The sequence below is a fragment of the Galendromus occidentalis genome, unplaced genomic scaffold, assembly GCF_000255335.2.
Source record: "Galendromus occidentalis unplaced genomic scaffold, Mocc_1.1 scf7180000077529, whole genome shotgun sequence".
NCBI classification, from domain to species: domain Eukaryota; kingdom Metazoa; phylum Arthropoda; class Arachnida; order Mesostigmata; family Phytoseiidae; genus Galendromus; species Galendromus occidentalis.
Genome location: NW_003805517.1, coordinates 1,078,843 through 1,218,268, shown reverse-complemented (window position 1 = coordinate 1,218,268; position 139,426 = coordinate 1,078,843). Strand labels below are relative to the sequence as shown.

Genomic DNA, 139,426 nt, shown 5'->3' with positions numbered 1-139,426 from the left:
GCTTGCGATCCGTATACGGTCCTTCTCTTACGTTTCCGTTTCTGAATGAGGGTCATCCAGGCTGAGGCGATAATGACAATGAACCATCTGGGGTCGACGACGACGATCGCTATCGTTCTTTGATGAATAAATTGTATGTTGTTATTGGTGCTTGTGGTGCTTGTACCCCTGGTTCCGCGCGTTGTTTCTGGTGTGAAGTTGAACTTTGATTGAGACCTCACTGCTGTGTGTCTGAGGTGACACTCCCTTCGAGCTCAGAGAGCCGCCGAAGGTTCTCTTTCACTCACTTCAGGTACGTGTGAGTCTAGACAATGCGGATGTACTGCTGCTTTCGAGCCACTGCACACGCGAATCGATATTCTCAGGAATAAATCCAATCCGACTGCGCGAATTAGACGCTGGGTCGTTCGCTATAGAACAATTTCACTTCGGAGGACTTATCCTTCGAGCTATCCCCAACGAACGCTCGTGTTGACGCCGCCGCCGTCGTCGTCGTAGTGAACGTTGTCCAAGTTGATGTCGGCCTTCCGCGGCGGCATTTGCTTTCGCTGCTTGCCGACCAGTGGTTTTGAGATTCGACCGCCCCGTTTCTCCCCGCTGAGGAGCCCCTACTGTGACCTCTGACTGACTGACTGACTAGTGGCCGGTTCGTTAGTCCGTCTGTCCCTCGGTTCTACCTTCTGGACCGACTCGATAGATGCACGACCTCATGAAGTCCTCACACGCACAATGACAACGTCACACGCTTGTACCGACGACTCTCGACTAGATACGATCCAGCAAGCGGGCGGGCGGGCGAGCGAGCCAACGAGCGGTCGGCGACTGAGAATTAGGAAAAAAAGCTGACTGAGGAACACCAACAACAACACGAGCGCGGAGCAACGGGAGTCGCATTGACGTCGTGACTCGTCAAGTTACCGCGTCTAGGAAATTGAAGACATCACACCTCACTCCTCTGCATCGGTCGCTCGTTCCGCGGAACCGCCACCGATATCCGGTCGAAGTGAGTCGGCGGCGGTGAACTCCAAAAGATTTCGGATCCCTTATTAGAAGCTTGCGAAGCGTCCAGCCGCTGGAAGAAAAACGAAAATCGAGCGAAGATCTCTCCGTCTTCTTTCCCGCGCTTCGGATAGCCGTCGAGGATTAGAGGCGAGCCGACTAGGGTCCGGGACGGCAGCACCAAGTAATCATCGATTCGACCGGGTCGGAGACTTCCGACCGACCACGGAGCCAAGTCGTCTCAATGATTTCCAAACAGTTGTCGGCTCAGTCGTTGACTTGGTTAGTCGTTCGCTGGTCAGGAGAATCAATCAAGCGCCCCGGCTTGAAATAACACGCTGCCGCGCCGTCGCGGTCCGTTGTCTCTCTGGAAGCTGTTTATGTTCACATTTGTTGAAGACTGCCTCGCAGCCGAAGAAACAAATCTCGAGAGAAAAGCAAAACACGGCCCCATTCTGGGGTGCATTTACACACTCGACCACGTAAACGTTAGGAACACATACAAACATCAAATCACCTAGGTAATTTTTCCGATCTATCCAGACTTCCGTCTCACTCTTCGGTCCTGCGGCAAAATGAAGAAGCGACTTCGACGATCAGGATGGCCGGAGCTGAGTGGGTCAAACATCGGAGTCTCAAAAAACTTATAGCGTTGGACGTCCACAGTCTCATCCGTCCTTTACGGATGAGGGTTAAGTGAGTTCTCTGATGAGGTACTACACACGACTTCCGTTAGGGCTCATAGTTCGGCTCGTCGGCTCCCCTGTGTTCTTGCATCGCCTTCGCGAGCGAGAAATCAGCAAACTCAGTTCCTGCACTCTCACAGTCCATTTTTCGGGCGCGCGCTCTTGGGCTCGACTCGCGAAAACTCCATTTCCATCAGTATCATCGTAATTCCAGCGATTCCTGAATTCTTGCACCGTATGACATCCACCTGTGGGAATGAGGAATCCCCGCCTTGAACTGAGCGCAACGTTCATTTCGTAGCGATTCCGGAACCAGCAGCACCTCCGAAAGATTGGCGGAGTAGAGCAAGTAGGAATCTCCTGCTCGAGCTCTCACTTCCGATCACGTGACCGAGCATGGTTATCGTACCTGGAGTCGGAATCGTGACAACCACTGCGAAAATAGATCATATTCATCCATTGTGAGACTGAGCGGACACTTAACCCTCGAGCGAGCGAGCGATCGACCGACCGACCGGCCGACTGACCGACCGATCAGCGGACCGGTTGGCTGCCACCTCGGTTTGTTGGCTCAGTCAGTCAGCTCGATTGCTGCTGCCAGTTGGTCGGACGATCGCTTGGTCATTCCGGAAGGGGTGTTTCTCATCGTGTTGCGGTCACTGGATGCGCGATTGATGATTCTATGATCTCTTCGGATACCGTTGGACACATCACCTCTCAAACCCCGCCCCCTCCCCGAGCAGCCATACGAGCTGCTGCGCCCCGGACACTCCGTCCGAGTCCTCCAAGCACATGTATGTATAGACGGAGCGAGCTCGCAGACATTAGCACTCGATAGATTAGCGAGGAATGCGAGGTGTCAGATAGCATGGATCAGCGTACAGGGATGAGAGTTTTCGTTAGCCACTCGGCTAGCGTCCACCATGAAGAAAAAACTTTTCTCTCCTCTCCGAACTGATGTAGCTCTCGAGTTCCTCTTCACTTCGAGGGTGGTGGATAGCCGTGACTATGAAATTTCGACCGACAAGGGCTCGTTTGTGTTTTGGTCCCGAAATTAGCCTTTCGGATCGTGTCTGATACAGACCGGGGGATCAACAAGGCTGACCACCATCCTCTCGAATGGGTGTTCAATGCGCGTATTCGACAGACCTTCAGATCGGGGGCTCAATCCGGTTCGTGGACGAGACAAATCCTCAAAATTTCCAGACCGCAGTCCCGACTGTGAAATCACGCTGCTCGATCTCAATTCCACTCGGGAATCACTTCTGGAATAGATATCTCGGACGAGGGAGACCCGCCGCCACCGCCGCCTTGCAGGTCGGCGTCGAGCTCGTAGTTTGTTATCGTGACCTCGAGCACCTCATTCTCGCCCTCGTGTGATTTCGGTTTCCTCAGGGGGAGAACAAAGAACCTGCTGCCACCCACGACGAAAGAATTTGCACGAGGACACATTCTGCTGTGCGGTTCATGATAATGTTCATGGTTAGGGTGACATTTGTGGTTGTGGTGGTGGTGATGAAGTCTTAACAAAACGTTTGGAATGCGACGAAAAACTGCTCTCAGGACTGCCCGTCCTTTCTTTCAGCTGGATCACGACCACGATGATGATGATGAAATCCGACACACACTCACACGACACCTAACACATACATCCCAGCTCATCCATCATCCACGACGGGGTGACAGCCCCGAGCTCACACTCGATGGGAGATTGTCGGACACATCTAATTATCCCGAAACCCTTCGAAGTCGTTGGTGCGCTTGTTTCCTCGCTCGCGATCTCTGTGCAGACGAGTCACCGGCGCGAACTCCTGGGGTGTGAAGTCGTCCTCCTCCTCCGGCTCCATCCCTAATGTACATATGCTTCCATCTATTTATTAAGCGTCTCTGCGATTATTTTCCATTCCCAGTTCGATCCCCGATCCGTCTATCGCTAATCTTGTCGAACGTCTCGGGTGATCACATGATCGATTCGTGTGGAGTGAGTTGTTTCCACTAGAAAGCATACACCAATGAGCAAGCTGACTCGTCGGTTTGATAAATCTTCCGCCAGTGTTTATGCTGGCTAACCGACGGAGGGAGCGACCGACCGGCCAGGAAACCGACCGACTGGAGATCGGCCGCTGGATCGCCGTTTGACTCGGTTTGCTGGGTGGGTCGCGGTTTTTGGACTCCGAGTACTTCCCTCTGCATCGAGAGTCGACCGTGTTTCCTGATTACGCGAGTACGGCACCTGTTGTGGAGACTCGCGCTCCGCGTCTGGCGATACCCTAGTGGCGACTGGCGAAATACTATTCCGGTTCATGGGTTCGCAATCATGGATTCTGCAGCTTCAGTCGAATCCGTATCTCGGAACTCCGCTGTGCTCCTTTTTGATGAAGCCGGAAGCCAAGAAGTCCCGACGCGAGAATCCTCGAATTCAGTTTGTCGAGGAACCGGACAAGAGAGGAATGGAGGGAGCAGGCGAGATGGCGAGGAAGAGCTCGTTATGTTTCGAACGTGCTCCTCGCAGCTGAGTTTTGCTGTCTGCCCGCCGAGCGCAGCGGAGGCAAACCAATACCGGCCTGACATTCTCTAACAAGATCTTGGCCCACCGATTCCATCCCAGCAACCGATGTCTCATTAGAAACAACACCGTTCTCCGCCGAGACAACGTAAAGCGAGATAGTCCGCCCGCTCTGTAATCGTGTCAACACCTCCGAGAAACTTCACTTCACAAAGACCTTCTCTAGATACTTTTGAATGTTTTCAACGATCGTATCATCAAGATACAGTCGTCTCAGCTGCCATGTAGCCGAATGTCGGATTATCCACTGAAACAGGGGAGACCCGAGCCCTCGTGGTGGGTGTGTGTTAGTCGAAACATTAGTTTGTTTGTTGCGTGAGCACCGCGTCAATCGACGCGGCATTCGTTTCCAAGGGTGATGTTATTCTTTTGAGAGCGTTCCTTGCCAAACTCGACCCATCCGTTATCGAGTATCAAGGTGACTGGTCCGAGACGGACTCAGAGGCGAGAACCCTCCGCTGTCGAAAGTATTCCTCAGCGAACGCATCGAACTCCCACCCGGCGCTTCAATGATTGAGATTCTCGTACCGCCCTCCGAACGGGCGCGGGAGAACGGGGTAGTACATAACAACATTTCAACAAAACCGGTCAGTTTGTTGTCTCGCATTTCAACAGCATTAGGAATATACACTGCATGAGGTACATGGACGACGGACAGTTGAGCGAATTTCTTTCCGCGAATCTCTAACGAGCCATTTCGGTCATCATGGGCGTTTGATGACGATGATAGGATTCAGCGAAACTTGCAACACAACTTAACACGACACGGACCAGCCGGGTGGGCGAACAGGTAGGCCAAGCTGCCAGTCAGCGAGAAGTTAGGTAGAAGTCGACCTCTCGTAGAAAAAGCATAGAAAACGAAACGTCGACTCACTCGTACACCTGAGAGGCGGTACGAGCAAAGCTGTATAGAATTGACAGCGTCACTTTATTGCTCGTTGTACAGAAGGGGACTCCTGCGGGGACATTGTGTGTAGACCACACGCCGACGCCGCGCCGCTTCGCAGAAGAGCACCACCGCTCGTCGTCCGCCAACACACACGAGCACAAAGCCCCGAGCGCCTCAAAACACTGAGCTTTTCTTTCTACCTAATGAAGAAATCATGACAACAAGAAACACTTCACTAAAAGCTCTCGAGTCGCTGAAACCGAAGATCTTGAACAACAAGCCGAATACACGCCCGCCGCGCCGGCTCAACCGTCGCCGCGACGGATACTCGTTTCGGAGGGGGCAAAATCCTGCGTTGCCATGAATCTGGAATTGGAATCATAGAGAGAGGAATAATTCAGTCCATGAGGATTAAAGCGTCGCGAGAGAATCGAGGAATGAACGGAGAGCACTCAAGCGAAATTCCTTTTTCGGTGAGCGATCCCAGCGGAAGTTCCATTCGTTTGCTTGCCGTCGGGAAGATCAAGACTCGTTCATCCAGCCGTGGGAGATGAAAAATCGCCGACAAGGTCCCAGGGAAGTCTCGTTCTGACGGCAAGTCACTCCGCCCGTCAATGAGCAGTCAGTCGAGAATCAAACGAGTTAGCAAAAACAAACTCACTCCGACGAGAATCGACGGAGTCCAACACACTCGCAGAGGAGTTGATTCGACTCGACTCAAGGGTCGGAGCTCCAAGTTAGCGACGGAGCATCGAATAATCACATCGATCGAGTGACATTTCTCACCCAAGGGGCGTCAGAGCAGAGCGAGCGAGTGATCGTCGGAGAACGCTGCTACGATCGTCGTCGACGAGTCTCCGCCATAAAGCCATTGAGCCGCCGGCGTTGGGAGAGATCACAGCTTAAGATTATCCTCGAGCAGCAGCAGCCGCTGCGGCGGTGCCACCGATCGCTATTGACACCGAATGAGTGGCGCCCGTCGATCTCTCTTGCTTCTTCTTCTTCCCGATCTCTAGCCCTCTCGCTAGGTAGGACCGGGACTCCTTCAGACCCCAGATGGCTTATAATGACGCTGTCGATGATGTGGTCTTCCGGCTTTTGTTCCGAAAATCTGAAAATTGTTTTACAACCGATAGCTTCCAATAGAATATTCGATCGGAGTCACATAAAGAACTTGACATATCAGCGATGCTTATCTTCGCCGATCAGATCAGGTCTGAGTGGGAGCAGAGGAAATCGCATGATCCCCGACCGAGGGAACGCCTCGCCCGTCGGGTCCACATCTCATCCTGCGGAATCAACGACTGTAAAGTGAGACCTGTGTCTGCTTCGGACCCGAGAGCTTCGGATCTTCAGCTGCGACATGCTCGCGGGAAATGAAGCCCGGGCATTTGCGCAGCTCCTGGTTCATCCTCGAAAAGATTTTGAATGCCCGCGATCCGACGCTTGCTTCGCATATCCGAGTTGGTCCAATTCGAGGGCTGCAGTTGAGTTGATAGCGCCGACAGGATGACAATCGTCCGATGCGGTTCCGACAAAGCTACGAAAGCGAACCAGCGAGGTGATTTGGCTCCCCGGAGGTGAGCAGTCACCGCGGGTCCTGGGACAAAGCAGGCAGCGGGACTTGTCTCTGCATGACTCTTCAGATCGAGGCGTGTCCACGAATGTTAATGATATAATTTCCAGTGTCGTTTGTACCATCTAAAAAATGAACGCTCTCCATCCGACGAGAGGAGTCGTTTGCGTTCGCTAACTACTATATAAGTTTCAATTTCGTATGGGACGAGATCGTCGAGCTCGCCGGCTATTCCGCCGGTCGGTCGGTCGGTCGGTCGAATGGTCCGACGAACGAACGACCGGACCGACCGACGGACCGACAGCCAGCCTCTCCGAGATGGAGGAAGCACAACTGGGAAGGGACTCAAATCGTTTTCGGGCTGGAGCTTCACAATCCATTAAAGATTTAAAATCATGAAGTGTGAGATCGTTATGTTGTCGAGGTTCGGTCCTGGCGGCTCTCCTAGGGGAGGACTCAGTAAAAACACTGTTTCCCCGAGCGGGCGGATTTTCGGGGGCGCGGGAAGAGATGGCTGTTTCCATGAGCGCCTCTCCAATTCTGCTAGCCTGGCAGTGTTCTCTTTCCCTCAGATTCTCGTTCTCCCCGTGCGTTCGTGTGTGAAGTGTCTTTTCCTATGTACCTATTCCATTTCCGCTCTCTTCCCCGCACAGAGGATCTTTCCAAGGGATCGTGTGAAACTTTCGATATCACGGGTGCCTTTTTTCGGTAAGGCATTGAGTTGTGAGCGCCTGAGGATAATGGCATCATTTGCCATCATGGCTCGATGCAACAAGAACACCGTGATCTTCGACGAGTCGAGATCCCGCAACAGATTGTGTTTTCACCTTGCAGCGAGAAACATGAGCTCGGTGGAGCGTCTGGCTGACGTTGCTCTTAATAACAGTGTTGGGAATTCGCCACACTCTCGCTCGAAAACCGTTCGGCTGCACAAAACAAGATTTTCTAAGTTTTTGCGGGAGGAGAAGGAGCAGGGCGCCGAGCTTTCGTCACTACCGAAAAGGGCACCAAGAGAGAGTCTTCGCTTATGCGGAACCGCCTCCCCAGGTGGCGCCCTCGGTGTTTTACTTGGTGTGTGTCCTTCAAATCCTGGATGCTCCTCCTGAGAGACTCTAGAGGGCCCGATTACAGGATGAGATTGGGCGGAAATAACGAAGACAAATGGGGTTCCGCCTTCAGCCCCCACGCGAGCTCGTAGGATGGCGGCGCCCCGGACGGCCGATCCGAAATTAGGGCGGCAGGGGACGACTGGATAGGGGTTCCTCTTCCCGTCGCCACCTCGCCGAAAGGGGTAAAAGGATCATCAGATAATTCAGCCCTGTTCCTCCGCTCCCCGAAGCCGCCGAATAACCCTGAAAGCGTCTCCTGTAGGCGCGAATTGTTACCCGAAGCAAGCGGTAGTCGTGCCCGCTGGAGCACATTCACTTCGTTTCGACATAATCATGCGGTCCAGCCGCACGTCGATGTGCACCACCCGGAGTATGCCTATTTTTTTTTCGGTTTTCGTTTCTCTTCTCTCTACCCGAGTATCATGTCAGCCTCGATTATGAGCGGAAGTTCGAGAAAACCAAGTCTTTCATTCGGAGTACAATAGATTGACTCATGGAAGGCTAGAACATTCTCGTAGCTTTGAAGATATCCCTAAATTTGTACGGGGCATCTTCGAAAGGAACGAGGAAGTCATCTGTCATTGGATCCAGGCTCGCACCATTCGTCGGAACCGTCAGTAGAGTCCGCATGGGCTCAGAGCAGAAAACGTACAAGGCATGTTGCTGCGTCGTATCCTAAAAAAATGTGAAGGGTGAGCCGTCACGATTTTCCGCTGATCCGCGTCACTGATCATCAGTCTCTGGGCAATGGGGTCATTGGTTGGCATACTTTCAGGTTTAGGAAGTTGGTTATGATCGTGGAGTCAGGGGTGAAGTCTTGCGGCACGGTCTTGGTCGGGACCTCTCCACCTTCGAGTAAGGTCGAGATCGGAGGAAAGCTCAAAAACTCAGTCCGCGTTTCAATGTTCCTCCAGCTCAGAGTTCGGAACAATTCGTGCTTCTTGTATTCATCGTATCCCCTTGAGCACATCCTTGCTGGAAATTAAGGCGGGGCTACTCGGATGAGTCAAAGTCGAAACCCACTCCTTTGAGGAGTTCACGCACTTTTGGGATTTTTTTTCAGCGTCAACCGCACGAAGTCCGTGTATTCAAGAAACTGTTTGTCCCTGGGATCGGATTGGAAGGTGACTTCTCCTTTCAATATCCGCGCTTTCTGCTCGTTCTCTGTATTCCCACGGAATGGCAACTTTCCGAAGCGTATCTGGTATGCTGTCACGCCCACAGACCACCAGTCGACGGCTCTGAAATCATCTAGTCCATTTACGTGATATCGATCTCCGGAACTTCCAGTATGAACGACCTAATCGATATTCGTTCATTTGAGGTGAATTCTCGGGAATGCCCCCATCACCTTCCGTAGGCTGCTTTTCTGATCACTTCGGGTGCCAGGAATGAGAGATCCCCCTCTGATTCATGATCACTGAACTCCGAGGAAGTTCTCCGCCTGAAGCCGGACAGGAACCGCGCACTGAAAATACCTGAACACACCCTCGCTGCGGAGCAATCGATGATCTTTATGCGACACATCGGCGAAATGAGTATGTTCGAAGGCTGTAAGTTCCGAAAGTCCGATGAAGAGAATTCTGAGAAATATTCAGACCCAACTCCGCGACCCTGCTAACACGAATCGAAAGAGGAACGAACCTTGATATTGCGGTGGATGAAACCGACGTAGTGTAGATATTCAATCGCGACACAAAGCTGGGCAACCACAAGCATTGCGAACATTGATGGGAGCGCTTGACTTGTAGCCACGAGTTTATCGAGATCCAGCCCGCAATGGTACTCCATCACACTGAGGTAGGCCAGATCGGTGGAGAACGCCGAATATACTCTCGCGAACAAGGGGTGCCTCACCATGCAACCCATTTGAGTTGTGTTGAGGATTAGTTTCCTATTGTGGGATATCCTCTTGCGGTATATTGGCCGTTTTTTCCGGAAGGCCACCTTGATCACTACATCGTTCGGGCCGACCTTAGCGCAATGCGTGGACGTGAATTCACCGAGCGCTGGAAGGAGCTGAACTCAGAGAGCCGGACGGGGGGCTCACTGCCTGATGATGGACATTCAGGACGTTTTCATTTCCTACGGAAGAGATAGATACCTATCAAGCGCGGGTCGTTGAAGAGCCTCACGGATGGGTAGATTTCGGGGGTTTTCGGTCGCGCAACCGTCTGTCGATAGAGATCGACGTAATGATTGCTGATTTTTGTCCAGTCGGTGACTCGTTTCAGAGAAAAGTCCTCGAGTAGCTCCGCGAATTTCCCCAAGGCTTGACACATGTTGGCCAACAAATAAGCGACGTACTTGAAGTAAGGAGAAGTCGTCTTCATGAGGATATTATTCATGAAGTGAACACGATATAAGGATCGAGGGTGAGATGAATTGGTATGCGTGCACTGGACGCAGGAATTATCGAAAAAGGGGAAGTATCATTGGACGGAAGAAAAATCCCGAGAATCTCACGCCAGATGAACGGGGGTGGTACTGCGAAATAAGATCAACCAAACAGGCGAGATTCTCCATATGGTCGCGGATGTCGGTACAACTTATTTTTCTGTGGCGGAGCCGAGAGAGTAGGCCAACCCCCGCGAGGCACGACTGCTTCATTCCGAAATGCTCCCAAGGGGTCATCTCGAGATCCGGTATGTACATCATTTTCAATATTGCTTGCAAATTAGCTTCAGCAGCCCTCACGTCACTGCGGAGACACGACTCGGTGTCAATCGCAAGCGAATTTCCTATTGCGTTCATTGAAAAACACATCAAGTCGAACCATCAAAGACCCGGATAGGAGCAGAACTTACTCTTTATATTCGCGGTCGACATCTTCAAATTTGAGACGGCCCTCGGCTCCGGAATCCGTGTTGACATCGGAATCTTCCAAAATCTCAACTGCGACTGCAATGAGCTCACAGTTGCCCAAATCTCGATCGTTTCATCCCGCGTACATGATGGCCCGAATCTCGATTCCCCTATCCTAGTCTCACCGGGTATCGGATTGATACAAATCTGTGATCTCGGCGCATTCGTAAGCTCGCTGTCTCTTCTGCTGGCATCCTTGACGGAGCTTCGTTGTTGTCCTTGGTCCATCTTGAGCGAAAAAGACATTCAAAGTACCATGTACGTGACTAACGTGGGACACAAGGGCGAGTGCAGAGGGCTTCCCAACTCGAAGCACTCTAAGAGGTCAATGCGTGCTGTAATCCAGGTATATGTACGTCTGTCTATATCAGATATCGATTTCTCTTCCTATCATCGCTTCTCAACGGCAGTGACGATCGATTGCTTGGCGAGAATGCAGCGAGAATAGATTCTCTACGGGGCTCCTACTTTTTTGGGAACATAAATACCCATGTACTCGGAGCCCAGTAGCATATTTTCAAGATGAGTCCGCATATGATATATATGGATCCCACGGAAGCGGATAACAGCTCCTGGATCTTTCCCTCTAAATTCGATCCGAATCTGGAAGGCATACCCTTTCGCGGATCCTTCTGGGATCCATCATCTGATAGCCGAGCCTCACGAGATCGGCCTTCCCGTCAATTAACCACTGCAACAGCGGGGGCTACAGACTCGGCTGCCTCTACTCGCTCTCGTCCACCCCAGTAGAACCGCGCCGCAGCTCAAATCCAGAGCGGCCCGTCGGATGCATATGTAGTATGGTGTCTTGTTTCATTCGAGTTTCCCACAAAACTCGTGTGCGACCACGATTTCCGATGATATTGGATATCACCTCACGGCGGCTACAGCAAGTTCCGAGCAGATCTCTTCCTTCTTCTCGAGGCCCGTCCAAAGCGACCTACAGGTACCGATAGAAATTTCAATCGATAATCACAAATCGCAAGGTCCGCGGACCCTTGTTTGAGTAGGAGATTTGCACGTGAACGCTTTCATCTCGATAACGATGTATGTATGGACCAGTCTCCTGGCAAAGAGGAGTTTGACGCTTGGCAGACGGCCGAGATACACCGACTTCAAAGGCATTTGACAAACGTACGCTCTGTTTTCTACAGCAAGCCGAACGTACCCGTTGGTCCTCCGACGTCCGAATCGAGATCAGGTAAGCACTCATGCGGAAGAAAGCCTCCGCTGCGCCGCCCAGGGATTACCCTCGCAATGTTTCCCTTCTCGCAGTGATGTTGGTTATTCTCCAATTAGAGGGCGATTCAAATAATACCATGGACGGATATTCTCAAGAGATGCTCGACCGACGCGCACGCTCCGAGGCCTGGATCGATGTCCCGAGTTGGTCAGATGGGACCGGCTTCCCATCGCAATCCTTCGCTTCGGCGGCTGAAGAGAGTAATCCATCTCTTCAGGCATGTTTGGCTGTTGCCCGAAGATATTTCAGGAAAGGTTTCGAGAAGGCGCTGCTCTACTACGTCGAAACCCGGAAACATCGACAGGAGATGAACATATCCAGAATGAAGCTCAAGAGATCTCATAGTTGGCCACTGCCACTCAGGAGCACAAATCGGGTACAGTCGCCTGTTTACCCCGAACCTCCGGTGGGGAACAATCGGATTTCGTAAACGTCAGACATTCTCGTCGCGGCCATTCAATGTAGCAAATGCCACGTTATTCATTAGAATTCTTCTCGAGGCCCGGGGTGAAGCCTTCTTCCGAATCTTGACAAACGAGACGGTTGACCGCCTCTCCCCAAGAGATAGAGCATAATCCACGATTATTGGCTGAGCCTGATTGCGTCGTTTCAGGAAGTGGAATGCTCGTGTAATGTTACAACGGGAAAATCTGGAGATCGTGCCGGAGAAACGGATCAGGCATCGAGAGGACTGTGTCGAACTCGAATCTAAGGAGCGTTGTCGCCGTGAAGGACGTTGTGGTGCGAGGCTACCACCCATCCATGATGTTACTCAGAACGTCAATCCTGAAGAGAACGGCTATGCCCATTGGGAACGCTAAGGGGATCGACGCTTAGGGGATCCCTGCAACCGACCGTTTAGGGTATTTCCCTCAGCTTCGACGAGTAGATACTCGATGAGTAATCGATGTAATCGTCAGCTTTGAATGAATACTTGTCAAACTACTGCTGGCCTCGTGGCGATGGTGGACTGTGAGCTCTTCCTTAACGGAGCGTCTCAAGTACATGTAGTACGCGTCCTAAGCGATCATTAGGTCTCTAAGCGGGATGGATGACACTGGCCCTTATCGGCGGATGCGTTATGGCTATGACAAACCCGTTTTAGACCTACTATATTTTACAGTCGTATATTTGTAACTTTTACAGCCCTAACTGTCGTCGGACTTGCTGCGACGTGAGCTCCGCTCCCGGGTGGGTCCTCTGCGCGAGCGTCCCATTCAGGAGAAGGTTATCGACGGTATGTGACGTGAGATAGGTTTCTTATTTTTAGAGAGAAATTCGGTCCGACTATTCGAGCCAAGAAAATTCCTCTCTGTGCGAGAAGGCCTGGTCTCACGTTTCTATGATCACGAGATACCCTCTCTTTTCTTACGATCTCTCGCAATCTCTTGAGATAGTCCCGAATCTTCTGAACCGAAGAACTCTTTTGAGCGGGTCTTATCCTACGTAATCGACTGCATTCCCTTATTTGAGCGACGAGAGAGTTCAAGTGGGGACTTCGCTCCCACGTCGAAAGGTCAAGTCGATTTGCTTCGATCCTGATGGAACCGACGATGGTGATCGCCAGGGGGCTAGCCCGTCTTGAAGTTGTAAACGACTTACGACTAGAGTATCTTGCGAAGCTGCACCTTGCACCTCGGTTCACCCTGTCCAAAACGATTGCTGTCACTTGTATCCAATTCGCCCTTGCGTCAGGGACTCATCGCATCGGATCTAAAGGCGTAGGACAGGCGGATGTTGAACATGATGGAAAACAAAAGATATCATCCGACTTTGAACGTAGTTTTTTATTCGTCGTTTTCGGGAATGATGTTTGTCACCGTATTCAGGTTGTGGAGCGTGGAACAACGCGAGTGAATACTTGTTTCCACCGGACTTCATTTCCATAAACATACAAATACCCCTCTGGATATCCATTTATCACTCAAAACACAAAATCCATTGACAAATTGAGATTTCCGATCGCGGTCGCGGTCCGGTCTCGACGCCGGACGACTCCAGCGACCCTCCGACGAACCAGTACCGCCAAACTCCGAACCATGAAGCGGAGTTTCGACAAGGGAGCGATTAGTGGAGCCGAATATCACCGTGAAATCCTCGGAAACCGATGTTCGAGTGAAGTCGAAAACAAAAACTCTGATCAGATATCGACCACATGATTGATCCGCCCGCTGCCCCATGTTCGCAAAACGCGGTGATATGGCGCAAGCCTTATAAAATGTTTTCTTATCGTCAGTGAATTCTATTCCGGGGATATAATAAGAGAAAACCCCAACAGAAAAGCGTCGTCCAAAACCATGTACACGAGGATGATGGCTCCCCAATCACGATGAGTTCCTTGGCTGTGTTTATTTTTCACTTGGCTACTTCTCGACGATCAAGCTCGGCTCTCTCCCAATATAGATGGGGTTGTCCCACAACCTCGTTTTCAGGGTCACGCTGATCTCCTTTCATACGGCTCGATCATCTCTACGGTAGACTTATTTATACAAATTGTACAGGATTCTTTTTCGTTTTTACAAGCGTGCGTTCTACTGCCAAAGTGCGGCATATCCCCCTCTCGAACTGGCTGGTAGTGGGCCCCCAGCGGTGAACAATTTCAATCCGGTAGGATCATAGCAATGTGTGTACACCGCCGGGTTATAGTCATCTGCGAAGTTGTTGTCCGAAGGCGACATCCAACCGGGGCTGCACTGCAGGTACGCCCGACTCCGCATCGTCAGTGGCGGCTCTGGGAGAGTTTTGGCCCGCTTCGGTGTCTGGAGCTCGGGGTCGATCTCGATATATTGGAAATTCCGAGTGTCTAGGAAGAGCACGTTGCTCTGCCCGGTACCGACCGTCAATAGGTAATCCTTGAATGATAGCGACCGCACCCCACAGATCGACTTCAAGGCAGATATCGTTCGGATCGTACCTAGGCTTCGGCTGTCTAAGATGGTCACATACGATTTCGAACCTACTACAGTCATGTTGTCCTTGACGGCGATACAAACGTTCTCCTGATCATACTCGAGAGCTTTATCCATCGTCATCTGTTGAGTTTTCATGTCCCACAATTGCACGCGAGCCGACAGGGTCAGAGCCGACAGGACGCTCGTCTTTGGCTCGAAGGCCATTGCGCGTACTTTGTGCCCAAACGAGCAGATCTCCTTCACTGGATTCATGTTGAAATACCTTGGTAGATCCTCGTTCCGTCTGCCACGGATGTAACCCGTCTCGCTCACGTCGATTTTGTACTTATCGTTGACGTCCCATAGGATTATAAGCGAATCCCGTCCACCGGACACATAGTGCTGGTCGTCGAGCCACTTGATGTCGAAAATCCAATCATTATGACCGCCCTCCCCGACGCAGATCGGATCGAGAGACGGCAAAGAAAACACAGCGGTATCGTTGGGGTTTCTCGCACCCGTGACCAGACGCGTTCGACTGGGGTTGACGGCGATCGCGTGGATACCGCAGATATCATCGAGGGGAGGCTTGGTCGCCGCGCTGCTGTAGAGGTTCTGCAGCTCCATGAGATATTTGGTTTTGGTATCCAACAGCATAAGTCGATTGCACTTCGTCCCGAAAATGACTTGTCTCGAATTCAGCCAGTCGGAGCAGAAAACTTTGTCCAGAGGCTCTATGGAATAGGTTTGCTCGACCAGCATATTGCCCCGGAGCATGCGGTGCAGTCCCGCCATCGGATGCTTTTTTATGCGTTTGAAGTGTCCTGCTTGTCTGTAGTATACATACTTCGGCACGAAGTAACTCGGCTGTTTGACCTGGACAGCGGGGCATTCTTGAGATCGGTCGTCTGACCGGTCGGTGAAATCCTCGGCCTCGAAATTCAAGTCGGAATCGAATATCGACTGACTTGGTTTTATGACGCACTCGTCTTCTCGTGTTTCGTAGACTTTTTTCGTGAGATATGGGTAGACGATCGCCATGGCTGGAATGAAAGAAGCGATCCATGAGTGTTTCCGATGTCGGGTGTGGTCGCGGGAGATGAGTACTCGATCAAGGCATCTAATCGTCGATTCGGATCTAGCTGCCGAACCTCAGAATTCATTGTTTTCGAACCCCCCGACTAATCATTAGACGGTGCCTCTTCATGGGGGTCGCTCTCCGATCCGTGGGATCATCCGAGCGACGCATGCGAGGCGGATTTCGCGATCGCGAGACGCGAACGAAGAACTACACACAAGCGAAGGAGATCGCGTTTTGTATCGCACTCAATCACGAAACTCCTCGGAGAAGGAGCGAAACTCGAGCCCGGGCTCAGATATAATTTTACGGAACCATTCGGCGGGATGGCCTTATCAATGATGAATAATCAGATTAGTTTCTCTCATCACTGAACGAAGGTGACAAGGTCGTCAGAAGTGTCTCACCTACGACGCACATCGCTTTCCCGACTGGGGGTCCGGCACGAGCCGTTTAGGTCTAGCTTGCAAAATACCGAAATTTTGACAATTCGATCCGCGGGGCAACGACCGAGTGCTAGATTCGAGAGGGTCGAGAAACCGCTCTCGAAACGTTTCACTTCTGGAGGGCGATCCGCAGCGTCGGAAATATTCAGGTAGAATCGAGGGGTCGCATCGCGCAGCCGCGGGTCCGGAATCAGAGCTAATTTGGAGGGGCGGAAACCCCAGAAAATCGCGAAAACGTCTTCAAGCAACTCACCTCGGGCTCTCTAATGCTATGGTGTTGGGACTTCTTCTCTCTACCAGATCCGCTGAGCAGCAGCGAACATCATTACAACAAACCCTTTCCCCTCTGTAGTTGGACACACGCGGCGATCAATATTCGAACGGATAGGTACCGCAATCGCTCCGGCCCATCGAAATAAGTCCCGAACGAGAGGACTCCGGCCCAGACTCTAGAAGCCTGACGGTCGCGATCGGTTTCTTCCAGCGAAATTCGTATTCCAACTACGACCTCACGCATCCAACTACGTCCCACACACAGCGCACGTGCATATAGCAGCTCATTCGAGGGACGAGATATTCGGCGCATCTGATAGTCAACAACAGTGGAAAAATGTCTTCCTCGGAAAGCTGTGACGAAACCGATTATGATTCCGACACCGCGGTGAGTCCAGGAGTGTGTCCGTCTCGCGACGTAGTTGTCACCGAGCAAGAAACTCGAAAAGCACAATTCTGCGGCTTGCTCTCGGATCGGGATAGACCGTGGGATGAGCCCATCGAGGCATCAACTGCTCGAGGGTTTCCCCCACCGTTTTCCCTCGACTTCGGGAGTGTCACGGCTCATTTCGAGATCCTCCCAGAGCCTCCCCCAACTTGGATCCACCTTAAAATTCCATCCTTCCAGCTGCAAGAAGCTCTAGCCTCCGGGAAACTTCAGCCGGGAACTTATGCGCTGGCACCTCACGCAGCTACTCAAGTCCAGGTCAACGACGTAGAGGCTCTTGAGGCGAAATACAAGCAGATCCATCTGAACCTGGATTGGTTCCAGAGACTCGATTGTACGAACGAACTTGCACCGCTCACAGCAGATCTCAAAGAGCATGAGGAATCCCTCCGACTAGATGTTGAGAAAAAAGGACTGATCGAAGAAGAAGACAACGTTCACAACGACTTCAAACGAGAATTGCTCTTGTGAGTTACACCGAAACGAACTACCTAGCTTTCGATGCTCTGTCACTAATATGTGTCGAGGGATGGGAGATCTTCACGGGAGATTCTCACGCAACTATGAGAGGCTCCCGGGCTCTGACCTACGTGGTTCATCGCGGATCTTCGCTTTCTTTCGGGGTACATCCTCGATCTTCATGTTCAATACACGTGTCGACTCTGAGGCTTAATGAGCCGAAACCTCGCGAGGAACGCGGTTTTGTTGACAGGATGCGCCATAAATATTTGAACAGGGGCTCATGCCAATTACAGCTGGAATACACCTCTGGGCGAAACCGAATCTGGAGCTGATGCTTCGGAGCGATTTCGCTCGTAATGGTAGATAGCAGCTTGGAGGCTATCCTGTGAACAGCGTCGTAAAACTCGTTGATACTTGAAACATGATTCAAAAGGTGTCATAAAAAAGAGTTGGATCCAGAACTACCCGGAAACTTTCACTTACGGAGGATTATGGTTCCCGGGAGTGTTATGTTACGCGATCACCTGTACCAAGTGTCGTAATTCTGCCGCTGATCCTTCACTCAAATCCGTTTTCTCCGTTTTCCAGTTACCGTCAAGCTCAAGCCACCGTTTTTGAAGCACTCGCTAAGCTTAAAGAACTGGGTATACCTACTAAACGACCGGATGATTACTTCGCTCAGATGGCGAAGAGCGACGCTCACATGACCAAAGTGAAGCAGAAGCTGCTGGTCAAGAAGAAACAAGTCGAGAGAACGATGAAGGTGAAACAGATCCGCGAGATGAAGAAACTCGGCAAGACGGTTCAGACGGAGGTCATGCTGCAGCGCGCGAAGGAGAAACGAGAGCTCATGGACAAGATCAAGAAGTTCAGGAAAGGTAAAGGAACTTTGGAATTCCTAAACGAGCGGCCGGAACTCAAGAAGGGCCTGAGCCGGTCACAATTCAAGCGTATTGGCAAAGACGACAAATACGGATTCGGAGGCCAGAAGAAACGTGGGAAGCGGAACACGAGGGAGAGCTACCAAGATGTCTCGGGCAAAGTGAGTTAATGATCGCGTAATTCCACGATTTCGGAGGTATTTCTCCCCGGTTATCCGTATGAGACGAATCACTTCTATCTCACCAGACACGCTTCTCCCCTTTGCAGAAAGCCTCGGCCAAACTTCCCAAAGCCCATCATAAGAAGTTGAAAGCGAAAGGTCGTAAATAAACTTGTACATGATTTGTTCCACCGTCGAGGGGTCTCTCATTCCGGTGAAGGCACTAACGGTAGAATGAATCCGATCTCATAATCAAGGGAAAAAAAGAAACTCATGTAGTCCAATCATCATGTAGAGATAAATAGAGAGTTTATTTGCTTTGGTAGCTCCGTGAACAAGAACTATCTCCAAGAGTTCGGAGTGCTGCCGGTAAAGAGCGATTTATCCGGTCATTTTTCGAATCAATTGGGGCCAACGAATTCCCCAAGTCCTACATGTGCATCTTTGCGCTGTTTCGTGGTTTGTCGTTTATGGTGGAAACTCGATTTCTCACCACGAAGTTCCGCAGAAACGATGACGCTGACAGTGGGAATCGAGCACCATGAGGGATTGAGTTTCAAGCTCTGAAGTCCGTGGCTCAATTTTGTGAGGAGGTTGTGCAAAAAAAGTTCTCGACCCCGGACTCAGAGCCTGCAGTTTCGCATGGAATTTATAATGCGAAACTTAGTTAGTGATTGATTGAACAAATCATCAATCGCTCTATATAGTCATTTCATAGAGATATGCGACGAGAAATACTGTATAGTGGTCGGTCAAAACACAACAGTGGTCATATAGGGGACAACGCGGGAACATTGCAGGACGGTTGGGTCCGTTCGCAGAACATACATAAATACTCAGCATAAAACCTATGCCTCGCTGAAGAGTTTCGGAACGACAAGATCTAGAAAGCCATCGGACCTGATTTTTTGGAGTGCATATCAAACGTCCCAGGTGAGTGGTTGCAATGATTGCCGGTGATCACCCGGAAGTCATAGAATAGGGTGGGTTGTCGAGACGTCTCGCTCTCATCTCTCAGCAGTTTGCTCGAGCGATCGACCAACCCTCGATCATCATTCGCTCTGCAAGAACGAGTCCGTATACCTATCGTGAACATAGAATTATTGCAGAGGACGGAAACCAGAGTTCAGCGGGCCAGGGAGTATCCTCGAGTTCAAGTTGCCGGACAGGTCCGAAGGTCCACATCGAAGGCGACGCGATGATTGAGAATCTGGAGAATTTTCCGATTTCGCCGAGACGCCCGCTGGTAGAAGAGGTTCAGAACGAGGTGGGTGGATCACAGCGAGCTGCCAGTCTGCTAGCTCTACCTTTACTTGAAGAACTCGCTGTAAGAAGTTCAGATTATGTGTCAGAGCATTTACTTCGGAGGCCTGCGGGTGAAAATTCCCCAGAGCTATTCACCTCGACTGAATTCCGCTGAGATTGTGTTTCCGTGCCGTGCTCTGTCGTTGTGTGTTGAGGAAACTTCCGCTCGCCAAACGCTGCTCAGCGGCGCGACGCTGTTCGTGGGCTCCGAAGTTGTGAAGGGCGGTCATGATGAGTCTCTCTTGTGAGTCATATTGAGTTCTCATCTGAGCAACGTCCTTCTCCAATTTCGAAATGAGCTGATTCTTCTCCGACAGTTCATGGCGCAGGGCGGCCTCGGTTCCGCTGTCATTCAAGTTTTTCAGGACTGTCTTGGCTTTCGCGATGCACTTATCGTACTTGTCCTCCGAGTTACGCAGTTCTTGTTTCTTGATCTCGAGCTCACGGGTCAATTTGGCTACTTTGTCGTTCAGATCTCGAAGCAGCGAGTTGTCGGCGCTCTGAGACTCCAACTCCAAGATTTTCAAGTTGGCGGCTCGGAGCTTCTGTTCGGTCTCCTCTAGGAGCTTCTTCATGTCATCGTGGAGTTCTGTAGCGGAACAAGCATCAAATTAGCGCAAGGATAAAATGACAACTTCGCTTTCTCCGAAGGTTCCGATCACCGTCCCCGACTGCGACCATTCGTTATGTATTAGATAATTTACCTTTGTAGGCATCCGCATCGGCACTCGTTTGCCCTTTCTTGAGACCTTCGTTTTCAACTTGGAGTCGATATAGCTTCTCTTTAAGTAGAGCTGGCGAATCCTCCAACAAGTCGCTGCCCCCTCGCATCATCTTCCCCCCGGGGACCTCGAGAGGATTCTGCTTGTTAGCCTGAATGGAAAATGGAGTTTAAGTCCCCGCTGGGTTTAATCTGAAACTCAGGTTCTGGGAGTAAATTTCACCTTCAGTTCTTCGACGCTCTCCCTCAATGTATTGCGCTCGATGAGTATCCGTTCCTTTTCAGAGGACATCGCAGCCATTTTCTCTTCGGCGCGCCTGTTCTCAAACTCCGCGTGATCCGCTCTCTGAATTTCTTCAGTCAATCTCTCGCGGAGCATATGCGTTTCTTTCTTGTACACGTCAATTTGCGCCTTCAATGTCGACACCCGGGACAGCTCCTACGGAAAAGTGGAATAGAATGATTTACAGACCTTTATATCAGGTTGATTTATCGTATGAAGGCTCCATCGCGCCACTGAGTTCTCTGCCCGCGGAGCGAACGGGTATCGCTCGCTCCGGGGTCCGAAAGCGAATCTCCGAACTCGGGAACTCCGACCGAGCGCGACGATGGGTGCACTCACTTCTTCGTGTCTGACGATTGTCTGGAGATATTCCGCGTTTTTCTCCTCCATCATTTTGAATTGCTTCTTCATGTCACTCATTTCTTCCATTTTCTTCCGATACATTTCGAGGGAAGCCTCGTAGCGCCCAACTTGCTCGTTTGTATGTCTCAAGACATCGAGCTCATCTTTCAGAATGCTGAGGTCCTCCCGATCTTTCAGCAGTTCCTCATTCCGATTCTGGAGTTCCCTTGCATGAGCCTCAGCTTCCTCGAGCTTCGATCTCAACTCTTCTTTCGCTAGCTCCATCTTGAACAGCTCACTTTCGAGTCTCGTCTTCTGGTCGCGCTGCTGACGCACCCTCTCACCCATTGATCTGGAACATCGCGGAAGGAATTAGTTAGGGAGATAGAGCGATGCAGAACCCCTGGAACGCTGAATGCGATTCAGAGTTTCCTAAAAAACAGTCGGAATAGTCAACAGTGAGTACTCACTGAGGCGCTTCCTCGTTGGCCAGCTTGTTTTGCAGGTCTCGCAGCTCCTCAACGACAAGAGTTTTCTCTTGCCGTTCGTTTTGAAGAACTCCCTCGAGATCGTGGAGCTTCTGCTGGAGTTCTTCTCGGATCTTCTCTTCCTGCGAGAGCCGCTCTTCGAGTCGTTTCACAACCTCTTCACCCGAGAGACCCGCTGGACTTATCGGATCGGCGGCTGGCGGCGGCGGAAGCGAATGCGTGTTCGCCATGATCTGAGTGAGAGACGAGTGATTATTGGAAGCAAAATTGTCGGAGCCCTGATCCGGAATTCATTGATTGGGGATAATATGGCATTCCCCCAGAACTCACCTCTTGAATCGCCTTCATAACGACGTGTTGGATAGCCTCCTCGAGCTGCATGATGATCTGTATGTATTTCTCTTTTTTGTTGCAATTGACGGCCGTTCCCAGCACGAGTTGTAAGAGGCGTCCGACATCTTTTGAGTGTTCCCCAACGGATGCTGCTAGCTGCGCCTCGTTCAAAGTAAGAGCTATGCTCAACACCTCACTGTAGTAGTCGACAACCTTGCCGATGACTTTCTTCACGTTTGAGACCTACAAGCGCAATACGTGACTAAAGGTTCCGATCGAGAGGTGCCGTCGGAATGGGACGTCGATGGCGCGTCTGGCGGAAAGGCAGACGTTCTGCTCGAATTTCCAATTCAAACAGAACTCGTCCGATCGACGCCAGCACCAAGAGCACCAACGACCCTCTGTTGGAAGGATTTATTATTCGACTAAATACGAACAAGTTTTCACGGAATTTTCTCCGCAGACGGGAACCGTTTCCAAAACGCGGATTTCCAACCGTTGCGACTGCCTTCGGCTCCCAGTGCTTTAACGGCGTGCAATATTTTCGGTTGAATAGATGACCTTCGACATAGCGGCAGGGGAAAAACTCACCTTCAACCTCCAGTTGTCGCCACAGTCCGGTCTGAGCTTGTTCAGCCATTGGTCATCGAAGAACTCAGCGTCTCTGTAACATGACGTCAGTCGAACTTAGCGTCGACATTAAGAACGTAAAATCGAGTCCGGCGAATGTCTGACTCAGACTATGCCAGTCAGAGGCGTTCCCATTAGTTTTCGATTTCTCGAGTAATGAAGCATGCTTGTCCTGCCCCGCGTTGCCTGAATCAACAGTCATGAGCGTCTGTGTGACGCCTCTGCTGGAACTCTTGGTGGAAGGCGACTCCTCCGCTCCCTCAGCGGAGTCAAGCTTGGAAAAATCTCTCATCGCTCCATAATTCCTAGATATAATCTTCGCCAACCTACAACGCCGTTACATTACCACGGGGAATCGTTATCTCGATGCCCCGAGTTCTACCATTGTGTCAAGGAACGTGGCTCAGAATAGATAGATCGCCGATCCCCTCCGGGACGCGGAGCGCACGCCTGCTTTCCAGAGTCCAGATGAATCGCGATTGGAGCCAATTACATCGACGAGATCCGTTCGCTAGATCGAGGCGCGGAAGTTCAGCGCACAGTTTGTCGACTCTATGACACTGCCTCATCTTATGACAGTTGATTCGTGATTGTTTTTTGATCCGGCCTATCTCGAAACACGAATCCGACTTTCTGACGGCGCCATCCAGAATCGACTTATTTCGATGTATTCCTCATATAGGGAGCTTTTATGGAAATCGGGAGGACTCAGACTGCCTAGTGCGGTCGGGAGCCGCGAACGAACCACGTATTGCGGCTCAAGGAACGGAGCACGCGTATTCCTGGTCTTTCGTCTCGAGGTTCGGACACGATTCTTTCTGACGCGGGCGAGAATGATTTTTTTGAACCAAGGAGGAGGAATGATTCCAGCAAGAGGAAAAACGGAGACGAATGTCGTTTCTTTCAAATCATACTGGACGCGTCCGAAAAGAGACGCAAGATCCCCATTCACGAAGGGGCGAATGGAAAACTCATGAAAAGGCGAACGGAACGAGAAAAAAATGACAAGCGTAGCGAATGGAGGAGACGGCCCTCGCGACATTCGTACTTCCCACGCACATAAGTGACTGCTAATAATTATGAGCCCATGCATGCATGGGACGAGGCATGAAGACAGCACTCACATCTGATTCAATACGAAGGCCAATGCCGTTCCGTCTGATAGCTCCTCCGGCGTCGAATGCGGCATTGGAATACTGAACGAGGCATCCAGCTGAAATACAATGAAATGTTCATGAGTGATAGATGATACAGGGTTTTTTCAGTCGGCTTAATCCCTAAATCTGGATGCAATCGTAAGTGCGAGTGACTGACTGTGGGCAGGCTCGTGTGTACGCCAGTCGGCTCGTGGCGGCTCGGCTCAAACTCGGAGTACTGACCTACATCGGAATCGCTTCGAGCCATGGCGATTCCAAGCTAGTTTTCACTTTACAACCACGAAAAGAAAACAAATCTGTTTTCGGGAACATGGGAGTGGAGTGCTGGATCTCGCAGAGCAAAAATAACGACTTGTTTGAAACTAGAAGATCATGCTCCATTCGAATTGGGCCCTCAATCGCTCGCTGGAGCAGCGACGATGCGAGAAAAAGTGCTCTTCCGGCAATAAATGCTACGTCTCGGCATTCGGTGGATTCGACTGAGATAGTGCCACAGGGGAACATCTGCTCTGCCTCGATGGCTTTCAGGGATAGATCGATTCTGTTCGAAAATCGTTGACTCTTCAGGAGCTAAACCAAGAGAAGGGTCCCTCGATCTCCTCGATTCTCCCGCACGACGACCTGGCACCAGGCTCGCTTGGTGCCATCGCTCGCTTGACATTTCTGCTAGGGGCGTTCGAAAGAGTAGTTTCATAAAAAAAAGCCTGATCAAAGGATATGGATTCGATTGATTCGGGATACTACGGGGGAGTCACCCTGCGATAGGTCCCGAGACAACTGAGGACCTGGGGGAATCGGAGCTTGCGTCCAGTTGGAATTGTAACGCGAAATTCGATTCATTCCGGTCACTGTCAGAGAAAACGGTCGTGATGAAACACCACGAGAAACGCATGTCGTCGAACCCCCGATCCTACCACCTTGCTCTTGGCGTGAGAGCTCGAGCTCGAGCTGTGCCAGCCAGGAGAATTATATCCGCCGCTCACTTGTTGTACACTCGCTGGCATCTCTCAGCTCCCAGCTGATACCTCCCCGAAACTTACCCAGTTCAGCAGGGCCTTGGTGAAGTTATCCATCGCACTTGGGAAGATCCAGTGACCTCTTTCAACTTTTAGGCGACGCAGCCATCATTTCGTCGCCCCCGCGATTCCCCACAATATTGTCGAACACTCCACAACACAAGAATGCTAGGAAGCTACGGAACGACGGGCACACCAGCAGCACCAACTAGCAGCAACTACACAGCCTGTGTTGATGGTTGCTCAACCGATAATAACATCGTCAGCGAAAGATGAATATCGTCTGCTCCTGGTCCTCGCTGGCGCACTAGCACTAGCGCGCGAAGAGACTCACGATCAGGCTTTTCGTCGCGGTGGCCAAAGCGGTTTCCCCGAAGCTTGAGATGCACGAATATATAGGGAGTCCGCGCAAACTAAGAAGAGTTCAGGATCCCTTGAATGAGAGAAACTCGGGTGTTCAGAGGATCGCACGACGCCCTCAGAATCCACGCTCAGATTCTAAGAGTGGAGACACGTCCTCTGTGGATCCCATTCACCAGAGTCTGAACGTTTCGCGGGTACCGCATTACCCTGATCCAGACATGCCGCTCCGTCTGGGCGTGGAGACGAAAACAGGAGGAATTGAGGCCTGCGTGTGTGTCTGGGATTCTCGGGGGTCGGCTGTCTGAGTGAGTTCGATAGCCCTCATGGAGTTCGACCACTCTAATTGTCTTACACCAGAGTTTTCGATACATTTCTTGAGAGCTCCCCGCGGCTGATGGATTCACGGTCGAAATATTCTGTCGATGTCAGACTGGAAGCTTCTGAAGCACTACCCAGGACAATCCCTTCTTCCCTCGAGAGTCCTCGAAGGGGTCGTGAGGTGCTGTCGATGTTGCTCCTAGACGCAAAGAGAAAGTTCGAGCACCGACACGGAGTCGGTGAAGGTCGATCCAGAGGCCCCGCGAGACGATCTACGAACGCAGGGGAAAGCTGGTGAGGCGGCGATATAGCGTCCGACGGTATTGGATCAAGTCGACTTACCGATCCTAAACCTGAGCTCCGTGCTACTATTCGATCTAGCCCCGTCCCCCCCGTCCTCAAGAAAAGAGTAGGACTCGTCGTTACGCCGCTGCCGTATCACTGTCGTGATAGGGAAAAACCGTCCTATTGAAAAGCGTCGCGCGTCGCCGGTAGGTGTTTGAGGCAGGCTAGAATGAGTGGGATTCCATGAGCACGATTTCGCGAATTCCGGGCGGTGAAGTGACACGGAACCATGGACCAAGGCGAGAATCATGGAGCCTTCAACAAACTGATAGACCTCCGCTCGTGAGGAGTCGCGGGATCCCATTATTTCCCCAAGAAGCGGTCGCCGTTGTCACTTGTTGCTAGAGACCTGGGATCTGTTGAAGCTCAACAGCCTCAAGTGAGGGTATGCGATCATCTCATGTCAGAAATTGATTGGGGTGAAGTCTCCCGCACGAGAGCCGTCCCGCCTAAGAATTCGCGCTCCGGAGAGAGCGGGAAGGCAGCAGAATAGCGGTCTTCCTTTCTCCCTCGAGCAATCTGTCCCTGGTAAGATTTGGAGACCAGCGGATCCAGGACCACAGACTCGACTCCGCTCCGGAATCCATTCAATGTTCGATGAGTTTTCGGTGCTTCGAGAGGCCTGTAGTCTGCGGTTTGCAGAAATCTGTGAACGAGGACCGGTGATCGCGGCGTTTTTCGCTGCAGAGGCGTTTCCCTCCGGGAGCTTTCACAGTTAGATGCGCGAAGGAAGTTGGAAATTGTTTATCCCGCGAGTCGAGCATGAGGATTTAGGTCCTCGGTCATCGAGTTGACTGGCCCCAAAATCTGCATACCTATGAGCCTGTGAGCTATGAGCGGGAGGAGAGTCTGTCAGCGGTCGGCGCCGTCAATGAACGAAGGTGCTTCTGCACCCGGATATCCAAAAAGGACTCTTTAGAATCTCACGACAGGCTCCACAAGATGAGCGTTCACTGGCAAGATCAGCTGTTTGGATCAAATCTCTGAGCGGCTATGACGATGAGAATGGAATGGAGCCAAGCCTAGGTCAAAGTAAAAAAAGTCGAAATCTATATAATACGCGAGGTCCAGATGTCCACGAAAGTCACGGCCACCAGGTTCCGAGCCTTTGGCGATGGTGGGATTTCAGAAAATGACATAGGTGAGCCGAACTTGAAGTTTCATTGGCTTCCGGAAACTGCACGACTTTCGTAATGACATGTCTTTTTGGTGCTAGTCGTAAATCGAACATGTCCGAAGTGACCGGCGGAGATAGAGAGTCAAGACGACTCCACTCCAAGAGACATGTGAACTATGGAATTCAGGACACAAGGGCTGCGCTTTCGAAACCGCTAGAAAACTCGGAGGGTCGAAACTCCTGACAGGCTCCAGCCTGCTGACAAACCCTATGCGAATTCGAACCTTCTGCAAAGGAATAGATTCTGGGGAAGTTGAAATTCTCAATCGAACAAGGAGCCTGGAGGCGGAGCTGGAGGGGTTTTCGGGAGCTCTCTGATTTTCGCGGGACGCGTCTTCGCAAAATTTTCAAGTCAATGGGTCGGGTCGGCTATCTTATCAGCTATCGAGTCGCTTGGGTTTTCACGGAAGAAGAAGTTTTTCGAGCGGGTCTCGCTCGACGCCGAAATTCTTCCGGTCGATGGACCCGTCAGCCCAAGAACCAAAGTGCCATGGCGATGCCAATCCGCCGACGATTATATAACGCGATGCACATCATCGCGAGGCATACAGCGTTCCTGCGACGGAGTTGATGCTCGATACTGATCCTACAGCCCGAACAAGTCCGGAAGTGGATGAAGTGGTAGAGGGACATCAGTGCCAACCGACTCCGACTCTCCTTGTCATTGTCGATATTGACGGCGAACAGTAATCACCGGCAGCATCTGATTTTTAATGAAGTGCCATAGCCTCGCCTGGTTTCCTTCTACCTGCATCGTCGAAGAGCACTGTACTGGTTGCAGAAAGTTGAATCTCAGTGCCGCTGGCGGCAGCTGAGACGCTCGTGCTGTACCCATTCCACAACGAGTGGGAGTTGGGAAGCACGATCATCTCAAACCTACAACGTCATCATCGAAGAACCTCATTTTTCGACATTTTATTATATACCTAAAAATCTAACAAAGACCAAGGGCTGTTCGGCAAACAATGTCGTTGACGTACGTAACTTGAACCCGTATGCTTGTTGCGTGAAGCTCGATACCGTTCTATGATGCGTTAGCTCTCTGCTTTTTCTGGTTGTGCACCTGTCTCTACAGTGGCCGCGTTTCGGATGTCCGACGAGTCAGTCTGTGCGCGTTCTCGCCATGAGTCGACGCTCCACTAACCGCCTGCGGTTTGTTACTAACTTGAAGCGTTGTCATTCGATTACACTGCCGGCGGTCAGCTCATCCTAATATCGAGCACGACGTTCACCTGATTGTCTTTCCAGGGCGATGACGGTGAATCCTTCGGGAGATGTGGACAGAAGTTCCATCGGATCCGGCAACAGCATCGGAGAAAGACCGGTTGCTAAAGTCACCAGGAAACATACTATCGGTGAGTCCCGATGTCGGTGCAGCATGTTTTTCCCGCTTTTTGTCGCCCGTTTCGACCCACTGTGAGCCCTGCGGATCGAATGGAGAAAACCTCGGCAGGTGCCGAGGGGTATGACATTCCCCCTACGCTCCCATTGGGTTTCGGATTCCAGTGTATCCCTCCGCCGAAGCTCCCAAGTGTTCTCAGTGTGAATCCGAAGGATATCGACACTACAACTTCTCAGAATGCGCGTCCTGCATGGAGCTGCTGCGGAGGGACACGACCACGGTCCCGCAGATTCTGGCGATGATCCGGCATTGGAACCCGGTGACACAGAAACACATCCATATAATGGTTTCCGAGGTAAGTCCGACACGAACCCCCGTCAATCTTTGCTAATGGAATCAGTTTCGAATCAGCGACATCGGTCCGATGCTTTCATGGAGTTCTCGATCAAGACAATTTTCCCCCTGCTATGAATATCGGGATGAGTGCTTGAGGGAACAGATCATTCCACAGATCCTACGCCGGGGTTCTAACGTCAACGATAGGGACGGTCTGACCGACATGAGCCTACTGCATTATGCGGCGAAAAGTGGCGCGCTCGGCGGGAGCTTGGTTGCTGCGCAAACTGTAACTGCGCTCCTCGACCGAGGCGCGGATCTGAAACTGAAATGCAGATGGACCGACATGACAGCTCTGCACTACGCGGTGTTCTTCGACGTTCCTAACGTGGTGGAGGTCGGTGATCGATCGTTTGATCGGACTTAAGCACGGTCAATGATTCCAGTCTTCAGACCTATCTCGAAATCGTTAATTCCGGTCATCGAACTTGTTGGAGACAGATGGAAGCGTTTTTCCAGATCCTCTTGAAGGCGGGGAAACGATCTGATCTCGAGTCAAGTTCGAACGATTTCGAAGGAGGAACCTCCTTGCACATTGCGGCGGCCAACTTGAACGTTGAGTCCGCGAAGCTCTTGGTGCAGTACGGGGCCAATGTCAACGCGACAGGTATTTCATGTTCGCCGGAAAACGATTCGAAGAAGATCTTTCATGCCCCCGATCAATCACACAGAACTTGCGCTGAATCACAGATAATTTGGGACGGACGCCCAATGAGGTCATTCCTCCGACCTTGGATCCGGACCTGATTCCTGAGGACGCGATTGTGACCCTGAAAGACTTGCTGAGACCTGACTCCAGAGACGAAATTCTGGCTTCTCCCAACACCAGTGTTTCTGGCCGAGTACTTCTGCAGTCTCTTGGCCTGAAAATCGGAGACCCCATCATGGTCAGTCCTAACAAGGTGAGTACCAGAACGTCTCACGGAAAAATCAGGAGTCTTGGAACTCCCATCGGAGTACGAATTCAATCGCATGAAGTCAGGCGCATCTGATATTCGTCTCGACCGAACGATCTTTCTTTGGGAGTGGAATGTGTCACTTCAAGCCACTGGGACATCCATTAGCTTCGAATTCCCGATGGTCGACAATAAAATTCCTTTTCCGTCACAGACGGGAATACTGAAATACTGCGGCACCATACACTTTGCGACGGGCGTGTGGGCGGGAGTGGAGCTGGAAGAGCCGTGCGGGAAAAACGATGGCTCTCTGGCCGGGGTTTCGTACTTCATCTGCCCCGCCAACCACGGAGTTTTCGTGCCAATCACGAAAATCATGAAACCGAGTCAAGGCTCCGAGTTGATGGCTCCACCGCGACGTGAGAGAATATTCTCCTTTCCAAAGCTCGATGTAAGCCATGTGACTTCGAAAGTCCAAACCGGTGAGAAAAACCTTCGAAGTTATTCTTGCCGACACGGATCTCTGCTCGATTCATACTCAATCATTTCTTGCCGAGGACTGAGTTATTCGATACGCCGCTAACGTGAGCAATGATTTTTTTAGGTCTTCGTTCCCATCGGAGCAGCGACCCGAACGTTGACTCGTTTGATCTGAGTGTGGGCGATCGAGTCGTCGTCGGTAACCGGCGTCGGGGGATTCTACGCTTCGTGGGGGAGACTAAATTCGCTTCCGGTGTCTGGGCCGGTGTCGAGCTGGATACCCCCGAAGGGAAGAACGACGGTTGTGTAGGAGGCGTCGAGTACTTCAAGTGTCCGCCTAATCATGGCGTCTTCGCTCTCGTCGGGAGGATACGCAAGTTAGTAGTACGGAGGTGCTTATGGTTGCCTCTTCTCATCTCATTGCCCAATTATTCCACTTTGACGAAATATATCAGATGAAGCTCGATAAGACACGAAATAAAGACGCAGCCTAGCGAAACCAGACGGGAATATATTTCTATTTTTGTCACCCAAATATTTCCAGACTCATGTCGGAGGAGGAAGGGTCCGACGACTCTGTGAAAGACGCGAGCATTTCGCGGAGCTCCACCGAAGGTTCAACGACAAGCTCGCGCAAATCGAGTCTATCGACGTCGAGAGAAACTCAGAGCAAGGTCGAGAAGCTGCTGGATAAGGGCGAAAAACAGATCATCTCGACAACTTTGAAAAAAAGTTGCAACTGGCTCCGCGAGGGCATGAACGTTTTCGTGCAGAAAGAGCTCGGGATCCTCCGCTACATAGGTGAGTCGCCTAATTTTAATCACACATTCTATCAACACAACTTAATTGATTACCATCCCGACGAGTTCGATCATCGACGTCTCGCTGAATCGTCAGACATTGAGATCTCTCTCTCCGCATTCCAGGACCGGTGCAGTATGATGAAGGCACGTTTTTAGGTGTGGAGTTCCGACAAGCCATCGGCAAGCATGACGGCAGCGTTCAAGGCAATCGGTATTTCAAATGCAAAAACGGACACGGAGTGCTCGTGCGACCTTGTATGGTCACCATTCGTGGCATCAACGGAGCGAAACTCTTTGAGCAGAAAGAACCTGCCGCCAAGGAAATCACTTGAGACCAATAGTCGTAGACGAGCTGAGGGGATGAGAGGAGACGACTCGATTCAAATATCCGAAGCACCGCCAAACGCAGTATTCGACCTCTCGGCGGGGATGATCTCTCCCTATAATTTGTACATAAAGCTTGCGGTCTGCTTGAGTTTACCCACTTCGAGAGGATCAGAGAGAACTTCAGAGGTGGAATCCACGAATTCGATGCGAAGGCACGATTGACAGCTCATCGCCATGCCGGCGCAGTGAGATCATGGACACCTGGTCGGACGTATTTCTGCACGAGCCTAACTGTGATCATTGCGGATCTTGGAACCCCACGCACCGCGACCTCGATCGGATTCAATCTGATAATTTCCGAATTTCGATGCACATGTCCACAGTGTCATTATTATTATTATTATTGACTGAATGAGCACAATTTATCGTAATGCCCGGGATGGTCCGGCCGAAGCACCGAGACGTTCGGTTTGCAACCGATTGAGGTATATCCACGAGCATCAAGTTGCAACGAAGATTTCTACGACAGCGGACAAATACTATAATACAAGAATGACGCGCTCTTTGCTTCTTCTCCGGACTCTACTTAATCAACGTATTTCGGATTTTCACTGATCGATCTCATCACTTCGTCAGTTGATCTCTCCGCATCTGAATCGGCTTCATTCGCTGGTAATTAGATGAGAACTCGGAATCCGGATTCGATTTTCCGCCTGAATCTACGGATGAGACGAGGGTTATGATTGATCGGATCGACTCCACGCGCTTTATTCATTCTTGAGTTGAGACAAGACACAGAAACGGAGCAAAGTCTCGAGATCGCATCAGTCGGGGCCGATTTCGAATGAGGCGGCCAGCTTGTTATCTAAAGTGAAAATCCTGTGCCGCCGAAGCAGTGTTGTGTCATGGCGAAAACCACGCTTAAAGGGGATTATCAAAGCTTAGGTACCACCTGGCCCCAGGTCTCGTGCGGCGCTGTGAAGCAATCTAAATAAAGATCTCGGAAGGTGCATCGCTACACTCACTCCTCCTGACTCGAACTTATTCTACTCGTGGCTGCAGGTGGGAAGGGGGGGGCGGTTGGGAGCTCTGGGACCTGTCGCGGACGACGCTTCTTCCGTAGCAAGCTACGAAATTCTCAAGTCTGAGCTGAGAAAAACCACAGTTTTCAACGAAAGAAAAACCCGAAACCTACACTTTGATTTGGACCAGTGTCGGAATGGTCATAACTGGAATATGTCGACCGAGCCCCTCGAGTCGCAGCTTTCCGCTGCAGCGGCTGCTTGACGTGTACCCTCGACACGGAACGCCGTCTCTGAGCGAGACTTTCTCAATGACTAAAAATACCGTGGGCCTGGAGGGTGCCGAACGTGGCCGTTGCGACTCAAGACGAGCATTGAGATCCCCCGCCACCCCGTGGGTGTGCATGAGAACTTTGGAGCGAAGAAATCCCTTCATTGACCGTCGAGCTATTACTCGCAATGGGACTCGGAGGAGAGAGAGCAGCTCGATTCATGCTGGAATTCAGCTGCGATCACGAATGCTTTGCGCTTAAAATCTCAGGCTCTCTCAGCGTAAATGTTCAACGTCGGGCCCAGACGAGCTTCCCGAAAATCGCTCAAGGGGAGCTCGAAGCTCGCTAGGGACTCGGAAAAATTATGTCCTCTTGCCAATTAGAAGAGTGACTCTGCGGTGTCCCGGGAGCCACTTCAGCACACACTGGATCCGAGCTCCGCTTATCCGATTATTCGACTCCGACACTCTTGACTTTTACGGAACTCCATAGGTGTCGGATCGGGTTGAATGACCCGTGCTTCCCCTGAATTTCCGGCTAAGCCAATTCGATGACCGGGGCCTTCATTCTTTGGTCTACCTTTGACGGTCCACGCTTGAGATTTGTTTAATGAGCCATCGGTCCCGCGTCGGCTTAGATGTCGAAATCGCTGTGCCCCTTCCAGTGCAGATACGCCGCAGGTGCGCAGGCCGTGCACAAAACCACGCAAGGGTCATGCCTGTGACCCGAACAAACTCCGGGAAGTTTGCACCGACAGCGATTCCATGCAGCGTAGCTCGAACTCCCCGACGGCCGGCGAACTAACAAGATCACGAGTCGAGACCCCGATAAGAAGAATAATGAAAATAAATATGAATCAGTCGACAACGCAAGAGTCGAGGTGAAAGCGCCAAGCCGTGGGGGGCGAGTACAACTTGTGAGCGGTTGTGGTATCGATCGTGTTTTTCCCCATCGGGTTGAGCTCGATGGCTTCTTCCTCGGATAGTAGAAATAGGTCGGAGTTGGGGTTCGAGGCTTGCTTGGTTCGATCATTTCGATCTCAAGTTTCGTTTCCCGTCCCCGACGGAGCATGACGGCCGGAACCCGTTCTACTCTGACTGAGCCCGAAAAAAAGCTTCATGCTCTCTCGCCAGAACCGCTAACTGGGAGCTCGTCTAGGTTTTCTCATGATGAACAGAAGCAAATCCGGGCACTGCGAATGCATGCCACAAATCACGGCTGCTATCCAACGCGGCATCCCTGCAAGTCGAAATATTCCCAATAACTAAGGGATCTAGGGACGTATGAATGGAATCTTCCACGGAGGCCGATCCAGGACCATACTCGGCGTCGATTCGCACGAGCAAAACGTGATTCATTCAGACTTCCGCCGAGATCGGGAGGGGAGAGGTGATGAGCGAGAACAAGCTCGTGACGCGCGAGGAGTCGCGGGTCGTCAATCAAATGCAATAATTTGTCGCCGAATATATTGCGCATCGTCAACAGCTCGTTCAATGCCGACGGACTGAGTGGATGGCTGGCTGGCTCAAAATTCGCCGCTTCGAAAAACACTGGAGCTGAGAGCAAGACCACCCTGCGCGGATGGGGCCGTGCCGGATCGTAGGACCTGTTCGGGGAAAGTCCGATCGAAACCAATATTCGCCGTCGGAGCCCCAAACCTCCCCGACGACAGCAACGAAGCAGTTCGATCCGTGTTAGGGAGTGAGCGCCCCCGATGCGTGACGGAAATAATCACTTCGGATTCCAAATGCACCGCGATGGCTCCCGAAAACGACACCGCAGACATGCGGCGGACTCAGTGCTTTTCTACCATAACGCGATAGCATCAATTGCACGGATGAGGGGCTCGGAATCAAGCGGATGAAACGAGGGCCTGCGGAACTCGATCTTCCATGATCAGGAAATGGTACTCGAGTCACGTTTGCGGTATGTGCAGTCTCTGAGCTGAGGTAGCGGCCGACCGCCTGACTGAGTTCCCATCAAGACTGGAACATATGATCTGGAGCGAACCGTGCGCGAGTCGTCCGCTAAATGAAGCCGTGATCGTATCACCATCGGAAGGCGCCGAGACTCACCGATGCGCCTTTCACGATGATTCCAGAACCGCTTCCCGCTAATATGACGTCTGCGGGAAATACCACGGGGGAAGGAGATTTTTGAGGGTCCGTGATAAGTATTCATTCATCTCGTTTCGGCAGAGGCTCCGAGGATTCCGTAGGGAACGAAGGATTGCCTGTCTTTGAGAACCAAGCGAACTCGCGGTTTCGAAAGACAAAACCCAAGTGACTGATTTTCGTTCGCTCGCTCGCCCGATGGCTCGTTCGACGGCTCGATCGCTTACCGAAGTTTTGGGCTTCGACGCCCCAGCGAGATTCTTCAAATTCGGAGTCAAGTTTATCGCTGAGATCTCTGATCAAAATCTATCCGAAACCTTAGGGTGGAGAGGCCCACGGCTTGAAGACGTTTGTCGTCAGGTCTGCAAGCTCAGAAGAGTCGTGGATTCGATGACCTTCACGTGATAAACAAAAATGCTCCCGGTCTATTTGCTGTGCATCTTCTCGTGGCTGGGCACCCCCCAGGCGTGCATGCCCTCCATGCGGCTGACGAGCTACATTCCGTCAGTGTACTGGTGGCAATCGAACGTGACTGCTCTGAACGAAACGCAAGCGCGACGTCAAAACCCGAAACCTCAGAGACAAGAATCGAACAGCTCCTCTGTGGAAACGACGCTGACAACTTTGACGAGTACACTGACTACAACAAGTGCTCCTCTCATTCCGCAACTGTTACCGATCCAACCCAGTGTCGATACTCACCGCCGCACCGCATATTACCGGGTAGGTCACCCGGTTTCCCGTGTTATTCCATTCCCTCTCGACGAGATGCGAATGAGTTTTCGGAGCATTGCGTCAGGGGGAACAATTTGAGCTTTAGAGTCCAGGCTGAGAACACCGCAATTCCTAACCGAGAAGTAGAATTCTCTGCTCCCGATCGATTCCCGGGGACATTAGAACATCCTTTGTTATTATTCGACATTTAAGCTCCGCTCGTGAATGCCCATGCCCCCGGCGCTGACCAGGGTTGTCGCTCCGTTTTGAATCCCACGTTGTTGGGGATCTCGGAAAACGTATCACTCGACATATTGTCTCAGTGAGCGAAAAAGCTTCACTCCGTGGCACCCTCGGATCGCTCCTTGGCGTCCGCTTAGGGAAAATAATTATTGTCGAGCTCTCGCGTGTCTTCCGCTTACGACGACGTGCTCCGAGAAAAATCGCTCTCCAGCAGCGGGTCCCGATTTTCACCGTTAAAACCCCGCGCATCTCCTTGTAAACCCCCCACCCCCTCCCTCATTCAGCGATTGCAGCTTCTGCGATGTCTTGGTCTTCTGTGAGAACAACGCTCATTGCCCTCCCGGGGAGCCTCGTTCCCGATACGAGCGTCGCTTAGGCTCCTTGCGATCCTTCAGACAGGCGGTGCGGGCTGATCTTGAAATTGCGAGCCGGGTTGAAACCCGCCTACCGTTCGGTGAAGTGGCACGCTCGACCTTGCGTCAAGCATTATTTAGGTCTGACTGCTTATGAAGCGCTCGAAATATTTCCAATCCTCATACCTACTGCCGGCTCCCTCCTTAATTCTGACATCGGGTCGCTCTTAATATTTAGCTATGGCGAGTCCGAGCCTCCGACTCTAATCGGGGCTCCTCTCGCGTAGAACCCAATCGGATAATAGCTTTCTGGGCTCAAAACTCCCAGCATGGTGAAAGTTCTTGTCGACGCTACTCCTCTCTGATGAGTCAATGATTCTCTCCCCAGATCGTCGGTAACCCGGAAATTCCGATGCCCAAACCTGCATTTGTCGCTCCGTACTACCCCCCACCTGCTCTGAGACCCCCAGTGACGGAAAACCCAAGCATCCTGTGGAATAAAGTTCTGGCTTCCAAGCCACAGATCAATACTCCATCCAAATCTCACGAGCCGAACAACAAGTGGTGGGTTTCTGTGGCCGTCAACGCAACTCAGAGACCCCACTCGACGGCTACCGAGGGGAAGCCCATGTTCGTGGACGTTCCTTTCGTGACAAACCCAGATGACGTCGTATCGGTAAGCACCGTCGACCTCCCTCCACCCGGCCGCGCGGAGGGCGAGGTTCCGACGACCGAGGACGATTTGATAAGTGAGTCAAGCGAAGTGAGAAATAAGCTCCAGCCCACCGAACTGCCCGATCCAACATCAGTTTTGTCCACGAACACAATTGACGTGAGCAAAGATGTCAACCTGACGAACGTCCGGCTCGTCGAGGTGACGACACGGCGGGATACCATCGAGACCCAAACCCTAGCCGGGGACGTGGCGGGAACCGCAGCTGTCGAAGGCTCCGCCACCGATGGAATGAGCCAGACGGACGGATTTCCAGCGCAACAGAGCTCAACGGAATCGGCGTCGACGGAAAAAATCGAATTGGGTGGAAGCACGCTTTATGCAGCCGTACTTAGCCCGAGTACGGCCATTGTCGAAATTTCCCCGAATCAATCAATCGCAACTTCGCTCGGTGAACGACCCGCAGATCCGAAGACCCTCACGGGCGATTCATCAAATTCAACCGAGTCCGAGGAACCTGTGATCGAGTCGGAGAGCGCGACGTCCCCCTCGCGGAGTGAGAAGGGAACGAAATTCCCGAGACCATTCAACGCTCACGAGGAGATCATAACGCAGCACTCGAAAATCTCGGATTCATTTATTCAGACGATGCCACCAAACAGTGTCATCCTCATTGTTGAGGATCCGAACGATAAGGAACAAATCATGAATGTGCTCAACACTACAACAGCAACGTCAACAACAACAGTTGTACCGACGGAGACGTCGACAGCCACGACTATAACGACAACCGCAACACCGTCGATTTCAACAACAACGAGTACTGAACCTCCGACAACAACGAGTACTGAGCCCCCGACAACAACGAGTACTGAGCCCCCGACAACAACGAGTACTGAGCCCCCGACAACAACGCAGGCCGAAAGCAGCACTGTGTTGGCCGAAAAGTTTAACTCGCCTCGAGACACGCCTCCCGAAGACGTGACGAACACGACCGAACGTCTCGACGTGCCGACGACGATCTTGCAAATCAGTAATGACACGTATAGGTTGTCGTCGGATCTCCTGAACGTGACTCAGAGCGGAGCCGATGCCGTTACGGAGCAAATGATCGCGGGATCAGCCGCCGCGTCCACTGACGCCACCGTTGCTGTCGAATCGAGTACGAGCGAATCGAGCCGGCCCGGTCTCGGCCCGCGCGAAGGCTCCTGGGTCAAAGCGCCCGTCGGCAGCGCGATCGCTGTCGATACGGACATCACGGCTAACAAGGCCTCCACGGTACTCGACGCTTTCCGCGGTTCGATAATCGACGTGAGCAGTACGGAATCGTCGAAGGAAGCTATCGACGTATCGGAATCCCCGTCGAGGGTGAGGATCGTCAACGAGGAGGACGTTCTCCTCGAAAAAATCCCGCATTCGGTCGGAGTGAAGGAGGCGTCCCAGGGTCGGGAGGACGCAATGCAGAGCGACACCATCATCAGCTCGGTGATGCAAATAATCAACGCGTCCGCGGAATCCGAAGCTCGCCGGAAAGCTTCTGATCAGACGGTGACGCAAGGTCGCACGCGGAAACTTTCCAATGCAGGTAATGCTCGCCATCGCGATTCGTCCGAATCCGCACTTTTTCGACCTGAATAAATATCACGTTCATATGACTACCCGTCTGGCTCCATCCTCCGCGAGTGCCCGAGGCTAGACTGCTCAGCGCCGCTCTCTGCTTGAGACTGGAGAGTTTCGCGAAAAATTTCGACTCCCGAACAGTTTTCTTGAAAAAAAAGAATGTCGAAAATATTCCGCTCTCGCTTCTGTTTTCTGCGATTTTATTTCTCGACACGGTGCCTAGTATCTGGAAGCGCTTCGGACATTGAATCCAACCGACTCGTTGCAGACATTTCGTATCGGATCGATTGGCAGGTGGAACCCGAAACGACCTGGCTGGCAGAGGGCGTTCTGCTCCCTAATGGTACATCCGTAATTGTTCCGAAAGAAGGCATTCGTGGAGTTCCCGGAGTTCTCCCCTTGCCCCCAGCACCGGTCGGTATCGCTATGCAGACTAGTAAAATCCAGATGCGACGTCAGCGTTTAATAGATGGGAAAAAAATCCTCGTCGCAACCATTCCTCAGGAGAATCCGCAAAGTGAGTTGATTATCTCGCATGAATTAAACACTTTCCCCGGAGACGCTAATTGAAGAGAGAATGGAACGCGTAACGTGCCGGATGCAGGCCAAGTGTATTTTCAGTCTTCGCAAGCATCCTAGGAGAACCACCCTTATCATACTTGTTTCTCCGCCGAGGGCGGGAAAGGGCACGTGTTCTCGCGAGGGGCTTATTCATAAAGTAATTACACTCGGCGTTCATTCAAATGTGATGCCGTACTTGAGTTTCTGCCTGTTACTACATATAAGTTGATAATACATATCGTTAAGATGCATCCACAAGGCCGTGGGTCGAGACCGGCGCATTCAAGCGCCGGAGCCCGGAGGCGGGCACTAAGGCGGGCGGACGTGAATGGCGTTCGAAACACGCCAGCTAGTTTGTATCTGAGCGAGCCCGGTCGAGTATAAGTGTTGTGTTCCGAATCTGGGTCATGGAGACGTGCGTGCAGCAGCAGCAGCAGCAGCCTTTACCCCATTCTCACTATCTCCTGAGGATCCATTCAAAAACGGTGGTGAATGCGGCTCCTTTTCCCCCTGCCGACCGACGAAGAGACGAAGCAAATTTCCATAAGAGATTGGGACCACAAAAACGAACGACAATGTCTTTTCACCCGAGCCCAACTCCGGTCTCGTTTGGACGCCCCACGGCCCGACTGGTCGGTCGGTCAGTCTTTCGGCCGGTCGGCCGGCCGGAGAGCTCCTCCGCCTGTCCCAACTCGAGTCCCGTCGCCGGCCATCGTCTTTCTTTCCTCCGCCGACCGCTGAGTCGGGGAACTCTTCAAGCAAAACGATCACTGATGGAAAATTGAGAATTTTCTAGGACCTGAAGCGGGCTGCAAAAATTGAGTTTTCAGCGTCCGATGCCGCATGCAAGAGGGAAGCGTTCCCGCGCTCCCGCTAATAATGAGATTCTGAGGAACGGCCTGGTCGAATGAAAGAGCACATCAAACTTTTCGCAAAGGGGGCAGCGTTTAAAATGAGTGAATGAATTGACAGGGACGAACGGGGCTCTTCTCGAATATCATACTAGTTCAAGCCTGAATCTGATGAGACTTGTTCCATCTTGCAGATCCTCCTCTCGTGTACTACTACTGGAAGGAGCCGAGAACACGGCGCTACGTGCTCGTGGACGAATAATAATAATTGATCCAACCCGAGGACACGCGTTCGGAATGCGTAAATGAATTTGTAATTCTGCAGCCTTCTCGGGAGAGAATTTCGATTGGGGCTGCCCTAGGCCAGATAACAGGAGATGGAATATCTTCGATTCCCCGACCGCTCCATTGCCCCGCGACGGTAGTCGGTGCCTACAGTATATTTTCCGATACGCCGTCAGGGAGCTGTATTTCGGAGTTGCCCCTTCCTTTCGAGTCAGGAAAAGTAGTATTGTGTCAGCTGTATCAGAGTTCGCTGTTTCTGCTCGAATCTTCGGTGTCGACGATTCTCCCAGCCGATGAACGAGCCCGTGAAAAATGAAAACAGAATAAATATGTTCAGGGGAACCGTGTTGCGCAAGGACGTTTCCTTCGATTTCCTCTCGATAGTCCGCGAAGGCGTTCGAGTCTCCGGTAGAGCCTGTGCGCGGAATCCTCTCCCAGATCGGGTGTATCTATCCGAATCCCTCATTTACTCAGATGAGACGGTGTTCGGAACTCTACAGTTCTACAGAAGACTCCCTGAGCCCCTCCAGGCGGATCGGGGAATTTCATCACACGGCCGCCAAGAGCGTCATTGAAGATCTCTAGACGGTATCTCCTGTATATCCACGAAGCGGCCCCAAAGATCGCATCGTACACGGAATCAGATATGGGTCTGCAAGTGTGAGAGCTCTGGCGAGTTCTAAGCTGGGCCTGTTTCCAGTCTGCGTGGCTGAGCTAATTATCGCGAGTTTCCAGGGAGAGGGGGAAAATCTGTCTTTATCGTCGGCCGGAGTTCATTCGATTCGGACCGAGGCCAAAAACGAGAGTCCGGAACAGTTTCAAGAAAAACGAGCAGACTTCTGAAGTTCAAGTGACAAAAATCAATCAGTTGTTTTATTATTATCGATACTCCAATTCAAATTTTTTCACTCCACGACGTGATCGCCGGCGTCCTCTGACATCAATGCAGATGATTTTGTTAACAATCGTTTTCAAAGTTGTGATAATTCCGTTTCCTTTTTTGTTGTTGAAGGTTTTTTAAGAAGTTTCCCTGTTCCTGCCGATTGCCGGCGAGCAGCAATCAGCACCTCGACACTACGGTTGCATCAATTCAGAGTGAATCGATTCGAAGTTTAAATCGAAAGGGAGAAAATCTAGAGTTCCCGATCGGTCCGACAAAGTTTCCCCGCGCTGGGCACCTTTCACCACCACCACCAACGTAAACGCCCGGCCCAGCTTCGATGCGAGTCAGACGAAATCGAACCGATCGTTTCCTCGCAAGGTCGCTCCTTTCGCTTCGCTATAATAATCGCGGTGAAAACGGGCTATGCCACCTGTATTCAGTTCGCAGGGAAATACGACCGAAAACCGTTGCATTATTTCCTAAGACGATTTTAGCAATTTTTTTCTGTTCTCGCTCCTGCTCCGTCTTGTTTATAACTTGCGCATGCAGTGGGCTCGAACATTTCCACATCGCAGTATCGGCACGAGAACCCCACCAAGCCTTGTGTATCGGCTCTGCGGAATTCCTCCATTTGGCAATGGAGCCGATGTCATCTTCACCTCATTTCTCACGATTTATGAACTCCTCCGCGTCATGGTATCGGTAGTGTACCTCCTCCACGAAGTCGAATCGTCCACGGAGCTTCTCCACCTTGAAAATCGGCGATCGATCCTCCCCACGTCAGGGTGCCAATCGTTGAACTCCTTCACCTTCTCAGGGAACTCAGTCACTGATCGATTTCTTCAACATTGGATTTTCTCTATCCGCTTTCTCTCTTCACCTCCTCACCTAACTCTGAACGCGTGTTTTAGTGTTTTCAACTCAGAGTCTGAACCGTCGTTCTCGATTAGAATCGTCGTCGTCGTCGTCGTCTACTACTCGTCAGCTTCGTCCTCCTCTTCATCGGCTTCTTGCAGCCAGTTCAGCCATTTGTTGACCTCGAAAAGGCCTTTCCCTTTTCCGGCGAATTGGTCGTTGACGTCTTCCTTCCACCTGCAGAATTCGACCTCATCGACAACATCCTCCTTGTAGAAGAACATAAACCAGCGGAGAAGAACGTTATTGGGGTAGCCTGTCTTAGCCCAAAGCTCTTGAACAGCGTACAACGCCCACATTCCGTTCCGTTTGGCGCAGTATTTGCGTAGCAGGTTTTTGAATGGTTCTAAGGCAGCTTCTTCTTCCTCTTTCTCCTGGGATGCATTGTAAGCGAACCTCATGACGGCCGTCACGAGAGCCAGAACGAATTCCGGGCTCTGTTTGGTCGCGTCGTCCAGCTTCGTGTCTATGAAGTTTCGAAGAGCGTCGGCCGACGGGAGGTGTTGCACGAGCTGTTTGTCGAGTCGGATGTTCAGCGGCTGGAGACAGTTGAGACCGTGTCGGTCCAACATGTTCGCCAAGCCGTCCTTGTTGCGTTCGTTGGCTGCCAAGTGCGGCATAAGGTTGACGCCTTTCGAACGCTGGATTAGCTTGTCTTCGGATTCCTGCTCGAGGAGAAGTTTAAGAACGGTTATAATCCAAGGGATGTTGTCATCGCCGCTAGCAACGTCGGTCCATTGGCATGCGTCGCTGAATTCGAGCACGTCCTTCATGATGAGACTGGCTACGAGTTGTGCTGCCTTTTTCGCTGCAGCTTCGCCAGAGGGCAGCTTGCGGAGAACGGCCGACAAAGTGTCGGGGATTCCGTTCGGAGCAAATCGGATCACCAACTGTTCCAAGATGTCCGTGGAGGCCGACTCCTGCTTCAAGGCGTCCAACACCGAAGCAACAAGAATGTCGTTCACAAACCTGCGACGGGAAGAAAAATTATCGTTAGAGACTCTGATCGAGCGGCTCCCTCCGCATCCAGACGACGTCGGGAAAAATCTCCAGATTCGTACGGAATCTCTCCCTCGCGAGGGAAGGAGGGATTCCGCAATGTGTCGAGGAAGTAGTCAGAAGAGGAATCAAGAGAAAAAAAAGCCATGAATAAAATAATTCTTCCTGGACGTCGAAGCCCAAAACCAGAAAATAGACCGATACGTGTGAGAGAAGGAATGCGGGGCGCGAACTCACTTCTTGGGGATTTCCAGCTTGGCGAATTCTTCGCAGACTGCATTCATGTCCTCCGGCGCTTCCTTTGCGGCATTGTCCTGGATGAGTTGAGTAACTTTGTCCTGGTATTCAGTCTTCGAAGCAGCTTTCGGCTTGGGATCCGTCTTCACCGGAATGGGAGTCGTCGCAACGGTCGGCTTCACAGAGACGGCCTGCAAGGTCGGCGTTGTGGACGAATGGATCATAGCGTTGTTTTGCGCGAGCTGAGCTCCGGGAGGAGGCATCGTTTTCGGCTTGAGCAGCGAAGGCGGAGCGTTATGGGGACGCAGGTTGATCTCATCTAGATGCTGAGGAAGCGATTTTTTGAGAAGTCGTAGAGGGAGCTGCATGGCCATGTTTCCACCTCCATGAGTTCCGTTGTGGCCTCCGTTGTTTCTCTGATTGCTGTTGAAAGGGTGGTCTCGATGATGTCCGTTGCTGAAGCGGTTCGAATGGTGGCGGTTGCGATTGTCACCAGCGGTGACAGAGCCGTCACGATTGTCACGGGCCATGACCGGTTTCGGATCGAGGAAGTTGAGAAAATCGTTCGATCCTGGAGAGTCGTGGCCACCGCCTTTTTTCATCGAAGTAACTGGACTACTGTTGAAGATGTCGTCGTTGTTGTTGTCTCGCCGACCGAGAGAGCCAGGTCCTCCGCCTCTATGGTGATCTTGGCCGGGATGGTGACCATTCTGAGAGTGTCGCTGAGGTATCTGCGGCATCACTTGGTTCCGAATGTGGGCCATAGTGGTCGGTTGCTGAAGATTTCCAACTGCTGCCCGTCTACGGGGCATCCAATTATCTTTTCTCAGCTCGCACACGTCCTGCAGCATAAACTTGATTCGTGCAGCGATGCCTTCCTGATTATATAGCTTGACCATCCTCTCAAAGTACTGGTCGACCAGAGCGCGGCCCTTGGGGGTGTCAAGACGAGCACCGACGGTTCGGACCATGTGGCAGAGGCATTCGAGGTCGACGTCCTCCTGCTTCTTGCCTTTAAGCAACGTCTGGAGGCATTCGTGGAGGATCTTCTCGTGCAGCAGTCCCTGCTTCCCGAGCTCTCCGATGAGCCGCATGTTCCCCAGCATTTTCTGCTTTGCAATCGTCCTCTGTTCACTGTTCGGCGGCGCATCGTGCAATGCTTTCTTCCGGTTGTCGAATTCATCTTGACACTTGGCGAGAAGCAATCGCCGGAACGTGTTAGCGGGAGGCGGATCGAAGTTGGGAGCGTGTTCGCATAAAGTCCTACATAGGGACGCGTACATCAAACTGTACTTGGCTTCATCGAGAGCTTTTTCAAAGATCAGCAAGATCACACCTTTAAGAACCTGCAACAGAAGAAAATCTACGTGAGTTCGGAAAGGCTACGTAATTATTTCCCAAGCTCGCTTCTGCCGATTATCAACTCGGACGACGATGTTCGGAATCGGAAGTAGAGCCGGGCTTCACCCTCCAAGGTTTTTTTTCCGCGAAGAGCCTTCCGTTCGGGCTCGAGCAATCATCGAAGGAGAGAGACCGCTCTCATCATCGCGCGGCCGAGGCCAAACCGACTCTGCTAATTGTGCGGCCAATGCTAGCAGAGCAAGCAACCACCGAGCTCGCTGCTCACCGAGACCCGTTCGTCTACGCTTGGAAGCTCCGTTGATTACGAACTGATGTTTCTTCTCAAATTTTTATTAACAACAGGTCTCTACGACCTCAAACGCTAATGAGGAGGCAGCCTCCGTCGACCAACCGACCGACCGAGCGAGCGAGTGCCCGCCAAGAGGTGATCATAGAGCGAGGACAACGAAGGCCCAGAGAGAGACGATCAAGGGGGTGGTGATGGCTATCGGAACTCCAGGGAAGGAATCCCGGAAACCCTCATGAGGGAGACGGAGTCTCCCACGGGGTCCAAAGGAAACAGAAACAGAAGATCTGAACTCACATGGGTGGAGTCGAGGCCGACATTCAAAAGATCGCGGGAGAGCTTCTCGAAGTTTTCCGGAGTGAGTTTATTGAGGATTCCTCGAACTTTACGGAATACGAGGTTCGCCTGCTCCTGGTCCTGACCCGACGGGGTGATGAGACCCGAGATCCCAAGACTGGGCTTGAATGGTCGCGGACCACCCGCGCTCGCTGTCTGGGAACTCGCAGATGGAGCGGCCTGCTGCGATTGGTGGCTGTTGAGCTGCTGAGCACCGTTGTTGGCACCGTTGCTGCTGATCTGACTGCTGTTGCTGCTGCTGCCGTTAAGATTGTTATTGTGGTTGCTGCTGATAATGTTCGAGGACGTCGCGATTCCATTGGTTACGAAGGAGTGTTGTTGCTGGCTTGGAGAAGTGCCTCTCTGGTTGGCTGGATGTGAAGTCTGCTGCTGCCTTCTATGTTGTCCTGCATTTCGGCCATTTTCAGGATCCCGCTCGCGGTGGTGATGCTGTTGATGGTGGTGATGCTGTTGGTGATGGTGTTGTTGGAGTTGTTGTTGTTGTTTGTAGTTGTTATGATGGTTTGAGGGCGAAATAAGTTGTTGTTGTTGATGCTGCTGAGGAACTGAAGTCCTAGCGGGCGAGTTTCCGTTTGGAGTGCCAGTTTGGATTTGGTGCCGGTACGAGCTTTGTGCTGAACCGTAGCCCTTCTGAACGTGATGATTTGCAGTGGTCAGTCCGGCCCCGAAGAGCAGGCAGGACGACGCCCTGCCTTCCGTTTCCACTACTATGGTGACGCTGGGTAGAACTTACGGGGACAAAACGCCAACCCTTCCCACCGCCGAACGATTTTTCAGATTTGGACAACGATCTGTTTCTTCGCGGAAGCTTGGGACTGAAAAAGAAAAAACCTCTCATGAATTCAGTGTGGACGCTTGAGAAGAAAAATTAAGGCGAAGCATGAGCAACGCGGCGTGGTCTCGACTTCGACCGAAGCTGAGCCGAATGGATCAGGGTACGCAGAGCCGCGTATACTGGAATTTCAGGCCCACGTCTTGCCTGGAAATCTCCGTGCCATGGAGCACTAAATCCGCTTAGGACGAACGACGTGGTGGCGAAAGCGCAACGTCGCAACAACCGGCAAACGCATTGGCCGTGTAACCCATTTCTGTCCCTTCTACATCTTCTGATGTTTCTGCGGCGGCGGAACAGGAGACGCCGCGTGACGTCGATCTATGGAAGATCCAACCAGCCACCGAGCCAGTGCGTCAACCGGGCAAGCGACCAACGAAGCAACCAGCCAGCCAGCCAGCCGACCGAAGTAGTGAGCGAGTGAGTGAATGAGTAAGCAGAAACTTCCGCAGTTTTCGAACCGGCTTCCACAGCATTCTTCGCTGAGAAGTTTTCGGTGCCTCTCTTTCCGTCGACTTCTATTTTTTTTTGGTAGAGCGAAGCCGTCGTTACGGCGACAACAATTTGAGGAGCACCGCAGCTCAAGTTGGCAAGGCCGCCGCTCGCCGCAGTCCTCTCTTTGTTCATCTGTGAGAGCTGCGATCGAACAGCTCGCCAGCATGGCCTGATGGAATTCAACCATCGAGAAACATCGACAACCGAGTGAACGGATGACTAGCTGACGATCGTAACAAGCACAGCTCGACTCGGATGCAGCCATTGCAGGAGATGAATAGATTCCACACTGCAATAGCGGTCGTATAAACACGTGTTTCGAGAGTCGATCCGGATGAGCGATCGGAGTGCAATTTCATGCGGAATCGTAATGATTTATTCGGCGCTCGGCCGCTGCACTACCGACGACTCCGAAATCGCGTTATAAAAAAATCCATCTACTCCTAGCAATTCCGGTAGAAGGGTTCGCTTGATCGCGGACGGCGATTCACCAGGAAAAACGCCGATCATCCGTGTTGTTGGTGTCGTCCCGCACTCGACTCGGAACAGAACGTTCGGACAATGATCAAAAAAGAACCATAACGATCTCGACCACAGCAGCTCGAGAATGTAATCCGAGAATCGAATGAGTCAAGGGTGCGCCACGCACTTGAGCCAGCATGAAATCACACAGTTCGAAGGTAGGTCTCTCTGCTGCCATGCAACTCGACGACAAGTCCACAAGTTCGAGGCCTAATCGGAGCAGCGGATTGCGTACGTAACAGCGACCGCTCGGAAGCGAGCCCGAGATTCGGGAGTTTCGCTATCACGTTGCTGAACGAAATTACACCAGAAATCATCGAGGCCTTGCGGATAAAAGAGTTACCTTGAGGAAAATTCCGTAGCTACTATTCGATTGGCTTCGGAGAATCGTCCGGATCACCCAAGAGATTGCTGCTGGCAGTGTGCCCGAATCCATCGGAGCCCGGACCCTCAGAGAAAGAGACCTTCCCTCCCTCCTCTAGGAAGCTTTTACGTCATGGGAAACTCCTAGAACGAGCGCCCACGATTCCTGCGAAGTTCGCGGCTACTGCGTCGGTAGCACTCCGAATCGGATCAAGCATGCAGCAATGAGCCAAAGTTTCTCGGGGCTCTCGCTCCGTGCACAAGATTCGAGATCCCTGCGGTTCGAATTGAGCCCGTCGCCCCGAACGAAACCGGGCAGGCAGAGCTGCATAGAGCCCGCTTCAGCGGCACGAGTTCTGACTCGGGCCCGGAGCTTCCTCTCTCGATGAAACGCTCACGCAAAGCAACCTTGAAATCGAGAAGTTTCTGCGAAGCTCACCCCATCGAAGCTGGTTTCTCCGAGGCTCGAATTTCTCGGAACCTCTGGTGTACGGAACGCTCGGAGGCGTTTCTAATGCGTCGTGGCCTATTTTGGACATCGATCGGAAATGCGCGTTTTTCGCCGAGCGATATTCGTTATCAGCACGGAAAGCCCCATTGCAGAACTTGCAGCCTCGGAGCCGTAAATTCCGCCGAATCGTAGGATCGGGCATCTCGAATGGAACTCCCCGGGCGCTAGGACTAAACTCAAAGCATGATCCGAATCCGACATGGCCTCCTCTCGTGCCTGCTCATGCAAGCACTGGGCCTCGACGAAAGAATCGCATCGATCCTTCAGCGGACCACGTTCCGGAAAGCACAGGTTTTGCCCCTGCATCGAATCGGGAAATGTGCGGCCCGGATTGGCGTGCGTCGCTCAGGGTGCAAATTCGGCTACGGGCAGTGGAAATTTACCTTTCCGGCGAATCAGGCGTTTCGGTTCACACAACTCTTCGAGTTGTTACAGTGGCGCACAATTTGATGAGGATATTCGAGCTGGCCGACCCGCTCGATCGCCTCGAGCTTTCACGTTCAACAATTAAGTCGAGCCAGCAATGTCTATGTGTCCAGCTTCACAATGCTGCTGCTGCTGCCTGCACACCAGCTCGCTCTACACAACGCCAGCAACCAACCAAATGTCTCGGCTGCCTTCTCGCTTGCTTGACTGACTGACAAACTCGGCCTCCGCGACTCTCGCGAGAATCGGCGAGAACCTACGGGATTCCGCTGTAAGCAGCGGCGAACGAGGCGGCCGCCACGATACCCGATTGGTGAGGGGCAGCGCCTCGGCGGCGGCGCGCCAAAATTCAAACAGCAGAGCTGGGCCCTGGTGGGGACGATCACGGGGCGAGGATGCAAGGGCAAACTGAGGCTGGCTGTTGCCGCCGCCGTTTCCGTCGTTAAGGGAGGCTCGAGCAGCCATCGACCGCAACGTCGCGGCGCACCGTCGAACGGCAGGCGCATGATGAGCTCGAACATCATCGACGCTATCGAAACCACTGAAAGGACGACGTACGAGGTCAATGTACTGGATAAATGTTGGCAGCGTCGAACCAGCTAGCGAGCCGAGCGCACTGAGTGAGACAGTAGCGTTTACCGTAGCTGCCCGGCCTGCCTCATCGTCGCTCGCCGCTCGGTAGGAGCTGCATCGGAAACTTATCCAGAAGGGTTGAATGCCCCTCTGAACGTCGGGAAAGAATTCCGGCACCCTAGACAAAGCGGGAGAGAAGCACACGGCGGGGATTCCGTCCTCGGAATCATCTCCCTCATTTTGTAGATTCGCTTGGTTTTTTGAAGATTCATGCTGATCGAAATAGAACGCGAGATTTGCCATTACAAACTCCACATTCGGCTCTCTATCCATAGTTGATTAAAGAGTCCACACCGGCACCGCGCCGCCTATGAGAGACTCGCGTATAAGAGACCGATCTCGATTCCCGTTTTCTGCGCCTATTTGCTCCCATGCTGAGAGCTTCGTGTGTGAGCGAGTAGCCTATAAGACGCTTCCGCCTCAAGGAAGACTCATCGCAGATCCCGCTCCTACAGGACCCGGTACTGGAAACCTCGTGCGTCAGAGACCAGAAATAATGCTGATTCCAGAGCGATTTCTTCCCAGTCCGACAGTTTTGGTCGATTAAATTGAGAGGTGGTTTCCGCAAGTGGCTACAGTTTCCGAAAAACGCGGCAACTGGATTTTGAATCCGTTAGGGGGTCGATATTCCCGGGTTTCGATACTCTCCAATATGTCACGAACCAAACTGTTTTACAAGGGAGAAAATTCAACTGCTGAACTCTCTCGAAATCCACATCCGAGTCCCTCCCGTCAGCTGAAGCTATTGCCTCCGAAAACACAATGGCGTAGCTCGAGAATCAGTGTTCATTCTCCTGCACCGAGAGCGAGAAGAGGCGTGAGCGTCGAAATTGTAGGCATAACTGTGACTTCTCGCCATAAGAGACTTTTTGGCATTCCCCGAGGGGTCTCTTATTAGCGACTCCGACGGTATGTTCGATTTCACTTCCCAAGCGTCCACAGTTCGATTGGCCAAATGTCACACTGTCGAAGTGGAATGTGAGATCGACAACAAAACATCATGAGACCGAGCGACTCTATGTTCCCTGGGACGAAACTCGTGGAAGTACCCGAGCAAGTGCGTGGACGACGCGTTTCCTCAATCACGCCGAATGGATTACCGCTGCCCCTTGTGTCTTATGCTGTTCGCAGTCGAATATTGGTAAAGGGTCGAAACGCGAACTGCTACACTGAGAACTCAGAATACAAAAATATTATCGGTCCAGCTTTCGATGAGCTAGGCGCTCCGTGGCTGGTACAAATATCCGCCCCTCGATTGTCGCAATCAGGATTCTCGGGGGCTCCATAATTATCCGCGAAAGGACCGATTCAGAGTCCCGGGAATGATTATCAAAAATTAATTAAGTCTAGTCATCAGGCCGGAACTAATGCCTATAATGATGATTACTGAAAATGTATCAGAATGGTGCACCAGATTATGGACCTTGGTGGCTGACGCTCGGTGCCAATCCGGGAGTTTCTGCTGTTTTCTGTTGGCTTGCTGAGGATACGAACCGTGAATCAATTGAAAAGAGAAGTTTCCTCACCCGCAACGGGCCTAACGATGATATCTCTCCCGAGGTGCGTCCCTATTCGTTGTGGACGATATGGAGAATAGCGTCTCGGAGAGCCACGCTCCGGGCTGTCATGATTCGTTCTCGTTGGCTAAGCAGCGGCCGTGTTTGCGTGAAGCCTTCGAAACTCTATGTCCTCAAACAGTCTGTGGAGCATCCGCCCGACTGCACAATGAGAATGAATAGGCGTATCTTTGAAAGTTTCCAACGAAATTCATCCGAACAGAATGGGATGTTCCCGCCGGTTTCCGGTGTTCCCCGCGATGCCCCCCATGTGAATTCTGCTTCCTCGAGACGCATACAGAAGGATATCGAGTCCGTCAACTGATCTTGCTACGCAAAAAATCCACGGATTTATCCTGACAATGAGCATCGAGTTGCGCTACCCGAGGGTCCATGTCACGGGAATAGGGCCTATTTTTGTTCTCGGTCGGCGAAAACCGCCCTATTTCGAGATCCATCATCCGGGCCGTCTTGAACCACATTTCGTTTCCCTCGTCGATTCTGGGATCGATGCAATAAGCCGAGCGGATCCACCGCGCACTGCCCAAACTCCCCCTGATTTTTAAAAACATCCTCGTATTCCTTCCCCCGCATGTTTTTCAGCGGTGCTCACGAGAGAACTCCATACGGACCTGTCGGCGGTCCTCGGCTTTCCTTGGGCCAAAGCGAGATCCGAGAGGTGGGGATCCACGAATAAATGGCCGGGGTCTACTGGTCGGAAGAGCTAGGGCAACACCATTCTCGAGCCTCACGACGTCGAGGGAGTACGCCGTCCTCACCGAGCTCGTGTCGAAACTCGTGCGGGAGGTTAGAACTTCTCTGACCTCGTTTTTTTTGTCGGCATGCGCCAAGTGGGATGTGCGGAGTCGTCACAGGGCCTCCACGGGCACATGCGACGTCGGAGGTTCGGACCAGTGAGAGACTCCCCCGTTCAGGACGCCCAATTATCTTGTCGGTGTTCAGAAAACATCAGACTCTTTTCCCGCTGCAATCCTATGATGAATCTCAGAGCCATGAATCCGCGAGGTAACCTCGGCGTGTCGTCGCAGAACTCGAGTGCGGTATGGCGTGCCGAGCACGCCGCCGCCGGAGTTCGCCGGGTCGTGGTGTGACTCAGCTCTTGAGAGAGGGTCGAGAGCACGAACACTGCGAGGGCCAGCCGGGGCTTACGCAATACTGAAGACGGTGGAAAAGGAAGGAGGAGGAGGGTATGTGTTCTCTGTGTTGGACGAGAACAGAGCCGTCTCCATGTGTCCCAGATTGAGCAGTCGCTTATAGTATCTCAAGGTCGGGGCCGCTCGCTAAAAGATTTAGTTCAAGGGATTATCGCCGCATGTTCGACGCCGACCGAGCCCATTCGATGTCTACCAAGAGCTCAGATCAGCAGCAGAGGTTACAAGCTTGACCGCGGCGATCGCGATCATTGGAATGAAGGGACAGTCCGGCAGCATTCTTTGGCAACGAGCATTCGTACTGGGGAACGAGAATGAGCCTCAAGGGAGGAATGGAGCGGAGGAATCAAAAATACGTCGCGAGACGTGTGCTCGAATTCAGAAGCATGGATGGAGGGGGATCAACAAAAGGAAGAAGCTCTCCTAGGAAAAAACGATTGTGATCGTTACTCGGGTTCAGCCCCTAGTGAAAGCCCATTCCAAGATTTGAGAACTTGAAGTCTGGCTCCGCGCAGCCTGTTGCCTTCTGGGCAACCGAAAATCGGGGGACAATAATTCGCAGGCTGGATCCTCCAAGAGTAACTGAAAGTTCCTTCGCGGTTATCTAGCGTTTCTCTAGCGCAGGCACAAGGCAGGCTGAAGGCGATCATGACGATAATCTGTCAGACTTGCTCTATCGACATGCTTGGCGCCGAAGATGCTATGCGTCACATTTGACGTTTACCGTCCACGTATAATATCGCGTACCTATACTGTCGATTCCATCTGAAGTTCCGGGCAGTGGGACGAGCCAGGATAATTTCCGCTGAAAAAGACAAGATAATGAAGATCCGGTTTTTCTGTTCGCACCCCGATGATGAGCTTCGAGCCTTTTTCGATCGTTGAGATCGGAGCGCGCAGATCAGGGCTTGAAAGTGAGCCGGAGCGAAGCAGTACCTGCTTTCCACTTTCAAGTCATTCGTTTATTATAGAAAGAATCCGTGTCTGGGAGAACTTATTCTCCTTTGTATGCTGGTTTTCGCTTCTCCGCGAAAGCTGAAAGTCCTTCTATACGGTCCTTCGTGTTGATAATTTGTGCGTAGTAACTCTTTTCGAAAGCTAGCCCATCACTCAACGATACTTGCATGCCTTTGTTTATGGCAAGTTTGGCCATTCTGAGCGCTACGGGTCCGTTTGGGAGGATCTCAGACGCGATCTTCAGCGCTAAATTTTCGACAGTCTGACCGTCATCGGCGACGTGATTGACTAGACCGATTTCCTGCGCTTGAGCGCCATTCAGAACCCGAGCCGTCAGGATGAGCTCCTTCGCGATCACAGGTCCTGCGATTGGAAATGAGAGATATCAGTCAAGTCTCGGAAACTTCATGTGATACCGGTCTGTCTCCGAAGCCCTCGAAACTACGAACCAACGATTCGGGGAAGTCTCTGCGTTCCTCCTGCGCCTGGAATCACTGCCAACTTGGTTTCCACGAGACCTAGTTTCGCGGTTTTCGACGCGACTCTGATGTCGCATGCGAGAGCCATCTCCAAGCCGCCACCAAGAGCCGCACCGTCGAGAGCTGCGATCGTAGGCATCGGCAGATCTTCGATCGCGGATGCCGCGTTCCGCAAACGCTCAACGAAACCTTCCACATCGGATTCATTCATTTTCCGACTGGAAGTGAAATTCTCGACATTCACTCTTTAAGAATTTCTCAGCCTCATTGCTCTTCGGATGTCCCGCCGGCGAAGGCATTCGGATTGCGAGTACCAATTCGCGATTCGGATCCCCGGTGCAAACAACGAAATTCAAACAAGAATCAGGACGAGATCCCATGCCGAAGATTCCTTGCAAGTGATAGATGAGCTCACCGTTCCTTGAGATCAGCCCCGGCGCAGAAAACTCCGGGTACTGTGGAGCGCATTATGAGGACGCGGACCTCTTTCTTCGTCCTGAGATCCTGTAGACATTTTTCGAGTTGACCCACAAAGTTGCGACTCAGGGCATTCTTCGCCTCCGGTCTGTGCATCGTGAGATACGCGATCCCCTCATGATCACCCTTCAATTGCTCCAAGCGAACCTCATCGCCACTTCTCGCAGAAAAGCTGCGCGAAGAGAAAGAGAGGTAACGTCTGACGGAACCGAGCAGAATCCTCATAATTCTTCCGAGTTGAGGATATCGAAAAACCTATCGGACTACGCTCATTGTTGCCACGAATGGATGAGATACAGTTGATAATTTTTTCCCTCTTCGTCGTTCCTCCTCGCACACCAGAAACCACCGTGACCTGTTGGCGCGTTTCTGGTATGAGGATTTTGGCGCCAATCAAAGTTTCGTGTGGGTCCAAAAAACATATGTTTTTGGTATCGAGAACTTTGACTATTTCTCCGACTTCGAGGCCCTCGATATGGGAATTGGTCGAAGTGCCCGTGTTCGGAGTTGCGGTGTAGTCATGCGGTGGCTGTGATTTTGGTAAAGCGCTGCATTCGCCTGGAATTGTTTCCGACCAGTTGAAGTAGTGAAAGCCCCCCTCCGAGAAAATAAGAGTAAGTAGAGGCAAGGAGGGGAACGTGTGAAGATCGAACCGAATCCGGGGTTTGCTTAACTCCAAGAAACCTCTCGAGTTCGGTCGCTAGCTCAAGAGTTGAACACTGGCTTCACAGTTGAACTGACTGAAGCGGAAGTCTTCGAACGATAGATTTGGGTTCGGATGGAAAACGTGCAGGTGTCGAAGGTCTCCTGAAGTTTTTGGAAGCGTGTGGCGCGCTTCATATTCGATGCGACTGAATAAATGGATACACAGGGCTTATTCAGAGTGGAGCACCCTTCATGGGTCTCCTAGCCTCTCAAGTCTAATGTGGGAGCGATCCCCGTTCGGAACCGAAGAGCTGCTGGGTGGAGCAGACTCTGAGTGTCGTCCCTTGGGGTGTACTCAGAGCGTTTCGTCTGGATTCACGCTCACCAGCAGATGCTAATAATGATGATTAACGATGGATATCGCTTGTCGTGGGGGAAAGAATCTCACTCCTTATTCTGTACTTCTCCCTCTCTCCACGCAGATGGCCTCTCGTCTGAAATCGAAGATCCTCAACACCTTCCAAGTCCAGGGCTTGACCCTGCGGAAAGAGGCGAGTCAGTACCTCGAGCAGATGCTTGGTCAACTGGAAACCGAACCCCAACGGGAATGGATCCAACAAATGATCGAATGGTTCCAGAATCAATCCTTGGAATCCGCTCTGATCACCAAGGATCTGATCGTGAAGTGTATCAAGGAATGTTCTTCGCTGCCCGACGAACAACAACATCAAGTTTTCAAAGTCATCAGCGCTTTTGAAGTCCCCGCGTTCACCTACAACAACGATCGGAAGAAGTTTCTCAAGGTCGAAACGAAGCGGATCCTGTTCCCGGACGCCGACGCCAAGGCAGATCTGTACCAGGAGCGCTACAAGGTCGTTCACCAGCGAACTCTCAGGCACAGATTGTTCGCTCCCCCGTCGGCCGCGTCGTTGCTCTCGTCGACACAGGCGGAACACTACAAACTGTGCACGTGCGAAAGCCTCATGGGAATGGCGAAGACGGACAACAAATTCGTGGTCGTTCTCGGGATGATCACGCAGCTGAAGGAAGGCAAACTCAGTCTTGAGGACCCGACTGGATGCGTATCGTTGAACCTTTCCAAGGCTAATTTCCCCGAGGCGCTCATCACCGAGGGAAGCATCGTCTTGGCAGAAGGGACGTACGACGACAAGATATTCAACGTGCAGGCTATCGGGTTCGCGCCGGCCGAAGCGGCTTCGATCAGTCGGGAATTTTTCGGGTCCGTCAATTATTTCGGAGGAGACTCTCTGAAGTGTATGAAGACCGACGCCGCCGTCAGGGAAATGGAGCAGCAGCTCGACGATTCGATGATCGTGTTCCTATCGGATGTTTGGCTGGATGACGTGAGGACGATGGAGCGACTGAAGATACTTTTCGAAGGATACAATCAATGTCCTCCTTTAGCTTTCGTGATGATGGGGAACTTCCTCCGAGATTCTTTGGGGTTTGCCGACATCGTGACCCTCAAAGATTGTTTCAAACAGCTCGCCGATCTCATACTGCAGTTCCCAGCCGTCGTCGAGCGATCCAGGTTCATTTTCGTCCCCGGGAGTCGCGATCCGCTCGTGAGCAAAATTCTCCCCCGACCCCCCCTGCCGACGGCGATCACCGAGGCCTTCAGCTCAAAGCTTCCGAAAACCGTTTTCACCAGCAACCCTGCGCGCATCCAGCTGTACAGCCAGGAGATCGTTTTGTTCCGGGAAGATGTCGTATCGAAAATGTGCCGAAACAGTATCTACGTACCGTGGGACACGGATAGTGATGTTGCGATGGCTCAGCTGTACGTGAAGAATTTGGTCGGCAACTCCCATCTGTGTTGTTTACCCATTCACCTCGCCCCGATTTACTGGCAGATGGATCATAGTTTTTGGTTGTATCCGATGCCGGACTTGGTCGTTTGCGGTGATAAGCACGAAGCTTTTACCGTAAAGCAAAACGACTGTGTTTTCACGAACCCGGGTCAATTCACCAAGAACGACTTCTGCTTCAAAGTATACTTTCCGGGCCAGAAGAAAGTCGAAGACAGTCAGATTAGCGAACCGGGTTAAATTCTCTTCGAAGGGACTTCCGAGAGTCTCTGAGCTCCTCGGCATTTCATGATTCATTAGCACTTGTACAAAACGTCTGATCGAGGTTTTATTAAATAAATAGAATACATACTTCAATAGAGTAATAATTCGTTCATGTCTGTATGCGAAAATTAATTATCATATGAATGCTCGTCTTCCGTTGGCGTCTCCGCTGCATGTATGTAAACGTGGCGTATGTAAAGAATTGCCACAAGAAATCCGCAAAGGTTGAAAGACGCCCACACGCTCCCTCCGTCGCCGCTCGATATCCCTTCTCGTATCCCATCGCCAAACCTCTCTCTAGTCGTCATTTGCACCTCATTCTCGCGGAATAATAATTGCTTTTCCTGTTTCCCATATTGCACGTACATTTTTTTCTCATCATATCTTGTGACATTATTCACTGGAGCGCGTCGTTCGCATCTACTTTGTTCAAGATTGCATTGTTCTCACGTCAACAACACGTAAGTACTTTGGCACGCACGGCGTGACCCTGAGGCTCGGCCTCTGAAAAGAGAATTTCTCTAAGATAACACCTTCACAGGAATGTTCTAGAATCACGAAGTCTCCACCGCGGCTGTCTGATGGCGTTCGAAAAGCGATGAGTAGAACTCCGCCGAAGGAAGTTCCTCGCTGAATTTTGTGCCGATCTCCTGGATCTTGGCGCGTCGCTTCACGTGTGGTGCTGGACATCTGAGGGAGAGGGAGGAAGGAACATGGACATTAATTCCTAGCTGAATCGGAAGACTCGGCGGAATAATCTCCGACGATGCTCTTAAATCTATTTTCGTTTTCGGAAGGCGCGGAGAAGAGGGACTCACGACTCGGGGTCAGCATCTAGACGTCTCCTCCTGCAGAGATTCAGCGCGATATTGCGGACGACGCTTCCCAAAGTGCGACGACTGACGATCAGACCGTCGAGCGCGGGGATCAGCGAAGTATTCGCTCGATTCGCGGCTTTGCTTTCGACCTTGAGACGGAACAAACCGCTCTGAAGCAAGGTGACGAAGATAATCAGAACGTCCGTCGTTCTCTGAGAGTTCGACATTCCCGTGTCGGTGAAGGGAAGCAGCTGATCCAGTGGGAATTTGCTGTGGTCTTCGAAGCTCTCCAACCAGACAACCATAACTGAAACCGCAATCGGAGTTCTTCAGAATGGAGGCTCACCCAGTCCCACAATAATTATTATCCTGTGGAATTCCGACACGTCCGATGTGGACGTTTCCCGCAAATGTCGGTAGGGACGGCGTTAAGCTGGGACTGACCTTTAACCTCGAATGTCGAGGGGACGATGGATCGGGGGGCTGATTTGGACTTGTCGAGATTCAACGTCATGTTGGACCTTGGCGGTTTCTCAGGGGGCGTTTTGCCTTCGGAGCTTTCCTTCGGCGGGGATGGAGTTTTATCCAGGGATGAAGTCGACGGTCTCCGCGAGCCTTCTCGGTGTGTGGGTACGACGAAAGCCATCTCCGAAAGCACATCCGCCCAGTAGAGAACTTGATGCGTGCCGTCATACAGCGAGCCGCCATGATTCGAAGGAAGATCAACTGCAACCATAACGTTGTCATACACAACGAATCTAGAACCATCAAGAATTCTCCCCCTATCCACCGATAGAATGACAGAATTTTTGTCGGAGGTCACAATTTCGGGACATGACTTCCTTAAGAGAGGAGACTTACGCAAGTCCATATCACCCGAGATTTTCCAGGAGGTTTCGAAGTTCCCCGTCCATCCTATGTGCATGACCACGTCGACCGGCCAGCCCAGAGCTCGGAGGAATTCCAAGTAGAGCGGATGCACCCGACTTGAACTTTTGGCGTTTTCCAGAATCTCCCTTGCCTCTGTTTGACCCCGCTTCATGTAGAATATGTGGACGGTGTCAGCAGTCCGCGCAGACAGCTGATCGAGAGACATCAGTTGTTTCGAGAGCTCGTCGCTATTCGGCATCGGGAGCAGTGATTGTGAAGGCTGAAAGCCGTTTCTTGGTCAGTTTGCGCTCTAGATTCGATTCGAAATCGAGAGTCCCCACAACATTGAATTCGGAATGTGCGGAAGCCGGGGAACGCCAATAGCTCACCTTGACCGATCCCTCGTGCGGAGCCAAGAATCCGAAGTGCATGAGGAAGAGTCGCGCCGTCTGGAATGATGTCTGATTCGACGGGGGTCGGCAAGGCCTATTGGTGGGTCTCTGGAGCGCTTCGCGTCTACAGGAAGCCTCGAGTTTCGTTTGCGATTCGACCATGCTCAACAAATCTGCAACGAAATTTTGATTGAGCTCTCTCCGCCGGGGTACGAATCGGAGACGAATCCGTTGGGGCAGAAGTTCAGAGAGAGAGGAAGCAGAATCACATGGCCGATCCGGTACTCACTGCTGCTGATCGTGTTGTCCGGCATGTTCCATGGATCGGGTATGATAGTTTTCTCGATATCACACGGAGGGATCTCGGCAGTTTTCGGAGGGAAATAGGCTGGCAATTTCTTCTGAAGGCTCGCCAGCTGATCCTTATTCGGCAAGCTGAGTTGATACCGAGGTAGCACCATCGGAAACAGCGCAGGACCCCGGTGTTGAGCGGGGGCTTGGTTGAGGAGCGACAGTTTACTCTGTGGAACGTTGCTCAGCTGCATCGCCCAGACGTGCCGTCCAAAAGGGGCACGGACGAGGAGCGTCAACGATGGATTGCTCGTGGGCGGGGCGTGGATCGGGTCCTCGAGCACACCGATCAGCGCGTGGCTCTGCGTGTAGAAGTAACGGAACTTGGCGCTCGGCCGGTCCTTGAGCAATGCCTGCTCGTCGAGCAGCGAACTCACCGGACACTCGGGTCCTGCTGCGTTGGGGAAGTAACCCACGTGGTCCATCAAGGCGGACAGAACCGCCTCGGCAGCTTGCAGGACTCTTTTCGAAAGCGGTTTCCGTTCTTTGTTTTGTTTGAGCTGTGGAATGTCTGTTGATTTGGCCTGACTTTTGCTGCCCGATATACCCAGTTCGATGACTTCCATAACTGTGTGTATCGTGTCCTGATCGCAGAAGAGTCCCGCGTGTTCGGCCAGCCAGACGGTGAGACAGCCGAATGCGGCGACGATCGTAGAATGCAGTTCCTTAGAATGATCTTTGGCAGGTCGATGGCTCTGCCACACAATCAGATCGCAAAGCCAACCCACGCACTGCCGATACTCGCGATAATTGTGGTTTGCTGAAAAACATCGAAAAAAACATCTTCAATACTATAAATGTTATGTGACCATTTCGCGCTTAAGAAACATTAAATTTTCACATTTTCTTCTCCTTTATATTTTTCTTCGAATATCTTCTGCCTTGAAGATGAGAGTCTTGGCATATCGCGCATAGATTCCTGACTCACCGAAATCCGTGATGTGCAGTCTCGCGAAAACCGTTAGCACCTCGAGCGCAGTGAGAACGATCGAGGTGTCGTTTTTCCAAGAAGACGTCAGATTTTGACAGACGGATTTAATGGCTACGAAAAGAAGATGGTTGTCCTGGAATACGGCGTCGTCCTTGATGCTGCCTTCTGCAATGACATCTTCGATGAGAACAGGTCTTCTCCCAGCCCCCGCGGTTCCTGCCGAATCCTTCCCGAGTGCAACGGGAAATCAGTGGGCTGGTCTCTCGAATAATTATCAGGCAAGCTACTCACCTGGTGGCGGGTTGGCGGCTATGCTGCTGTCGTATTCGACCTGATCGAGAACGGCACACATGAGGCTATGTAGAAGGGTTTGCGTATTCAACGAGTCCAGCTCGTGGGTCAGCGAATTCACAAGGAGGCGGAGGAGTCGAGCTCGGAAACAAGATAACGACACAAGTCTGTTGTTTTGATCGCGAATTTGTAGCGAGCTGCTATGCACAGTCAACGGTAGCAAACTCTGAAGAATAGAAATGGCGGAATTGTGCAGAAGGTTCTCAGGGACTGGACTCGTGGGCAGGTGTGCAGAACTTGAGCGAACTGGAAGGGAAATAAGAAGTCCTCTCTAGTAATTGTAATCAGCTTTGATCTGGGGCTCAAGACGAATGGATCGGGTCGTCGAGGAATCGAAGAGAATGACATCGAAAACGGAAATCGACTAGGCCTACCTTGGGGCGGCATGAGGACGTTCTCGATGGCGCTGACGAAACTCGGCACCAGGAGAGCCGCGCTCTCTAGATCGCACTTGAAGAGATCCGCTGAATGCGCCACCACGCTGCACGTCACAATACTCGGGGCTTCTTGGGGCAGCTGCGAACTCAGTGCGTGTTTCAACGCTATGAAGAATCTAGCTAAATACACGCTCAGCAGCCCTTCGTCGGAAGCTTTTGAGCTGAAAATTTTACACAATGTTCCTAAGGCCTCGGCTTGTCCCCATTCGAACGACCAGCTCGGCGACAGACCCAGATGGGAGTCCGACATCGAGTCGCTGTCCGAGAACGATTTCGCAGAGGGATCGTGTTGACTCGACTGACTTTGAATGGACTCGGTCTCCGAGTCGAGAAACGAGCTCTCGCCGTCCGACGCCTGGACGTACGACGACTCGAAAAGCCAATGACCGTAGAGATGCAGGAGCGAGTTCACGGTTGGCCGTTTCGGGTGAAGAGTCAGACGTCGGGTGACGTTCAATCCCGTATTGAAGCGTTCGGTGGGTTTTTCAACGGGAAAGGTGGGGGTCTGGACGGCTCCGGTCGGAGTGACGACGGGAGAAACGGTCGAGGGAGTCTTGTGTTGGATGAGTTGTGGAATGTGGAGTTTCTGACCAGCTTTCTGTTTGTTCTTCCGTAGCGTAGGTGGGGTGGGAGGTCCGGCTGAGAGATTCGTCGACGACGACATCGACGAGTTGGCGCTCTGGCTCGCTGGGAGAAGTAATCTGTACGCGTTCTCTTCCGAATACCGTCCCAGCCACACGTCGACGTAGGACGATATCGAAGCCATCGTCCGGTAGAAAATCTGTGCTTCGTTCTCGTGGAGCTCCTGACTCAGGTGCGTCAAGGTGCCGTTCACGGAACCCTGGTCCTTCGCCAGCTGGGAGAGATCCCCGAGAGTGTGCAACATGCGATACCAAGATTGTCCAAGACGCTCGCCGCTCATATCGGTCGGCACCAACGGATATTCCTTGTCACCATCCTCTGCGAAATGGGGGAATATAGCAATAATATCACATCATTCGCGACTATATTCATTAATGTCTAACAAGAGATAATAAATTGATAATAGTATAATGATGCGGATTACGGAACACGGAATACAATAGGAGTATCTATCGGGATCTTCTCTTCTCCTCTGGGCTGGGTATATTTCTTCAAATGGCAACGCTCGCAATTCTCGACCAATGAGACCGACCAACTCAAAACTGTACGATTGAAAACTATACCGCGGGGGATACCAACCGATTTTGACTTGAGGGTATTCACTGTCGAGGATTTCACGGCATAGTTTGCCGGTCATGATCAGTTGGATCTTTCGCCATTGGTCGATCAGAATCTGTCGATGTCTCCAACGTAGACAAAGGCCTTGTAGCGTTTTCCAGAATGACGGGGACGGGAAGCTTGATCGATGGCAGGCCATCAACCACACTTGAAACAAGACACCCAGGAGACGTTCGCACAAATGCGCCTCGGTGTCCGCGTCTGCGAAGAGAACAAAAATTATGATCGAGCACATTCTGCTCTCAACGGCCTCAAGTTCTGGCGTCTGATGATTTTTCTTCCACACGACTTTTGTTGGTTCACCTTTACACTGTCGATCCGAAAGCATAACATCGTTGATCGCAAGGAGGAATGAAAGGATTTCCTGCCAGGTTTCCTGCTCTAGGATCGGACTTTTCGTGGCTATGAATTGCACCCTTCGAAGCACCCGATGGCAGAGGAGCGCTTGACGGGACGCGACATCCGACGTCACCTGCTCCTGGGTCCTCGGCGAGAATAGATTGTAGAGATGCCAGAGGATCCTCCGTGAATACTGGTTCGCTCCCAAGATGACGGGTCGAGGCACACAAATCTGCTCGACAAGGAATCATCATTATATCCTTTCCTCTGTAGTCCTTCATCGCTCGAGTCATTGGACCTTCGTCAGCTGGTCGTGTCCCTATCCGCTCAGACACTCGGTTTCGCCGCTCCGATGAAATGAAAGACCGGATTCAAGGATTACCTTTGCTTCGTCGGGTATGAGCGCAACGAGCCATTCACAATATACATGAACACAGTTTTTGATTGCTTCATGCTCCTTCTCCTTCAAGGAAAGGTTGAGACCGTGACACATCACCTCCATACACCAGTTGACTTCGACATCTGAAACGATGAATTCCAGATGTTTCTATTGCCGTCTGAAAGCGTTTCTTCCCGACGAATATAAGCTCCTTCCGTATCGAGGGAAGTTATTCGATTCGACGTCTTACCAGTGTGGAGGTTGCTGACTTCGGGAGTGCCCGAACTCAGACCAAGGGAATGCGCCAGAGACTGGACTACGGCCTCGACCACAGCCCCGCTGGAGGCACTTGGGAACTTCGCCAGAACGGAAGAGGACCTCTGTCGAGCCTCCTCGGCTACCTGGATCTCGCTCCATTCCGAATACATGTTTCTAGGGAGCTCACGCTGTCGGAAGGAGAAAATGAACTTCGTTTAGGTAATCAGCGCGAACGATGAATCGATTTGGCGCTGAACGAACTTCATTACCTCTTCAAAGCTTTATGGGCGTCAGGTATATTAAGGAACACGCTCGGAGTTTTGACCCTCAGAGAAGCTGATTGAGCCAGCCGACGCAGAATTGTCGAAAATTCCGGCCTATCAGGCAAACCAGTCACACGTAAACAAAATCCGCCGATTCATTTCTAAGTTCGGCAGGACTTCGAACACTCCGTCCGCCGGAATCCGTTCTATGGCCTCCGGGATTCGAGAGGGGGGATTTGAGCCGCAAGAAGATCCGCGGAAAAGCTCCATCGGGTTTGTTCCTCCGCAGAGTCGCGAATTCAGCCGAATCGCAGTAATCGATCTCTTCGGATTCCGGACTATCGGATTTCAAGCCAATCTGGGGCTATATGGTCCGCTCCTGATACGGCGGGATGCTCCGTACAAGCCGTAACAGCTTCTTGACCAGCTGGCTAGAGGTTCTTCCTGCGAACAAATGTTCGCTTTGTACTAGAAGAATCCCGGTAGCTGAGCACAATGAGAGCCCTGCCCTTGGCTACAGAAAGACGGGTGTCCACTGACTTGACTTTCGTGCGTCGGTTCATAGCGGTTCGCGCTCAACAGGCCGTGATATCACGTGAATTCCCACACAATAGTGCGAAAGTGAACTCCCGGAAATTTCCACCTCGTTCCTAAAAATTCAACTCGAGCGCTCTGCTTTTCTGAGAAATCGAATGCCTGTAAGATGAGCGACTTAACGTCCCGTCAATAACGGGAGATGATCTCCCGATCAGTATCTAGCTCATATTCTAGCTTTCCTATCCAGGAAAAATTTATCCGCCCCTCGCGGGGATGGAGCGAACCGGAGGACTCATGGGTCGTCGTCGTTCCCACTTCGCCACGGACATGACGGCAGCCTCGGCGTTTCACCCAGCTGTCAAATTGAAGACAGGTGAGTGCTGTGCGTTCTGAACTCTTCGATTTCCTGACGGAGTCTATTTGACCGCGGTACAACGTCCGAGTCTTTCAGGGGAGAAGAACCCGTTGCGAGACTGGCTCGTGTCCTCCGGGCTCGGAGTTCTGAATCCACAGCTGATTTGGACCCTTATGGGCGTCTCTAAGTGGGCCAAGACAACACATCGACGTCCTCGCACGCTCCTTGCACCTGACGGCCTGTTCCTCCCTCGCAGGACTCGACTCGGTGATAACCTACCTGTTGTGCATCGAAACCTCATCATACAATCACGATATCCATTTCAGCTGAACTTTTTTCCGCTTGCCGTAGACTTCAAAACATCATCACCATGTTGACATCTGTGCTACGCCGCTCCGGACACCGAGCGTTCACGGGGAGGCCTTTAGCGCCGAGGGAGCCGCAAGGAGTCCGACGGTACACAGGGTCCGACGGGGCTGGGCTACGCATAAAGAGGGACGTTGACAGTGAGTTTCCCCTCCTCACAGTCACCGTATGATAGGTCCCTGAAACAGCGGAGAATGCCGAGACAGAGCGAGCTCGCCGCGAGGCGCCTTCCTGGGAGCAAATTATCCGGAGCACTCCGCTATCCTAATTAGCTAACGTTTCCACAAGCGCTTCCCCTATTCTCCTTTCTCGTGAAACCTGACGTAAGTATGATTTGAAAAGTGACTCGCGTCAACGCCTGGCTCCCGTGGGAATCTTCGGTTCCGGTGTTCTGAGCGACAATCAGTGCGCTCTCAAGGCCTGAATTCGCAATACTGTCGTCTCCGGGAACGGCGCAATCAGCTCTTCAGACAAGGCTCGCTAATGAGACTATTGCCCCCCGATATTCCTAATTCCCTAATCATAATAATTGGAAGGAAGATTTTCTCAAAATTTTTTCAGTCTCATTCAGAACCACGGGGGGCTTTTCACGAGGTCTCCGATTTTCTTGAAACTCATCTGATCAGACGCTCAACCGGTATACGTTTGCTGATTTCGGGAACGCTCGCATGAGCTGAAGCTTTCCGCATTTCCGACTCATCTGGAACTCTGTGTTTTCCTTTCCTTCCGAAGTTTTCTTAGGAGTCTTTAGCACATTCACTCAGATTGTGAAAACATGGCCATTGTGTGTGGCGCGGCGAATTGCCTGTCAGTTTTTCTGGCTAATTAGGTACTTCAAAGGTACAGTACTTATTCTCTGAAGTGAGTTACTGTTCGCAAGTGTTTGCGGGGGTTCGCCGCAAACGATCGGTAGCACAACCGATCCTCGTTCGAATGCCGATCATTGCATGCGTGTTCAATTTCAATGAGCTTCGAGCCTCAACTTCAGGATTTCCGTCCGTCTCAGTGATTCGGCGAGCTAATGCAGAACTTCCGCGAATTCCGGTCGATGGTGCCAACCTGTTGCGAGTAAACAAGATCTGCCTTCTTATGAAATAGTCCAGCGGTTCGTTTGATCGACCAAAAGCAGTTCTATGGTATTCGCGATTCCTCTGACGAGGGTCTGAATTTGAGGAGCTCCATTCGCTCGCTCGTCCCCTCAAGCGGGCACTGCTTAACAAATTCACTTGCAGTCCTACATTCCCCACATGTCGACAACGGTGCTTAAGTGATCTACTCGCACGACCTCAGCAGCTCAACTGAGCACCGCACTTGTCGCTTCTCGACTACTGGCAGCATCTCCGACCCATCCGCAGCTCGCGAATCAGACGACGACATTTGTGTCAGAAACCAGAGATTCGACCGCGTGACCCGCAAGAGGTGACAGGCGCGGTGCACGGGGGCGTCTGTCTCGGAGCTCGATCCCTTGTGACAAAGAGACGAAACTTCTTACCGTGGTAGCAATCGTCTGTGGCCAGCGGGCTCTCAGATAGATCGAATCACTCACATATCGCTCTCCGATCTCCTGGCATATTTCGGGGAATTCATCCGTAACAGCTTTCTGGATTAGGTCGAGTACCTAGAGTCGTTGCCTCCATGGCTGTTTAGGGACGTGGCTCAAAGCAGTCAGTTCTTTTTCCCTCGGCGAAGAGGTCCGTATAAGCCAGGGCTCTCGGATGGCTGCTGCTATTGTGTTCCTCACGTGGCTTGGATCTTGTCCGCTTCCTATTCCTCCTCCCTCGATGCGTCCGCTCCGATCCAACGGCAGTCGCTCCTGGAGTGGGAAAAGGCAAACACGACGATTTGAATGCGTCCGAGATCGGGAAAAACACTCGTGCGCTCGAAAGCTCAGTCTCTTTTCGCCTGTGTAAATATTTGAATTGGACTTCGTCTTCTACTCATGAACTCATGACTGCATGTACAGTGTATCCTCGTTTATTCGGCACCACGATGGAAACGTGATTGCAAGGAGTGATGAGCCTTATTAATTCCGTCTGGGAAAGTCAAAGTCCGCAAGCAATCCGAATCACTGGAAGAGCAAAGCTTTCCTAGAGCCTTAAACTCCGGGAGACCTTCCAGCGCTATGACCCATGTCCGCTCACGTCCCGAGTATTTCAGCAGCCAGATGACTAGGGAGAGGGATAGTCATCGAATCTGGATCCGCACAACGAAATACCTTTACTTCCAACGGAGTGAGTAAGTCATGAAGAAGTGACCTCAGTCAGTTTCGTGAAGACCCACCACGGAGCTGATCCCGCAGGAGAGAAAAATCATAAAGATCCGCGGACGAACAAGATGAGAAGCCTGGGTCAGGACGACTCGGTTAGTTTACCGATCGCTCGCCCGTAAGTTCCGTAGAATATGTGTCTGTCCGCTTGTACGTCATAAAATCCGTAGACAGCGTCAGCGACACCGACCACGATATGTCGCCTTCGACTTTCCACACCCGTGCGTGCAAAGCACGAGCTTCTGACAGCGGTGGCGACCACCGGTTGATTCGCGCGGTGGAGAAAGTGAGGAGGAGTCCGGACGATGGCAGCAGCAGCAGAATCGAACATCGAGGAACGGTTCGGCGATGGTTTCTCAAGGTCATTGTTCTCATGACGCGAGTGGCGAATGCGTCCCATGCAATCGAGATCCTGACTTACGGTGACACGAAATGAACTCTTTCGGGACTAACAAAGCTGAAATCAGAGCTCGAAAGCATCAGGGAAAACTCCGGCGTATCACGAGACTCCGGCGCTGTCAGTTCCGTGTAACATTATGCTAAGTCGGAGCGGTTCTTGTCGAGCCTGGCAGCGGAATTCTCAGCGGTTGAAACTCGAAAAGACGAAGGAGAAGAAGTATCGTCCGACAAGAGAGCCAGTAACTGTCAAGAAGACAGCGAGCATCTAATGAAAGAGCATTATATGAGGAAAAACTGCAGCAAACTGTTCGTGGGGCCTCTAATGAGACCGTGAGTCTTCGTCAGGTACCGCGAACTGCCGCTGGGTGTCCACGAAGTTTGCGGATGTCACCTGGTGGCAAACGCCTGGTGCGAGCGCCGCTTGCCAGAGACTAACGCAGAAGATGCCCCCAGCAGAAACAGGTTTTCCCTTCGAAACAATTTCGGATTTTAGGTTTTCGTTTCTCGTTCCCCTCGATTCTTTCCGTGCCAGTCGCCATTCAGTCAGACGGCAGCGCGGTAGGAGCAGCGATTCATTAAAAGGCAGCGAGCAGCAGAAATTTCAATTTGTTTTACTTTTTCGTCATGGTCAACATCGACTTAGCATCTTGGGAGTTCATCATTAGACATTACGGCATCTGCGTCGTCTACTAAGAAATCGAATGCGCGCAGGCTTTCGCATCTTTCCGGCGTAGCTCTCTTGCGGCGGGGAGAACATTTGGGGGGAAACGGTTAGCATTCATCCAATGTTCCTGATTGGCTATTCGCCGGATTGGGGAGCTCAGTCCCGATTACCCTTTTTTGTTGTCTCTTGCCGCGGTCCGCGCATTCGGTATCTCTTTTGATTGAAATGATTCTCAGAAGAGCATCCTGAACGACCATCGCTTAGCTTTTAATAAGAAATTAAGCGATCGTCCTGATAGTTCTATAATTAATCAGATCACCCAAGGGGACACCATGAGGATGACGATCAATCGGGTCTCGGTAGATCCTCGTAGATCGGATTTGAACGTTCTTTTCGTTCGTATCCTGAGATCCGAGTCATAGCTGCGGGTGCGTATCCCTTATAGTTCTCTCCTCTGAATCATTAATTCGATGCCAACGATGGGGCTACTTTCGATCGTTCGAACGTAGGAGTCTCTTTTGAAACGGATCCACAGTATCTTTTGGAAAGAGGTCCGTCCACTTAATTTATAACTGCATGTGCGAATCACAGTCATAGAAAGTATTCGTTATGGGTTAGTGGGGCCGTCTCAGCCGCATCGTCACGAGAGAAAGAAGGAAAAAACTGCGGTAGCCGCAGCGAGGCAATAGCCGCTAGCGTCCTGAATTCCGTCGGTTTCTCTTCTTTCATGGCGTGACTGATTGTTTTTTTTTGAGAAGGAAATATGTATGCGTCCGAGCAACAGCTTCTGACAGTAGCTAACACTCGCGCGGTAAAACGGAGACTTTGTGCCTTGACATGGTCCGAGCCAGAGTTTCTCGACAAAGAACCACAAGTCAGCGACATTTCCTCAGTTCGTGTCGGGGCGAGCGAGAAAATCCCACCGAATCCGCTCCAGCAGCACTGCCGAGACTGGAACACACGTTCCCAAAAAATTAGTTTCCGCCATCAGACACAGAACGTGCCATTGCCCTGCGTGCAACACGCTCCCTGCACGGTGATTGCCTCAACCGTTCTCGTTCAGGTCACGTAGGTTCCAGATGACGCGGACAGACGATCAAGCGGCAAGTAGAGACGCCAAATCTTATATTACCGCTATCCGTTCCGCGCACCGCGTACTAATGGGTAGCGGAGAGATCGAACGAGCTCTGACGAGCCGCGATGGCGTTCCTCATGAAGTTGCAGGAATCGTCTGGCCTACCGTTCCACAATCTGAATCTCGTAGCCTTGGGGAGAGCTTTCGATGACTCTGATCGATTTTATCGAACACGCATGTCATCGACGTTCTGGTCTCCAATGCTCCATGCTCAATGCCCGATCCCTCTCTGGGTTCTCTGCAATCTCCATGCCGTGGGGAAAAGGACGCAGCAGAAAGTCCAAAACGGCTCCCGGGAAGAGCTCGCGGGAAATCGTGCGCTCGATGCAGTCGCACGAAGTTGTCGATGCATCGACAATTCAGATCGATGTTGTTCGATCACGGCAGAGGCCGGCAGGAGCGCATTAACCCCCCATGTATGTCAACCGATTCCACTCTCGGGCACGATGGTGAATTAACTCCCAGATCCAGAGGAGGATACTCGCAGAGTAGATACGTTGCAACGCACGTCCCCTGCACCGTCGTTCGACGGCTCGCCTACTTTAACATCGCTTACGAACTCTGGCGAATTCCCATTGTTCGACATCCGTGAAACTTTTTTCCCCGGCTCCCGTCCGACACTTGAAAGTTCCACCTGAGCGCGGTCTGCCGCCTATTCGGTTGATTCCGCGCTCGAGTGGTTAGAGCGCTCGAGTCTTCCGCTCTCGTCCGACTGTTAGTGAGGTCTCTCCAGACGAGCTATTACCCGCGTGGAAGACGACACAATTCTCGTCAGACCTCAGCACTTTCCGCGCGACCCCTCCTTCGTAGACGCCCCGTATGACGTTCGCGACACGCGAACTTCCACCTCAAGGATCCTACAGCTCGCGGTTTCGGGGTAATTCCTGTCACAATAAATGGAGTCGGATATGCACAACCGGTCGGAGCTGCCGGAATCGCATTCGTCCCCGAGACCGGAGGAGCGTCGGAGTGGATTGTTCGTATGTCTCGTATCAATAATAGAACGATTGGGAGCTCGATGCCTCCCTTAAGGAACGACGGATATGATCGGATCTCTACTCTAGTTCGATCGATACGCTGCGAAATTCGACGATGAGAGCGGCGCCAGAACCAGAGGGTAATCGAGAGAGTCATTTTCTCTGACCCTAATCGAATGGACTAGAAGCGCTTCTCCCCCTCGATGATGAGCTCGGTTCCATGTGGAATGCAAAGACCAACAGATGGCCCCCGTTCACAGGCTTAGAGCACGATTACTAAGACATTCGATGCGTTCGGGAATCAAACTCACCATGATGTAGCTCCAACAGATGTTCAGGGTGTCGTCGCCGACCTTAATGTGATGTAAATGCCATGATAATGTTTGCTGTCGTACCCCCGTACCCGGCTATCTCAAGCCCACGACTCGTAGCCGGCTGGAAGCGGTCCCAGCTCGGCAGTGGCGGTGGTGGTCTGCAGAGGCTGAGTCCTGTCGCTTGGTAAGACAGATAGTGCTCAGGAATTCTCGTGCTATGCTGTTTTGCTTCAAGCTGTCCAAGTCACTTTTTGCTTCGCGATTCTCACCTCGGAGAACTTGCAGACCTTTTCGTTCGTCGCTGCCGCGGTCGGTGCTTAATCCGAACGAAGTTTTATCCCCCTTGCGGACACGGGCTCTCGCACAAAGGTTCAGTCGATCCGGAGCCGCTCTCAGCCGCGAACCCCATGCCAGAAGCCTGGAGATGTGCTCGAGGGGGAATCAGGGAATGCACTTTCTCCGCTCGGTCGCTCCGAGAGCCTTCATTCTTGAAAGGGCGGCCGCAAACTTCATCCTGCTGGTTCAGGTGGCTGCCTGGGGCCAGTGAATCGTATTTGTGTTTCGGATCGAGGCAGCGGACGGAAGAGGGAATCTCGCGAGCAGATATCATTCGCAACAGAGTCAAGGTCGACCGATTTATACGTAAACACGTTTTTGGTCGGGAGAGAGGCTGTCTTATCTGAACCAGTTTATTTCTGACCAGCCCGCCCGCATGCCCTCGAAACGTAACCCAGAGTTCAGTCTTATTGGGTCCCAGGGATTATCTTCCGTTCTCCGAGGAACGTCTGCTATCTAGTTATTTATGTATACCATTCATTCGAAACCGGTGCCCGAATATAACAGAAACCGAGGGATCATGGATCGGATCATCTTCGATCGAGGCTCAGACGTTCCAGTCGATTCTAGAGCGACCGCGAATTCCGTCTCGGCCCAACTACTGTACGAGTCGAGTCCTTCGTGAACCCGATCTCCATCCGAGCCGCATTGCATGTACTACAGCGGGGATCGATGCGTCGGTCACAAATAAACTTCATCAAAATCCGCTGGTGCTCAGATGAGACCAGCTCCGAACTCCCTCGGGTCGGGGAAGGACACTTCTGCGGATTTTTTTTCAGACAAAGGAGACAGCATATTTCGCCACGCCGGCGACGCAAACTGCCGCGGCTCAGGGGAGCACGCCGGGCGTCCAAGACTTCGGAGACCGATCTTGACTCTCGCTTTCCCTTGCGCGCTAATACATGTATCCATGCGATAGGTCATTCGCGGGATGTCAGGGGATGCGGATAACTTGGAACATAGGTAGAACGATAGTGATTGTATCCTTATCTTTTCGCGCGTTTCCGAGGCTACTCATTGGCGCTGCTAGGTCAGTCACCCGACGTCTCGCTGCTCCTGAGTGAGACGCATGCATGCAAGTCAACCTTCAGACGGATAGGTTCCACAGAGCGACCATTACCTTAGGGAAAGGAAACGACATTGTATTTTTCCTTTTCGTTCGTACTCAATGTATGCCTCCCTGCCGGTGGCCAAAGTCTAACCGATAGTCACTCCGGTGAGATCCGAATACGGAATCGGAGAGGATCTGCATAATGTCGAAATCGATGCTAATTTCCGTGTGACAAGCCCTCGACTCCAAGCAATTCGACATTTTCTGTCATTGCCCTTCATTGACGTTGATCGTTCGTCGCCCGCTTCTCTCCTTGCTCCGGTTGCCTCTGGTGATCCCTCATACATCTAAGTACAACCCTAATGTCCCCGTCCCGACACAAAAAAATGTCTAGAATCGATATCATTGTGAAACACGGTGTGAGCCACTAGATTGCAGCTAATAAATGAGCTGACCAGCCTTGCCCAGGAGGAGGTCCCCCTTTCGGATTGATCTGCGAGTGACCGTTTTTAAAAGAAGCATGGGCTCCCTGTGGGATCCAATCGAAGAAATCCGCAGAGAAAAAGATATCGGAAAAATGTCGCCTACCGGGGCGGTGATACTACTAATTCGCAAGCTGGTTGAGATCGATCGGCAAACCGGACGATTGGATTCTGTGCCCTTATCGGCTTAACGTCGATCGAGCCTTCGGAGTCGAAATGGAGGCGATGTACATACATCTCTGCGAATTCATCCCAGACGACAGATTGATGATTTTTCTTGTATTTATTCATGATCTCATTCATGCGAACAAATGGGGCGAAGACGCTGGCGTAAGCAAAAAGCATCTAATGATGATCGACACGAGCGGCTGCCGCTGATAACTCTATCGTCCATGTTCTGTGTTCCGAGGCAATCTATGATTCGATTCCTACGAAAATATGCACCGATAGCTTCCGGGGTTATCTTTATCGTATTCATTTCCCCTCTCCGGCTGGACTCTCGTCCGATAACCGTTCTTCGCGCGTCCGCACTCGCCCCGAGCCAGACCATTCTGGAATCGCCGCTTCGACCTTCCTCATGGGATTGAGCTCTTGGCAGGGACAATGCCCCGGCGTGGGCATGGTCGAGCACATAGGACGTCGGCTTTCCCCGTAAATTTCCTCGCTGTCCAACGAGAGATATGCTCGGCCTGGTGCACTTCTGAAAATTCCAGCAGGTTTCCACTCGATACACCTCGAGCTTCACGAACGTGTCCAGCGGAATTTAAAAGTTTCATTTGCCTTCTCCAAGGTCGGGTACCGACAGCTCGCGAGAGCTCGCTTCGAGTTGTAGGAGGTGGAAGAAACCCTGCGGCGCACCATCGGAGAAATCGCTCTTGAAAACCCGGCGTAGTCTCTGTGGTGTCCCACCCTTTCATTCCGAGAGTTGACGTCGGTCGTCGACGATTACGAGGTCCTGTATGGCTTTCACAAGCGAGCGCGTAACACTCGACGAAGGCGGCTTGGAACTCAGCACTATGAGACATATGCGTGAATGTCCTTCGCTCAGAAACGATCCTCTATGCCGCGCTCTTAAATCAGAGGACGTCGTCATCTTTCCACAACGCGAGACCTCGTCGAGTCACGGCTGTCGTCGTATCGCCGCGAGACTCTGTGGAGGACCGATTGCTGGTCTGGAACAACTTCGTTCCGCCGGGTGATACTTTCGAGAGAGATCATCATGATTCTCTGTGGTGGTTGTAATGATGACACCTTTGTTCCCAGGAACTCGATCTCTTTCTGAGCGTTGTTTCTCGGAAGGCGCCAAATGCTAAAGCGACCTTAAGACCCACAGAGTTCGCATATACACAGCGGAGGATAAACAAATCATTTGGGTCTACTCGCTAAATCCTTGCGGGATACGCGAGCGAACCTTCTTGATGTTGTCGGCAGCTCCGTCACGATCCGCGGAGCTCTCTTGAATTTACCTGAGAGGCACCGATATTCCGCGTTCGCCCTGTCACCAGCCTGCGGTTAACCGCACTACGTGTTCCGCGCTTCATCAACAAGCCCGTCATGAGTTCACAGAAGCACACGTCTCCTCCAGAATCCTTTCTGAATGCGTCGAGGTGGAAATTGAACTCTTAATGAGGATAATCCCATAATAGTCTCCGATCCGGCTGAATCGTTGAAGTGCGTTCGATTGACGGACTCGCATCTATCAATCTGGAAAAACTCAGAACTGTTGAACTGGGTCGTTTCTGTCTAAGAGACCCTTCAAACAAAATAGAAACGAAAACTGAATTTTTGTTGAAAAACTCACTTGATTCCAGAATTTCATCCATTGTTTTGAGAGCAGTGTCCGACACCATGAGCCGTGCGCTCAGCTGGTGAATGCTCCATCAACATTGACATTTATTTCAATAATAACATCCTTCCAGCGAACAGGAACGATTAGGACAATGACCATATGTTTCATTGGGAACACATGTGCCCTCTCGTTATTATACAATGAAGGGAATGTGAAGCCGTCGACAGCAACTTACACATGTGTGCTGTCTCATCGTTGTCGACTCGATGACATTCAGTATCGTCTCGTTCCGAGAGCACGGCGAGACTAGAAACTGCGCCGGTATGCATGTTGTCGACATCTAATCACCGCAACAGCGAATTTTGAAAAATAAGAAAAAGGAATTCGGAGCTCCCACCTCTCCGATGGGTCACGTGCCTCAGGTCTGAGCCGTCGAGTGCTTGACGGGTCCAGGCCTATTTTCGGGCAAAGTTCACAAGAGACCTTCTGTAGGAAGTACTTTCGGAGCACGCAGACGCTACGTGCCTCCTGCTCCTTGTCGTGGGTGCACGCTTCCAGCGAGTCGTGTACTGCACCTTCGCAAGTCGTTCCTTCTCATTACCTGCCTTCCTCGCTTGCCCTTCCGTCGATCGAACGACAGACACACTACTCGTCTCGATCGTATCCAATTCATGAGCAGCTGTAGCTGCGCAAATCGACGAATCGGAGGGGGACGATCTACGGGCATTTCACTCTGACTATCACATAGCAGAAACAACCTTGACCACGTCGCGACCAGAAAAGTTTGACAATGAACAATAGTCATCGGATTCCGTAACTTTTTTTTATTTCCTGCTGCCAGTTAACATTTCTCACGGATCGAGCGGCGGACGGTCGCTCGGGACCCCCAACTGCTCTTCGCGGGTCTTTCCCGAGCCGAAATCAGATATTTCTGCTTCAAACGGATGATCAGTCAACGTTTTCGAAAGTATCCGAATCGAGGAGCGACCGGTCTCCGATCATTCACTTGGCGTAATGAGAAACCCATTCTCTAATAATAATCAGTGTTCCCTTCCGAATCGGATCTAACGGAATGATTCGCTCGAGAGGGATTATGACTCTTTGTCGATGCTCCCGGAGTTTCATCGAGTCCCTATCTCTCCCGTACCCCACTGAATTGAGAAACTACCCAGGCATGAACTTCGTTCCATACAGAGGAGGGAAATCGAGGGAGCTCTCTGGCGCTGGCACCTCTGTCTAGGAACACAGGGCACCAGCAGAGCCCACTGGAAATTACGCACCTTCGGGGAGAGCTTCAATAGGATGGAGTTTCGGATATGGAAGTTATGGCTGAGGGTGGGGAATCACTCCGCACCGCTATCCTCGATGTTTCCTCAATCTGAGAAAGATAAAAGCTTGGGCCTGAATCGAACGAGCTCTTGGACGCTCTCGAGATCAATCGCGATCGATTTCGGTTTTTGCCGTCGCGTGATTTCCAAATTTTCTCTCACAGAGTTTTTGCACCGTTCGCTGCGAGTAACGTTAGAAGCGTCCAATCTGCCCGCGGTTCGGAAGAAGTATCGTCGAGGGATAGATTCAGAAGCGAAGTTCGTTGCGTCCCGTCCCAGAAGCCTTCGGTCAGAATTGATTATTATTCTTCTGAACCGATTCCCCGAATTCTCTACTCTCGCGAGATTGAAAAGTACGGATAACACGATCGAACAGAAATACCCGAAACCAAACAAGAATACGGGGTAAACAAAAACGCGATCCGATAACTCGATTCCTCCGTCAAATGAGCGAACGAGTACGCGACTCCTGGTGGCGCAAGGCGAGAAATCGAATTCACCAGTCCGCTAAAATTGGAGGAAAGGTGCACGCTTAATTACATGTCATCCCGAGCAAAAACGCAAGGGAATCGGCGACGTTTATACATAGTCGCCGAGAAAATGACTAATGGCTGATTTTTCATGCTCGAAGGCTCACGTCGTCATTAGTTTATCACTTTTGCATGAGATCCCGATGGCTGCGGAACCAGAATTGAATCGCCGGCGATAATTCTCTTTTTTACAAATGAATTCCGGTGGATGCGTTCGCGCGCCGCCACAGGTACGCCGCACGTTGGAGCGAGTGAGACGGTTACACAATATTTGTATGAATTCCGCTGACCTTCCTGTCAGACGCTCCAATAAATCACCTGAGTTTTCTGAGATTAGGGTCGAGGGCTGCTACACGTATAAGAAACCGCTAAATCTTTCAGAGCGTTTGCATCCGAAAGCCATTGTTCGGAGTCGGAGGTGACGCAGGACGAACGAAAGGCTCTTCGGCAGAGTCATCCCTAACACCTCCGGAAGGCTACCCACTCGTAAGGAAAACCCTGGTCTGTCTCGGATCCGAACCCTACTGGAAGCTGGGGAGAAAGAGATCCCTGACGAGCACCGTTCCTCCAGCTGTCCACGATCCATGAGTGTCACCGAACTATAAAGGGATCCGCAGAACTCGGTTGACGTCATCGCGAACAGTGTCTGCAGTGGGACGACATCGAAGAGCCAAGTTCATTAGCGACGAACTGTATGCGTCTTCGTTGTCCCCTGAAGTGCTGCATACAGTTTCGCCACGGTTATTCGCCACACTCGCTTTGGCACAGCGCTGGGAGACAAACAAACCAACCGACGGAGGACCCACAGGACGAGTGAACGGACGCTCGCTCGGACGGACACCCCGACAAACCTCAGTCAGACGTAAAGACGGACCCACCGACCGACGCTGGAACACACGAACACTCTCTCACACACACAGTAGATAAGACGCAGCAACGGAGCCAATTACAGCCAGTCCAGATGGCTTCGACGGGTCGATGTCCCTGTCGGACAGTCCGACCGACTGAAAAGCGAGAAGGCCGCCTTTTCTGCTGTGGAAGATTTTCCATTAGTCACTCACTCACTCAGATCGGGGGGCGCCCGCCGCCGGTGTCTTTCCCGCTGATTGAACTCGAACGTTTTTTTTTTCTCTCGATTGCCCGCCCGTCAATCTCGCACCTGGTCCTGTCCCACCGCTGGAACACGGACGGCGGCGGCAGTTGCGGCTACTAGATAAGATCCATTGAGACACGCGGGAGTATCGGAGGTCGAACTCGATTAGGCTAATACAGCGCGGGACATATACAGCTAATGCCGCGGGACATATCGATCAATGTACACATAAGAGACATAGCCAATGAATTTTCCCACCCCGTAAATTCCGGAACCCAACGTTCACAACCGGGAGGTATCGTCGGCGTCGCCTCTGAGGTAGCAGAGCGAGGAAAGACCGCTTGAATTCAAATGCAAATTCACGGTGGGCTCCACTCGGTGAAATGATCGCGTAGGTCGCCGCCTGATGAGTCGTAGTCTTCTTCTACGCAGTCTCCGAGGCAGAAGTGGACCACGTCGGCGGAGGCAGCGGAGGCCGGGGCCTCAGTAATTGTCCGGTCGGCCGGTGTGCCGAAAAATTCTCAACAATGCCCTCGCTCGCTCGCTCGTTCGTTCGTACTGGAGTATTGAAGAATTTTCGTTTCTACTGATGCGTAAAAACTCCTCTCAATATGTATGTGGATGCTTCGTGTCTTTTGAACTCGTGTCTCGAACGGGCGGCGGCGAGAATATCTGTATTCGGAACGACTCTCGTACAAACAATGAGATCGCTCGCTGCGCCTCGTCGCCCGAGCCGAGCATTGGCCATCCGTCGTTACGAGATCGTTCGACGACCTGCTAAGCTTTTGAGAGTTGCTTTCGGCGCCGATGTCGTCGCGCCCGCGGTCGATCATCGAGGGCTCATTATCTGACAGCCGATACGCGATGACCTTAGGCATCTCTGGCGAATCGGGTTTGACCAAAAAAAAATGAAGGTCGGGAGCTGAAACAACCTCAGAAGCTCCTGCCGGCAGGAATTCACAGGTGGAATGGGATTGCGAGCCTGATGAGCAACAAGCCGGAAGACGATGACGGATTTCAGTCCAGTGTGGATATGGCGTGAAACATGAATCATGGGAGTCGTTTCGCACCCCGTATTTCGCGCGATATTCTGCGGATGACGTAAACCCTCGGGCGTTCGCGCAGTGGTTTACGGTTTGGCCGAATTTCCAGAAAGCGTCCAGAAACGTAAAACTAGAACCTCTGGTCTAAACACACAGAGCGATTACAACGATGGAGACCTGCGGATTCACGCTCAGACTCCGCATCACGGATCGAACTCACTCAGTGCCATAAGGGCAATGGTGACGTCACCAATAGTGTAGCGTTTAAAGCAGCAGCAACGGGAATGAATTCGGTCGAAAACCGTGAGTTCATGTCGAAATACCTCCGTTCCGACGTCCATCGACTCATTGTATTTACGTATTGAAAATCTAAGAAGGCGTTCGGAGCGGCGGCGGTGGCAACGCCATCGGGGCCTCACAAGTTCAACAACAAATAAATGAGTCTTCGTCGTGCTACTTTTCCTCGCGGGTATCAATAAGAGCTTTTTTGGCGTTCTCGCGTCGAATTCAGTATTTCAAGCAGGATCCGCAGACACGCAAGCAGAACCAGAAGCGCGAATGCGTACCTATCTGTCCAGCTCAACACGACAAAAAAAAATTCGAGCGCTCGCTCCGTGAAATTAGTCTCCGCTGATCAGTCCCGCTGCCGTCAACCTGGGCGGTCAAGTGCCGATCAGCTGGAGAGTAATTGAAAGCTGATCGACTGAGCTTCGTGTGCGGAAGACATCTTCCGCGAGGTGGGGGTGGGGGAGAGGACGCCTCACCCACCGCCAGGTTAGCCGTCGCTACTCCGTAAACCTGCTCCTGTCGTAATTCCCTTCATTCTCCCTCCCGACTACTTCAGTGCCGTATCTTATGACATCCACTCACTTATAAGTCAGGGACTTCTACTCGCATGCCAACGTTGTACCGACCGACCCTACAACGGGAGGCTTCTGTCCAACGTTGACTTTCCGGTGAAATCCCTCGCGTGTCGTTACTTGGCTAGAAGAGGAAAGAATCCACCAGAGCCGAATTCAAATTCTTGGGGAACCACCGCCGACATCGTCACCATCGCCACCACTCGATTCGAGCGCATCATGATTACGTCCGATAGGATAAACCACTCACACGCCGTCGAAAGCAGCCTAACTAAGCATTGTTGAACAGCGCATTCTTTACGGTCAACCGCTCGTCCGCTTTGTGGTCGCCTACAACGACTACATAGTACGTCCTCAGTTCATAGTACGTTGTGGGCCAAAGTCGGCCCGAGTGGATCATGGGCTTTGTTGAAGCCCTTCGAAGGGCGCTCTATCCGATGTCGTGGTCTAGGACGTGAATCTAGATATCTGCTTTCTGTTTGCGTTTTCGTTCACTCTGTTCGCTGCTCGACTATTCTCGTATGTCTGTGGGAACGTATGTCTGTGGGTATATCCCCGTCATTAATATGAATCTCATCTTCGAGATGAAAGTTCGATCCGGCGTTTTTTTCTCTCAACTCACTAACGCTTCCCGCGAACTGCCTGAGGACTGCTCTGAAGGAGGAGTTTTTATCGTAGAGTTTCGCTTCCGACGAATCGAATTGATACTCGATAGTAGTGCGTGTGTGTGCCGAGCGAACACGCGCTGTGGCATCCGATGCCCGGATCAAAGGATCTACTTGGCCGAGAACGTGAGCAGGCATGCAGTTTCGCTTTTTCTCGTTGTCGGCGCGAGTGTCCGTCCCATCGCTCGTTGCCAGCTCGCTTCGTTCGTCTGTCCGTCCTCCTGGCTGAAGCGGTGGACGACGACGACCGCTTGGCTTTTGTGAGCGGATGACACGTTTTACGTAGACGTCTTTACATAACGTTCTTAAGGTCTTGATTCGCTTCACCACTTTCCACGATGTGGAATTAGTGGCCGGGGTAGGATTTCTGGGTTAGGGGCCGACGACTCACAGGGTGGTTTCCGTGAGACTTATCTTCGCTTAATTGCTCAAAGTCAGGGTTCCGCTTAAATTTCCCTTTCCGAAAGATTAAAGTTCGAGCGCTCCTCGTAGATCGGCGCCTCTTCGACTTTCTTCGAGATTATGACTCGAGATCTCCGGAAGGGAGATAATGCAATATAAGTCCATTGTCCATTCTGCCGAGCCCACGATCTCGATAGATTCTGGAAAATAAACGAGGCCGTCTCATTTTCGCCCGCTCAGTCATCCAATTAGACGGGACATCGCTCTGTTTTGCGTTGAGTGGACAGACATCGTAATGTTTGCAAATGTCACTGCTCGATGTCGGCGGGAACCGTGCTCTCTGCCCTAGTCTACAAACGCGTTCAGAGAAGTGAACCATCATTTCGCTCGACACGACTCAAGAACAAGCGAGCCGTGCCATGAGGGATATTCGGAATCGAATTGTAAAACATCGAAGTGGACGCTGAGAGGGACGAAAAAGAAACGTTGATGGTCGCGAAATCTTATTTATGCATGCGTTTTTCGAAACGATCCAACGTTGCTGCAGCAACAGAATACAAGATCGATTATTTTGCCATCGAGACACTGGACTACGTCCCAATGACTTTTCTCCTCGAAGCTGTGTCCCGAAACGACGGACTCCGCCGCTCAGTCGTCGGTCGGACACACGTTAGTTCGGTCGGCCACTCGTTGCACATTTCGCTCTCGTGGATTCGGAACCCGAACACTCCGAGCAGTCGTTCCCAGCTTCGGAATCGACTCCGCGCCGCAGAAAAGCGAAGTGAGTCACAGCGACACCTTCTAGAAAGCGAGAAGCCAATCCCTTCCCAGATCGAAACGACATCAAACCATTCGCTCACACTCTCCCTGACGAAATCGAGGACCATGCTCACGAACAATCCATTCCACACGAATGCAGAGGGATGAACAGCATCTCTTATTATTGAAGATTAAATAAATAATAATAAGATTGCGAAGAAAATCGCGTGGGGTGTTATCGTGACGATGACGCGACACATTGCGGGTTCACATGCACTGTCCGATTTGCATCTTGACAGTTCTCAAAGCTCAGTTGCGTCCAGTCGGGTCCTTGTTCGCTTCTCAGAAGCCAAGCGAAGCAACGTCCTAGGAATGCTGTCAAGAAAGGTAAAAACGCCATTTTCGGAGAAGTCCGCAGCCGCAACTACCGCCGGATCCGGAGGATTTCAGCTCGTTTATTCCAAACAACAGAAGCCGGAGGCATCAACCTCTGCCGGCAGGCAAGGCTGGAAACCCACGAGCGTCCCCTGACTGGATTCCACGCACCTATTTCTGCGAAATTCTCTCCGGACTCGCCGAGACGGGCCGCTAGGCCCCCGTCTCGCCATCAGTACTTCTCGCCATCATTTCGCCCGCTCCTGCCCGTCTGGTTTTCAGTGAGCCGCAGCATAACCGCCTTGCTGACTGACTGGCGGGCGGGCAGGCGGGCGGCAGGCGAGATGGTAGACTCTGTTATCAGGAGATTAACATTTGCGTTCTGGTCGTATTTCTGTTCGAAATTCTTCGCGCATGCCTCATCAGTTGTCTACGGTGACATCGATCCGTATGTTGTGCGCGAAGAGCACTCGAGTTTGCAGAATTCGTTATCCCGTCTGTACATCGCCCGTCGTCGAGTCTCCAGCTTCGCTTGACAACTGGTTGCGACGGGCAGGACGCATGATGGGCTGCGGCGGCGCGGAATCGATCCGCACGTTCACTCGAATCGTCGAGCTTCATCTCATCGACAATAATAATCTCTGGCGAGGCCATGCGGTGACCGAATCGCTTAGCCTTAAAGAGAACTTTTGTCCAGACAGCTAATGATTTAGGAAGTCGACGCTATCATCTCGACCTAATTGCTCGACTTTCCGACCTGCAGAGCAGTGAATCTGTCCTTTCGCAATCCGACCGTCTTCGCATCCCGCAGGCCCGCAACGATTTCCGCATCTGGCGATCTTCCTGGAGTTCCTGGTTCGCGGTGTCTCGACGCGCGCTTCCTCGAAGATTATTACCAAGATCCTGATGAGCTCAGGTGATGAACTCTGGGCTCGTACGACGTTAGAAGCTAGAGTAGGACAACAACCTGTCGTTGGCAGTGCCAACGAACCGCCTGCCTTAGTGCCAAGCCCGAGCCAAGAGCAGGCAATGCACGATTCGATCGACCTGCCAAGTAGATGAACGCCAATAAAAAAAGACTCGCTAGAGTTTAAGCGCGACGTCGCCGTGGAGCCCATTAGTTCGCCTGGCCCGAACTTTTCCAAGGGTAGACTCTCACCTGACTGCCTTCCCATCCGCCCGCCTGTCGGCCCCGCTGTTCCCGCATGTCGTCGTCGGTGTTGTCGACGTCGCCAACACCGTAAAAACCGTCGTAGGAAAGCCGTAGAACCAGCAGCAGCAGCAGGTTGACAGCGCAGCCTGCGGCCGACGCCGCCGATGTCGCCAGCGTCAACGCGGACCTTCCGTAGAAACTGGCGCCGTCTGGTGTTTGTGGCGAGGGCTAAGTTTGTTTGGGAGACGCGAAAAGCATGTGGTTCGCTCGCTGTGCTGCTCCTCTATCGCCACTCAGTCAGTCAGTCGAGCGGCACGGCAAGTAGCAGGCGGACACTCTGTCGTGGTGTCAGCCAAGCCAATCAGTGCAGTTATTCGAAACGAAGAGGAGCGCGAAGCACTGCCGTGGCTCTGGGAGTTCGTCGTTTGTCCATTGACAGCTAGCGAACAGGGGCCCTTTGCGTCGCGTGTTGCCCTTGTCGTTTTTTTTTCTGAAATCATGTGATTGGCAGTGCTGTAGCTCTGCTCTAGACTGAAAGGAAAAAAAATCAAGTTTCTTCCTGTGGATTGCTGTGTGACAACTCGGTGAAGTTCCGGAAAATCTCAAAGTGCTACTACTGGATACAACTCAATTCATCTTCAAGTGGTTGTTCTAATCGATTCGGTTCGCTCATCAATCGATAAATCAATCAATCTTTCACTTGCCGGAGCAATCGATCGATTGAGATCGTACTCGTGGTGGAAAAACGAAAACCACCGAAATCCAACTGCCTGTTGATCTAGCTCGCGGTGCCAAGATGACTTCTCTCGGCTGCGTGCTGTCAGTGCAGCAGCAGAACTACCACCACAGCCACCACCTGACTCCGAACTCGAGTCCCAAAACGGAAAGCCTCACAGTGTCCAGGTCTCGGTCGCTGTCTCGTCGGAGCACGCCGAACAGCCTGACAGAAGGCGGCAGAAGCTACGATGGAATACGAGCTGGAGGCAGTGCTGATTCAGGATGTGTCACTCCGAATGAGATTCTGTCCGGCTCGGATCTGGCCAGAGACAAGAGTCATTCGGCTAAACTTCAAGCAAACAATAACAATACGATTGAAGTTCCGGAATACGTCATCGACCGCCAAACGAAGATCACTTACCTCAAGGGGAAGTTCCTCGGAAAGGTAAGCGCACTTGTTTCTAGATCGTCGACGTTGTCACAGATAAGGCTGCCTGCCGGTAAAGGGGGAGGAGAGCGAGAGAAAACAAAGAGCACAGAAAAATCACACCCGACAAACGATAATGGATAACGGCGAGGAAAAATAGCAGAAAAACGGAGACAAGAAGGAGTTCCGTAATGACCTTCCTAACGAGAATCGGAAGTGGAATAACTTCCCCAGCCGAGTCCGATCGCAGTGCGGAGGGAGCAGTTGAATTTTAAGATCGATCGATTCAATGGAATCGCTGGGAGACGATATACATATATGTATGCAGTGGGAGCCCTCAGACCCTGCCCGACCTTCCGTGGAGGCAGGCGAAGCGAACTTTCCCAAGATTCTCCGGTTCCGTGACCCGAGCGAGTGCGCGGAGTTTTTCCACCACGAAGTCCCGCTGGAGGGGGAAAAACACGACACGACAAGATTGGTTTCTGTTCCCGAGATGACGGAGAATCGATGTAGCCAATTCAGGTTTCAGTGTCGAAAAGCGATTCAATAACACGGAATCGTTCGACCGGCGGCGTGTTTTTCTTTCTCTGGCTACAAAGCTTCATTATCGTCGCTAACCCAAATGCAGTCACCTGACGTCCAATCGGCGAACAACTTTTTCGGGACACTCTCTTTCTACGCCAGGCTCGACGGCTCGTAATACACGTTGTTAGGCTTTGCATCTGCCTCGACGAGCGCTGAGTTCAAGGTCGAGGCTCCGATTTTCGAGGCTCGTCTTGAATGTCTCTATGACGTCGCTGGGGAGCTCCCGAGGCCGAATTCCCGACCTGATATCTGGATGGAAATTGAATTATTCGGAAAACGTGGAACACGCAGAATCGCTGCAACAAGTCGCCGCGTATCTGCCGTTGAGCGGGTCAAGTCGATCCCATTCTCTATGGAGAGAGGACCTGCGGATTATTGCTGCCGTCGCTCGTGACATGTGTTTGTAGTCAGGAATTCTTCTCACAAGACTCATGACGGCATCAATCTCGACAAAGCGTCGCGTCGTCGTCGTCCACAGAGCAGGGAAACGGTTCGGGAAATGAGGAATTATTGTGCGAGGGAGGACAAGAGGGAGGAGAGGATTAAGAGGAATAGTGAAACGATGCGGGTCGGCGAAAGGTTGAGTGTGCTCATCCAGCCTTTGTCTGATCATCAGGCGAACTCTCGCTCGGGGATTATGCGGAGAATCCTGAGATTACTCTCGAGAATCGATCTAGAGATATTAGCATTTTGCGGGGAGCGGGTTTCTAGGGAACTAAATTCCATGAATATTCTCTGTCTATCTACTATCTCGATACAGACGGAGCTCTTGGGTCCGATGAATTCTCCAGCTCGGAGTCGATTGCCGGGACCCGCTCACGGCCCGAGCCCTCGATGAGAATCTTCGTGATGGTGTTTCTCGAATCGGAAAGAACTGCTTCATTAAAAACATGTGTTGTTCCATAATTGAGCCATGCGCGCACCAGCCACCAGGGAGTTCAATTCCCGATGGAAAATGTGTTTCTCATTGAGCCCGAACGAACTCCGTGCTCGGTGGTCTGGGTCTCTCCACTCCGTCGCGTCGGCCGACTTCCTTCTGTTGGCGAGGAGCATACATTTGTGCATTCGAAACAGATCGAGGTGTACAGGAAAGAGAGGCGAAGTCGCTTTATTAGCCGAGACGACGAGAGCTTCCCAGCGGCTACCCGTGCAACTCTGAGCGAGCGAGCCACATCAATAATCGATGGCGAGAACCGCTCTCGCCGCCGTCAGCGTTGTCGTCTGAGGAATAAACGACAAAAGTAGACCGAGGAGCTGGCAAGGTCGGCCAAAATGAAATGACCGTAAACGTCTCCAGGACAACAGTTGTCCAACGTCTTCTTTGCTTCGTGCTGCTTCTTCCTCGCTCATCCTCCAGTCATTGAATGGCTTCGGGGGTTTGGCAACAGGCTCGAACGATGCCGGTTCTGGAGAAGACGAAGACAGACCGGATGTCTCGTGCCGGACGCACAGTCGGCCAACCTTGAAGGAGTCGGTCTCTTGGTCGCGCGTAGGCTTCAGGAATATCACGAAGGATAGTTCGGGGGAATATGATAAGGGGCACTGAGGAGCGGCATTTATGCGTCTGGATGGCACGCATCGATGCGTCACGTTCAACGCAGAGGTGAACTTCCAGTTGCCCGACTCGGCATGGCATCATGCATGGCTGCCCGGAGCATTTAGCATCGACGTCGTCGCGGCTGCCAGCGAGCGGACGAAGCGACGTAGTGGACCGTCCACAGTTTTAAGTTGGCTTTCTTTGGTGGTTAAACCGAGTCCCGCCCCTCACGGCCCGGACCGCGGCCTTGGCAAAGTGTGCCACCTGGCTTGGATATCAATCCAACCGAACATTCGTTGGATGCCAGCGTTCGACGCTAAGGTTCCGGGTGGATCCGAGTGGAAAGGCTTTGCGGTCCGTCGTACAGCGTAGAATCTGGATCGTTCTCTGGGGGAATGTTCGAAGGAATGTTTATGACAGGGTATCGCATGTCCCGGAAATCTATGTTCTTTCCGAAAATTCCCTCTATAGCGGCGTTTCGGTTCGAAACGACGACGTTGCGATGCTCATCGCTTCGTGCAGTGAGGCCGTTTGCGCGCGTTGAGCAAACGATACTCGAGTTCCCACTCTGCAGACCATTATTTCGGCATCGAGAGCCGATCTTAGGCCCGCCATCAGATGTCGTCAACACGCTCTCTTTCGTGCTCATGATCGATGGATTCGTCGACGGTCAGATTGCGGCATGAATTTTTTTTCTCGGATAGGAGCACGAAGAGCCCCTATCCGTTTCTTTCTCATTTACGAAGAGTCTCGGGACACTCCGACGTGCTGCGGTTCTTCTATCTTCCCGAACGCTCCTCGACTGCCTTCGTATTCAGATCAAATTTAAATCGGGCATCACCTTCCGGAACCGCCGTAATTAAAGCGCGGGCTGTCGCGACGTTGGTGTCGAAGCGAGCCGTAACTTCTTAATTCGTGGTGGATCGGAACCGCGACAGAGATTATCTGGTGGCAACTCGAAAGCGGCCCAATTCTCGCGTTGTTGTAACCCCGATCGTCTGCACGGAATATGCGGCATGCCAAAATCGACGGAACCGCAAATCGAAGAAACGATCGACGCGCCGATGAATTTCCCCGAGGAACGGCGGAGAGCCAACGGAAATTCCACTTTTGCTTCTTCTCAGCTGTTGGTCTGCGCCTCAATTAGCGGCGAGCGAGGTCGCTGACCCACGCGTAGGGCGTTATTTCTGCTCTCCTTTCTTGTAGATATATTTTCTTCGATTTTTTTTCTCTCCGTTCGAAATTCGTACCGCTTGAGCTGACACGCGTCTCCTGAAAATTTTACGTCTCGGCTACGATCGCGAGAAGTGAGACGATCGGATGAGGGGATGAAGCGAGGGAAGGAACGTCGAGACGCATAGGAAGCCCGCGGCGCGTCTCTGGCGGAGGACAACTCCAGATTTTCTCAAATCGATCGATGCTCGAGGCAGAGGATTTTCATCGGGCCGGAAATTATTTAGGATCCGTTCAGCTCATCCATTTAGTCCGCGGTAGTGTATTCATCGTTCTTCATTGTTGAAATGAGCCGCGGTCGGATGCCTGCCGGCTTGCTTCGATCGAAGTCTCTCTTTCTTCTGTTCTCGCCCGCCCGCTCGTCCGTTGGTTCGTCCGTTCGGTTTTTCTCAATGGTTTGACATTTTTTCCAAAGCGCCGTTTCCTTGACAGTTTCTTTTCGGTAGCGAGCGTTTGCTTCCCGACTCCTTCTTCTATTTCTTTTCCATCACTTCTCGTTCGCGAAGGCGCGGTTTCTCCTTGACGTGGGTCCGATAATCTTTTACAACGCGAATGCGGTTTTGTGGCTGTGTGTCGAGTCCCTTACCGAGGCGAGAAGCGTGGACTCTGCCTGTTTGTCTGCTCGTTCAGCAGCCGAACAACAGGAGAACGACGACGTCGACGGAGGAGCAGGAGGACGCCGAAAAGAATATGAGAGGAGTGGGAAGGATACTCAACGACGGTGGAGAGAGAAGCAAACGGAAGAATCGCTCGTGGATGCAAATGCTCCACAAGTTTGTTATCCAAGACCCGGCCGCTATCCGAAAGGCGGACCGGGTTGCTTTCGATCGCCTGCATTTGATGAGCTCAAATCTTCCCCGATCGTTTCCGGAGCTTCTATATTAAGCCTTTGGGCACCTATGTGTTCAACGTGTGATATTGGGTCGAGGACTCGTCTCGAAACAGACCGACGACGCCTGCAGTAGCCGGCCGTCATTAAGTGACCACCCGCTCGGCGGACGGACGGACCGACCGACCGACCGACTGAGTGAGTGACTTTCCGGAAGAGTCGCGTCTACTGTCATTCAGTCCCTTGTCGGCGAAGTCTGATGGCCTCTCGTGTCCAGAGTGGAAACGACGGCCTGAATTCGTCGTGACAGTGAGCTCGCGGTCTCGTGCTCTGTGTCAAAGGTTCAAAGGCCCGAGAGCGACTTCCTTTACAATGATCGTGCTCGAGCGACAAGCTCTACAACAATAACGGAGGCGTCGACGATGATGATGATGCGTATCATCTACATAGTACGTCATCAGGGACGCTCACGGAAGCCGTGAGAGCTCGTTTGGGTTCTCGAGAGCCGAGGTGAACGCCTGCTAGAGTGAGAGCTGGCCTATTTCACCAGCGACTCATGAAAGCGACCTGACCCGATCTCAATAACCGCTTCGGAGAGTGATCTTCCTGTCTGACCTAACCTCTACCCGTGTCGGAACTCGGAAGGAAGTCGACCTCATTCCGGGAGCCGCTTCGTTAAGGTTCGCTCGGTCGAAACGGAGCTATCCTCCTTCCGCAATTCGGATCGGGAGCTCATCCAGTCAGGCTTCTCCTCGAGATCAAGTCGAGTTTTCTCGGGAGATTTCCCCCTCTCCCCCCATACCCGAAAACTGAACGAGCAGTTGGAACACTTCTGCGTCCGAGCCACTGATTACTCAATTTAATCCGCTTGATTGATTACCCTCGCTCTCCAATCTCGAGCTGTTCCCGGTAGGCTTGGGGGACGACGTCGGAGCGCACCGTCGCTACCGAGGGTACAAGGCCACGTTTAATAACAAAGTGGACCGGCAAGGGGAATGGCAGCACCCGGCCAACTCCGAGGGGCCCCGTGTGTGTTTGTCAAGGACCAACAGGACCTTATGAAACGACAGCGGCAATGGCGACCAGCTCACAGCCATGGTGCAGCAGCTCAAGGGTTATCCCTTCTCTACCGTATAGCCGGCTGTGAACGTTTCCATAAGTGCTGCTGGTCGCATAGTAGTAGTGGTGGCTGGCTGGCGTTAACCAAGTTGGTAGCGCCCAGGGGCCTCTTTGCCGCTCACTTGCCCGGTTGTCCGTCGAGCCGCCCGCTTGCTTGACTCAGTGACTGACTGACTGACTCGGTGGTGGCTTTCTGGTTGGCTTTACTTGCCTGCCTGCCTTCTTCCCTCGCTTTTCGAATGTCGACTCCCCAACAACGAGCGATGAACGAACTAACGACCGAGCGAGCGGACGACCGAGCGAGAGGACGGATGAGGCACCAATTGGCACCAACGGGAAAAAGATAACACTACCGAAACACTGCGAATAGATGACAGCGATCGCACCCATAAACACTTGATGAGGTGTCAAGTAACCGGACAACGCCCTCTCGAGGCAGATCGGGCCTCCGAGTAATGTTTTCCTCGGCTTCTGTCGTCTTACCTCCGTTCTGACGACCTTTCGCAGGCTCCCGATAGATACATGTGACTCCGCTCTGCGAGGAATTCCCCGCACAGCTTCGTGCGAGCTCGAGTTCGCCGTTTCTCAACGGATGCCTCGGAATCTAATGATCCACTCGGATTCTAGTTCATCGGGGCTCTCTGAGCTCCGTCGGATATCGCTCAGATACTCGTAGGGAGGATCTCATACGGAGACTCCAGTCACGGATCACGTGAAGAACCTCGGCTCATGCTCAGCGGCTCGGCCGGGAAGATTCCTCTCCGGACGCTGTCCTCGAGAGCGGTCCCTAGAAACGATTTCGAAAACTCACGTGTCACCGTCGGCGTCGCTTGACGGTTGCGAGAGGGGAAAAAAGTCGCTGGACTCCGCTCCCGCTCTGTTGCACCGAGGGTTGCAACGTCCACTTTGCGAGGCTTCTCCCGCTCGCTGCAACCTCATCGCCAACTCGGATGAAGACGTTTGCAAACTTTTCCCACTTTATGAACCGAACCGAAATTGCGGTTGCCGAAATTCGGAGTTCGCGATTTGGGAGTTTTAGTGCAACTGCCGAATGGCCTCTGGCAGAAGTTGTTGTAGCAGAAGCGCGGTCGGCGTCTCGCTCGGTTTAGTACCCTCCAGCCGGGGCGGCAACCTGGTCGCTCCGACTATTCCTCTTCCGGGGGTTGGCTTTCCCGTCGTTCCCCTGAGTCTGTTTGCTCGGTCGATCACAAGCGGTCCTGACCGTCGGTTTGCGTAAAATCCTACACGCTACCTAAGCGCCGTTTCCGTGCCCAAGTCGAACACAGACGCGTTCTTTCTCCCCTCCTTATAGCAAATTTATTCTTCGATCAATAGTCGTTATTCATTCGAAGGGATGGCATTTCTGAATTCGAAAGACTCTCCAAAGCCGAGAAGGAGAAAAGAATGAAATGACCCACAAACAATAATTCCAACTGTAGTGACAGCGGGAGCAGCGGCGTTGGTCTGGGCTCGGCTTGGGACTCCCTTACCATTGCCTCAACTTGGGCGCGAGTCATACGGCCTCATATAGGAGAAGCGAACATAACTGGGAAGATATCGTCATTCATTACGGCGGAGTCTATAACGTAGGGCTTCGCCATAATGTGCTGGAAATTAAGAGATGCTGACGTTGACAACACCAACCATAACATTGATGGCGACCCGAGCAACAATGCCAGCGATGACGATAACAGGCTAACGGTCCCAGAAACGGCACAGTGGCGTCGGTCGCTCCATCGACACCAGCAGCAGCAGCGGGAGCAACAATAATAGCTGCAACAAAAAGAGTGGAAACCACAACAACAACGACAGCGACAACAACAACAGAAACAGGAGCGACAACAACAACAGCAGCAGCAAGCAGAGCTACATCGAAGTCATGACGGGATGAATCCGCTAAACAAACACTTAACGAACTCCGGAGCGAAACGAAAACGCGGAAGAATAGCCAACATACGTCTTAAAGTTGACTGACCGGAGACTGTTACCACTGCCGCTGACACTGCCGATGGTACCGCTGCTGCTGCTTCTGCCAACGGTGGTAGCAATGATGATGATAGTGCTGCACAGAATTCTGTTTGAGTCGTTGGTCTGACCGAGACGTAGGAACGTTAGCCAGAGCAGAAGAGGTCTTCACTGGGGAAGAAAACGCCAAAAAACTTCAGTGGACCGAGCGACCACTCCCATCTGATGGGGCAGTTTCGTTTCAGTGGGGGAAAAGAGGAATGAAATGAGAAGACACAGCTGAACCTGGGAATAGTAAATCGAGGAGTTCCCGATAAGATTCCCATTTTCGAGATTCACAGAGGGAATTGGAATGCGCCGTCACACGAAGCAGTGGCGTGAGTGAGCCACGGCGGAATCGATTGGCATCTCCATCATAGAGATCGGAGATCAGACTTCCAGTCATTAGCTAAGGTCGCCTGGGAGACGAAGGTTATCTCCGCGCCGACTTCATTCCCGGTTACATTCCGTGGCGTGGAATGTCTCGGGGGATCGGCGGGAAAAAACGCAGAGAGGAGTAATTATTTTTGTGATCCAAGTCCTGCGATTTTTTTCCCTGCCTCAATGTAAGATACCTCCTCTCGATAGGTTGTTATCAGATGCTCGCAGGAAGACAAAAACAGAGGTGGGGGGCAGAACAGGAAGCCTTGAGGCCGAAGCTCAAGGAAGAAGAGTTATACGACGGCCTGGAGGAAATATCCTCCGGACGCCGCGCCGGTGACACGTGAGGACGGTGACGTGACTGCACCTGAGAGGAGAGAGCAAGCCGTGGGGTTGAAGCGCCTGTCCCGGATGATAATCTGATGGACTTAATCTTGAAGTGTTTAGCGGATTTTTTCCTTGTCCGCCAGGGTTCGAAAGGGAGCCCTCCCGACGTCAGTAGCAACCGGAGTTTTTCCTAGACAACGATGACGACGAACGCAGGGCGGAGGTAATATACCACTTTGATCACTCTTGCTCCCGGCGGAGCTTGTCCCACTTCTGCGACTCCTCTCGCTTAGGCTGCACCGAGAGCAAGTACTTGGGCGCTCATGTCGGAAAAATTCTTCCATGAGCGCTGCTTCTGACGGTCGGAGACTCGCTGCACACCGATATTTTCTAACCGAATGCTCGGAAATCCAGCATCGAATCATGTCTCGAACGAGCTAGGAGCCGGGGAGCTCAGAGGGATACAATCGAGGACACCGATCGGGAGCGTCGGCGTCGCGGTGTGGTTTGAGAATTCGAGCCCCGACGAGGTTTCCCCCATCCGGGGAGCCGCGGTCAGATATGTTCCTCCTGAGTTGTCCACGAAGTCGAGGCACGCGATCTTTCTTCATCGTTTTTCCCATCTCCATCCGTATTCAGGCTTTGCCTACGCGAAATGCGTGCATCCGTTCTCGAATCGTTCTCGAGCGGGATACCCCGACTCACGACACGACATGGAACCGCTACGAGGCCGGAACATTCGAAAACCTGCAGATTTCGCGAGGGTCCTCTATATAACGCCACCTTAATAACCGAGAGCCTTCAGATCACAAGGTTCCACAGGGGGGAACTCTTTGTACGAGATCTGTCAACTCAGTGAGCATTGTCGTCGACACGCGGCCGAAGACAGCCTGATGATATTCGCGGTGAGACGCGCGACAGTCTGCTGTCCAAGCAGCAATCGCTACTCGAGAAGTCGGCTTGTCAAGCCCTTGGGCAAGCAGACGGGCCGCGGGAGCTCTACAGAAAGATCGACGGACCGGAGAAGAAAAAGCCCCAACCATTAGTTTGGTCATTAGCTATTTTTAACATTTGTATCGATAAGCGACGCGAGGTTCTTGCGACGAGAGCTCAATAGAAGGTGTCAACTGTAATCGAGTCTGACGGCTCAGCTCTTCAAAGACTGTTGCAATTTTCGATGTGTCCACACGAACGGAACTTCGGGCTAATGGGATGCGAACAGAATTCTGCGGAATATTTCCTTCGCAAAGCGTGAAATCTCCGTCTGAGTGAGTCGGGAACCGTGTCCTCCTCGGATTATTCTCGACGAGATCATCGGTTCCGGGTAGCAGGCGGGAGAAACTTCCGTAATCATCGTCTCGATTGTCGAGGCAATCGTATGACGATTGAGAATGCGCACTTTTTCCAATCACGCCTCTCGACTCGTTCGCCGATAGCTCGGCGGTCGGATAGGAATTCAACAAGTCACTCGAACCGCGCGAGACCGTCGGAATCCAGCGACGGTGTCGAATTTCCTGGACATGCCTCGAACGGAACCGGGGACGGACGAATAACATTCTTCTCCGAGTCGTTGTTGATATGGTCGTATTCGCTTCTGCTGCTGCTGTTGTTGTTTATGCTGTACTTTTGCTGCTTCTGCTGTGGTTCGTGTTGGTATCGTAGAAGATGTCCGCTATTGTTTGACTTGTAGTGAAATGTTTATGAGCTTCGATGGCTCGATCCGAGCCGACTGCGGGACTGCACGTAATTCTTTTCATGTCTGTCTGACTTACTGAAATCTAGACGGCCATCCGACAGAAGCGGATGGCGCACTATAGACAAACGTCTGCGGAGGAAGTAGCTACGGAGCCGAAGATCGCGAGGAACCTCAGCTGCCGAACAACCACCCAGTCAGCCGGCCGTTCGCTCGGTCGGCTGGTAGACGCTCCGCAAACCTAACCTTACTGCGTGTTCGTTCCTTTTTTCCTGTGCGTCTTCTGGCTGAAGATGGTGCTGGTGGTGGTGGTGGCGATGAGTGACGCTTGCCTGCCCCATGCCCGATCTTGAACGAGCGAGCCGTCTGTCGACCAGATGTTGTTCTGAAGCGCCCCTCGTTCGTCGCTCCGTTCTTCGTCCGCTCGCTCGCTCGCTCATTCGTCCGTCGGTCGGTCGCCTGCCTGCCCGCCCGCTCGCCCGCCTAAGCGTTCGATGAGCCCCGACTCGAGCTCGGGGTCGCCGCGTCAACCAGCCGACTTCTACTAGAAAGCAACACTAGTAGTTGTTGATGGTGCTTTCTTTTTTTCCTTTCTGTCCTATTCGCTGCTGATGCTTTCTTGAGGGGAGGAGAAGATATCCTCCCTAAGAAATTACTCGCGGTGGCAGCGGCACTAACAGCAGCTGCTCGCTTCCGAGGCCGGATCCTCCGGACCGACGATGGGCCGCACAGACAGACCGACCGACCGACTGACGAACAGATAGACAGACGAGAATCAGGGTTTGAACCTGTCTTTGTGAGACCCGCTCCGCATGGTCTAACTCGTGGAGTCGGTGGTTGCCAGGTTGGCTCGTAGGTCGCTCGGCTCATTTTTTTCGAGATGGCGCGCTTGCATGCTCGGCAACGTACAGTCAAGTGCCGCTAAGTTGGAGCTCCTATAAGTTGGAAAACTCCTCTAACTTATAATTTAGAGTCGCTTTTCTCATGGTTTGCTAAGTAAAAGCATAGACCCCGTGTTGACTCTCTCCTCTAACTTATAAAACCTCCTCTAACTCATAATTTGGAACGATTTCGCCGCCCTAAGTTGTAAAGCGCGGAAAAATGTCGAGAATCGCAGCCCATGGACCAGGGCATCATTTGTAACGTGAAACAGTTGTACAAAAAAAAGCTGGTCGAACATTACTGGGCCATGGCACAGGACGGTCAAGTGAAGGAAATAAATTTGCTCCAGGGTATCCGGTTCCTGAGAGAGTCATGGGACGATGTCAAAACTTCCACCATATTCAAGTGCTTCAAGAAATGCCTCCCGAACGTTCGGAATGCCAGCGCTCAAAGTGAGAACAGCGATGACATAGACGAACCGGATCGAATGATTATCCGAGACTGTTTCCCCATTTCCATGACTTTCGGGGACTTCGTTCAGGCTGATCGGCAACTTGTGACTTCCGATGATTTCGAGCCTGAACACAATGAGGTCCTCAGCGAAACCTCGGATGAAGAACCCGAGTCCCCCTTCGAGGAGCCCAGTTGTGGTTTGGTGACCGGCCAAGAGGCTCTCTGAGCCTTGGCTACATTGGTCAACCATTGCTCTCAGAGACAAAATATTGTTCCAGGGATCAGCATGGCTCTACATCAGTATCGAGATCTTGTTATTTGTGACATTCTACAGGAAAAAAGACAGGCAGATCTTCGATATTATTTTTCGAAATCGAAGCCCTAGTTGTTTGGTTGTATTTTGAAGACGAGAATCGTATTGATGGGGACTGACTTCGTTCGGAACGGTAGATAGTAGAGACTGAGTACGATACATAGTCAGGACTCTCCATAAGTTAAAAACGTAAATCCGCATGGAGAAGATGGAATAAATTAAAGCAGATATCCGTTCATGATCACTATCGTCAATTTTATGCCTGCATTCATGGGGGCAGATAATAATCAGCGCGCATCTGTCCGAATTAATCCGGTCTAGATAGACCCTCCCCTAACTCATAAGTTAGAAAAAATATTCAAACCCTACTCCCGAATTTTACAAGTTAGCGGCACTTGACTGTAGATAGAAGCGTTCGTCGACTGACGACCGCACGATCATGCGGAGAGGACAATCCGACTGTTTCATCAGCGTGTTTGGTTCCGAAAAGTCGACTCTGAACACTGAAGCCGAAGTCGACCACAATGAAGAGACTCTCACTCAGGCTCGAGAGACTCGATGATCTCCCTCGTGAGCGTTTGGATCGTCGAATGCTAGTGTTCTACGAATGAGCTGCGTAGCACAAGGAAGAAGAGACAGCGCATTTTAGCGAACAATCCAAAGAATCCGCTCTGAGTGTCGGGGGGTAGGGGACCTCCGAAGATCGGACGAGGCCGAACGAGGTGATCATCTGAATGATAACAATTGGAAGCGAACATTGATTGCCGTGTCATGTGCGGAACTCATGCGTCAAGAGCATGCGAACGAGATCCATGTGTTGATTGTCTCGAGGGTGATCTTGAGGGTCTGTGCGGATTTCTGAGCTTCGAACTCGCAGATCGAGATCAAGAGTCGGTCGACACTTTGATTCGCACCGACGCTGTCGAAATGGAACGAGTCGCTTATTAACTCGAGATGGCTGGCCTTGACTTCCCTCTGGATGATTTACTCTCACGCCGGCTCTCCATGCGCCTCATCCGATCGAGGAACTTTCCTCGGCTCGTTTTCCATCAAAACAGTGATTCGAAACCGACTCGATGTTCGTTCGACGACTGCGGTCCCACCAGGCCGTCGTCAACGACAAGATCAACGATCGAATTTCGCCCCCGCGCTCCAGCTCGGAATCCGGAATGAATATCATGGAATGAGATCGAATCAAAATATGCTCGGCAGTCGGTCCGGGGATCCGGATGCAAGAAAGAAGAAGATCAGCAGGAATGAATTCAATAGAGTCGACCGCAAGGGAGGCAATGGGTAGGTCAGATTCGGTATCGAAGTCAGATTTCTCGGAGTTTTTCCGAGGGAAACTCCTCTCTGAACGAAGGGGATATAGGGGAGCGTCGATCGGGGCACCAGACGCAATTCTGTCTTCCAGTTGCGGTTTCCGGGAATTCTAGAGTCAGAGAAGATGCCGTTCCCATTAAGGGTGGAGCTCAAATTTCACCGAGCTGAACGGACGTGCTTCTATCTGATCAAGAATCCGATAGAATAAATTCTGAGTTCCTCTCGGAACTCAGAAAAAAAAAAGCCAGACGTCTAACCGAGCCGGATCCGGCTGGGTGCTGACAGAGAGGCAGTTCTGCCTTCCCTCCGACATGGAAAGAAGGGAGCCTAACTCGAAGACAACGTTGACAGGAAGCACGGATCTCCGTGTTTCGCTGTTCGCTCCTAAATTTCTTCTGAAGGAGTCGATCAAATATTCAATCTGGGCCTCAGCTTCTCATGGCGAACACCTTAAACTTGAGCCAACAAGCAACACCTCAATCTACCTCCCGTGACCGAATCTCAGAATCGTGCGCATTTGAATTCCTATTACTCCGCTCCCTTCCATGTTATCGAGAGGAAATCGAGGGAAACCACTAGATCTGCGAGCAATACCACAGATTACTTCTCGATCAACTCCAGACGGAGGGAAATTTAAGAACCGAAGCTTGCAGATTCAAAGGGTTCCATAGTTCCATGTATCGGGGATCGAATGTTATATTCCCGCTGCTTCAGAGCAAGCTCAAGACATTGATTGGCTCGTAGGTCGTAGGCAGACGGATTGGTTAGCGGAGGGCTGGGAAGTCCGCCAGTCAGTCAGCCAGCCAGCCAACGGCTACCAAGGTTCGGTCTGGGTTAGTAGGTCTTTGTTATCATGGTCGTCCTCCTCCCCGTATACTTCAGTGGGTGCACAGTTGATCTTCGTCTGGCCTTCGCATGAATGCGTTTTCTAGGCACTCAGTCAGTGAGTCTCCTCCACTCGCTCGTTTGCTTGCTTGCTCGCTCGGTGAGGAATCCTTGGACCGCGCGGCGGCCGCCTTCACCGGGCGACAGAATCTGGGGCCCAAGCAGCAATTTTTGCACTCGCCCACAATTACAAAGATTGAGGTTCGAACAGGGCAGAACCCATCATCCGAGATAGAGTGACGGCCGAATTGACGGATTACCACTGCATAGAAACTGCTGGATCATGGGTTGCGGTGGACGGTCGAGCGAGCGAGCGAGCGAGGGCAATACATTCGGTGAGATAACGGTGTGCGTTTGATACTCGCATTAATCATACGTTGTTATCAACACTGAGCGTCTACGTCCTTACGTAATTGATGGAAAAGCCAACAGGAACAAAAAAATTGAGAGCGGGGAGTGAGCGAGCGAGAGACGATCGGGGAACGAGCAACAACATCGACAACGACGAACGAGAAGAAACGCTCCTTGAGCGAGAGCTGTCGCTACGACTTTCGCCCGGTCGCGAGGAGTTCCCAGAGGCCCTATCGAGCATCAGCTGGGAATTCTGTCGGCTGTTTGATACACCTTCGAGCGCGCTACCTTGCGAGCAAGCGAACGAAGGAACGACACGACGAAAGTACCTACGAGTAGCGAGTGAGCGGACGGATGGAGACGAAAGGTGAGCTCTTCGCTAGTTGGCTTGCTCCACTGGCCTAGAGCTGCGACTGCTGCCGAATCAAGACGCAGAAACCAGTCGTTTTGTCATGGGCCTCAACAGCATGCGACAATGCCGAACATCGGATTATTCCGCGGTCTCAGCGAGGCGTAAGGTTCGCGTTCGGATTTTCGCGGAACGATTTCGTACGCCAGCTGATGAGATCTCGATCTCCGCAGAGGAATAATTGACCGCATTGGGTGCACCTGATGGGTTCGGGCTGCTGTCGCTTGAAAATGACCTCAAGCTCTCTTGAGTGTCCTCTCGAGCGATTGTATACCCGACGGATTATGTCCTAATATGCCCTGGATCCCAGACGGGATAATGAGGGAATCCTCCTCTGCGAACTCACGAGACGCATCCGTCTACATCCAAGCCTTGTGAGATCTTTAACTCGTTTTGACATCGTCCCTCCGTTGTCAGACTCTCCCAAAATTGAATAATGTTTCAAAGTTCACTTTAATATACGCCGGCAGCGTACCCGCCAGCTGTGGCGAACTGTGATCTCTAATTTTGGGCTCGTTCCAAACATTCAAGAATTCTAATCGGGTCGTTTCGTTCGCATGCAGCGGACGGCGGCGTGTGTAAGATGAAGCGGTGAGATATGAATTCTGGAGACATGTGGAAGAAAATGAGAAACGGCCTAATGGACTTACTAAGTCAGTAGACAAGATCCGTGTGAATTCTCGCACGTGCGCTTTTCGAGGTTCTGGATGTCGCCCTCTGGCTGCTGGACAAATGGACGCGCGGACGCTTGATATATGAACCCAGCGATGAAAACTGCCCTTTTATGCAACTGCGGAGCATACGGAGCAATATTCGAGCAGGATGCAGTCGATAAGCCCACCGAGCGGCCGCTTGAAGGAGGAAATCATTTCATACACCTAAGCAACCCACTAGAGTTTTGAGAAGGAAGTTCTCCGCTCGCTGTCAGAGGCCGCTACAATGCTTTCGGCTCCTGTGAACATTTGCTCGAGCGGAGTCACATATAGTGGACGGCTCGAAAGACGTATTGAACGACCTACAGTCTGGCAGATGGATGGATTTTCTCCTCTGACGTTTTTTTCCACCTCCACTGAATCTTCTACGTGGATGGCATCGGAGGTGCGAGAATACACTCTTCGCTTTGAGCTTCCAGCGATTCCCTCTCGGCAGAGATCAGATTAGACGAGCTGGTTTCGCTTGCAACAGAAACAAACGTTTGTACGGTAGTCTCGTGGATCCCTCCTCTCGGCGAGCGGGGTCGGCGGCGCGGCGGGATGAACCCGGATCCAAGACTCTCTCTGAAATACTCTGATCCTGCGGCAAGACTTTTATATCGCTCGCGGGTCCCCGAAACGACATTCCTGCTGAAGCAACGGAGCCCCACTGTTGTGTCTAGCCACCGGCTGAGCTGGGATACTTTATCGGATGAATAAGTCGAGTCATCTGGTCTACGTCGACGGTGATGATGACAAAAAAGCTTTTAAGATGTCGTAGTCAAATTTCTGGGGCACCTCAGCTGGCGGATGCGAGCGTGTTTACCCTCGGTGAGGCCGAGGGGCCGGTGTCGTAAACCGAACGGATCCAGAACTGCCCCTCGAGCCGGCGCACTGTGCCCGATCCGTTTCCCTGTCGGATGGAACTCGTGACGCCCGCCCATGGGGGAAAAAGCGGTTCCGCAAGGTTGGGAGAAAGCGATCCCGGGGTTTTCAATTGATGTCACGCTCGGAGTCGATTGCGCAGCGGTACCGAAAACGGTGAAACGTTCGCAAGGAAATAATCGTACTGTGTTTTCCGAGAAAGATACGTGTCGGGACAAAGGAACAGAAGCGCCAGGTGCCCCGTAACGGGTCGCGTCATGGCTCCGAGGGCCGACAATTACACTGATGACCTCCAGACGCAAAGACAGCGAAGCAGCTTACGAATGCAATCTATCTGTCAATAGGGCAAGCAAGCAATCGATAAGAGTTCCGATCACATGGAAGACAGATCCGAGTGAGACAAATGCAGTCGAGCGGTCGAATACAAAGACAGACTTTCGATCACACAACGTAACCCCTTCTCCGGCGAAGTGCAAAAGTCGCAGTGAGGCACGGTGAGCCGGAAGTTAGAGACGCGTTTCCGTTCGACGTCGGGCATCGGATGCGGGAGAGCGGGAACAGCCGACGGTCTCGAGAAAAAATATCTTTTGTTTCCACTATCGGAACGGCGGCTCTTCTGGAGATCTGTTCCTGGGAGAGGGTTGTTCGCTGTCAGATGATACGGTGGAAGGGTCAAGATCGAGAGTTTTGATAGCCCGGCACAGGTCCACGGCTGCCGCATGCGTCTGTCCTTGAAGGCGGTGTGAACGTCGGCGGCTTTGTGCTCTGCACTCAAAGCCAGTCTCGGCTTCCGCCGCTCCTTCTTCGTTCGTCTGGTGAAGAGCCATTTTCAGAAGAGATTCCACGCGTCAGCACCAGTTTCCAGGAGCGGGCGGGAAGCCGGATGGACCGATCGACCGCCTGTCGAACTGCATGGGGGTACGGATGCGCCGGGCGCCGGGGGGCTTGAATGCCTCGGAAGCGTGTATTTAGAATCGCTCGCAGGCGAATTGCGCGCTCGTTCATTCGTTCGCTCGCTCGAGGGGAAATCGGGGAATCAGTTTGCATTCAATAATTTCCTCTCCGGTCGGAATCGACAATTCAGTTGTCGGCTGGCGTGCGGGCGGCCGGTCTGTTCATACGTTGCTGTGGAAGGCGAACTCGACGGTGCAGGCGGCCACGGTTCACCAGCGCCTCGAAGGTCCTCGATGTTTGTCCCGTCGGATCCTTTTTAGAAGCAGTCCTGAGAGAAACGACTCGGCGGAAGTGGAGCGACGAGGCGAGCCGGGGTAAGGCGGATCGAACGACGAAAGGAAATTCCTCGGTCTGTTCGCGGCATGTGAGATTCGCCGATGTTTAAGACGTTCAACCCAACCGACCGCGACCAGTGTTCAAGCTAAGGAAAATAAGGGCGCGCTCACATCTAGGAGGAAAGGCATGCTAAATGGAACAACAAAGACTGTCATCAGTGCTGACGAAGAAAGTTCGAATTCACAAGCTTGACAGGATCGTCTGTCCTGCTTCCAGAAACTTCCGACGGGCGAATGATGTTCCGAATTATATCCACGAGCGGATGATATTTTTTTTTGCATTGAAATGTCCTTTGAATTGACAACTGCACGAGTGCCACTAGGGAACGCCTGTGACCACCAGTTTCACCCACTGAGCACCGCGGAACGGAATGAAGTCGAAGAAAGGAAACGGGGAGGAGCATGTTCGGGGTAAAACATGAAAAAAATGAACCAAAGCCATAAATTGTCATAAAACATGACGAAGAAACACGGAAAGTTAAGGCGTGGAAGCATTTCTTCATCTTTTATCTCCGTCGCGCAACTTGTTATCTTCTTCGTTGTAATTGAAGCGATTAATTCAATACGGACGTTTCTTGCCGTATTTTCTCTTCAAGTCTCTTGCTGCGAGCACTTCGAAAAAACAAGTCGAGAAAGAGGGTTACTTCTCCGATAAGACTGTACAAGCAAGGGAAACGATGACGAATTAAATTAATATTAATGATGGAAGTGTTCTTCATTAAATCGTTTTGTTCTACGCCCTCGCCGCGTCGCTCTTTCGGTTGCACTGGAGACCATAACAGCAAGGAAAAAACAATCTGTTTGTTATTCCTTGTTGATAGCATCAGTGGTCCGCATCGAGGGGAAGCCCCTCGAAGGTCATGTCAGGTCCAGTAGATTCTCCGGCCTCCCTTCGACTCCTGCATAACGAACACTCCAGCGTTGACCTTAGAGTAATTCCGCTTTCGAAAAATGAATGCTTGAAATCATCATCCGCACAATCGCCATGGACTCATTGAACGGGTCAGTAATTAATCTCAGCTCGATCGAACGTCGATGATGGGTTTCTAGCCATAACAGATGGCTGTGGATTGTTTTTTTTTTTGAGCAAGGGATCGATTCCCTTTGTCAGACAGCCGAACGCAATGGAATTCCGGAACGGAGACACGGATTTCCATCGTCGAATGGAAATGCTCCCACTTGCATCAGAACATCTGATACGATAAGTGATGAATTCATCTCGTCCTGTGATCCCGGGATCTATTCCATAAGTGGCTCCTCCGATCTGGGAGATACACTGCCAGGTGTTCTGAACTCAGCGCGCGTAAAGAGAACGGGTTAACGAATGCTAAACAGACGTAAACGCGCAACGATGCCGGTGCGGAGTGGTGAATGAAACACGCGAATACAACTGAACAGATGATGCGACCGACTGAGGCAGCTCCCGACAGACCGACACGCTAACGGAAGGACAGACGGACGCGGCTCACGATAGCCAAACCGTTGATTGAGGTCATGTCAGCTGCAACGGCAACAGCAGCAGCGGCGGTCGAAGCGGCGCTAGCGATAGTAACCCAACTTCTGTTTCCAGCCTCATTAGTCATGGGGTTTTTCGGAAGCCATTGTTACCGAAGAAATATGAATGACTGCTCGCTGGCATCCGTGGATAGATGGGTACATGGATTAATCGGCTGATGAATGGATGGATGCAAAAACGAATAAATGACCAGACCGATGCTCGCTTCCGCTACTGAAAGTTCGCGGGCTAATCCATACATCCGTACGTTTCCGGCGGACTGAGCCCAGGTTCCGGAGCCGCGTCCCGATTTGTCTGCCCACGAGCCGCCGCGCCGTTTGTTTCGAGGGAGACTCCAGTGCTCGAGGTATCCCGGACACGCTTGAGAATTGTACGAAATCGACGAAGCAGGAGCATTTTGCACAGGGAATCTCATTGCTTCCACCGTTCGGGAGAGGAATCCGATAATCGCCCGAGAGATGCATGGGCGAAGAGGTTCAGGAATCGCAGATGAAGTCGGTCTCCGTCTCAGAGGCTCATGTCTCATGTCGCTCTATGGAGATGGAGATTCTGTCCCCGTGTGACGGAGATCGAGCGCCAGTTGGACGACTCTGTGAATTCTGATTTCGAAGAGAATCGTAGCTTCGATCAATGTATTCCCGCATAATGAGCGGAGGCACCCAATGCAAGGGATCCGTCGGAGGATGAATCAGACAATTAATCCACGGCGTTCACTTCGATCCTATCAATGATCGACTTCTCGGTCCGACATCCGGATATCCATCGCGGTGCGGGAGACTTCCAAGTTCAGGATTGTATATATCTATATATCTATATATCTATTTGTCTATCAGCTGATCTGCTCTGCCCTGCCGAAGACGTCCGTTTGAATGATGCGATTGCGCCTTTGGGGTTGGCCGGCTGTTTGCGCCCTGGCGTGATGAGCCTGAGGCATTCCGTGCTGCTTGAGAAGCGTGCTCTCAGATAGATATCACGGTTTTCCAGCGTTCGAGGCTCGCGTTTTCGTCACTCCGATCGAATTCGAGGAGGAAAAGAAGCGAGGAAGAAAAACGCGAGGATTACCCCCAGCCACGGGAAGGCGATAAGAGACTGAGACGACGAATGGCAAACCGTTTACAGAACAGAGGATGGAGCGATGCTTCTGTGGCGGAGGGAATATCCAATTGCCAGGGATTTCGGCCGGCATGAGAAAGTTTTAATGGAGAATTCGTTTTTCCACGCCGACAACGCTGGAGAAACCGCAGTTCGCGCGACGGTTTAGCCTATGGACATCATCGTCGTTGTCAGAATGGTGACTGCTCGCATTAACTGCCCAATTTTCCAATTTGGTAGCTTGCGAAAAGCAGGAGCTCGGGGCGAAGTTGACGACGCGAGAAGATGTATTCAAATTATCTGGTTTCTGGCATCATTCCGTATGTGACCAGATTTTGATACCTTCATTTCGCAGAACATTTCTGGTGCATTGAAGAAACTTGGTCTTTATATCACTCGGCTTTCCGCAGGAAGTTCTATTTTCTTGCGGCAGAATTCCCTCGGGCTCCGGCTCACGGAATGCCAAATACTGGAAGCCGACGTTTTGTTCCGCGAGGTCTCGGGAACCCGGAGAACAATGCCGACGGTGTGTATCGCTACCGCAGGACAGAGAGCGATCTTCCGAGGAACAAGAGGAGCAAAATGCTACTGGAATGAGGGGAATCAAGAGAAAGGATTAAGCGAATTAGTTCCCATTTGCATCGACGACATAACATCCATTAGAATAACGAGCGTAACTTACTGCAATAACGAACCACGACTCCCCGCGCGGCTCATTGTCCCGATCATCACAAGCGAGGAATACGCAAGACGGTTCAGTGCAAAAAAATCGACTCCAGCCCGACTCTCTGTTTCTGTGCTCCGCTCTAGTCAGTTTCTTTTCTGCTCAGTTTCGCTATCCTTTCAGCACCCGAGTCGACACGAACTCGCAATTATTCAAAGTGCGCACGAGCCGAATTAGCGGCTCGCTATTGAATTTTCTCATGAAGCGCCGCTGAAAACTTCTGCTCTACGCCGAAGGGCAGGGCTCGAAGATGCTAATCTCCGCTGACTGCTTCAGAAATCGGCGTCTCGCCTGACGGTTTCCCACCTCGGACGCATATTTCGGTTTCAGCGCGTAGAGCTCCATGGGTCCTCGTGCGTTCCCGGAACTCGCCAAACTTGAACTTGTCGGTCCTTGAGGGAGCGACAGAGTATTGTCGAGATTGCTCCGTAACGATGTACTAGCGGCCGTCGGATGATGCGCCGCTCATCACGAAAGAGTCCGGAAAATCAAAGCATCGTCGCGTTGAAATATTCATGCGTCAGGGTTCGCTCGAGTTCCGTGTGTACTTATGCCTCACATCATAAATCATGATTGCTTGAAACAAAGCGCGTAAATGTCGGACCGGGTCGATGGAGGAATGGAAAGTCTACTTCGGCTGTTCACAGATGATCTTCTGTGGAGTCACTGAACTCGTTTGTTGTTGCGGCGGCAGCAGCGGATGTTGTCCGCCGCTGCCGCCGCGCCGTCGTCGATGCCCATGTTGTTGCTTGCTCGCTGGTCAGCATCGAGCTGAAGTGTGGGATGGCTTCGTCGTCGTTGTTGCTGTCGGTGGTGTCGTTTAGGCCGCTATCGCGGCTGGTGCGGCTCTACGGATCCAAGACTCAACAGCACGAGGCACGGTGGACGATGTCCAGGTGCCCGCTCGTTTGTCCATCTTAGCTCTCGCAGTGCGTCGATGCTGTGATGCGTATCCGACGCTCGGGCGCACGGAACCTAGAAGAGACACTCTTGTGGAACAGCGAGGACGGCGGTGTACGGAAGAGAGAGCTCGAAAACCCCCACGGGGGGTCCAGAAGATGAGGGGGAAACCAGTTTTTTCCCCATGGAAATGAGTCTCCTCTCGAGCTCGGAGCAGTGATAATGGAAGAGATGGAAATTCCGTCGGTCCGCCTCAATTTAGTCTCATACTTGACCACAGGGGAGCTTCTCATGGGATGACCGGTGCGGCGGATGAATAAAACGATGGATCAACCGATGGAGGGATGAATGGGGATAGGATCGATTCCGATACATACACGGGCACTAAAACAGACGACATGTTCGTCTTTCTCTGACACACGATCGGTCCCGGAAGGTTTTGATGACTACAATAACTCTTCGGAATGGTCATCGACAACGATTGCGAGGTTTTATGTCGGCTTCCGCCAGCTAATTCTGCGACAACACAATGTCAACCTGGAAGCTTTACAGTGATCGAGCCTTCCGATCGAATCCGAAAATCGAAATATATATCCTCCCCTATTTTTATGTGCTTCTGAGAGCCGTGGTGTGCTTCAGAGCTAACGTTGTCTTGCTTTCTTTTCAGGTGAGCAGAATTTTGAAAAAAGAGATTACGTGTGCCCCTTGCCGATCGCCTGTAATTCCTCAGTACTTCGTCTTCCGCTGAGTTGCTCCGAAGAGAAACGTAGCAGGAGAACGGAGGGACGAAGACAGAGAGGAGTATAACGTCGAACACAGATAAGCTATGGATGATGTTGAGCGAAGATTTCGCTGAGTTTTCGTCTATCCCCGTTTCTACTGCAAAGACCGAGAGAGAGAGAGAGCGTGTGACGCGCCGCCTCAGGTCACAAGCGATAAGTGCGTGTCCTGAAGTGCCGGTCTTACCGATGGAATCGGCGTTTCGGACAAGTGTCTGCCGGCTAAGTCTGTCAGTCAGTCACTCAGCCAGCCAGTCAGTCAGAATTAATCATAAGCAACCAACAAGCCCACGAACATAGCGAGAAACTGACTGATCAGTTGAAATAATGGAGTTTTTATTGGGTTCGATGAAGTCGTTGGGCTCTTGGCGGGATATCGTCCCGGTGATAGTTTATCTCCCCAATGGACGGCAACGATCGTCGCCATCGTTCGGAAATCTGGTCTCGTTTCCGAGAGGAATTCCGTTCGCTATGCCGTGGCCCGATGCTTCGGCGAGTCTTCGCTGGTCGTCGTAGAGATCAGCAAAATCAACACCTTTGTTATGATTGTGCAGGAACGGTATTGCTTACACTTTCGCCGCTTTTGCTGGTGGTTATGTGATGCGAGGAAAATAATCATAACAATCAATCGAAGCGCCGATAAATCCTCGGCTTAGCAGCGTAATCGATATCCGAGCCGATTAGGTTTTTTTTGATTTGCTTATGCGATCATTGTCTTGATCACTCGATCAATTTATCAATCGGTTTATTAGGACCGCTCGGCGTGAACTCCTCACGAGCGCGTATCGCTCACCTCATCATGCGAGGCTTCGAGCGAACAGGCGAAAATCCGAACGGGAGATTCCCATGGCGTTGATGGCCCATGATCCGTAGATTTTATTGGCGGGCTCGGAGTGAATTCTGCGATGGTAGAGAGGAAAAAAAGAAGAAAAAATCACATCGACGAACACTGTGTGAGAATACGAATGAAAGCCGAACAGGAAAGCAGAGCTCCCTCTACCGATCGCCTGGTCGGCCGTCAGACTGAGAAGAAGTTCGAAATTTATTTCTTTTCGCGAAATAGACAGGGTCTACCACCTGTGGTTTGAGTTTCCCCGCCGCAGCCGCCAAATCGTCTCATTCGATTTTATCCCGCTCTATTCGAAAAATCTTGAAGCGTTCGTCGGTGCGGCGCGGTTTCTCGAGAAGTTCTCCGAAGCTTTCGTCTCATTAGGTGATGAGTTGTTCCTCTCGTTCATTTTATAGCTTCCTTTCCGTTGAAATCATTCCGCTTCTTCCGGACGGGGTCGTTTATCTATTCCTCGATTCTCTTCCAGAGAAACATGAATCAGATCGGGTACAGACCCGAAGCGCTACCTCTACCGAGCCGTGAACTCGTTCTGAGCGAAGAGAAAAAGTCAACCGAAGACGCGCCGATAGATTATCGGGGAAATTGAAAGAGAAGGATTACGATTCCACGACGAGATTGTTGAAATTTACGTTTCACGTCGTTATAGTGCCGGTCATGATGAAGATCGCTCCGTTCGGCGTTTGGTCGGCCGAAATTGTCTGACGACGGCGTAGAGTTCTTGACGGAGAGCGAGACGAGAGGCGAATCCGCCCCTGAATTGTGCCTTCGTCCCGGCACTGCCTTTCCAAGTCAAGCGTTAGTCGATGACCAATGAGTGAATCGATCGAGGAGGCGGCGATTTCTGGCGGAATCCTACGAAATTCCAGAGGTATAATCAAGCTCGAAAGCATTCCGTGGTTTCGCGGCGCGAGTCCGCTTTCCAAAGCGTTCGGCACTGAATTTTCCGTTCACGACAATTCATATTCCCTCTCGAATCTCGCTCCGTTGATGCCTGGACAAAATCAGGTGCTCGAGGAGATCTCCGGTAAACTTGAGCGGATGTGGTCCCAGCAAGCTTCGTATTCAAGAGGCGATTCCAAACAGGGCGAGCTGCCATCGTTCCCTTGTTAGATCTCGCATGTTTTACGGAACAAAGTGTTCTCTCTGTTGGACGATGAGAGAACGACATGAGGAAAGAACATGTCCAGTCGTAACGCGTTGACTTTCTGGCATCGACCCTCTGATGAGATGTTTCTCTCATTTTCACTCGCATGGGATACGAAGGCCCGTCGTCTATGGAACCTGTCGCCAAGGCCAACCGAACGATCTACTCTCGGGCGCGCACACATCCGGAATGACTGATTCCAAGCACCAATTAGAATGTCTCTTTTCTCTTTGTCTCGCCCATCATAAAAAGCGACGTTTGCTCCTGGAAGGACTGTAATGACGAAGACAGCGATGACTGTGACAGGCCGATAGATTCCTCGAATTACAGTGATCGGAAATATCGAGCGAACGAGGTATTCCCGCCCGTGCGAGAGTTCCGAATCCCCCAAGTCCTTCAGTAGGCTCTCTACGGTCTGAAGCAGTCCACCGGACCGGCATCGAGGGCAGCAGAGCATCCGTGACGGTCCGCTCACGTTCCAGGAAGCACTCACGAGGTCGATGCCCCCGGTCACGTACTCTTGCATGAACCCGTCGTGCCCTCACTTCCGTCGTCCTCCATGGAATCGTTGCGTCGTAGCCTCCCCCGCTCACGTGGACATCCACGGCTCCCGTCATAGTCCGGGTGAGCCCAGCCGACAATAACCAGGAAACACGTGGCTCTAATGCTTAATGCGGCAGAGAGTCCGTCGCGGGGCTCGAGCCGCTCTCATCCGAGTCCTGAAACCGTCGGCACCGATCGGCGAGCGCATCGACCTCCGCCCTCGACTTGTAGATGGGGCCACATTCATGCAATGTTTCCTGCTTTCGGCTATCCAGCACGCTAGCCGGTAATCGGTACGATCGACCTATCCAGGAAGTGTCCTGGATTCGCGGTCCGTTCGAAGGGCTAGTGAGCGATCGCGCTGAATCGTAGGCGATGATCATCGGGCAGGGCCTGGTACGTCTCTAGGAGAATTTCTTGAGTGTCGGGGATGCTTGCTTCCAATCATCCGGACACGTAGAGCGCTTCCAGTCGGAGAAGATTCTCGTGGGCAGCTGCTGCCGTCGCCGTGCCTCCGCTAGCCGTTCGTCTGGAATAAGGGTGGAGTCCGTGTTAAACACATGAATAAGTGCGCTTCGAAATAACAGTCCAGAGAAACTATCTGCTCACTACTAACTCGCTCGTTGCTTCGTTCACGAGACTTTCCGTCACCGATGACGGCGTCGCCGGCAGTAGCAGCAGCGACTTCCATCGATGTCAACGACCAGCGACCGCGCCAGTCGGCAGCTAAGCAGTCCGACAGGCGAGTAAGCAAACGGCGAACGTCGGACGGACAGATCGACGAACGACACTAACGGCATAGTTATTCCAAGGCATGAGATGTCTACGACGAATTATTCAGGCCATGCTTGGCCTTCACTTCGACCGCGCCCTCGAAGCCTCGGGCCGGCCAAGGAACTTAGGGTTCATTTTTTTCTGTGGGGCTCACTTCCTGAAATTTCGGGACAGGTCGTCTCGTGACTTATCAATTTAATTTTCTCAGGGTTCATTCCACGGTGGGTCTGCGGCGCAGCGAACGCTGTAGATATTTGCGGTACTCTGCGTAAATATCGGCGTGCCTGCCTGCCCGCCAGTCAGTCGATAGCTGAGCTATCCATAGTGCGTGGTGTGTAGCATATTTGACGCATAGTTCGGGTCGCGTGAAAAGGAGAGAGATTCCATCGATTTGCAATTATTGGCCTCCGGCAGGGGATACATCGCTCCAATTAACTGGGTCGGCTGAGTGGGGCCCGAAGCCTCCGAGCGAGTCGGGCACACTCGGAGGGGGAGAAGGGGGGGTGGGCGGGAGAGCACTAATTGTATTAACGTTGAGAGGTATTGACGAGCTTCGGGCCGAACGCATTCCCTGTGAAAGTTTCCTCTCAAATAGGAAACATCCGCAGCGAGCGAGAGGCTCGAGAAGAGCAAATGATGCACTGACGGGAGTCCTGCATCTCAAAATTATGATAGAGTTTGATCGCTGTGTCGGTCTGGACTCGTGTCGTGGGAGGAATTAGGGGACGACGCGCAATTAGAAGCGTTTCCAAGCAGATTGATCATCGTCGCATTCGGTTACTGTCAATCACGTAAACGTTGATCGCGCCGTACGAAAGCGCAATCTTGACTTCCATTGTTTGCAAAGCTAATTTGCCAATCAAGGTTCCCGGTCGGCTCGGCTGGTTTGCTCACTTGCCTGGTTGGTCGGTAGCACCGTCGCGCGCGGGCGTCGTTTGGCTGGCGGTGGTTGCAAGTCTTGCTCGAGTGCGTCAGGTTGACATCCTGACACAGTTTAGCCCACCCGCAATGCCATGGATGAGCCTCGGCGGTATCGAACGCCTGAGCATGCGAGGGAAGAAAAAAGGTTCCGAACACCCTTCCACAGAGAGCGACTTCTGTCGCCAGAAGTGAATCGACCGAAAGCTTGCGCGTAGGGCGAAGAGGAAATCGCAGGGAATAATGATGCCAATGATAGAGGGGAGAACAAGAACAACAATGAGGACGATGACAACAACAGCAGCAACAACAACAGCCGTAACAGCAACGACCAACAGCATGAACAACAATGATTCCATGCTCAAAACGGCAGGGGAGGCAGAGCAAAGGCGAAGACGCATGAGAAGGCGCGCCGCATAGGTGGCTGTTTATTCGGGAGGAAGTTGGCTCAAATATCAGAAGGGTTCCATTTACGAATCAAGCAACGATAGAGCAAGCGAGTGAATGATGATGGTGGTGGTCGTGCTTATAATAAAGAGATCCGAAAAAAGGCGTTCTGCTGTCAGGACTCTGTAGGAAATCGCTCGTCCGCTCGCTCGAACGGGGGAAAACGCACCAAGGGTGGAAGAGAAAAGGGAAACTGCTTCAACTGCCGATGCTCCGAACAAAACATCCAACATTCAGGTCAATGATGTTCGTCATCGCCGTCTCCGTCGTAAGAAGAGCGAAATTTCATTTTTCCACGAAAATCCGAACCCAAATCGAATCCGGAAATCGGGAGTAGCTCCGTCCGGGCTGCAATACGAGTCGATGGAAATCCGAGGCTTCGAGACAGACTTTCCGGCATTAGAATTTCGTGCGGCGACGATGTAGGCGCTACGACAATACTCGGGCGACTAATCTACTTGGCGCTAATTGGATGATCTCTGCGTCCCGATCCGCGCGCAAGACCCTGGAAACTCCAAGCTTCCGATTCGTGGGTCTCGTGGACGACTCGGACGAGAATGCATCTCCGACGAGATTGCGTCACATTTGCCCTTCGATATACGATCCGATGGACCTGGCAAATACACCCCACAATTTATTGTCGAAGCCTCATTCGAGTCGGAGAATCAGATTCAACTTGGAAACAGAATATTCAGCCGCTGCTGAAGTTGAATTCGATATTTCGACGTAACGACTCATTGTTTATGTTCTGTCTCCCTGTTCGAGCGACGATCCGCTTGCTCGTTCGCTGCTCGCTCGCTTTCTATTGAGGACTTGTGGGGAGTCAGCGTCTTCTGCTTCCGTTGCGTCAGAAGCGGCAGCTACAGCGCTCATGGTTACAGAAGCCGATGGGAACCTCTCGATAATTCATTTCTGCAGTTTTTACGTTTCTCGACGTCACGCTTAAGGCGCAAGTGAATTATTGGAGCCTCTTGTGTATTGGGGCCTTCGGCTACCGGACCACTGGCACCGACGGCTTTACTGACGGCGGCAGGCTGAATAGGATACGTGGGGGCCACTGAGTGGCTTTTTCATCTTCATACACGAAGAAAGAATTCGTTCTGTGTATGCAACCTTTTCTCATTGTGCCTGCCTGCCCGCCCGCCTATTCGACTGTCGGTCGAACGAGCGACCGACCGACCAGGTTACTCGCTAGCTTTCACATGCTTCTTCTCCGTGGGAAACCACATGCGGTCTCTGATGATAGAACAACTATTATTAGAAGCATGGAGTGCCCGTCTCCCGAACGAGAATCCCGAAGAGATGTTCTCAAGCTCTGGATCCGAATTTCAAAGCTCAAAAAACTTCAGGGCTCTCATCTGTAGGACTCAATCGCTGACGGAGTCGACTTCGACTCCCGAACGCGAGGCTCATCTCCGAGTAACTACCGACGGGGCACGAAGATCCGGCGGGAAACGCCACGTGAACCTGACCTTGGCAATCTTCCTGTGTGATCCTATCTACCGCGGATAGTTCTGGCTGGATCGACGGATAGCTGGATGGATTTTTCTAAACCCTCGAAAATTACTTTTCTTCCTCTCGGATATATCGATAGACCCATGGCCCGGGATCAACTCGGTACGAGGGAGAGGCGCAAGGGAAGTGTGGAAATAATTCCCCGTCCTCGAGGTCGGATTATTTTCCCGCCGAGATGACTCCGGAGCTTCATCCGGTCACTGGATTTGCTGACGACGCGGAAAAATTCGGCTTTGTTTCCAGACGGGGAGCCATCAACCAAGAGTTCGGGTATCTATGACTGGCGGTTTCCATCTCGTCTTCGGCATCATCGTTGTCATCCCTCAATTTCAAAGCGCAAGCCTAAAATTTTTGCGACGTTTCTCGTCCCGACGCTTCCCGAGACAATGCTCTAAGAGCGATTGTTCTTCTCCACTAAAGCTGCGCACTTCCATAGTTTCACGCGATTTTGAATCTCCGTTGAGGCAGGCCCCGTTTCCCTGGGATCTCATCTCTGGATTCTCCCGCGGAGTCGATTTGACATTTCCTGCGCGAGCACTTTCCGTTCGCTTCTTCCTTTATCGTTTCCCGCAATCACAATTCTGGACCCACTTCGCCCAGATTTCGGAACGCGTCAGATCGTACGATCGCGGCGCCAGATTCTAAAGCTGTTGCGTGTACGAATCGAATCTTTGATCCTTATGTGAGCTGCTTCGCGCGTCGGTCACGCCAAGATGGCAATCGGGTTCGAAACTCTATTATCATCATCATACGATTCAGCCGCGGTGGCCCGACGGGTCGCTCGTTTGATTGTCTGCGGTGGACCCCACTCGCGAATCTGGGCCCGGCGGAGGGAAACCTCGTTTCAGGACAAGGGAAGAAGAGAACTCGCCCGCTCGCTTGGGGGATTCCGAAGCGGAAAATCAACAGGGTGCGAAGGCTCAGAAAAGCTCGAAGAACGCTATTCACCGCGAGCGCTCGGTCCTCGAGCATGCCGTCGTCGACGTCCCGAGAGGAAATTTCTGTACCCAGGGAACCTTAGCAACTTCTTCTGTACTACCCGTAGTCTTTGTGGTGGTGGTAATCATCGGGAGTTTCTTGCTCGGCGGTGGTGTTTTTGTCCGTTTCCTTGGATACGATGGGGCATATCAAAACGAAACATCTGTGTCTGTCCACCCGCCATCTGAGCCGGTCGTCTATGTTTGTCTGTTTGGCTTACTTGCTCGCTCGCCCGCTCGCACGATGGCTGCTACATGGTTCGCTATAACAGAAACGACAGCGACGACGGCGTCGACGACGACAACACATGCGCCACCGGAGCTCGGAACGGAAGGTGGTGCTGGTGCAGGCGGTGGTAGTGCCGCCTCCGACACCACCATCGCCGTTCGACGCTGTCATCATCATTCGCTCGACATAACGCCGTTCAGAAAATGGCGGAAATCGTGCGCATCACGACTCGGCTACACGACCAGCCACCACCATACTTGTCGTTGTCGTCGCATCCAAAAATCCAATAGTTGTTGTTGCTGTTGTAGGCGTTGGTGTATCGAAGCGAGCGTCCCTAAAATTTCCGTTTCCTTGGACCCGCTGCTGCCACAATGACTTCACCCTACTGAAGCACCTCGGTATCTGTTTTTTTTCTATCCTCGGAGCTTCAGCGAAGCTCCTGCTCGGCAACTCGTTATGCTTGCTCGAAATTCTGACGTCATTGTCGTCGTCACCGACATCTTTGTCGACGTTCCCCGGGAACCGAATCTTTTGTAATCGAACACGGAACGGAAAGCCGTTTAGATCACGAGAAGACGCGCGGGAAGAAAACTTACGCAAGGAGCATCTTCTGACGAAGCTCATGGCAAAACCTCAGCGCCGGAAACCGAATTGTCTACCCTCTCACATCCCTCATCCAATTCAATAGCTTCCTACGGCCGGTCGATACTCAGCTGATTCGCATCTTCAGGCTACTCCAGCCAGCCGGAAACCTATGGGGATTTTTCCGTTGCGAACGGAGCGGCCGCCGTGGAGGATTTCCGAGTTTGTTCGTCAGTGACAGTGACGGCCTGTCCTCGCCGACCGCATGTCCTGTTCGATCGTTGCTTGAAGGTTGTTTCGCGCATACCTCAATCTACTGCGCTGCTCAGATCCCCGGTCGCCGATTTCCATGCGGAAGCCTGGCTGGAAAAAAGAATCGCCCACTTAGAATCCAGAAACTGGGTCCTGCATATGAGCACGGTGGGAACGAATTAACCACCGAGGTCTCATGTGCGGCCCGGACTGGTATCAGGGTCCAGCTGACCACTGTTCACCGACCAACGGGTGCGAGCGATCGAAACCGATAACGACAGCTAAACTCAGAGTATAGGATCCAACAACGTCCAAATTGAAGCGGAAGCCCGTCTATAATCGCCGTCGTGGTCGTAGAAAAGAAGCTGGTCCACAATGGATTTCCTCAATTCCGAATAAAACGGTGACTAATCAGAATATGTTGCTGAAAATTCTTAGGGGGAAGTGAGTCATGTTGAAAACGTCCAGTCTAGCCGCCGTGCGTGCGTAAGCGACGAGAGGTCGTACCTGTACATCGGTTTCCGTCCTTTCTGTTGAGCTCTTGTTGGATGAGTGGTCGTACTTGGCACCAATCTCCATTGCGGGCCAAATTGGCACAAGTGAGAGTATTTTCGTAGTTTGAATAGTTTGCCGCCAATGCGGCGCTGTCTGTCCTTCCGTGTATAAACGTCCGTGAGTAATACCTGGTACGGGATTCCGCGATAAGTCTCCAGCTCCGCACTCTCGGAAATAGCTGTCACGTGAACACGTAAGCTCGTCATGGAGAAATGGAAACAAAGAGAAGAGCGATTCACACAGCTGACTCTAGAACTGAAGACCAGAATAAACTGGGCAGGGAACTTGCTTATTTGGTTTGAATGAAAGCGCTGGCGGAAAACGTACGAGTCCCGGTGTACCAGGATTTAGTACGGTATATCGACGCTGTCAGGGAGTGAAGCTAATCGTGTTGATGCTCGCCGCCGCGGGGTCGTCTTCTTTTCGTGCTCCGGCTTCTTTGTCCAGTTTGCATATTTACGATTGGGCGTTGCGGCCCGGACGAGAGCGACGGTCGGCGAGAAAATAATTTACTTTGGGTGACAGCTGTGAGAAACGCTGAAGGCGCAAGAATTCCAAGTCGGATCAATCGAGGAATGTGTCTTCCCTAGTGCTTCAGAGTAGCTTCGGACAGAACGTGACTCTCCTAGTCGATTCATGACCTCAAGTAGTTTCTCTGGGTACCTCATGAGATCGCCCGGTCTCTTTGAGCTCCGGGAGGATCGCTTTCGGCACTCGAGTCGCGGGATATCAAAAATCGCTCTCGAGGAAGACAATCGGTCAGAGCGGCTAGCGCGCCGAATTGCTCTCCGTGCGCGCAACGCGAATTCCGCTCCTTTTGATCGGGTGCTGCAAGCATGTTTTCGAGGCGAACTCGGCTCTGCCTTCACCCTTTTTTTCGCGATCAGGTGAACGGGCCGGACCTTCTTCGGAAGGCCAGTGCTGAGGGATCCTCCTGCCGGATCGGTTCAATTCTCCATCGCAAAAGGTGCACTCTTCATTCGGTAGGGAGCGTTCATCATTCCGTCGGAAGGCGGACATCCTCCCGCTCTATTCAATGGCTTGTCATCCCCACCGAAATAGAAGGAACGAGACAACGAGGCCTACCACGACACCGCCACCAACACCTTCAGCGAGTTTACTGCTGCGGCTTTTCTAAGGAGGAAAAAACACTTCGTCAGCTTATACTTTCCGGATCGCTTCTCTACTTCGACGTCATCTGTTCGCATTGCGGGAAGTCTCCTACCTCACATCTTAGTTAGTGTTAGGTTCGAGTCTTGGCAGGCGACGCCAGCGAAGATTTCCGCCGAGAGTTACTTCCCGGGCTGATTGATGGAAAATTGATGAGGTCGTGACGACGGTCTTGGAGAACGAACTCGATGCTTCGACTGAGAGCCTTCCAATTATGAGAAACGTCTAACGGCTCAGTACGGAGTAAAGTGTTCGAGGTTCCTTGGAATTAGGATATCCGCGGGGAAGTCGCATGTTCCGCCCGGTAGGTGCATAAGGGCTACCGCAAAGCGCGGGAGCGGAGGTATCATTTTACCTATAGCGCGTTTGCACTAGCGACTCGAACGGAAGAATGGCTCGTTGCGGCCTTGGACATGACGAGCTGGTCGGTCATCAGCGCAACACTTTTATGTGATCACATTCTTCCCTGTCTTCTTTCTATCGACTTTCTGTCCACTTTCGAGATGACGGGGAGAATGGCGGCACGGCTACTCGACGAATCCGCGGGACCTCATCTTCTATCGCTAATCTTCTTGCGTCTCGACTTAGCTCCCCAGTAGGTCTCATCGAGGAGCCGGCGCTGTTTCACTCACTCGGTCGCTCACGCGGACCGTGCCGGGGCTTTGAAGGGAAAAGGAATGCTTTCGACGTTCTTTCGAACGCTGCCCACAATGACGATTATGATATCAAAGCTCTGAAGAATGTTCAGCCATTTCGCCGATTCCGATCGAATTCGTCACCGACCAACAATTTGAAACAGTTCCCTTCTTTTTTTTTCGCTCGGCAGACGCTATGACATGTGAGGCTTTAGATTCAAAAGCTTTCAAACTCGACTTTCGAGCACCTTAGATAGTGAGAACAGACGAGGGAAAGAGAATTCGAATTGAGAAAGTTCTTGAACTTCGGGGCTATCTAGCGAGCGAGCGTGCACCCGCACAGCTTCCTACCCGCCTTTCCGAAGGCTGGGTTTTTTCCTACATGTGTTTGTTTGTATTCATTTATTTATTTATGTGCGTCGAATTTATCGAACACACACGAACGTGCAGGCAGACACGCTGACGGGCAGCCGCGGTAACGGACCACCGTAGGGAGCAACGCCTCTGTGACAAGGTGCTCGGAGTCTCTACCGACGACGACGAAAGCGACACTTGTTCTCTTGACAACGACCACGACCGATTGCTGCTCGTTCCGGAGAGGCGACCGAATCGGGAAGAGGGAACATTTCGGAGGAGAAAAATGTCCCGGGAATAGATTGGATTGAATTCCTTCTGCGGTCGGCGTGTCATCGCATACCGTTCGTCCCCGCGCGGTCTTTGTAGCGAATCGACCGAGTTCAGTGAGATCGCCTTGTCCGAGAGAAGGAAAAAACACCCAAGGAGGTTTTGTCGAGTTCGAGCGGGTCATCAAGAGCGTCTTGCCGTAGAGAAGAAAGTCTCCCCCCTCCCCCTGATCGTCCTCATCGACGTCGGAGAGCCGTTCGGTGAGGTTTCCGCCAACGCGCATCTCGGGAAGCTCGTTCCACGGGGTGGAGACGGCGAGATCTCCGGAACCGCTCGGTACGTCGATACGCTTTTGAATATGAATGGCTTCATAAGAGCGGAATCTAACGGAGCCGACTTTTAGGAGCATTAAAAAAACAGGAGCGGTTGCGAGAGTTTATGCAGCCATAAAAACAATTTCGCGTCATGGGTCATGCTCGGTGTTTGCACGCTCGCTTCTGAATGGGTCGGAACGAGGTTTTCCAAACGGGTTCTGCTGACGCGGGCTCTGCGCGGTCGAGACCCGTGTACGGAATCCTATCTCCATCACTCTCCCCCTCTCATTTTTTCGGTGGCGTCTCGCGGAGGCGCGAGGAGAGGAAAAAAATGAATATGCCTCTATTGTGATGCGTTGTGATTGACACGGCCGTTATAGCCGTTAAGTGGACTTGAATGCAGGCCGTTACCGACGCAACGCTCAGCACCGCTGGCATCGCCACCAGAAAAAAATCCTGTCTGACGAACGATTCGAGACAGCCGGAAAGGAGGGGAAAGCAGAAGCTCCCTTCTGTCTGGGGGAAGTATTTCGGGATCCCCGGACAAGAGAATCAGGAACCCCAAGCACGGTCAAAAGGCAAAAGTCACGGCCAGACCTGTCCGGCTTCACGATGGACTTCAAGTGATATTCTCTAGTCATCAGTGAGACAGGGTTAGGATGCTCGATCCGGGGATGATCGAGAATATGAACCTGAGATCATTCTGGTGCACTCATTGATCGCCACCCATTGGGCGCTCACTTTACGCGTCCTGGGGGTACGGTTCACGTTGATCTGTCCCTACGTCGGTCTGTTTTCTCTTTCGCTTGTCAGCTCCAATAAGGGAGGGACGAAATAAACTGCGTTGCCAACTGATCGAAGTAGAATTCGGGGTTTGAGCTCCTCGACTCGTCGGTGGCCGCAAAGCGACCGTCTCGTCGGACGAATGAGCGAGCGGGCCGTCGGACAGGCGGCCAATAATTTCTGCTCTAGTGGACAGATTGCTTCTCTATATCTCTTCCTCCTTTTCCGTTTATCTCCTTTTCTATTCCCTCCTGCCCGCCCGCCTGCCTGCCTTCCCGTTAGATAACTGGTCGGAGCGAGCGTTTCTCTAGTGATCTGCTTGAGAAACGACTCCGGCGATTCGTAATGTAGAAGCGGGCAGATCTTCTGCTGTTTCGGCGTTTGCGCTTTCTCTCCTCGCGTTTCCTCTCTCGGTCGACGGTATTCCATTGTTCGGCAAATCGTATAAACGTCGCTCTCCTGTCGGCTTTAGCCACGGCGACGGCAGCAGCAGATTCCGCCTAGCGAGCACCTCAGTAACTCGCAGCTCGTATGTCAGTCAGGAACGGCGGACTGCCACGCTAGGTATCGCTCCATACGTCGGTCAGACGGCAACTCGCCCAGCGCCCTACGACTGCTACCTCACCACCACCTGGAACATTCGCCTGGCACGGTGCGTGGCCTGGCTCGTCGTGTCGAGGCATGCATGCGTGCCTTGGAGGCTGGCGCGCGACACCTCTGGTAGCTCTCGGCGCGGAAATCTCGCGGATCACGCAGATGACGCAATTTGACGCAGATGAAAATCTCTGCTCAATCTCGGCGAGAGAATGAGAGGAAACGTATTCTCGTATGATCGTATCGACGAACTGCGGGCCAGTCTATCGTCGTCCTCCCGGTAGGAGAACGAATCGTGAATAATTCCACGTATACGTTCGCTGATGAACCGCTTTCGTCGTCTTCTTCCGCCGTTGTTGCTGCTGCTGCTGCATTGATTGTCGATAGCGTGCGGTGCGTACATGAAGTACACTATCTTCTGGAGGAGCGGCACCGAAAACACTGACAGACTGGGCCGAGTCGACTACGGTCGCTCCTGCGCGTTTTTCTGGCGAGTTGCCGAACGGAATCAGCGGCAAAATCAGCATCGGCTGCCGCTTCATCGAGCGATGCCCTCTTCAGTGTTCCGAAGGCCGTGGGAAACTTCGGAGGCCCAGATGTTCTCAAATCGTTGCACACACCTCGCCCGCGTGGGCGACCCCGTACGGAACGGGCGAACGCAATCCGAGTCGGCCCCAAACGATCGACGTCGGAACGTCGAGATGGCCGTGGACGACCCACCACGCACCGTCCGACCGGAGGAGTGACTCGAGTCGCGGCCGGACGCTGTGGAGTCGCAAAGGCTCCGAGCGCCGAAAACAGAATTGTCTTTGTTTTTAAATCAATTTCCCTAATCCTTCGATTCTCTGCGTGCGTACATCGACGGAGAATCCTCGAGATACGATGAGAAACACATGAACTCGGATCTTGACCGATTAGCGGTCGTTCACGACAGCGGGCTCGGCTGGATGAGTTCTGGGAATTGGTCAACTTTCCAGTCGTAAGACCCGGGCATCGGTCGCTCGCACTTGAGCGCGCAAACGCAGGATCTGTGTGACCCGCGACGGCGGGCGTTCCGGGGAAATTGCCATTTGGCGGGAGATCGTTCCGAACTCCTCGAACGCGCCGTCGTCGTCTGCCCGCTGTCCATGCGCCGATGGCCCCTTGCCGACTTTGCGGGTAACTCCTGAACATTCGACTCATTCCATTCGCCGAGAATCGTAAGAGCCAAACGAGAAGCACCGACAGAAAAAACGAGTGAGCGACTCGCAGATGATGCGTCAGATGAATCGGCAACACCAAACACTTGCCGGTGATTTAGATTTGACGACAGCCCGGCGAGCAGCGTCTCGACTCCAGTGTTTCGACGGACTGTTTCGGACTCCGCGTCGTCGACGTAGCATTGTTTGCAGCGATTCCGAACGCTGCTTAACAGTTAATAGCGAATGTGCGTGTGACAAATTACTGCAGTGTCATCCTTTCATGGGTTCGCTTCTTCTGTACGGATGCACGGTGACGGAAATGATTCTGTCGTTTTCTGTATCTTCTGCTCCCGCGTTGACTTGGGTCGCGCAGTTGGGTAGGAGTCGAATGATCGAGTGAGGACCTTTTCGGGGTTCCTCGGGGCACGGCTCTTCCTCCGGGATGATGTGACGAATTCGAGCATTCCTTCTGGCTTAGCTTGGGGCTCCTCTTGAGCTCCTGCTTTTCGTCTTCTTCTGACTCGAAGCTTTCTCGAAATACGTTCTGTCACTCCATGTTTTTTTTTCGTCTGAACTCGCGGAGACAGACAGACGGACGGACGAACGGACTCACTCACTCACTCACTCACGAGGAGGCATTTCATGGAATAGACACAATAGTCCGTCGAGGAAACGATGGGCTACGTGCCACCTGACGAAACTGTTACCGTTCGACAGCTGCCGTTGGCGATTTTTCTCCGTTCAGTTTTTGTGTTCGCTTCGTTTCTGTCGAACGAAGGACCACTCCCCGTTCAGAAACACGATCAGCTGTTCGGAACCCTCCGTCGCTGCGCAATGGATTGTTTGGGTGGTTGTCGGTGGTGGTGGAAGCCCTTCAAATTAGGCATCCGGAACTTGATTGAAACACCGACGTCGAGCTCGGAGGAAATAGATTTGCTTCGTCTTCTCTTCTCCCCTGGAAAGACGGACTACCGCATTGAACGCGAACGAGTGAGTTCGCCTCGGAATCACGATCAGGGTGTTCTTCGGTCCGCGCGCCGAAGTTTCGGCCCTCGGCCAAGGCAACCTCACAAGGTGGTAGTGAGTCGAGAAGAATGAAAGTCCAGAAGAATGGAAGCACAACTTTACCCACTCACTCAAAACGCGCGAAGAAAGAACGAATGAAAAATGAAACGACGGAAAACGCAACGCATTTTATCGCGTCGCCTGCGATATTACTCCGGAGATTTCCCATTGGAGATACGCGACGCCGCGCGCTCGATCCGAATCAACTGCTTCGCATGCCATGTTCATCTATAACCCAGTATAGATAAGATTACGATCCAGATGAGCTTCCATGGGAAACGCCGGTATCGGTCGCCGATAGATCCCGTCCTGCTGGGCGGTTATGGCGCTATCATACCCCCCTATTAGGTGAGACTTGGGTTTAGGGCGGAAAGGGATAGGCTGTCGAAGTCGGGGTGCCGGCAGTATCCAGTCTGGATTGCGTCGATGAACGTCAATATTTTCACCCTTGCCGTCTCGTGGGATTGGAAGCGGCGGGGAATAAAGCTGGAAAGGCTCCGACAGGCTCCGAGGGGATTCTTTTCCAATGAGACCCCATTCTCCTCGTCCTGGTCGATGTTCGCTTGTGTCGTCCTGCTGTCGGCCGAGGGCAAGATGGAGAGATTGGAAGTGAAGACAGGCGGGAGAAGCGTTCTTGATCGTTTATTTATCACGGTGACAGATTATCATCCGCGCATTCTGTGAACGATATCGAGAAGCTCCGAAAAAATGAACCTAACGAGAAGAAGCAACCCGGATACGACGAGTGGTGGGACCGAAGCGCTCTTTTTTTTAACAAAAACCGCCCGAGACCTATGTTGATTTCTAGAGCGAGGTCTCCAATCCGTCATCGGATATATATTTTCCACTAACGAACCGAAATGTACAGAGCGAGAAAACGCCTTTCCCGGGTGCGACAGATTACGTGACGTACTTCTGCCGACTCCGAAAGCCCAGTCAGCGAAAAAGCGTCAAACACAATAAAGCGAAAGACGCCGATGCGAAGGTTAGCTCGTGCTGAGAGAAAGCGAATAAGCTTCGAAAACAGCGATAACGTTAGCAACCTCGCGGTATAACGACAACAGGGTTCGAGAACTTGAGGGAAAATCCGACGGAATGGACATCACGAAGGTCAGAAAGCCTCAAAATATCAGTGGCTATCTTTCCACCCATGGAATATTCGGGAAGTCCCGTGATTGATTGAGGCATTCGATCGGACTTGAGAAGTCATGGAAGATATCGATCGGGATTCTCACGAAGCTCTCGGCTTGGAATCGCTCGAGTGTACAATCGATCGATTTGAGTCGTTCATCCATCCATCGATGTTTGTTCAGAAAGAAGGTCAATTCTTGAAGCGTCACCAACGTCAGTGTGAAAGCATACGTCCCTCACCGAACGTCACCGGGGTAAGCGTTCCCTGGACAGCGACAGGGTTCTCCTCAGACAGCGTCAAGGAATTCCTCACGCACCCGAATGTCTACTTTTTGGGTTACGGTAGAGAAACGTCTGTCGTCGATTCCGCCTTTCTGAATGGTGGAACTGTCGCGGCCCGCCTCAACTGTTTCTCGGAAGCGAAAGGCAACGCTTCTACGTCGAATGCTACGTTCACGGGTAATCCCACCGTTTGCTTGTATGGCTCCTCCAAGAATCTACGATCGCTCTCTCATCCTCTCTGGGGGAAAAATGGGAGAGCTAGAGATGCTAACTCACTGTCCTCACTCGTTTCAACACATTCCCTTCGATTGAGCCGCTGGTGCTACCGGTATTCAATCAGAGTTCTTCTCCTCTTGTTCGTAGACCGCTCTTCTTCCCGGAGCGCGAATCAGCTCGAAGAATATCCTAGGTCCCTGGAGAAATCGGAGCGGAGACGTCGCGCTGTATTTCACTCTAAGTGTCTGATTTATCGACCGAAGATTTCAATTGGGGAAACGCTCGTCCAATACTTCTCCTTACATAGCGACCAGATACAGGTCATGGACGCTCGAAAAGATAAAATGTAAGAATAACCACGCGTGACACGTCAAAGCTCCGGAAGAAAGACGGAAGAATCATATCGGAAATCGAATTAAGCACTGATTCGGATACAGGACAGAATGAGCCGAAATTAAGGTGAAGACAGCGCGTGATCGACTGCTTGTTGGGCGGTCGGTTGGTCCTTCGGTCGCTCACTGGACGTTGTTGCCGCACCATGTTGAGAAGGAAGAGGAATCCATCTTGGGTGAACGGAGGAGCTGACGAATTAGTCAACAAGACAGCTATCACTCATTTGGACGCAGGGAACCATAATCGTTTACTCGCTTTTCTTCTTTTCCTTTCCAATAATCAGAATTGATGAGCTATAAAATGAACGGCCTCGAACCGATAGTAATTTCATGGGTTCGAGCGGCGAACACCAACACTACAGCTATCGGCACGATTACTGTCAACGGCTAGAGCATCGGTCGGGCGCCAATGGAGCTCGTGGCCGGTCGCGATAATTTCATCGGTGTTGTTGCGACGCAAGATTAAAACACAGAGAGCAAAATCGGACCTCGCTTGATTTTTGAAGAAGCTGTTGGCGGCGGCCGCTCTTGTTCGTGCTTGCGTGGTGGTTCGTCAGAAAGGCCGCTCGACCGTCCGCAGCTCGGACCGTCGCGTCGTCGGCTGGTCGGTTATTCCAATTAAGAACAGGGAACTGTGGGATGATTCCGACTGCTAGTCGTTCAAAGAAGCGTCATTTGGTGGAACATCTTCGTTTCTTATTATTCGGCTTTCATTAACCGGATACTATGGCGCTAGGCCGATTGCTTGCTCTGCTTGTCATCGTTTCGGGATAGAGACGTATTCCTTCTCCGGTCGCTATTGTTGTCGTTGACGTTGTATCGGCTTAAATATCGGTGTCACGGCGCCCGGTTCGTCGGGTCGCATATATGTGCGGATCAAATCTGTGCAGCGCCTGTTTGTTTGGCTGTTGTTAGCGACGACGGTGTTGGTGTCGACCGGATGGGTTTTTTCCGACTGCTTTTTCTCTTTGTGCATTGGTCGTCTTCCCGTTCTTCCCTTTCGGAGCAGAAACACTTCGGTTTTGCTGATTCCCATTGTTCGTTGACAAAATCCTTTGAAAAAATCGGAAGGGAAGAAGATGACATCCCGCCATGGACGGCGACGGCAGTGACAGAAGCGATCGGATGGATCCCTCCCCTCCCGTACGGTCGGACGGCATCGGCAGCAGTCACTCGGCTGTTATCTCGTGCAGACACGTCCACTCGCGAATGCCAAGCAAACGATGACAGAAAGCGGAAAATTCAATCCGACAAAATGGAAGAGGAGTCCGAAGACGAAATATATGAAGTCGACCGAAAAGCTCAACGGAACGAACGGATGGATCCTGGTCCGGGGTCCGAGAGCCGAACGCTCGAATTCCATCAAAGTATTCGCTTGCTTACGATCAAACTCATGATGATGATGATGATTATGACCATCATCATGATGACTCTGAGGATGGTGCTGTTGGTTGCGATCCTAAATGGACGCCGACAACCATGATCGCTCGTTCTTCGCGACCATCTCGGCTTTCGCTCTATGAACAAAGCAACAGAATTGATACTCGCAGTTTCTAGACGCGCACACTTCCGCTCCAACTTTCTCAATATGACGCTTCTTTGAAGCTCCGGCTCCAGTTGTTGTGGCTGCCGGGCTCGGAAGACGAAACCCTGCGTCATTCAAGTGTGGAATAACGGAGTCACTCGCTAAAAAATTCCCGTTGTATGACCGCGGAACGCTCTGTCACGGATATTTTGATCCTTGTTGTAGCATAAATACCGTCGTGGGACTCGTGACGGGATCGGAAGAGAAAGCTTCGCCGCTTATGTCTCTCCAAAAACTCAGGGAAACTCGTCATGCAGGAGCTTCGCTAAGACAAAGATAATAATTGTCCCGCGAGCCGCGAGGCGGCGGAGCTCAGAGCTCCGATGGTTCTTTTTGCCTTCCCGTTTTTGCCTACCATTTTATTTCACGTTTCGTGAATTCGTGGCGGTCTCAAGTCGCATGAATATGAAACCGGAAACACAACTCCTCCGCAAACAGTCGGCCGATGGGAACAGATGACGTGTTTTCTGTCCCATTCACGCTGCTCGATAAATCATATGAATGTCGAATCTACGCAGGAGCAAGGTCGTCTTTGTGAGCCAGATCCTCACCTGAACGTCCGAAGCATCTCCTCGTTATTACCATATTCTTTGTCATTGTGATTTCTGCGTTTGATGGCTCACCATCATATCGGAGATTGAATTCGTGCCGTCAAATGCTAATTCTAATCCGATTTCATATGTTTGGTATTCTCAATTCTCATCTTCATCCTTGCAGGGAGGCTTCGCCCGTGTACATGAATTGACAGACCTCACGTCGAATCGGACCTACGCGGGAAAAATCATCCCGAGATCGCGGTTGACGACGAGCGATCAGCGGAAAAAGGTACGTCCACGACGCTTGCAATAAATAGAACGCCCGCGGCCGAACTACGTTTTTGCAGCTAGACGATCGTCTGCCAAAACACCCGCCCGACCGTCTCAATGACGGAATGGCGGTCGCTTCCCTTAACCGACTGAAATAATGAGTTGGCTTTGAGCGGGCAAATGATTCTGTCCCGAAGAAGCTATCGATTTTGATTTGGCTCAGTAGCGCGACGCCGACTGCTGCGTAGCTGTTGCGTGGCAAGCCTAACTCGGTCGCCAACGGCTGTGTATCTTGGTCCGTTGTCGATGGATCCGGTACACCTGATTAACGAGATGACTTTCCTCCTCTCTAGCTCTACCGAGAGATCGAGATCCACGAACCGCTGTCTCACAAACACGTCGTGCGATTCCACCATTTTTTCAAAGATGAAATGAATGTCTACATTGTTCTGGAGTACTGCCCCCGAAAGGTGAGCTCGAAATTCTCGACAATAATATTCTTCCAACTTTTTTACGAGCATCGTCCGGGAGCCTTCGCCCTCTTGTTCGCAAAGCTTGACAGAGAGCTCCTCACTCGAGTGCTACTGCCGTGCGCGATGGGCCCCTTCCTTCGATTTGTTGTCCCTTCGGAGCGCCGGAAGGTCCGCTGTGGAATAGTCATGGGTTCAGCTGTGGGTGCACAGCAAAGGCGGTGAAGTGTCGACTCAACATTGTCGAAGTCGCGTCCGCCGGACGTTCAGCGATGAAGCGGACGAGTGAGGGCACAAGCGCGCGCGACCAAGTAGCGGCAAACGCGGACGTCGAAACTGCGACGTCAAAACGAACGCCGCCCAAAACTAAATTTACTATGCTTTACAGTCGCTGGTACACGTACTGAAAAACCGTAAAGTACTAACGGAACCCGAAGTGCGGTTCTTCATGGCTCAGCTCGTCGACGGCGTCAAGTACATCCATTCGCAAGGTGTGATGCACCGGGACTTGAAACTGGGAAACATGTTCCTGTCCGACAATATGCAAGTTAAAATTGGCGATTTCGGACTCGCTGCCAAAGCACACAATATCAATCACGACGGTTCTAAGAAAATGTAAGTACAGCTCCTGAAAAAACATCCCTCTTCTGTGATACGGAAGTATTCCGCGGAGTGTAGTACGCGCCGCCGATAAAAAGAGTCAATCCCTAGCCCCTGCACGAGTCGATCCACGTATTTCCTCTTTCCGTCCACGTTAGCGCCCGACCCTGGGCAAGAGGAGCGAATACAGACGTCACCTAACTCCCTAAGCAACGTCTGCCGACTCCTTCTGGCTTCGCCATTTTCGGAGTGTCGACTGGCGATTGTAGGCGACGCGGGACAAAGGAGGCGGACGCGGCTGGGCTGCGGCAGGAGCGCCATCCACCTAGCTCTGACTCGGGCCTAATGTCTTGTCGTGCGCCAGTACAAATAGGATTCTGCGCCAAGCGGGTGCATTTGGCCGCGGCGGGAACGCATCCGTTCCGGGAGCTTTCCGCCCTCCTGCCATAAATCGAAGGGTTTTCTTCGTTCGCAATTATCACTGCTGTTGCTTGGCCAGCTACTCTGCCTTCGGGACGTCCTCCATCCGCCGCCGTCATATCTCTTTCGACGACTCTTACCGGCCCTCGCGTAGTTAATATCCCTCTGAGGTTGACTCACAAAAGATAGCTGTTGCTCATATTGTTTGCTCGCCGTCAAGCATCTCACGAGATGGCGAAGAGAGCGGGGGATGGCGAAGGGGTGGGGGGTAGGGGCTTGAAGAGAAATGAGGAAAAACCTCTACCGAGGTACTTGCCCGAGCGGAGCCCGCCTGTTTGTCAGCGACCTACTCGTTTACTCTTTTCACAGAACGGTCTGCGGAACGCCGAACTACATTGCTCCTGAAGTTCTCATGCTGAAAGGGCACGGTTTCGAAGCTGATGTCTGGGCCATAGGCTGTATCATGTATGCGATGCTGGTCGGTTGTCCTCCTTTCGAGACGTCCTCGTTGAGCGACACGTACGAAAGGTAAATGAGAAGTTCCCTCACCGTCTTTCCTGTTCTCACTGTCTTTTATTGGCTCTCTCGGTGTTAGGATACCGCTAACGTTTAGACTGTTCCCAATGACAGGATCACCAACAACGTGTACTCGATCCCGGAAAATATCTCGGAACCGGCCCAAGAGCTCATCCAATGGCTGCTCCGTCCCCGACCGCAAGACAGGCCGACACTGGACCAGATCCTCCAACACGATTTCTTCACTTCAGGTGAGATTGTCATTATCATTACGACGGGAGTCCCCATCAATGGAATCAGCGGAATCGACTTCAAATCATGCATGATTATCGATTCCTCTGAATTCATTCCATCCAATCTCGGCTCATGGGGAACTCCGTTCTCATTGAAGAAGGAAGCTTTCTCAGAGCTCGTCGTCTTTTGTCGCGAGAGCTCAATGAGCCTGAAACGAGCCGAATTCAAGTTGTCCGGGGCGTTCCCCCCAGGACGAGCTTGAATGGCTAAATAGCTCCCTCTGCCCGGAGTTTCGGGGGTCCTTGAGACCTCGATGACGGGAAAGAGATGGAAAGACATGAGGATGGGATTAAGGGAATTGAATATTTGGTTATGATTGTCGAAGAATGAGAAGGGAAAAAGGAACCGCCTTGGACTTTGAGATTGGAAGTTGACGAGTGTAAAAGGACAAGACGACAGGACATTCTTGAGCTTGCCTGAATGAAGCGACGCGAGGAAATTCTTTGAAGAATAAAGATAAAAGGCTTCGCTAAAGAACGCGGCCGAACCGCCGCGAGGATACCTCGGAGGGGGGCGTCCGGTTCGAGAAACAGCATGGAGGAAAAACACCCTTTTGGGTGGAGTCGCGCATAGGAGTTTCGCGTGTTCCAATATACATATTCCCCTCATATTTCTCTGGTTCCTCGTGAGACTCTTTTCGACGCACCTGCTCGAACGTTTCCGGGCCTCGAACGTTTTCGGTGACCGAGCTGGAAGCTGGACGCGAGGCAATGCGTGAATTCGTCGATCGCGCTCTCCCAGCCAAAATTTAGCCAATGCGGTCGTTCACTTCTAATCCGGCAGAGTCCCACTCTCCGAGAGACCGTTCTGGGAGCGATCGGGCCATAGCCATGTGCGGATTCGGAGCGCTAGCAAGAGGGGCCGACCCTCTAATTCTGAGAGGAGCGAAACCGTGGACTTTCCCCTGCATGCCCCTTTGTGTGATGATCAAATACACCGAGGCTTGCGAGAGTTCGAAGGTTCCCCACGGATCATTAGCTTTTTCTCGAAACAATCCCCCAAACTCGGTGGAAGATCGAATTCAATCAGAAGGTGTCAGGCTCTTCCGAGGGACTTTGCGATGAGAGGAATCAATTGCGTGAATTTCTGAGAGCATTTTTCTCTTCATCATTTCAGGCTATAATCCGAGGCAACTGAGTTCGACGTGCTGCTATTCTGCCCCGCGCTTCTACAGCAAAAGCCCGGACAGAGAAAAAGACGCGACCAACAAGCTCACCGCCATGGTTGCCAACATCAACATCGACCCGCCGCCGCAGGGTACAAAGGTAAGCGGACCCTTATCGCCCCTCTTCGGACACGGTCGTTGAATTCGCTCGCTCCATCCGTCCGCATCTGTCGAAGGATCGTATATAGCATGCATGCCCGTGGAAACGCAGGCCAAGTGTTTTGACTGCTTCCATAAACAATGCCACGACTCTAATCAAGCAGCTATCGTTCCCATCGCAGACGCCCCGGAGCCCCGCGGGTTCTCCCGTACTCAAACCGAACTCACCGAACCGCCTGGGCAAGAGCTCGTTCCCTCAAGCCTTCCGGCAACGGATCCATTCTGTATTGTGTCCAGACACCGCAGGTAAGATAAAGGGAAATTCATTCTCAACCCGGCTATCGGACATTCTATGGAGACCAAACTTTGGATCTGAGCCTCCCGTATGAAGCTGAACGTCGAGCGCGGTGGCGCGATTCGCGGTTCCGGCTCAACGCTACAATTTTCTAACGAAAGCAGTCTGCGTCGTCATCGATATAAATTAGTTGCCGGGAGACATGTCGGTGATCAATTCGCGATCGGTCTCAATGCGCACTGGGGGCTGGATTCTGGAGCTTAGAAAACTCGAATGGAGATTAATCGCTCTCAGTGAGCATAATTCCGATGCCCTTCTCTGGTGCATGAATCCATGCGATTCAAGAGACTGATCGATCCCCGGGGGAAATATCGATCTTGGCGAATTCGCCTTTGAACATGATGGAGGTTCAACGAAAATTAGACCGAAACCGATCGCGATCCGATTGTATCTAAGGTGACACATGATATAGAGATTCCTGGGGTTTGAGTGGCCACTTAGACGATGCCTAGCGAAGGAGGTCGTCGCTCCGGAGCCAGTACCGGTTTTTCGGAAGACAGCCGAATGCCACAAGATCACGCTGCCTTTGCTGCTTCGAAATTATTCTACAAACTCGGGGCTTCTCGATCCTCCAATGTCGATCTAGAGATATTGGGAGCGTCACATCAGGAGATGTTTTATCCGGCTCCGATTTATTTTTATTACCAGTTTGTTCTATGTCTGTTGGGCAACGCCTTCACTGAGCATCGTTCCTTTCTCTCGGGCAGGACTCAAGAAGAACAAGATGGGCACCACAATGCTCCTGCACAGAACTCTGTCGAAGGCCGTTGAGCAAATATCAGACTGTGAGTACCTGACTTATCGAACCATACATCGCCAGCCGAGCGAGCGAGCCATCCGGAGATTTTCTCTGCTGCGGGTGACACCACCTGCCTGATGGCTTTCCTTCAGCGGATGGAGAGTCTTTGGAGCTGGACTAAATTTCGCTCCTTTCTACCTCCAGTGGCATCCGAGGTGAACCCGGTCCCCGTGAGCGGAGTTTGCGTTCCGTTCGTGACGAAATGGATCGACTACTCCAACAAATATGGTTTTGGCTTCCAACTGTCCGACCACAGCGTGGGCGTTCTTTTCAACGACACTACGCGGATCAGCTATTCATCGAATCGACAGTGAGTGTTACGTCACAGGCGAGACCGGAGAACGATTTGTTATAGCTCCCGTAGAATCCATTTATCAAAACTGCGGAATATTTTCGTCGGAACCTGGCGTAAAAGCCATGATCAGAGAGCTGCTCTGCGATGCGTCCGAGCGGAGGCGGGATTTTCATTTGTGCTTCAACGCGGGCGCTAATTCCAGTCAGGGGACTCGACTTCGGAGCCGAAAACAGCTGACTTCGACTCCGCAGGAGAACGGGAATCTATGCCTCTTCGCTTAACTGACGTTTCCTTTCTCTCCGCAGGAGGGTCGAGTACCATGAAATCAGCGGCAAGATGAGCGTTTTCACCCCAGGCTCGATACCGCCAGCCCTTGAAGATCGCTTCAATGTTTTGAAGTACTTCGCTAACTACATGGAAGAAAATCTCAACGAGGTACGTGATCGGCAGTCTCTCGCGTTATCTGACACAGTCCTGCATCTCGAGCGAAAACGAATCTGTCCTTTGCGGGTGAATGGGCTCTCTCTGCCCATCCCTGTCATCGTGTGTTCAATTGACGGAGAGAATCTGCTGGTGTACCTACCTCTCTCGAATCGCTCGACACATTCGAGAATTCCTCCCGATAGAAGACACAGTCGTCAGACCAGCAGCCCAGAGTCAGGGGCCGAGGCGGTGGAATCCTGGAAATCTCCTGACAGCCTCCTAATTACTTGCAGGGTGGCGACTTGGAACAGCAGCAGGAAGCGATGCGTCGCAAACAATGCATCCCCTTCATGAAACGCTGGGTGCGGACGAACCAGGCGATTGTCATGCAACTTTCTTGCAGCACAATACAGGTAGCTTGTTATCTTATACGGATTGAGATTGATTCGCATGTCCGACGGCGCCTGTTTGGCTCAGATAAGCGAGAAAACATCGTTCATGATGTCGGCTAGAACTGAGCAGAGAGAAACGACGGAGGAACTCAGTACGGAATGGGCGGAGGAATGGCGCAAACAATCATGCCCAGAAAAGATGTATTGTACTCTTGGATACCCTCTGATCATAAACGGGGACAGGTCTCGGGGCAATACTCGATCAAACAGATCAACTCCGTATCGCTGGGCTATCGGCCCTTGGACCCATGTCGGCTCCGAGCTCTTTCCTACGACGCGACGATCCGTCCGGAGAGGCAACAATGGGAAACTGACGCTCTGTGTTTTCTTCCCGGGAATTGCAGGTGAACTTCTTGTCGGACCACACGAAAATGGTGGTCAATTGTGAACGGCCCTCGGATCCCTTGTTGATGTACATCAACGAAGACCGGAAGGGAACGACGTACGCGCTCAACGAACTCTCCAGGGTCGGCTGTTCACCGGCGATCCGCTCGCGGATCCAGTACGCGCTCAACACGTTGCAGGACTTGATCAAGATGCAGCAGCAGCAAATCTAGGAGCGATCATCGACGTTCTCGAGCGGGCCGATAACGAGGATGCCGACTTTCCGAACGACGACGACGACGATGATGATGATGAAGCGAATGGAAATGAGGAACTAAGAACGGACCACGATCTCACTGCACAATTTGCTGCCACTGGTTCGGCCCACCTCCTTTAATACTGCCATGATACTTTGTGTTTCGTTTAGGGAATGAGCGCTAGTCGAAATGGCGGCGGCGGCGGCAGCGACGACCCACCAATCGATTCTGTTTCGGGTGGATATCAACGCGATCAAGTTCGATCTTCAATTATTTCATATCACGTTTCAGTTTGATCTGTTCCGATGTGTCGGGAGGTGGCGAACTCTCTGGAATGCACGCAGTCCTCTAGAGGGACTCCGTCAGCACTTTCGGATTGCATGCCTCCATTTGATTGAATTCTGAGTTATAATTTCATGGAGCTCCAGGGACTCTTTCGTTCGATTTTGGTGAAATCTAAACTGCCGCGAGTCAGAGATCGGTCATACGGCCATTTAATCAGTCGCTGTGCGCCGGTCCGACAGGATCTTCGGGTGATCGATCGTGGGGATCGTCCAACACAGAATTTGGAAGATGTCGTCTGGGGTTTCGTGTAGGTAGCTCCCAACGGCCGCATAGTACGATCTTGGTTCGGTTTCTCCCTGGAATCGAGGCCATAGATTTTGTTTACGTCGGGCTGGACGATATTTTCTTTCGTATCCTTCTTTTTCATTACTTCAAAGTCGCCTCTGGTTCTGTTCCCGATCGTTAGATCTTGAGAAGATATCTCCGACGACTCCTACTTCCACTACTGCTACGAAAAGAGTTGTTTTCAATAGGCAATTCATCAGGCCAGGGTGGGATCGCCAGGCATATCACAGCTTCACGTGTGAGGTACAAAAGTTATTTTACCTGAAGGTGCCAACTCGTGGGGAGAGATAGGGTGTTATTTGTGCGAGGGGGGGGAATGATTTCGCGTATGAGGTGAAAGGTGTAAGAGAGAAGCGGATCGGGTGGGAAAGAGAGCCGAAAAATCGAGTGGAACAAGGAGAATCGACGATGCGTCGATAGGGATGAGGTGTATATAAATAAAGCAAGCAATACCCTTTAGAAGCAGCAGCTAAGGCCACGTGCCTCTCAAGTTTAGTCATTGAGCAATTCAGAGTCTACTGTAAATAAACTTTTCTACATGACATAGACCGAGAACTCTGTTTTCTTTCCCCCATCAGGTTCTGGCATAGATTCTGACCAGTTATATTATCCAAGAACATCGCGCATCGTCGCGAAACGGGCGATTGTGATTTTGGGGAAAATTGAAGGGGAAAGGGTGGATAGGGAAAATGAGGTGTCAGAACGCTCCGGGAAGACCCCTTCTCGACTGCTCAGGGACTCGAACTCAGAAGTGGAGTCCCTTTGCTTTTTTTTCAAAATACATACCTCCAAATCCAGTTCTTTTTGAGCTTGCTAGCATCCGACAGTTCCCGATGATATTCGACGGGAACGGAATCCTCTGGCACGAATCCACCCGAACGGAAGGGAAGATGCACGGGAGCAGGTCTGCCCGTGGATTATGTGGGGCACGACTCGGACGAATGGAACGGTCTGATAGCTATTCCAATTCACAGGATCATCCATGATGGGATCGGCGATCAATGACATCTCTTCCGAGAGGAGAGGGTTCGGCTAGAAGTATCCTCCTCAAACTCCCCATGAAAAGATCGAAAGTCCTCCATGCAGGAGAAGGGACTCCACGAAAATCCTCTTCCCGACAGTCGGCACGTCGGAGCCCTAATTAGAGAGTGAGCCAGGTGGAAAACCCGGGCCTGTCATCCTCTGAAGTCCCGAACCACACAGTAGGTAGCTAGAGCGGAAAGAGAGAGAAGCTCCCGGCCCAGAAACATTGAACCATGAAAAGCGGTGCTGTGTCCCATGGCATCGAATTCTCCTCTTTTCGAGAATGTCAAGCTCGGGGGTTCGTTGGAGGGCCTTCAATAACGGAAAACATCGCCGTCATCGGTGGAATCCGTCCCCCGCCTCTCTCGAAAAAAACGTCGACCGAGCTCGATCACCTTCCGTCAATCGCATGTCCTCGACGATATTGTCATTCGCAGCCGCTGTGCATATCGACAACAATGTCAGAAACGCTTGCGGGGGGGGGATGTCATAGCCGACGCGAAAACGTATTACATTAGCACGGAACCGATGTAGGGCGCACGAAAACAAGCCGCGCACTGATAAATAATAATCGCGGTCCTCTCAGTACCGGGTTATCAGGGAAGCTTTTGCAGGAAACCCGCGCTGTGGTATTCTATTTCCAATCGATTAACCTGACGACTCAAATTGGCACCCTACCCTAGCGGGTAGCGGTTGAACTCGGGAACTCGGAACTCGCACCATCTGCTGCGGGAAAGCCGCGCGGAATGTTTCAACGAGCGGTCGAGTCCTCGCGGCGATACCGATACGCGTCGTAGCCGTAGAGCTCCTGGCAACGGAGACATCGAGCTCGGGACTCGCGAGCCCGATTTGAGCCCAGTAGAGCTTGGACCTTCTCCGAGGCTATGACGAGGACGACCACAAGATGGTCGATAAGAGGACGTCGGAGAAGTGAGTAGTAAACGAGGACCCACGATGGCAACAGACCGGAGGAGAGCCTTAACCTAATCAGCTTGTTGGACCCGCTCAAGGTCTTGTTTCTAGCTAATGTGACTGAGAAACCGCTTGTCCTCCGCAAGACTCGCTTCTTTTGCTTCCACCGAACATGAAACCAAGTGCTGCTGACAGGCCGAGAGCCAAGAGAAGCTCGGGCAGTCTGACAAACGAACGAGTAGGTCGACGACCATGGACATCGACTAAGTTTACGTAATCCGTTTTGCCCAACATCATGAGGGTCTACAGGAGAGTTTTCAGAGAAGCGATTTCTGTGGCCTCGACCACAACATCTGGTCTTTATTAGATTACCTCGGAGTGGACAGGGATGAAGGTATTGGCTTTTCCCTGGCCTCGTTTTGAATACGGATCGCTTTATAGAGTGTTTCTCTCCGAGAACTGAGGGGGAGTAGCGGCCAAGCTCTCATGGACGTGAAGTACTCCCAGATGTTGAATTATGCACTTCGCGAATCTTTCACGAAGCCGAAGATTGTTCGCTTGATCACAGCATCTGGAAGAAGCTTCAAGTTTCCGTCGTTTCGATGGGATTTGTCCTCGTTCGGCCGAGTGCATGGCAAACGGCAATTCTCAGGGCGAAGCGTGACATCATAAATAAATCGGTCGGAGATGAAAGATGAAGTCCGGTATGGGAGCTCGCCGGAAGCACGGATACAATGCAGCGCGATGCTGGGGATCTAAGGATTTATGATTGTGATGAGTCATGGTGCAGGAATGATTATGATGGAGATATATATGTCTCGCGGGGAACCATGGATCACTCGCGATAAGCGCAATAATTCCAGGAGATATTCTCTCGTAGAAAGAAGTTATTCCTCGTAGATGACTCGCCGACGTAGCGCCTCGTCAGCACCGCAACTTTCGGATCGTGTCCCGTGACGGCTCAGGCTTTTCATCCTGTGCAGGGATCGCTCCTCGGGAACGATGATGAAGTCGACGGCTGAGATATTCGGAGTTCGGTACGAATGCACACACAAATCACATCGTCAAAAGCCGAATGACGCGGGAGATGCAGGAACCCGAGCCACACAGGAAGAACATGCGAGGGGGATCTTTCGCTGAATCCTCTGCGTCAGGAGAAGATCAGCGTCGAGTTTTCTTGTACCCAGAATCAGGACACGGAATTCTACTTAGGGAAGAGTGACGACACCGGAAATATCGTTTGATGGAAATACGTTCCCAGGTCTTTCTCGAAGTATTACTATCTTTAATTATTCAGACCGCGTTTCTATATCTGGACGTACCATCCCGGCGTGCTTTATATGCTATAAATATATGCTATATATCTCTCGCCGCCGACGCTCGATTATTGTAACTCACGCGTGCGACACTGCACTCCACGTATCTCACCGAAGCGAGCGTGCGGAATGGGGATCGGTGCGTCCACCCCTACACTTCCCTCCGGAACAAAACAGGCGAGTGAGGAGTAATGTTGTTCTCTGTCAACCGAGGGACATTCAAAGCGACCGCGAGTTCCGTGTGGAGAAGGGGAATGGATATTCGGTCGGGGGGAACACTGACAGCGAAGCTGATCCGAGAGCAACAAATTTTCATGCCAGCATCGCAGCTGGCTCGCCTGCTCGTTCGCTCGTACGCTCGTTTGATGAGATATTAGTACGATGCAGAGCAACAACACTGATTGCGTCTCGCTCAACAGTTGCTCAAACGGACGCCCGATGCGGGATGTTGCGGTAGGAGGGGGGTACGCTCGGCGAACCGACTGGCAATCCTATCAGAGCGATTGAATACGAAACTTGCAACCGCATCGTTCACTCTGAAAAGTTTCTATCGCCGATAGGATTCGTGTCGAGACGGCAGCGGAGGATCCAGAACGAGATCCGTCGGGGAGATATCTCTCCCCGCATTCGCTTGTTGCGAGCTCCGACGCTAGCGCCGAGCTTCTCAAAATTCCCGAACGGCACTCCTCCCAACAGGGACCGGATGCCCGATGACCCCATCGTGAACGATCCGTCAATTTTTTTAATACTCTATACAGTTTTCGGATCTTCTAGAAATAACTTTCATGATCCGTAATCATCGCGAGAACTGCAATTCCAGAATTTTAATTCAGACCTCGCGCCAGAACTGTACAATGGAACAGACTCACATGGCAAGCCGCCGTCTTCCTCAATCTTTTCCATTTCTCAAATCACTAAACAACGATCCCAGGCTCGAGAGCGATGGATTCTCGCTTGTGTCAAGGGTTCTCTCCGAGCGCTTCATCCCTCTGAAGTTCTAGACATTTCTCAGGCTGCGTGATTCAAAGAAATGAGAAATTCGAGCTCAATTTTCGAAGAAAGTCTCCGGGAAAGAGAATATTACAGGATGGAGCGGAAGTGGAAGTTTCCCTCGGAAGCTGGAACCCGAGAGTCGAGTCAGTCTCAAAACTTTTTGAGACCGTTAATAACCTCGCTGCCGCGTATGCAACAATCCAGCAGTGCCACCGAGCTGAACCGCAGCCACTGGATGGACTTCGCCTGCAAACAAAATCGATGCCACGGTCGGAGAATAGAACTTTGACGTCATAAGGCACGTTCGGTGCGCTCGCGTCTCCGTTATCGAATCGACTCCGGGGTCCTCAGGTGACTTTGTTTACCATGAGTTCATTTACTGGTAAATTCACTTTCTCACGGAATCGATCACACATTCCTGTTGAGCATGATTTTGATGATTATCCGTCATATCAGGAAACGGATTCAACTCGTCGGCGGCAATATTCCTCGAGATATCGCTCCCGCGGAACATTATAGGAGTTATAAATCGCCGGGAACCGTTGGCTCGACGGGAGCTTGTCCCTCATGAGGACGCCTTACGCTTGAAATTCCCAACCATTTCACGATCCAGAATAACGAGTTCCCGTCGCCGCATCCACCCAGCGTAGTGATTCCCGAGTTGAAGTTCAAACAAGTTTCACTGTCTCCCCGTTGAAATTCCTCCAGTGGGAAACAGCGTACATCTACAGGAGGAGCCATGGATCCTGACGAAGAATGAATCGACGACTCTCAGCAAGGTCCTTCCGACGGAGTAAGTCGACGGGGATAAGCTTTCCGGATTGAAAACAGCCGAGTCTACGTTCGGAGTCTCTCTCAAGATCTACTTATACGGAGGAGTCGATTTGAGCTTCCGACATGGTAGAGCTCGCTCGACTTCGGGCTTCGGTCCGAAGGATCGAGTCATTATCGATCGATTTACTCAGTAAGTGACTGTGGAAGGGGCGGCGAACGGCAGCTAGAGCGTTGCTACCGTCGTCAGAGTCTGTATTGCACACAAGAGAGACATTTGCAATTTTGTTTCGACATAACATGTTCGACGGGCCGTGTAGGAAGTTCAGACAGTCCACCGGGCGATAAGCCCCACGGAGGCGCCCTGAAGCTCCGTCGACAGCCCGAACGTTTTTCCACTCGCTAAATCATTGCTGTCGCCGCACTACCGCCACCGTCGCGGTCGGAACGGATTCCGAAACGTTGGCCAACTATCAAATCATAGCAGACTTCTGGAGAGAGGACGTACATAGTAACTCCGTTCCAGAAAAGTTGTTCGGCAAGCGGTCGTGCGTCTCAGGCATTTGCCAGTGTGAAACGCGCGAGTGTTCCTTATCTACCATTCTCCACTGAGTGACTGAGTGAGTCCCCCCCATGCTCGCCGGAGTCAGAAAAGCGAAAGCGGAGTCGTCGCGGACTCGATCACTACAGGAAATTCCGATTTATTCCTTCTCCGATAGATACCGATGCCGATGACGATGACCCCGAGTTTGGGGGCGGAACCGCCGGTCCTGGCTTGTACGAATGCAAATACTGCACGACACGGGATCAGGCTTCGCAGAGGTCCTGTAGTCATTTCCAAGAGTCAGCGATCGAATTCGCACCGGCGGATCGGGAGAAAACCGGAAAGACGTCGCGGGGCTCGACATCCGACTCGGAGCTCGAGCCTAATTAACTTGCCTCGGGGGCGGCGGTCAGCTCAGTCTCCACCTGCTCACGTGGATCCTGGAACGCCGCTTGCGTAGCCCACGGCTTTTCGAGCTTCGAAGAACTCGTATACTCAGTGGGAAGAGGGAGGACGAGAACGCGAACGTTCGCAACCACTCTGAAAGAAAAAAACTCCGGAGGAGATCCTCGCGGTTCTTTTGATGTGAAACCGTGAGGAGTTTTGTGGCGGAATTGAATAAATTCGAGCGAGATCACCGGAGCCTTGAGCGATTCTCGCAATTCAGGCCGTCGACGCAAGAGGAGCAGTCGGAATCCGGGAGGCTTGTGAGGAAGTTTCGGATTCGAAAGCCCTCGGTCTCAGCTCGTCAAAAACGCCCGAGGTCAGCGGAGCTTTGCCCAACGTTCTCGTATCATCATCAAGGTCCAGGTCCTGACTGAGAAGAATTCAGAAGTCCCGCGCAGAATGAGCCTCGGATCCTTCAAAAAACTCTCGGGTCTCGTCGAGACGAGCTCAGACGAAGGATGGAGAAGTGGCGACTTGCGCGAAATCGGCGATATCGGATCGATAGACCTGGGCTTGGGCCGCTGACGGGCTCCGTCCTCCCCTCCAACTTGCCGACGCTGGAGAATATTCGAAATGGCATCGTATTCAGACCTGCGCGGCCTTGCCCACAACTGTTGACTAATTGTATCAATTTGGATTGGAGGTCGCATCCGGATCAGGCCATTGAATCTGATCGGACGCACCAGAGAGCAACCTCTGCGAGAATATTAGATCCCTCTCGGCGAAGATTGTTCAAGTCCTGAGGATTTTCCTCGAGAATCAATCCCACTGACCCTCCGGAGAGTCTTATCGTGCTACAGGGAGTCCCTTCCCTGGATTACATGGAGCAGGGCTTGGCGTTGCAGAGAATTCCAGATGAGTTGATTTCCTTGGTGTAGTCCTCCTTCGACGTCAATGATCGCCGGAGGATATAGACTCCGTCCCCCGGGAAGTCTAATTAGGGGTTCAACCTCTCACTTACGTCGTCTCAAGTATCTTTTCCCAAGGGGCCATCGTCACTCAACGACTCGCGAGATGGAGGTGGTGAAATAGGACCGCTCGATCGGTCACTGTCGGAGTGAAGTTCGGTGAACTTATTGGGAAGGCGAAAATTTTCGGGAGATCGAGTATCTGAGCGTCTCGCGGGAGATCGGGGATTGACCTCCATATCGCGAACCCTCTCAGGGAGCCTCCTCGAGAATGATCATCGTCCGCTGGACCCGCAACGTGCGACCAGGATCTCGTTGGACTCATTTCCGTCAGCCAACGCTCTTGACCTTCGACTCGAGCGGACTTAGTCGGATCATCACTGGAATAAATGAACTGGTTCATACCTCTTCGTTAGCACGAGAGGGATGGAACTGAGACCTGGGTCGCGCCGATTATCTCGAATACCCTCCTCGCAGCCCCTTTGCTCCCTGTGGATCTCGCGCCGAGCAGGCATGAGCCTCGGAGCTAGACTCTCACCTGAGATTGGCATCCGCTCGATTCGATGGACCGGCCACTCGTCACAGGCGAGCATTATCATGCCTTTGCTAGTTTCTCGCCGTCGAAGAAATTCGCAGAGAGACGACGCCACCACCCGTGGGAGCGTACCAGCTCCCTTCCCCGATCCGACGATTGCATAGCCTGAACGAGCCGTCGCGCGAGGTGATGAGTTTGCGCGGCGCCGTGGCTGAGACAGCAAACACTGTTGTTACTT

The 139,426-nt window shown here is 52.0% G+C and overlaps 11 protein-coding genes across 11 annotated transcripts; 5 read left to right on the top strand and 6 right to left on the bottom strand.

The window, feature by feature from the left end:
* Window positions 1–8,326: 8,326 nt before the first annotated feature.
* Window positions 8,327–10,918, bottom strand: LOC108864900 (microtubule-associated serine/threonine-protein kinase 4-like). The gene is made up of 9 exons (XM_018641343.1): window positions 10,816–10,918; window positions 10,633–10,726; window positions 10,292–10,526; window positions 9,930–10,131; window positions 9,470–9,834; window positions 9,177–9,376; window positions 8,870–9,066; window positions 8,595–8,800; window positions 8,327–8,500 (listed from the first exon to the last, which is right to left on the bottom strand). Exons 1-9 carry the CDS (start codon window positions 10,916–10,918, stop codon window positions 8,327–8,329), a joined length of 1,776 nt encoding a protein of 591 aa, XP_018496859.1.
* A 2,909-nt stretch (window positions 10,919–13,827) lies between these two features.
* On the bottom strand, window positions 13,828–16,646 carry DCAF12 (DDB1 and CUL4 associated factor 12-like protein). The gene is made up of 2 exons (XM_018641347.1): window positions 16,602–16,646; window positions 13,828–15,867 (listed from the first exon to the last, which is right to left on the bottom strand). The coding sequence occupies exon 2, from the start codon at window positions 15,863–15,865 to the stop codon at window positions 14,465–14,467; it is 1,401 nt and encodes a 466-aa protein (XP_018496863.1). The 5' UTR covers window positions 15,866–15,867; window positions 16,602–16,646; the 3' UTR covers window positions 13,828–14,464.
* A 244-nt stretch (window positions 16,647–16,890) lies between these two features.
* Window positions 16,891–18,761, top strand: LOC100901799 (probable rRNA-processing protein EBP2 homolog). Its single transcript, XM_003748199.1, has 4 exons — window positions 16,891–17,009; window positions 17,250–17,536; window positions 18,120–18,573; window positions 18,681–18,761. The coding sequence occupies exons 1-4, from the start codon at window positions 16,959–16,961 to the stop codon at window positions 18,741–18,743; spliced, it is 855 nt and encodes a 284-aa protein (XP_003748247.1). The 5' UTR covers window positions 16,891–16,958; the 3' UTR covers window positions 18,744–18,761.
* A 770-nt stretch (window positions 18,762–19,531) lies between these two features.
* Window positions 19,532–25,075, bottom strand: LOC100901657 (protein Hook homolog 3). The gene is made up of 10 exons (XM_003748198.2): window positions 24,873–25,075; window positions 23,800–23,888; window positions 22,637–22,709; window positions 22,043–22,288; window positions 21,695–21,945; window positions 21,222–21,576; window positions 20,823–21,038; window positions 20,583–20,751; window positions 19,975–20,467; window positions 19,532–19,898 (listed from the first exon to the last, which is right to left on the bottom strand). Exons 1-10 carry the CDS (start codon window positions 24,903–24,905, stop codon window positions 19,883–19,885), a joined length of 1,941 nt encoding a protein of 646 aa, XP_003748246.1. The 5' UTR covers window positions 24,906–25,075; the 3' UTR covers window positions 19,532–19,882.
* A 2,941-nt stretch (window positions 25,076–28,016) lies between these two features.
* Window positions 28,017–31,300, top strand: LOC100908994 (CAP-Gly domain-containing linker protein 3). The gene is made up of 10 exons (XM_029112834.1): window positions 28,017–28,027; window positions 28,300–28,406; window positions 28,558–28,748; window positions 28,905–29,126; window positions 29,249–29,396; window positions 29,480–29,691; window positions 29,900–30,167; window positions 30,290–30,542; window positions 30,710–30,966; window positions 31,092–31,300. The coding sequence occupies exons 1-10, from the start codon at window positions 28,017–28,019 to the stop codon at window positions 31,298–31,300; spliced, it is 1,878 nt and encodes a 625-aa protein (XP_028968667.1).
* Window positions 31,301–35,117: 3,817 nt separating this feature from the next.
* Window positions 35,118–39,980, top strand: LOC108864899 (mucin-5AC-like). The gene is made up of 4 exons (XM_018641341.1): window positions 35,118–35,426; window positions 36,402–38,271; window positions 38,575–38,823; window positions 39,913–39,980. The coding sequence occupies exons 1-4, from the start codon at window positions 35,118–35,120 to the stop codon at window positions 39,978–39,980; spliced, it is 2,496 nt and encodes an 831-aa protein (XP_018496857.1).
* An 871-nt stretch (window positions 39,981–40,851) lies between these two features.
* Window positions 40,852–45,699, bottom strand: NAT1 (N-acetyltransferase 1). Its single transcript, XM_003748197.2, has 3 exons — window positions 44,983–45,699; window positions 43,038–44,383; window positions 40,852–42,770 (listed from the first exon to the last, which is right to left on the bottom strand). The coding sequence occupies exons 2-3, from the start codon at window positions 44,318–44,320 to the stop codon at window positions 41,861–41,863; spliced, it is 2,193 nt and encodes a 730-aa protein (XP_003748245.2). The 5' UTR covers window positions 44,321–44,383; window positions 44,983–45,699; the 3' UTR covers window positions 40,852–41,860.
* Window positions 45,700–46,871: 1,172 nt separating this feature from the next.
* Window positions 46,872–56,179, top strand: PolE2 (DNA polymerase epsilon subunit 2). The gene is made up of 2 exons (XM_003748244.1): window positions 46,872–47,049; window positions 54,593–56,179. Exons 1-2 carry the CDS (start codon window positions 47,029–47,031, stop codon window positions 56,177–56,179), a joined length of 1,608 nt encoding a protein of 535 aa, XP_003748292.1. The 5' UTR covers window positions 46,872–47,028.
* Window positions 52,466–53,782, bottom strand: LOC100901371 (methylglutaconyl-CoA hydratase, mitochondrial). Its single transcript, XM_003748196.2, has 3 exons — window positions 53,404–53,782; window positions 52,959–53,206; window positions 52,466–52,872 (listed from the first exon to the last, which is right to left on the bottom strand). The coding sequence occupies exons 1-3, from the start codon at window positions 53,688–53,690 to the stop codon at window positions 52,547–52,549; spliced, it is 861 nt and encodes a 286-aa protein (XP_003748244.1). The 5' UTR covers window positions 53,691–53,782; the 3' UTR covers window positions 52,466–52,546.
* Window positions 56,180–56,583: 404 nt separating the features above from the next.
* On the bottom strand, window positions 56,584–62,759 carry LOC100908570 (ral GTPase-activating protein subunit beta). The gene is made up of 13 exons (XM_018641340.1): window positions 62,582–62,759; window positions 62,335–62,474; window positions 61,917–62,184; window positions 61,575–61,814; window positions 60,291–61,313; window positions 59,857–60,162; window positions 59,563–59,727; window positions 58,573–59,394; window positions 58,281–58,456; window positions 57,883–58,171; window positions 57,466–57,747; window positions 57,022–57,328; window positions 56,584–56,893 (listed from the first exon to the last, which is right to left on the bottom strand). The coding sequence occupies exons 1-13, from the start codon at window positions 62,757–62,759 to the stop codon at window positions 56,758–56,760; spliced, it is 4,332 nt and encodes a 1,443-aa protein (XP_018496856.1). The 3' UTR covers window positions 56,584–56,757.
* Window positions 62,760–82,527: 19,768 nt separating this feature from the next.
* On the top strand, window positions 82,528–131,188 carry LOC100908430 (serine/threonine-protein kinase PLK1). The gene is made up of 13 exons (XM_029112820.1): window positions 82,528–82,893; window positions 124,552–124,659; window positions 124,994–125,110; window positions 125,499–125,725; window positions 126,500–126,658; window positions 126,761–126,897; window positions 128,057–128,205; window positions 128,387–128,510; window positions 129,267–129,344; window positions 129,503–129,668; window positions 129,959–130,088; window positions 130,370–130,489; window positions 130,873–131,188. The coding sequence occupies exons 1-13, from the start codon at window positions 82,528–82,530 to the stop codon at window positions 131,083–131,085; spliced, it is 2,094 nt and encodes a 697-aa protein (XP_028968653.1). The 3' UTR covers window positions 131,086–131,188.
* The last annotated feature ends 8,238 nt before the right edge of the window (window positions 131,189–139,426 follow it).

Coding starts and splice junctions, on each gene's coding strand:
- LOC108864900 (XM_018641343.1), bottom strand. CDS start 10,918: ATGGACCAAGGACAACAACGAAGCTCCGTCAAGGATGCCAGCAGAAGA. Junction 9,835..9,929: donor CAACGACCCGCGCTTGATAG/GTATCTATCTCT, acceptor AGCTCCTTCCAG/CGCTCGGTGAATTCACGTCC. Junction 9,377..9,469: donor TCATCCACCGCAATATCAAG/GTTCGTTCCTCT, acceptor CGGAACTTACAG/CCTTCGAACATACTCATTTC.
- DCAF12 (XM_018641347.1), bottom strand. CDS start 15,865: ATGGCGATCGTCTACCCATATCTCACGAAAAAAGTCTACGAAACACGA.
- LOC100901799 (XM_003748199.1), top strand. CDS start 16,959: ATGTCTTCCTCGGAAAGCTGTGACGAAACCGATTATGATTCCGACACC. Junction 17,010..17,249: donor ATTATGATTCCGACACCGCG/GTGAGTCCAGGA, acceptor CCATCCTTCCAG/CTGCAAGAAGCTCTAGCCTC. Junction 17,537..18,119: donor TTCAAACGAGAATTGCTCTT/GTGAGTTACACC, acceptor TCCGTTTTCCAG/TTACCGTCAAGCTCAAGCCA.
- LOC100901657 (XM_003748198.2), bottom strand. CDS start 24,905: ATGGATAACTTCACCAAGGCCCTGCTGAACTGG. Junction 22,289..22,636: donor GCGACAACTGGAGGTTGAAG/GTGAGTTTTTCC, acceptor TTGCGCTTGTAG/GTCTCAAACGTGAAGAAAGT. Junction 20,752..20,822: donor AGAGCGTCGAAGAACTGAAG/GTGAAATTTACT, acceptor TTTTCCATTCAG/GCTAACAAGCAGAATCCTCT.
- LOC100908994 (XM_029112834.1), top strand. Junction 29,127..29,248: donor ACGTTCCTAACGTGGTGGAG/GTCGGTGATCGA, acceptor GCGTTTTTCCAG/ATCCTCTTGAAGGCGGGGAA. Junction 29,397..29,479: donor GGCCAATGTCAACGCGACAG/GTATTTCATGTT, acceptor GCTGAATCACAG/ATAATTTGGGACGGACGCCC.
- LOC108864899 (XM_018641341.1), top strand. CDS start 35,118: ATGCTCCCGGTCTATTTGCTGTGCATCTTCTCGTGGCTGGGCACCCCC. Junction 35,427..36,401: donor GCCGCACCGCATATTACCGG/GTAGGTCACCCG, acceptor TTCTCTCCCCAG/ATCGTCGGTAACCCGGAAAT. Junction 38,272..38,574: donor GCGGAAACTTTCCAATGCAG/GTAATGCTCGCC, acceptor GACTCGTTGCAG/ACATTTCGTATCGGATCGAT.
- NAT1 (XM_003748197.2), bottom strand. CDS start 44,320: ATGTACGCGTCCCTATGTAGGACTTTATGCGAACACGCTCCCAACTTC. Junction 42,771..43,037: donor AAGCTGGAAATCCCCAAGAA/GTGAGTTCGCGC, acceptor TTCCCGTCGCAG/GTTTGTGAACGACATTCTTG.
- PolE2 (XM_003748244.1), top strand. CDS start 47,029: ATGAAATCACACAGTTCGAAG. Junction 47,050..54,592: donor TGAAATCACACAGTTCGAAG/GTAGGTCTCTCT, acceptor CTCTCCACGCAG/ATGGCCTCTCGTCTGAAATC.
- LOC100901371 (XM_003748196.2), bottom strand. CDS start 53,690: ATGAGGATTCTGCTCGGTTCCGTCAGACGTTACCTCTCTTTCTCTTCG. Junction 53,207..53,403: donor GGGGCTGATCTCAAGGAACG/GTGAGCTCATCT, acceptor TTTCACTTCCAG/TCGGAAAATGAATGAATCCG. Junction 52,873..52,958: donor GAGACTTCCCCGAATCGTTG/GTTCGTAGTTTC, acceptor TTCCAATCGCAG/GACCTGTGATCGCGAAGGAG.
- LOC100908570 (XM_018641340.1), bottom strand. CDS start 62,759: ATGTATTCGGAATGGAGCGAGATCCAGGTAGCCGAGGAGGCTCGACAG. Junction 62,475..62,581: donor AGTCAGCAACCTCCACACTG/GTAAGACGTCGA, acceptor TCATCGTTTCAG/ATGTCGAAGTCAACTGGTGT. Junction 57,748..57,882: donor CTCGGGTGATATGGACTTGC/GTAAGTCTCCTC, acceptor TTATGGTTGCAG/TTGATCTTCCTTCGAATCAT.
- LOC100908430 (XM_029112820.1), top strand. CDS start 82,528: ATGACTTCTCTCGGCTGCGTGCTGTCAGTGCAGCAGCAGAACTACCAC. Junction 128,206..128,386: donor CGCCGCCGCAGGGTACAAAG/GTAAGCGGACCC, acceptor TTCCCATCGCAG/ACGCCCCGGAGCCCCGCGGG. Junction 128,511..129,266: donor ATTGTGTCCAGACACCGCAG/GTAAGATAAAGG, acceptor TCTCTCGGGCAG/GACTCAAGAAGAACAAGATG.